Source organism: Schistocerca serialis, chromosome 4, assembly GCF_023864345.2.
Source record: "Schistocerca serialis cubense isolate TAMUIC-IGC-003099 chromosome 4, iqSchSeri2.2, whole genome shotgun sequence".
Classification (NCBI taxonomy): Eukaryota; Metazoa; Arthropoda; class Insecta; order Orthoptera; family Acrididae; genus Schistocerca; species Schistocerca serialis.
The window spans coordinates 748,422,461-748,566,639 of NC_064641.1; positions in this window are offsets into that span (position 1 = coordinate 748,422,461).

A 144,179-nucleotide genomic window follows, 5' to 3' on the forward strand; every position below is an offset into this window, starting at 1 on the left:
TGAGTCACGTTTCTCACTACACCAGTTTAGTGGTCGAGTACTGATAGGTCATTACTCAGGAGGACGGCTGCTCGAAATGTGCGATGCACCTTGGACGCAGACCTGTGTGACCAGTATAATGGACATTCATCTGGGATTCCATCGGACCTCTGGTAGTAATATAAAGAAGCATTACACCTGCGGACTACATGATGATGACTATGGACCTCCTGCATCGAGTCAAGCTAGATGTCTTGTCCGAGTCGTTGGCAACTTGCAGCAGGATAACTGTCTATGTCACACGGTTCAGATCGTGCTACAGCGATTTGGAGAGAATCGTAGTGAAAGCAGGTTGATGCATTGGATGCGAAGTTCACCTGATCTTAAGCCCACGGAATACACCTGGGACGCTATCGGGCGCCTATTCTAAACCCGCACACCACCGTCCCAACATTTATGGGAATTGCGTGACTTGCTTGTAGCCATAGGGTGCCACACACGTGGCAGCCGCAATGGTAGAATGTACATAACCAGAGCAGAGGCGAATGGGGAATCATTCTAGCTACGATATGGGCCGCATATGGGAAATCCACTGACATAAGCGATTTAGCAATGGGAAGATTGTCACGGCCTAGCACCTGTCATTTGGATGTTTCGTACTCCAACACGCACCTTATGACGACTCGCCTTTCCAAATGCATCACTGAAAAATCGTCTTTCTCCAGTAGCTGCGGCAAATCGTTACAAAAGTGAGAACGGAGGTCATTGTCCTTAGTAGTCGTCGCATGCAAACGTTAGCACAGAATACGCCTGACAGCTGCATGCAGAATCTACAGTTCTGCCTTCGCACGTGTCGTCTGTTTCGGGCGGTTTCTGACGAATTATTCCCATTCTCTGCTGACTGCCCCAGCCATCCTGTTTCTTTACAACGCATAAGCAACCAATCTCACGGAATGTGCTGTACTGCCCAAGGGTTGTTGTGTCTGTTGGAGCTTTTACCTTGTATTTCAGTCGAAACCGCCACTGAGTGTCAAAACTGACTCGCATTTAGTGAACTGAAGGGCATAAAATGCACGTAGCGCTCTAGTATACGTCATGTTCTCACACTCCCCTAGTGGCGTACTCTACAAATATGCCACTGCGTGTATTACGAATTGAAACTTTGGGAGATACTCTATCCATTGATACACTATCTGATCAAAAGCATCCAGTGAACTGTCAGTGGATATTAATATGGAGTGTGTCGAATTTATGATGCCTTGAATTCTGCGGGGAACACTTCGAATGGTGTGTCTGAATGTCAGTCTAGGAATGGTTGCCCACTGCTTCTGAGGAGCGGAAAATTGAGGAAATTGTGATATTGAACGCTGGAGTCTGTAGCGAAGTCAACGTTCCATTGGGTTGAGTCCGGGATGCTGGGCAGACCAAACCATTTCAGGAACGTCAGTATCCACAAAACGTTGCCTGACAGCTGCTGCTTTATGATAGGGTCCTGTGGGTATTGATGCAAACAGTCGTCGGCTATGAAGTGTTCCCCTATTGTACACAGTACACAATATCGTAAAATGTGTTCATATCCGCCTTGACTAAACATTTCCGTAAGTGTAAAAGGAGGGCCACACCTTCCTACAGAAAACATCCCCATACTTTGAAATTACATCCTCTATATTTCACACGCGACGACAAGTAAAGTTCTGCAACCATTCCCCAGACCAATAAACTTTTATTGGACCGATACAAAGAACAGCGTGTTTCATCACTACTGATCACTCGTTCACGGTTATCCAGTATCTAGTGGCGTCGCTCTTTAGACCACCTCTCTTGGCAGTCACTACATAAATATGTGGCTTATGAGACGCTGCTATACCACTGTAATCCATTCTTTTTAACTACGCACGCACAGCAGTTGAGCTAGATGGACTGCTGGCAGTGCTTTGGAACCCATGAGTGATTCTTTCCTCTGACTTCAAGCGATTTTTTATCACCACCGTCCACAATTCTCGGAGTCCCCATCTGACAGTACATGAGGTCTACTTCGACTTGGGTTAACTGTGGTTAATTCCTTCGTGTCTCCAGTTCAAAATGACATCACCAGCAGTCGACTGTGTTAACTCTAGAATGTTTCACATGAATCTCATGGATTCGTTACTCAGGTGACATCCAATGACTAGTCCACGTGAGATGTCACTGAGCTCTCCTGATTCGCCAGTTCTGCTATTACGGCTTCCCAGCTGACGCCACAGCTGCAGTCGCACTTACGGGCAAACAAATATAGCTTGACCTCTCGCAGGGTAAGCACCGGAATGCTGTTGTTGCATTTCCAGTGATGGTTTTATGCTGTAGTCTATAGTGTAGGATCAGGCTCTGGTATCATGAGAAGACTGGTCCTCATGCTGTTGCCGACAGAATCACCCCAGCAACAGGTTCGGCCAACATCTAGTGCGACAGTGGTGGTGATTGTGGCCCAAGCTAATGACCAGCCAGTTGCAGGAGTGGTCCAACTTCTCATCAAACTCACGGGCTGTCTGGCGGAACTTATCCCACAAAAGACGGAAGTCCGCAATCTTGTGCAGCTGACATGTGCGGTGGATCCTAGGAAAGTGCAGCGCTCGTTAGAGCGTCCGACTTTGTACCCTCTGTGGGGTAGGAATGTGGCTGTCCGCAGTGTACTCCCACACCATGGCCGTGTACTCCAACGCTGGATGAACCAGTGTCAGACAGAGCGTGGTGATGTGGCGAGGTTAGAGTGTGCATAAACGCTTCACAGCCCTATCTCTGATCTCTCTGACATCCAGTAGCCAGGTGTGGCGTTGATCGAGCTTGACACTGAGGTAGGTAGCTCTCGTGGTCCACAGGTTGGGAGCCCCCAGCAGTTGTGATTGGTGACAGTTCTGACGGCATCTTCTGTTTGGTAAAGACGATTGTATGGCTGTTCCCAGCATTCAACTTGAGTAGTCATTTGGTGACCCTGGCAACCAAGACAACACACCCAATTTGGAAGTGATATTCCACGGCGCTGATGTTCATACTGTGAGTGAACAATGCAGTGCCCGTGCCACACATGGTGCGTCAGCAGTGTAGAGTGAGTAGAGGAAGTGGCTTGTTAGTGTCCCCTGTGATACTCCCGCTTGTATCAGCCTCTGAGACGACATTCTTTGGCCCGCCCTCGCATAATGGTCCTGCAGGAGAGGTAGAACCGTGTGACGTCGGCACCCTTTGCACAAACACTCTGTACACGAGGCCGTCGTGCCTCGCGAAATAATAGGCCATGGACACGTCCTGGAGTATCGACCCTGAGGTACTCCCTTATCTCCAGTGCCCTCATGGCAGGCTTCACCAGACGAAACGGCTGAAGAGAGGCGGAATAGTCAGTTCTGAAGCAAAACTGTTTGTCCAACAGTAAGTATTGTTCGCTGACATGCCGCAACACGAACTTCGTGTGAAGCCTCTCGAAAGCCTTCAAGACGGACAAGAACAAGCTGATAGGTCTGTAGTTCGATACCAGACGAGGATCCTTCTCTGTCTTCGGGATGGTGACCATTTTCATATATTTTCATATGGAAGGGTGGGCCCACAGACATAGTGTTGTGTTGGCAGAAGAGCCAACACCGTGTTACGAGAGGAGGCCGAAATGCACGCGTTTAGCTCACGCAGGCTGGCGTGAGGAGGGAAGGACTATACTGACGTGAAGTCTGGAACATGACAAGGAATTAGAATTCAGAAAGCGGACGTAGCTAGTTTGATACTTAACTTTAATCCATTAATGATGAACGTCGCTCTCGACAGTACATGAGTCACAATTTATCTGTTCAGAAGACATATAGTAACTGAATATGGCGCCTTGCTAGGTCGTAGCAAATGACGTAGCTGAAGGCTATGCTAAACTGTCGTCTCGGCAAATGAGACCGTATGTAGACAGTGAACCGTCGCTAGAAAAAGTCGACTGTCCAACTGGGTCTGAGTGCTAGGGAGTCTCTCCAGACTGGACCTGCCGTGTGGCGGCGCTCGGTCTGCAATCACTGATAGTGGCGACACTCGGGTCCGACGAACACTAACGGACCGCGTCCGATTTAAGTGTGCAAGTGCGGTGTCTGGGAGTGACTCTTAAAGATGTCGGCCAAACGCCGATGGACCCCCAGATACAAATTCTTGTGGAGTATGTTGCTAATCCGATCGCTGTCTCCCGCCCTCTTGGCGTCGAAAGACTGAAGTTGTACTACAACTTCCTCTTCTGTGTTTGGCGTGATGTCGTTATCAGCACCCTGGCTGATGTGTTGACGAACCAGATATAGTCGTCAGCGACGATGTCAACCACGGGAGATCTGACAGCACAGTATTCTGTCGTGAATATGATCTGAGAAACATGTAACAAACTTAATGAAAGTGAGACTACCATCTTCTGTGGGCAACCGGGAGATGTGTTGTGGAGCGGTGTTTCTTGGTGCGTAAGTATCAGGTCCACGGGTTCACCGAATCGGCTGTCGGCTGCCCCGACTGCGCGGCGCGCCCTGCCGTCACGGGTGAGCGCACATCGGCTCGCCTCTCCAGAGACAGCTGTATTGAGCAGCTTCGGCTTCCTTCAGGAATCCGTGGGGCGACAGATCGCACGATCGACGTCGTGCGACTCGACGCGATACGACGCCGTCCGCGCAGACAGAGAGACACGCCGCGGGATGAGCAGGGGTGCCGGGGGTGGGCGAATCGGATGATGGAGTGGGGAGTGAAAGGGGGCAGGGGACGGGGGAGGAAAGGGAAGGGAAGGGAAGGGAAGGGCTGTATTGAGTGCGCGCGCTGCCGCATCCCCGCTGGCAGCCAATATCGGAGGCGGCCCGTCAGGAGATGGCCCGTTGACTGCCGAGTCGGCTGCCGACGGCTCCATCCGCACCGGATACGTCGCGGCGTGGCCGCCGAGCCAGTCCTCGGGCCCTGGGGAGGCGGATCTGTTGGCCGCGACTTCTCGATCAGTCGCCTTCGGACCCGATCGAGTCGCTGGTGGCGTTTCCGCTTATTCGTGTTCTCACTCACAGAAGAGTACCCCGTGGATACGGAATAAATATGAGATAATTGCAGTACAAGTAACTATAGCCATAGTACTGTCCCAAATTACATTGAAACCTCGCTAATCTGTACACTTACAATGCCCTCCTTCTTATGTGTGGCATTATAGCGAGATGGAAGCGACTCTGCCTTCCTTGTCTGCTTTCTTTATTACTAACCTGGTGTCTTGCTGTTTCGGCTGTCCCTCGTCGCAGTAGTAGCGCTTAGACGCGAGGTTCAATGTAGGTTTGTGCTCCTGCTGAAATAGGGTGTGTCGGGATGCCAGTTGTTAAAGCTTAACAACGACCGATCGAGGTGGCGCAGTGGTTAGCACACTGGACTCGCATTCGGGAGGACGACGGTTCAATCCCGCGTCCGGCCATCCTGATTTAGGTTTTCCGTGATTTCCCTAAATCGTTCCAGGCAAATGCCGGGATGGTACCTTTGGAAGGGCACGACCGACTTCCTTCCCAATCCGTCCCTAATCCGATGAGACCGAAGACCTCGCTGATTGGTCTCTTCCCCCAAACAACCAACCAACAACCAAAGCTTAACAACGTCTTGTAACATAATCGTTGAAATGAAGAAGACTTTAAAACACACATCAGAGACTTTGCAATATGGCAGCTCTTGGCTCCACCGTTACACTCAACACTTTACAATACCGTTATCACTTTCAGTCCTCGTTGTAGATACTGACCACGACACGTGCCGTTCACTGATAATTAATACCGTTCACTTTAACTTTAAATCTTGTTTATCACTTCTATACTTGTGGTCAGTGGTGCATTCTGCTACTGCCACTGCGTACTCGTGACCGTCCTTCTGGCTTTTGGAACCGTGTGGAACGTGTGGAAGCTGCTTGGGCTGCTGTACCCCAGGAACACATCCAACGTCTCTTTGACTCAACGCCGAGACGTGAGGCAGCGGTGATCTCCAACAATGGCGGCTACTCTGGCTACTGATTCTGGCAGGAACCACATGTCACAGACGTCTGTAAACGTAATCATTTGATACTTGGTCAACATGTTATCTACAAAATAAATTTTGTTGTGCTGCCTCATGTCTTTCTTGGTGTTGCATTTACGGTGGCCAGCAGTGTAGTTAAGGGAATTCAGTAGAGAATACCATATTTCAGGCATTACCTCTAACCACGGACAACGCAGTGTCCGACGGCCTTCACTTAACGACCGAGAGCAGCCGCTCGAAACAACCGCAGAAATCGGTGTGAAGCATATGACAAACGTATCCGTTAGGACAGTGCAGTCCAGGCGGCTCTTCCCGTCTTCGATACAACGCGTGACGTCAACACGCCGTCACGTGTGCCTAAGTCGTGAGAATTGTTACCTCTCTGAAGAGGCCACGCACATGTTAAGTCACACGGCGAGTGCTCGCCCGCGGAACATCCTGTGAGGCCGAACACCGTGGATAGCATCGAGTATAAGGGGAACGACTGCCGCTCTCTCGGCTTCGCCACGCATTTATTGTGCTCTAGATCGCACTGCTTGCCAACGGCTCCACTCCCCTCTCTGGTTCACTCTGTCGGCCACTAGTTCCACCTCCACACCTAACCCTTCATTTAAGATGAACACGCATGGACGCGGCTGCTCGGGTTATTGATCTCATGTCGTTTGCGTTGTCTATGTTAATATCGCAGTTAACGTAATAAGACAGAAAAGGGGATCGAAGAAAATGGTCAAAGAGGGAGTTAAGATCCTCCAAAAGAATATCTAATGATATTGACACTTCAGACCACAGCTGGAAGACAATTCCTTCTTTATTGAAACCCAAAGCGGCATCCAGTGGTTTTTTTTGTGATACAAATTTACCAGTGCCGAAGAAGCTTAGTGTGAGGCGGCATTCGCAAGAAATTAGTCGTCAGTTCAGTAACGAAAAAACGGAAGTGAAATTGCTGAAGCCTACAAAAGAGAGAAACCAGTAAATTTTCATATACGTAGATATATGACACTTTTTAAAAACTATTTCTGTAATGGATAACGCATTACGTGGTTTCGCACTCCATCTTATCTTCTCCTTGTGACGTATTTACGAGATGAAAACAATATCATGCTTAATGATAGTGCAGTGTGACTGAATTATTACATAGCTCTTAAGATAGCGAAAGCAGAGCTTCCTTTCAGTAATGGAGATTTTGCGAACGAGTGCTGTTGTGACTTGGCAAGACAGCCAAGCCACTAGGAGATAGCCGAAAGGCACGCGTTTAAGCTCACGCAGGCTGGCGTGAGGTCTGGAACAGTTAAAGGAATTGAGTCTATTAAAAAAAGTACGGAGCTTCTGGAATACTTAACTTTAATCCATAATTGGTGAACATCGGTCTGACGGTACATGCATCACAAGATAAATAGCAAATGATAATGGCGCCTTGCTAGGTCGTAGCAAATGACATAGCTGAAGGCTATGCTAACTATCGTCTCGGCAAATGAGAGCGTAATTTGTCAGTGAACCATCGCTAGCAAAGTCGGCTGTACAACTGGGGCGGGTCCTAGGAAGTCACTCTAGACCTGCCGTGTGGCGGCGCTCGGTCTGCAATCACTGATAGTGACGACACGCGGGTCCGACGTATACTAACGGACCGCGGCCGATTTAAAGGCTACCACCTAGCAAGTGTGGTGTCTGGCGGTGACACCACAAGTGCTTCGTCACTTACGCAACAATCTGACGTCTAACGAAAATCTCACTTCTCGAAACCTCTTTTAAGGAGACAAATTAACATATATACTGAAGAAACATGGAACGACTTGGAAGCATGGTTAAAAGACAGGAAAAAAATTTGAATTTATCTCTCTGTGTTTGGACCAAAGAACTGATACATCTGATGTTGCTCAACTTACCGTGTTTCTGAGGGATTTCGACGCTTAGTTCGGCTTGATGCAGGAGCTGGACTCAATGCATGGCCCAACTGCGACAAAAGACATGTTTTCCTGCTTGTAAAATACATAGAAGAGCCAAAGAAACTGGAGCACCTGCGTAATATCGTGTAGGGTCCCCGCGAGCAAGCAGAAGTGCCGCATCTCGACATGGCATGCACTCGACTATTGTCCGAAGTAGCGCTGGAGGGAACTGAGACCATGAATTCTGCAGGGCTGTCCATAAATCCGCGAGAGTACGAAGGGGTGGAGATCTCTTATGAACTGCACGCTGCAAGGCATCCCAGATATACTCAGTAACGTTCATGTGTGGCGAGTTTGGCGGCCAGCGCAAATGTTTAAACTCAGAAGAGTGTTCCTGGAGCCACTCTGTAGCAATTCAGGACGTGTGGAGTGTCGCATTGACCTGTTGAAATTGCCCAAGTCCGTCGAAATGCACAATGGACATAAATGGATGCAGGTGATAAGACAGGATGCTTACGTACGTGTCACCTGTTAGAGTCGTATCTAGAGGTATCAGGGGTCCGATATCACTCCAACTGCACACGCCCCACACCATTACAGAGCCTCCATCAGCTTGAATAATCCCCTGCTGATATGCAGTGTCCATGGATTCGTGAGACTGTCTCCATACTCATACACTTCTATCTGCTCGATACAATTTGAAACGAGACTCATCCAACCAGGCAACATGTTTCCAGTCATTAACAGTCCAATGTCGGTGTAGATTGGCCCTGGCGAGGCTTAAAGCTTTCTGTCGTGCAGTAATCCAGAGTACACGAGCTCCGAAAGCCCACATCGATGATGTTTCGTTTAATGGCTCGCACGCTGACATTTGTTGATGGTGCAGAATTGAAATCTGCAGCAATTTGCTGAAGGATTACACTTCTATCACGTTGAACGATTCTCTACAGTCGTCGTTGGTCTCGTTCATGCAGGATGTTTTCCCGGCCGCAGCGATGTCGGAGATTTAATGGTTAACCCGTTTCCTTATATTCACGACACACTCGTGAAATGTTCGTACGGGAAAATCTCCACTTGATCGGTACCTCGGAGATGCTGTGTGCCATCGCTCGTGTGCCAACTATAGCACCACGTTCAAACTGACTTAAATCTCGATAACATGCCATTGTAGCAGCAGTGACCGATTTAATAATTGCGCCAGACACTTGTTGTCTTATATTGGGGTTGCCGACCGCAGAGCCATATTCTGCCTGTTTACATATCTCTATATTTGAATTAACATGCCTATACCATTTTCTTCAGTGTATGTATTATATGAGAGACATGACTATTGTTGGGAAATTTTTCGTCGATTGCAGTGGATGAAGCTCTTGCAGTTATTGGTCACACATTTGCTGTTGCTTTGGCGAGAAAGAATTATGAAGAAGTTGACATCCATTAGGAAATAACAGGAATTCACTGTGTTCTCTATGACGTTAATTTTCAAGCAAAAGGAGCAAAACTGCTAGCATAATGGAGCTAATGCAACTCTGGCGCAAAGTCTTGGGATCATAAACTTTCCTTCCATTGCTGGCCAAATAACAGCGGTGAAAATTTCTTCCACCCTCCACATTTGTATCCGTCTACTTCCGTGTCGAATACCACCACAGTAGCGTGCTTTAGCGACCTCGGATATCGAGGCGGTTGCTCTATTAGACAAATCATATCCTGAATTTCTTTTACGTCTTATTAAATTCAGTATCTTTTCACTAGTTACCCGATATACCCATCTAATGTTGAACTTACTCATGTAGCCCTAGATTTCAAAAGCTTGTCTTCTCTTGTTGCATGTAATGTTCATAGTGCAGGCAGATCAAATTTTCACAAATAATAAAATAAAAGCTTCGTGCCCGTGGCTTTCCACGTACGTACATGTCACATGTCTTTAACACGCTATTGCACAGCCTGAGACCGTTGGTGTCGTTGATAATCTGTTACATTCCTTCACAAGCCTTTCGCTTTTTTTTCACCGACATGTTGAAAGTGACAGACAAATTTTCTGTCGTTTGAGGCATACTTACAACAGTACCTGAGTATTGTTTCGCTGGCAACTGTCTGATTCTCCGCTGTTTTACACCATGCAGCACCAGGCAGGACGTTACCTATATCTATGGAATTGCGCAGAAACACGGTGAAAAAAAATGTTGGCTTCTTGCAGCGTTTATTCTTGTGACCTAATTGACGCTCAGAACAAAATGAATAAATGACAGACTGCGCTTCATACTTTTAAAGTATTTCAATCCAGATAAATAAGTGACAGAAATTCCAACAGGTCGTTTCCGAGCTCTATTGCTTGTTACCCCTATTCATACTTAGCCCCTATCTTACGGATAGTAGAGGTATCTTACTGCCACAGTCGTATTACGCAAATAATACGTCACGTATATGCCCGATTTGGTAGAAATTACTATACACTTTCCTACGTTATGCTTTTATAACACTACTACCTTCAGTCATGCGAACGCTAGCCGTGTCTTACTATCACAGTAGTCTTACAACCCTCCCTCACTCCTCCTCTCTCCGTCCCGTTATGGACGAGACTACATTGAAACTGTCGCCAATGAGCCGTAGTGACCCCTAAAACTGTGGAATCGATACAAATATCGGCACTTACCGAATACAAATAATAAGCCACGCATATAAAAAATTACACTGAAATTGCTTGAGACGTTCTTGAACTACGTTTCTATTTCACGCCCTTTCACCCCTACCCCAGCTCGTAGGGGATGTTGATTTTTCTTCTATTCAGATAGTAAATGACGTGTGTACCAAGCTTGGCTGAAAACGATTCGATGGTTTAGGAGGAGATATGCGTAGTACATACATACAACGGGTGAATAAAAATGTTAATACACCAGAAACACAACTCATTACCATGCCCTATACGATGCATGAAACCCGTTGCCATTCAAAACAGCTTCTAGTCATGTCTGAACGAATCGATGCAGGTGCTATACGGTTTTCAAAGGAATCTTTTACCGTTATTCCTGCAAAACTGTGGCAAGTTCATGTAACGATGACGGAGGTAGATAGTGATACACATCCTTCACTCCAAAGCAGACCACAAAGGCTCAATAATAACACAATTCCTTGCTGATGCGAGCTGTGTGAAGATGCGCCCTGTCGTCTCGGAACAAAACATCACCATATGGACACAAACATTGTACGGTGGGGTAGATCTGATCAACTAATATGGTAACGTAATCCTCGGCTATAATGCGTACCCATCGGGCCAATGGAATACCACGACGAGGCTGCCCACGTTACCACCGAATTCCCGCCATGTTTATCTTCTATGACCTAAATTCGGCCACACGTTGGAAATACTCTGAAACAACATTCATCGGACCAAATAACATTTTATTGCTCCACAGTGCAGGTTTTATAGCTTCGGTTCCTCGTTTTCGAATTACGGCCAATTTCATCAGTGACAGTGGTTTTGGAATTTCTGCTCGCTATCCAATTCCATGCTTATGGAGCACCAATCGTGTTGTTTTGATGCTGACAGTGTTCAGTTCTCCAGCGACTTTTGCAGCTGTCATCCTTTTATTTTTCATCACAGACCGCTTCGATGACTTCTTGAAAGACTTCGGCTACTTTTGTTATGGAGGCACCCACATTACAAGAACTAACAATTCACTTAGCTCCGACAACTACACAGAAGACTGTTCTACCACTAGTCATAGTTGCACCGTGTTGAGGGCAAAAACTGTAGAGGAAGACAGAGATTGGAATACGTCAAGCAAATAATTGAGGACGTAGGTTGCAAGTGCTACTCTGAGATGAAAAGGTTAGCACAGGAAAGGAATTCGTGGCGGGCCGCATCAAACCAGTCAGTAGACTGATGACCAAAAAAAAAAAAAAAAAAAGAGGATATTGCAAAAACAGTGGAACCTGCAGCCATGGCTAGTATTTGCATTTACACTGAAGTGAAGTCATGGGAAAACGATACGCACATATGAAGTTGGCGATAGTATCACGTACATAAGATATGAGAGGGTAGCGCGTCGGTGGAGCTGTCATTTGCACTCAGGGGATTCAAGTGAATCATGTCCGACGTGATTATGACAGCACAACTGCAGTTAACAGACTTTGAATGAAAATTGATAGTTAGAGCTAGAAACATGGGACATTCCATTTCTGAAAACGTTAGGAAATTCAATATTCCGAGATACACAGTGACAAAAGTGCGCGAAGGATGCCAAATTTCGGCGCACTACCTCTCATAAAGGACGACGCAGGCTTTGACGGTCTTCATTTAATGATCGAGAGCAGCGGCGTTTGCGTAGTCATTGCTAACAGAGAAGCAACACTGCGGGAAATAACCGCAGAAATCAATGTGGGACGTACGACGAACGGATCCGTTAAGACAGTGTGGCGAAATGTGACATTAATTGGCTATGGCAGAAGACGATCGACGCGAGTGCATTTGCTAACAGCACGACATCGCCTGCAGTGCCTCTCCTGGGCTCGAGACCATATCCGTTAGATCCTAGATGACTGGAAAACCGTGGCCTGGTCAGATGAGTCCCGATTTCAGTTGGAAAAAGCTGATGGTAGGGTTGGAGTGTGGCGCAGACCCCACGAAGCCATGGAATCATTTGTCAACAAGGCGCTGTGCAAACATGTGGCGGCTCCATAGTGGTGTGGACTATGCTCACATGGAATGGACTAGATCCTTATGTCCTGCTGGCCGAACATTGACTGGAAATGGTTATGTTTGGCTACATGGAGACCATTTTCGGCCTTTCATAGACTTCATTTTCCCAAACAGGGATGACATTTTTATGGATGGCAAGGCGCCATGTAACTGGGCCGCAATTGTCCATCTCTTGTTTGAAGAACATTGTGGATATTTCGAGCGAATGATTTGGCGGCCAAAATCGCCCAGCGTGGGACATAATCCGGAGGTTTTTTCCTGCACCTTCAACACTTTCGCAATTATGGACGGCTAAAGCGTCAGCACAGCTCAATATTTCTGCATGGGACATCGAACGACTTGAGTCCACGCCACGTCGAGTTCCTGCAGTGAGCCGAGCAAAATAAGTTCCTGTCTGTGTAAGACAACTGTCTGTCGTAGTCGTTAGATCGGTTACAGCTCTGCAATGGCAGGTTATCAAAATTTAAGTGAATTTGAACGTGGAGCTATAGTCGGCAACGAGGGATGCGACACAGCATCTCCGAGGTAGCGATGAAGTGGGGATTTTCGTGTACGAGGATTTCACAAGTCTGCCGTGCATATAAGGAATCCGGTAAATCGTCAAATCTCCGACATCGCTGTGGTCGGAAAAAAATCCTGCAACAATGGGAGCAATGACGACTGATGAGAATTCTTCAACGTGACAGAAGTGCAACCCTTCCGCAAATTACTGCACATTTCAATGCCGGGCCATCAGAAAGTGTCAGCGTGCGAACCATTCAACGGAACGTAATCGATATGGGCTTTCGGAGCCGAAGGATCACTCGTGTGCCCTTAATAACTGCACGACACAAAGCTTTACACCTCGCCTACGCCCGTCAACACCGACATTGGACTGTTGCTGACTCGAAAAATGTTGCCTGGTCGGCCGAGTCTCGTTTAAAATTGTATTGAGCGTACGAACGTGTACGGGCATGGAGACAACCTCGTGAATCCATGGACCCTGGCCGCATGGGGTAGCCGCGCGGTCTGAGGCGCTTTTTCATGGTCCGTGCGGCTCCCCCCCCCCCCCTCCCATCCCCCCCGCCCACCCCTCCCCACCTACCCGCCGTCGGAGGTTCGTGACCTCCCACTGGCATGGGTGTTTGTGTTGTCCCCAGCGTAAGTTAGTTTAAGTTAGATTGTGCGTAGGCTTAGGGACCGACGACGTCAGCAGTTTGGTCCGATAAGACCTTACCACAAATTTCCAATTTTCCATGGGCCCTGCTTGTCAGCAGGGGACTGTTCAAGCTGGTGCAGGCTCTGTAATGGGACGTGTGCAGTTGGAGTGATATGGGACCCCCGATACGTCTAGATACGACTCTGGCAGGTGACGCGCAGGTAAGCTTCCTGTCTGATCACCTGCATCCATTCATGTCCACTGTGCATTCCGACGGTCTCGGGCAATTACAGCAGGATAATGCGACATCCCACACGTCCAGAATCACTACACCGTGGCTCCAGGACACTCTTCTGAGTTTAGTTACTTCCGCTAGCCACCGAAGTCCTCAGACACGAACATCATTGCGCATATCTGGGATGCCTTGTTGTTCAGAAGAAATCCGCACCCTCTCGCACTCTTACGCATTTATGGACAGACCTGCAGGGTTCATGGTGACAGTTCCGTTCAGCACTAAGTAGACATTAGTCGAGTCCATGCCAGGCCGTGTTGCCGCAGTTCTTCGTGCTCGCGGGGGTCCTACACGATGTTAGGCAGGCGTACTTTGGATCTTCAGTGTAGCTAGACGATATGGAAAATGAAATGAAATGATCGTAAGTCATTTATGATGGGGAGGCCCCAACTGGGGAAGTTCGGCCGCCAGGTTGTGGGTTTTATTTCAGGTGACTCCACATTGGGCGACTTGCGTATCGGCCATGATGAAATGATGATGGGGACAATACAACACACAATCTATGAAAGGAGAAAATCTCCAACCCGGCTGGGAATCGAATCTGGGCCTGCTGCATGGGAGGCAAACACGTTACCACTTTTTTTGTTGACCTCCTTTTGTTAGTTAAATGGCTCTGAGCACTATGGGTCTTAACATCTCAGGTCATCACTCCCCTAGAACTTAGAACAACTTAAACGTAACTAACCTAAGGACATCACACACATCCGTGCCCGAGGCAGGATTCGAACCTGCGACCGTAGCGGTCGCGCGGTTCCAGACTGAAGCGCCTAGAACAGCTCGGCCACTACGGCGGGCGTTGGATCTTTCCTGTCTCTTCTTATCAGATCTTCCTGTTAATGGACCCAGGCTGAGGAACAACACGCAAGAATCTGTAGAACTAGTACTTCGTAAGCCACTTCTTTAATGGATGAATTTCATTTCCCTAAGATTCTTTCTACAAATCCCAATCTCGCATTTGCTTTTCCTACTATTCATTTTACAAGGTCATTGCATTTAAGGCTGCTCCGGATAGATACTCCTAGATGTTCGTCGATAGATCCTGTTTTCAGCAAATTGTTCAAAAAATGGTTCAAGTGGCTCTGAGCACTATGGGACTTAACATCTCAGGTCATCAGTCCCCTAGAACTTAGAACTACTTAAACGTAACTAACCTAAGGACGTCACACACATCCATGCCCGAGGCGGGATTTGAACCTGCGACCGTAGCGGTCGCGCGGTTCCAGACTGAAGCGCCTAGAACCGCTCGGCCACACCGGCCGGCTTTTGTTAGTTATTGGTCGTTGTATTTGTTCCGGGTGGGCGTTCCATGACGCTTGTTCATGTTCATCGTTGATCCATTCACTCGGATTTTTTGTCACAGAGGGCCGCTAGCTCTCTGACCGAACACGCTGAGCTACCGTTCCGGCTGTTTCATCTAAGCAGGCGAACTAGAAAAAATGGGTAACGAGGTACATTCGTGTCACGAAATCGGATCAGATTTACTACACAGTACGCAGTTGTTATTTCCCCTTTGTAATACTCCCGAATGGATGTGAATTACGAACAGGAAATGACAGCTACTGAGGTACGGCAGAGGGCGTGGCACAGTGTCATTCGCTATTAACCTTGCGTAGAGCGTTGCGGTTATAGTTACTGACCTTTGACGTAGAAGAGTCGCCATGTAAACAAGAGTGACGGGCTCCATGAGGTTAACAGCGTCGCTTCAGCGGCGGCCCTGATGTAAGGACACAGCCGAGTGTAAATAACACCAGCTATACAGGTTGTCACTGTACTGCAAAACAAGTGTGTGTGTGTGTGTGTGTGTGTGTGTGTGTGTGTGTAGAGGGCGCGGTGTGCCCGTTGTAAGCAGAGTGTCGCAAAACACACAGCCGGCAGGCAGAACGTGCGGCCGGTGGCCGCTGGTAGCCAGTGGGGCCGATATGAGCCAATAGCGGCTGCCGGTGGCGCCTCTGACATGCAAATGCGGGGGCGGCGCCGCGGGCCGGCTTTGGACGCCACCCCCACGGCTGTGAGGCCGCGCCGGCCACCAGCGCGAGCGCTGCGCAGGGGCGCTATGGCTCAGCTGTTGTGACTGCCTCGTTAAACACCAGTACAATGCAAAACTTGTTTCCCTTACGGTGTTTTAACGCTGACCCGATTTTACGGCAATGAGTGGCGGCATTAGTGTTGCCGTCAACATCGCCGAAATTTGACTGCGACAGACGGCAGTAATATTACGGTACAGATCGGCAATATTGCTGATGGCGCTGGCTGTCGCAGATAGTCTTCGAGATACGGCTGATGTGTTACCGGTGCTGACCACCAGGGGCGAACCGTATTTCGGATGGCCAGGCCACCTGTCCTTGCGTCTAAATGCTTCCTTTCTCTCATGGCGAGAGCGCTGCAGTGTCAAATCAGACAGTTTGGGTGGTGCCACAGTATTATCTTGCTTCAGTTCGGAAGATGGCGTGTATGTAGAGGCACCCGATTATTTTGTTGACTTCAAGAAAGTAGAAGTGGGAAATTGAGAGAAGCATGTATTTCATAGATTTGATACACATAACTACAGCAAAAGCTGTGGGATATGCAAAGTAATCTACAGGTTGATTCAGGTATGGATTTTATGTAACTTCACATACCGTGTGCAAGAGCTTTATTTTCTCTCGCTTGCTTTGTGCCAACTATGACTCCCACAGAAATAATTAACAGAACTTTTTTGTAGCAAATTTAATGTAGCTAGATTTTGTGCTGCGATACGTTTTCGCTGTAGCCCGTAGTTTTCGAGTCATTCAAGAAAAATGTACGAAAGTGACCTTAAAAAGCGTCTTTTTTTCAATAGCTCGAAAACTGTGGCCTACAGCAAACATCTGTCGCAGTATAAAATTTAACTATATTAAATTCCTACACAAAGGTCCTATTCATTATTTCTGTAGAACAGATAGTTTGCATGTAACAAGCGAGAGAATATGAAAATCTCCAGGGTGGTTTTTGAAAGTGCTGTGGGTTCCATAAACTCCACAGGTAGGGGCAGCTGAATCATCCACTCTACAACGACGGCAACTTAAGGACATCCTCGCTGTTACCGTCGGAGTAGATCTGCAGCACTGAGCCATAATTATTTTCTACAGGGAGTTAGGAATGTTGACTGGCAGTTACAACATTATAAATGACGTTCACAGGCGGCTGTATAAGTCTGAACACGCTTAATATTACTGGAAATCACTGATTGGGATATGCTTCTCAAGTACTCAATTATTTCAATGGCTCAAATGGCTCTGAGCACTATGGGACTCAACTGCTGAGGTCATTAGTCACCTAGAACTTAGAACTAATTAAACCTAACTAACCTAAGGACATGACAAACATCCATGCCCGAGGCAGGATTCGAACCTGCGACCGTAGCGGTCTTGCGGTTCCAGGCTACAGCGCCTTTAACCGCACGGCCACTTCGGCCGGCTCAATTATTTTAGTTTTAAGTCACAAACCATGCGTGTATAATAGTGATATACTACAGATTTTGTTGCTTCCCAAAGAAAAAAGTCTTGTGGTGTAAGACCCGTAGCATGTGGGGATTATTGAACTATTGAAATGACACATTCCTCAAAAAATCCTTCCAGAAGACACTCAGTGCTACCAGCTGGGGCTCCCTCAAAAAATAATGATCCAATAATGCGGCGTCTGAATACTGTCATCTACACAACAATTTTCTGATCATGCAACAGCATTTCAAACACAGTCCAAGGATTTTCCCTTTTCTACCATTTGTTTGTAATAGTGTGTTTCCTGTGTTTACTTGACCAGAGAAGTGGAACCAAGTCTCGTCTGTACAGAATGTAATATCAAAACTATCAGTGGTATACCTCTCAACAAGAGATGTGGACCATTTGCTGTAACGGATTGGCTTGTCATGATCTATATTTTCGTTTCATGCATTGCTGTCACCTTATACGGAAAAATTTCATTCTTTGCCCAACCGTATAATGCGCGGTTTCAGGACCAATATCGATTTCTTGTGTCAGCTTCGGCAATTATTTTGATGGGCTCTCCTGCATACACTCAGAAATAGCCAACATCTTCTATTCGTTTACTTTAGGTGATTTTCCAGTTAGTTCGGAATCTAACACTCACGCGAGCCTGTTTCTCGATTTTTCTCAGTACGTCGACGAACCGCACTGCGTCGAGGTATACATGTTCCCGGGAATTTTTCGGGAAATTTATCCTACGCTAAATCTGTGTATTTATCGAAACAAATGATCAACAACAAAAAATACGTTACTCAATTGAAAGCATCATAATTTAAAAAGAAATTGAACATCTAAACACTACAAATGGAATCCAGTATCGTTCATCAACTGAACCAAACAGTTAAATGTTACGCCTACCCGTGAAAAGACAGTTCTGACAACTTGTATTCTGACAAGTTTGTTTCGAACTTGCACCATAATCTACATCCTTATTCAGTAATGCAGTGCACTTTACAAAGGCACTGTATCTGAATTAAGACCTCTAAACTCTTTTTCAACTTCATCAAACGTGTTCCAGCGTTCAAGGGGCAGAAACTTGTCCATTTCCTGATTACTGTCTTCTTATGCATTACATTTAATGTCCTACGACTCTGATCGTCGAAGTATCGCATTAATAAAAGTCTTTGTTCTCTCACTCTGCAGGTTAACCATGATAAAATATTAAAATAAACGTCTAGTTCTTATTTCACATTTAATGAGTTACTTAATTCTGTCCAGCAAAGTTTTGTAAACATTAGCCACCATGAGGTATATCGATGAGAAGTGGACTCTGGATAGGCACATCAAACATCTGTGTGAATCACTAGTACCCAAAAGCAAAGGAAGGGTGATAGCCAATTTGACAATTTGGTATAGATTGTGGTGTCACTTCCAGACACCACACTTGCTAGGTGGTAGCCTTTAAATCGGCCGCGGTCCATTAGTATGCGCCGGACCCGCGTGTCGCCACTGTCAGTGATTGCAGACCGAGCGCCGCCACACGGCAGGTCTAGAGAGACTGCCTAGCACTCGCCAGTTGTACAGCCGACTTTGCTAGCGATGCTACACTGACAAATACGCTCTCATTTGCCGAGACGATAGTTAGCATAGCCTTCAGCTACGTCATTTGCTACGACCTAACAAGGCGCCATTACCAGTTTGTATTGATATTATTATTAATGTACCGTCAATTGCGATGTACACCACTTATGGATTAAAGTTAAGTATTACATCAACTACGTACTTTATTTGCTACTAAAAATTCCCTTAACTGTTCCAGACCTCTGCGTGAGCTTAAGCGCGTACCTTTCGGCTTCCTCTCATAGTGACTTGGCTGTCTTGCCAAGTCACAACATAGATATTGGCATTTCCAATTACCTTTACGATATATTCAAAATCGTGTTTTAGCATTCTGGAAAACATAAGAATCCAGTATCAGTTCGCGAGTTAAAGTTTCGGAAACAATTCACCTACTTAGAAAACAACGGATCCACAAAAGCCTATGTCTCTCTTTCTTGTTGACATTTTTCCTTGTAGGATCCAAAAGCAGGAATGTCTGCTTTTCTTCATTTTATGTAAACACTGAGGACGGTAACACTGTCAAAAATACTGGTACTATTGGGGCTCTTGGCAATTTTTCCCCGCTGTGCAGTTGGTAATATGCTATTTCTGTCGTCCGTGCAAACGAATCGTTGGTTTTTCTACTCCGGTTGCATCCCATATTGATGTTTTTTTTTAATGGCTATACAGTCCAAACAGACTTTAAACAGTATTATGTAACGTAAAGTTATAGAAGACAAAGAGGAGATGGCCGACGTGATACTGCAGGAAGTGTGTGACAGTAGCGGAAGACGTACGTCGGAACAGGGCATCTGGAGCAGACCAAATTCCTTCAGAATTATTGAAATCCTTGGACGAATATATCATGAGGCAACTATTATAGCTTACGAGTGAGGCAGGCAAAATATCCTCAAACTTTCTGAAGAATGTTGTAGTTGCAATTCCAAAGAGGCAAGTGCTGAGAGGTCTGAATATAAGCTAAACATCACGTCATGATTGTAACATACTGACACGAATTATTTATTCATGAATAAGAGAACTGGTTGAAGTCGACCTGGGGGAAAAATAAGCTTGAGTTCCAGAAAAATGTGGGAACGTACGAGGCAATGCTGTTCGTAAGACCTATCTTAGCAGGCAGACTGAAGAAAGATAAGCCTACGTTAAGAGCGTTTGTAGACATGGTGAAAGTTTATCAGTGGCCACTGGATTACACTCTTTGAAATCAGAAGGTAGCAGGGATGAAATACAGGGTGCTAAAGATTACTTATTACGTGTACAGAAACCAGACTGGAAACAGAGCCGGACGACAAGCAAGGAAGGCAGTAGTTGAAAATGGAATAAGATATGGTTGTAATCTATCCTCATCCCATTTTATCTGTATATACTGCATGTAGTAAAAGAAACAAGGGGAAAATTTAAAGTTTGGAATGGAAATTGAAACTCAGGGCGAAGAATAAAAACTTGGAAGTTTGCCGATGACACAGTAACTCTGTGAGGGGTGGCAAAAGAGTTTGAAGATTAGTTGAACGGAATGGATAACATCATGAAAAAAGATTATTAGACCAGCATTAACAAACGTGTAACAAGGGTAATGGCACCTAGAAAATTAGATGGTACTAAGGGAGTTAGATAAGCAAATAATACATCAAAAATAAAAAACGAGGTTGCTATTTGTATTTGGGCAGCAAAAATCCACTGATGGCCGATATAGAGGGCTGGCAATGGCAAGAGAAGTATTTCTGAAAAAGAGGAAGTCGTTAACATAGAATATATGTTGAACTGTTAAGAAGTCTTTTCTTAAGGTATTTGTCTGGAGTGTGGCCTCGGACAGAAGTGAAATGCAGACGATAAACAGTTGAGGCAGGAAAAGAATATAAGTTATTGAAATATGGTGTTACAGAAGAATACTGAAGATTAGGACATATAATTAATGATGAATACTGAGTCGAATTGAGGGACAAAGAAATTTATAACACAACTTGAATAAACGAAGCGATCGGTTGATGGGACGCATTGTGAGACATTTAGGAATAGACGGTTTGGTAAGGGAGAGAAATGAGCGAGGTAACTTGTAGAGGAACATCGAGGGTTGAATGTAATAAGCAGATTACAATAGGCGTGGGTTGTAGCTTTTATACGTACATGAGGAGTCTTGCACAAGGTAGACTGGCGCTATGAAGCGCCTCAAACCTCTCTCTGCACTGAAGACCGCAACATCAGCATCTTAATATTCGGGATATCCCTTTTCTCTCGATGTCGAAGACGATTCCTATTGTTGATGAAACTCCTAGGCTGAGAAATGTCGTGACGAGCTGTGAAAAGTCAGTTATCAGACTGCGGACTGTCAGAAAACCTCTTTCACTGACTGGAAAAGGTGTCATGCAGGTACTAAATCTCGCTCTCTACTCCTCTTTCAGTTATGATTAGCACTGCTCATCTATGTTTAATCTCATATAGTCTCTCAATTGTAGCTAATTTAGAGCCACAGAATATCTGGTATCATTGCAGTTGTATTGATCATCAAGGCACAGGTTGGTTTGCTGCTTTGTCCGTTCTTACTGCATCAGCAGAACTGCTACATCCTTCATCATCGACAATCTGTCTAACATATATCTAGGTCTGCTCCCTTGTTTATTTCCTTCCAACATCCCATTAAGTGCAGATTTCAGCAACGACGAATGTCATAATACAGTGACAGAAGCGGAATGTCTTATAGCATGAAGTAACAATCAGATATTTGTCAAATTTTGTGCATATATTTATAAGATGTTTTAAATGTTTAAGCTCTCGTAACATTCGGGACGGATGTCTATCTTCAACATCGATTTGACTTGTGGCTCCCAAGATGACGGGTACTTCCTGCACTCGTTGTATCACGTAAAGAATGTCGTCATGAATAATTTCTTGACATACACTATGTGATCAAAAGTATCCGGACAAGTGGCTGTAAATGACTTACAAGCTCGTGGCGCCCTCCATCGGTAATGCTGGAATTCAATATGGTGTTGTTCCACCCTTAGCCTTGATGACAGTTTCCACTCCCTTAGGCATACGTTCAGTCATGTACTGGAAGGTTTCTTGGGGAATGGCAGCCCATTCTTCACAGAGTGCTGCACTGAGTGCACTGAGAAGAGGTATCGAAGTCGGCTGGTGAGGCCTGGCACGAAGTCGGCGTTCCAATCCATCCCAAAGGTGTTCTATAGCACTCAAGTCAGGACTGTGAGCAGGCCAGTTCATTACAGGGATGTTTTCGTCGTGTAGCTACTCCGCCACAGTCCGTGCATTATGAACAGGTGCTCGATCCTGTTAAAAGATGCAAACGCCATCCCCGCATTTCTCTTCTACAGTGGGAAGCAAGAAGTTGCTTAAAACGTCATTGTCGGCCTGTGATGTAATAGTGTCACGCAAAACAACAAGACTGCAAGCCCCCTCCAGGAAAAATACAACCACACCTAACACCACCGCCTCCGAATTTTACTGTTGGCACTACACAGGCTGGAAGATGACGTTCACCGGGCATTCGCCGTACTCACACCTTGCCATAGGATCGCCACGTGTACCGTGATTCGTCACTCCACGCAACGTTTTTCCACTGCTCAATCGTCCAATGTTTATTCTCCTTACACCAAGCGAGGCGTCGTTTGGCAACTAGATCTTTAACGCATCGGAAACATGTTCGGCAAAGGAAAATTACTAACGAGAAAACGGAAATTGTTACTCTTGCCACTGTGGTTCGAGATCCTTCTGCTAGTTTGCGTCAAATCGCAAGGGAATCTGACATGAGCCAGAGTAGTTTTGTTCGTGTTCTGCATCGCCATATCATTCTCTACCAAGATTAACTGGTACGGATTGCATGCGTCGCACTGAATTCTGTCGATGAGCTCAACTTCACATTCAGATTCAGAGGGATTACTCATTTATTAATTTGATTTTATTTACTAACAAGGATACATTCATGGACCATGGAAATGTTAATTTGCATAACATGCATTATTGGGCAACTGAAAATCCATGTTGGCTGCGGCAAGTTGTACACCAAAAACCGTGGTCGGTGAATTTATGGTTTAGCATTCTGGAGGACAGAATTATAGGACCCTATTTCATCGAAGGAAATCTTAATCGTAGGAATTACACTACATTCCTGCAAGAAACATTAGGTCTGTTATTGGAAGAAATATCTTTAGGAACAAGGAACAGAATGTGGTATCAACACGATGGATGTCCGGCACATTTTTCGCTGATGGCTAGAAATGAGCTGCAGAGACAGTTCCCGAATCGTTGGATTGGACGCGGAGGAGATGGGTCGTGTCCGGCTCGATCACCAGACTTGACGCCCCCGACTTTTTCTTGTGACAATTCGTAAAAGACATTGTTCATCAAGACGTTCCAACAACACGTGAAGATACGCGAGAGAGAGTTGTCAGAGCATGTGCTTCGATAAGTGCCTATGTGATAAAGAATATCACTCAATCCATGATCAGAAGATTGCAGCACTGCATTGATAACAATGGTCATCACTTCGAACACCTTCTGTAAATGGACGTTTATGCCACCTTTGTGACCTTCGTTGACCTTCAAAGACATTACTGCCACACATCATTGAATTCGACTCAACAGACACTATCAGAAAGTAAGTATCAAACTATAGCCTCCCATTTAAAAAAGAAAGTTGACCTTCATATCTTTAACGCGACCCCACCTAGCAACAAAAAACCACCGTCATATTATGGCCCCGTTGGGCCAAGCAGCATTTGCTTCACAAACTTTTCAGTTCCTGTCATACTTTCGGAGTTATTCTTGGTGGCAACAGTTAGTGACTCACCCTGTACAATATTTCTCTAATGCTCATTCGTCCACTTGTTACGAAAACGCCTCATATCGCCAGTACTACGACCGGAAAACTTCGAACAGAGTGATTCTGAAATAGCATGCGTTAGTGGTCTCTGATTATGAAGTTGTAGTATAAGAGGCCATCAAAATTTTCCGTTCGAAGGGAGTATAGTCCACAATCTGTATGCAAATCAGGCAAAATAGCCGTGAGTATTGAGGCAATCATTCCACCGGCGCACGAAGTTGAAGATACCCGTTTGCTAGAACACCGTGGCCAGATGTGTGAAGAAGTCCGTAACTACCTGCTGCACAGCGTCGTCCGACAGGAATCGTCGATCCTTCCAGGTCGTTTTTCTCAGGACCGAAGACGCGATTATCGCATGAGGAGAGAACAGGAGTATAAGGAAAGTGTTCGAGCGTCTCCCATCTGAGTTAGCATTACAGTATCTGCGATATGAGTACGTGTGTTGTTATGAATCAGCAGCTGTCCTTGTCACACGGAACTTGGTGCACCATTCCACAACAGTGATTTCGATGGACACGCTGCCCCAAACAAATTGCTCATTCTCCGATGGATGTCTACTGGTTTTTGTCCTTCGGCAGCCAAGAGAAGAGCAACAGCACGTTGGTCCTATCTGGACACATTGGTACTAATGTCGCTATAATTCATGTTTCTGGATTTACCGCTTGCACGTCGGAAAGACACAAATGGCTTGCCTATATATCGGTCTTTATCACTACGGAGTCGCGTTACGTTGCATATACACTGTAGCAAACGGAAGCTTTTAGACCCCCCCCCCCCCTCCAACCCCAAGCATCTAGATGATTCGGATAGTCAAAATCGTAGAAGAAGAAGAAGAAGAAGAAGAAGGAGAGGAAGAAGGAGAAGAGGAAGATGATGATGATGATGAAGGTGATAATAATGTGTGGGTTGGGTTACCCAACAACAGGTCCTCAGCGCCTGCGCTGAAACTTTTTGAGATTAATGTGGACAAAAGTAGTGGAGTAATAAAACCTCAACAATAATTAGAAAATTAACCTTAAGAATACCCCCCTCCCCTACACACACACACACACACACACACACACACACACACACACACACACACACACACATACATACTTTCACACGAGAAATGATCATTTATTCAGATCTAAGAATCACAATGAAAGAATTAAAATAGTCTTTGGAAAGAATTAAAATAGTCCAGCAAATAGCTGAATCATGCTGGTGTAAAAGAATGAAGTAGCCTTTCTGCATATCACTAAATTTTTCACTAGTTGGCTTAGGCTAGAATGCAAACATTACTCAAAATCTTAAATTTTCAGCACACCCATCTCGTCATCTGTGAAAATAGAGCGCAGTTCTCAAGCTAAATTTGCTGATGTCCTCTTGTCACAATGTAAAATGTATTCAGTTAAAATTGTAGAATGTAGTGATTTGCACCCAATAGCCATCTCATGCTAGGGATCCTATCGCAGAATTATGGGGTCATATGTTAGATGACAGAATATTCTAGATATACTCTAAAATAATTCTGCAGTTGCTACCATAACCATCATCATCATAATCATCATCATCATAAAACAATCCCTTCAAGGAGTAGGCTCTTGCCAGTTCCGAACCCACAAACAAATAATTCCCATGTTTCTCAAAGACTTCCAATATATGTTTTCCCATTCGACTTGTAGTTCAGGACCTTCATGGGAATTCTATGAACTGACATTTATACTAGGTGTAGGCTACAAACTTCACAATATTTTTGAATTTTTGCATTTAAGTTCAAAATATTTAATTTTGTTTCAATATCGCCATTTCTAATCAATTATCTTCTTCTGCAACCCTTCGTCTTCCTTAGAAACCTCATCTCTGCTGTTTGAATTTAATTTTATTGTTTTTTTTTGTTGTGGTAACCCATATTCACTTCCTCTTCTTTTTTTATGTACTCATTACGTTCGATTAATGGCAGAAGCTGATACAGTCCAGCCTCGGATACAGGACTGAATCAGTTGCTGCCATAAATCAAACTTAATGACTATATGAAAAAAGGAAGAGGAAAGATTGCTCCTAAAAGGGGCAAGTATTTATTTAATTTATCGTATCTTTTTTCTTTTCTAGTTTTGTTTATTTAAACGGTATCGTTGTGTTACAACAGACAAAGAGAGAAAACAATGATACAGCAGGAGTAAAGCATGTAAGTTATAGGGACGTTTATCTTAATAGTATGTAGTAAAATAACTGAAAGAAAATTGACCGTAACCATAATCGTAATGATGATAACTGGTCCTTGAACTCTTTCCGTGCCTGTTTAATAATTTATTCACTGCGCATCTTCCTATGCAAAACACAAGTATGTGCTAATGTTTTTATTTTCCATTTATGTGTCGCCGCATTACCGTCATTCTCAGTGGCCACTCTTTAAATATATTTAATCAGGAAATTACTTAAGTTTCATAAAACATACTATGCCTTACCGTTGACTAATCAGCATCCAAAGAGTACGGTGAAACTGAGTCAAAGTATGTCACTGCCAATGCAAAAATTCAAATTATTATGTTCTACAGTAAGAGATGCTCAGGAAATGTGTGTCTATATGTCGCAGGTGTTGTACAAGATTCTTTATTTTGTAGGTATACATGGTGAAGGCAAAAGCAAGGAGAACATGTATCGCATTTCAGCAAAAGCCGTATTACGAAGAAAGTTGGGCCGTCGTTACGGACATAATCGGTTCTTAAACAAGGCCCTACGTTGATTTTTTAATGCGGAGTTTACAAGGCGACGTGGCCCACCCCCCGGAACCTGCAGGCGAGCCCGTCTCTTCTCTCGCCGCCTCGTCACTACTATTTGAGAAATGAAAAAGTGAACGGAACGGAGCGGGAGCTTTAAAATATGCAAATACGGTTTTTAAAAGTCGCAGGTAAGCCTGGCAGCCATTTGTGTTGCATTAATATGCAAAGTAGCCGGCGGGCCCCACCCCGCCTGCTGCGAGTGACGTTACGTGCGAGACAGCGGGACCCGGCACGCCTTTCTTCCACGCCAGCCCGCAGTGCAGCCGCGCCTTCAAGGGGGACTCCACTGAAAAGCACAGGGAAGGCTGTCTTCGTAGAAGAAACCGCGAACACTGTGGTGGATGAACGTCGAGGCACAGACCGTTTACTGACGCGTTTGTTAGAGCCAAGGAATCGTTCAAATATACAAAGCTGTACAGTTAAGTGCGAAACAGTTTTAACTGCACCAGACAACAAGCTAGCCAGCAACTAGGAGACATGGCGCTAATACCTTGTAATACTGCCTCTAGACTTGATAATGGCTTCAGTTTGGCGAAGGAGAGAGCCCAGAAGTTTCAGGTATGCTATATCCCACTGGACACATTACTTCAGAGGTCGGGCACCATAGCCAAAGTTTGATGTAGTGAAAAAGTCTTCTGCGCTGGTTGCTAAAATACATGGACATAGCAAACGGGAAGGAGGAGATGGACAGAGAGAGGGGACAGGAGGATTTGGAGAGAGAGAGAGAGAGAGAGAGAGAGAGAGAGAGAGGGGAGGCATAAGAATGACAGGGAAAGAGGGCAGGAAGTGGTAGACTGAGAGGAGAGGTGAGAGAGGGGGTAGGAGTAGATGGAGGGAAAGGGAGGGAGGAGAAGGTCGACAAAGAGAGCAGGAGAAAATGATCAACAGAGAGGGGAAGGAGGATGAAATGGACAAAGAAAGAACGAGGGGGAGATCGACAGGGACATGGGCGAGAAGGAGATTACGACGTATATCCAATTTGCATGCGTATTAGGAACGTGTGCTTTCTCTTTTCCTTTTTTTCCATTTACGTAGGCAGGTAGTTAGTGACAAAATATTCAACATTGTACATGCTACATTCATCTTACATGAGTCAGCTGTTACCGTTCTTGCAGTCGATCTCAGCTCTTTTCACTGTTTCCAGCTTTGGATACATCACTTGCTATTCAAGACAAATGATTTGTCCTGAAAACTTATCATGTCATGTAGAGATAATACTACTTCTGTACGCGCAAATATTATTGTTTTCGAAGACAGAACTGATGTCTTCGCTCTTGGTTAAGATGACGAAGTAATGCAAAAACTCGCTGCCGCAGCGTCTTATTGTGGCAGTTCTGAATCAAGGCGCACGTCACGTCATGCAAAATTATACATTTCAGTCTGATGAAACGTTTGGCTTTGTAGGTCCTTAACGCACTCCTGTGAGGGGGCCCTCTCACCGGAAGTTGCCGGTTCGTATCTTGTTAGTGGAAGCAATTATCATCACCTCTATTTTGGCTAGTAAGCGTAGCAGAGGTGGTGAAATGTATTTCCCGATCAGTAGAACTTGCTTCAGCGACATGTGTTAAGTCCCGCCGGTCGGTGTGGCCGTGTGGTTCTAGGCGCTTCAGTCTGGAACCGCGTGACCGCTACGGTCGCAGGTTCAAATCCTGCCTCGGGCATGGATGTGTGTGATGTCCTTAGGTTAGTTAGATTTAAGTAGTTCTAACAAGGGGAGGCCGCCAATTGTGAAATTCAGATTCGATTCATACTGCGCATAATAAAAGCTCATGGCCAGAGGTGTAATGTGGCAAAGCACCAAGATGCACTTCTCAGCCGTTGTCGAGAAAATCGACAGTTACAAGAAACCGTTGCGGTGAAATACTCTCTACGATTAATAGTTTTCTACAGTGTCATGGCACAGCGGTAAGCGCTCGGGTTCGTAATCCGAAGGTCGCCGGATCGAATCCCGCGCCATTCAACTTTTTTTATTATTTGTTTTTTGTAATTAATATATATATATATATATATATATATATATATATATATATATATATATATATATTCCCGGCAATCAGTTGCAACAATTATGCATATAATAAGTTGTTGAAAGTCGTTTGTCTTGGAAAAATAAAACTTGAAATAAAACACAATATCACAAATAATATTCAAGTGGATACAATTTATTGATAAGTTCGGTATACACTCGCACATAATCAACAATTAGTGACCAGAAGTAGCAGGAGTATCGCACGAACCAGAGTGATAGTTATCATAGAAACATGGAAAGCAGAAAGCAGCACGACATCGAGCACATCTGATAAACGATGTCTTTTTACAAGAACAATTGTTTTTTATTCTGAAAAATTGTTCTATCGTTCGTCCGGTTTGATGCATACCACGTGTATCGTATCATATCGGCAAAAATCGGAGAAGACAATTGGTGGTGGACGATGGATTGGATTTATTTCAAGTATATATATATATATATATATATATATATATATATATATATATATATATAATGTGTGTGTGTGTATACATTTGAATTACAAAAAAAAACAAATAGTAAAAAAAAGTTGCATGGAGTGAGATTCGATCCGGCGACCTTCGGATTACGAACCCGAGCGCTTACCGCTGCGCCACGACGCTGTAGAAAGTTATTAAGCGTAGAGAGAGTCACCGCAACGGTTTCTTTTAACTGTCGATTTCCTCGACAACGGCTGAGAAGTGCATCTTGGTGCTTTGCCACATTACACCTCTGGCCATGAGCTTTTATTATGCACAGTATGAATCGAATCTGAATTTCACAATTGGCGGCCTCCCCTTGTAAGTTCTAGGGGACTGATGACCTGAGATGTTAAGTCCCATAGTGCTCAGAGCCATCTGAACCATTTTTGTGTTAAGTCCCAAAATTTCCGCAGTGTCTCTTGGAGCAAGGAAGACTGTTGATCATGACTCGTGTGTCGGATGAGAGTGTTAAGCTCAGTGGCATGCGTGGTGCTACGTGAGATAAACGGCTCTGTGCTGGCTACGGTTTTCACTCTTTGCAATGTGTATCATAGGCATCAATAGCAAAACATAGGTCATAATTTACACAAGAACTCACCACAATCACCTACACACAACAGATATACTGCAGATAAAACACACGTGACAAAAGAAAGGTGGCATGAACAAGGAAACACTTCCCAGTCAGGTTGCTGAGAAAATCTGCTTTTGAATTTAGGTGACAGACCATTTCATTTATTATTCCTCACGAAAGTGCATCTCTGATACGCTTAATTAGCATTATCAACCAAGAGAACAGTTTCTTCTTTATCATTTATACGTAGAAAGAACACGACCAAGTCCAATATGTGTCCACAGTCATAGGGTAATTCAACATAAAAGCTTCATACACTGTTTTAATTACACTACGCATCCTATCAGTTATTAAAAGTCAAGTAAACCAATCAATAATTGTACCTTGAAAGACACGAATTTTAAGTTTTTTCAAACCACTGTTGTGCGAATGGCCTATACAAAACGGTATAAATGAGGACTATGAAATGTTATCACCTAAATATTTTAATGCTTGATCGGTGAAAAGACTCTTCTGGAATACAAAGCTAAGCTGAACCATTACTTCTTTATTCTAAGATTAAGGAAGGACGTCTGTAGTGAACTGCATAGGTATTTACTAATATGTGTCTCTAACCACATTTCACTTGGTTCGAGATTAGTAATACAGTAATGCATTCACAGTGATCGAGATCGATATCCACATCCATTCCCTAAAAATTCATCCGCATCGCACTGGTAGATTATTATTCTGTATTTGTCGAGCACTTTTTTAAAAACGTAATGCACTAAGAGGGAATGACAGAGGTTGCTGCTGTGTGTCAGACGCACGATCTGCGCGTTGACGCATTAAATCCGGTTTTCAGATGGATGATTCTATGTACTATAACTAGCATAACGTCAGTCAACTAACTGGCTCAGTAACGACTTGTGCGAAAGTAACCGATTTCCTAGTTAGTTTATTCCTTTATGTGTGAGAAGGACTTCTGCTACAACGTGCAAGGATTCAGTTGACCGAATTTTCTGGGAAAGAGCGCGTAGCAAAGTTAAAACTTGGCGCTGCTGTGCCGCGTCAAAACAAACTTGCATAACAAGGACGGCTGTGCATTTAACATGAGGGGTTCACGACTTTAGGGCCGCCGTAGCCGGTAAAGTTTGAGCGAAAACTGAATAAGGAATTCACGCCCCGCCCCCACGTGCCAGCCGGGAAGCCTACGCTGGCGTAAAATCTCTCTCGAGATGCAGTTACGAACGCAGCTACAGCTCCGTTTAAGATTAATTCTACGGAAAATTAAAGCGTTGTACATTAATTTTGTAGACAGCACTGCCATTACCTTTTTGCAAATATGGGGGCTGCTAGACTGGTGTTTAGGTGAGTTCACAAAGAACATCGAAATGCTTTCTTCACTGACCAGTATGTGTACAGGAATCAGCATACACGCAGGAAAAACTAATCTGCAGCGGCTTGACAGTCTACGTAACACATTGCCTGTCTTCACTATTCAGAAACAAAGTTATTTATTACGAATGACGACACGTTGGTGGTCCACACTTGGTTTCGAGGGCACAGATTATAAAAGTAAGCAGTTGAAACATTTTTTTTAAAACTACAATTGGCTGTTTGCTTTTTTTTTTCAAGGACATAAACAGTAGAGATCAGTTAGTACATCGAGTAGTGTAATATGCAAACATCAATCAAAGTACCAGTTGAATAAGAGAAATCTGCTGCACTGGCTATCTATAGTTGGACTGAAATAGCTTTTATTTTTAAATTCGTCATCATTGTACAGTCCCGCCTGTGTAGGCATTTTCCACTGATTTATTAGGACATAGCTATTCAAGAAACACTTCGTGTCACGTTATTTATTTTAAAATCACGCATTTCAACAATGTATGAACAATGCAAGATAACCCAAACATGGTCATTTGATGTGATGTACTAAACAAGTGAAAATGGCGCTACGGATGAAACTGCTCAGCAGTGAAGAATACAAAAGGAAAAGATATTTCGAGCCAGGTAACGACAACCAGAGCGGTATTCTATTGTCATTCAGAAAACAATAAACAGTATGCAACCGTCCAAAGTAATGAAATTTACTGTGAAACTACAGAATGCTCGGGCATACTAGACACCACATAGGCTCTAATAAGGAGTAGTGAACTGTTTACCATTCAAGAAAAACCAACGGTTCTATTATTACGTCCACTTCCGCATTGTTTTATAAGTGGTATGCGCACAATGGACTGAATAAAAATGAGCATCATAAAAGCGGTCGCGAGGTGCTTACAAAATTCTGCTTGCTCTGAGCAACACTGCAAATTAACCAGGACATGTTTGTTAAAACAGCATCAGTCCTCGAGTGGAGATCTGGAGGTGAAGTTAACGTAATGAGGAGAGTTCGAAGGAACATACAAATCAAATACGATGGTGGTTTGATAAGTCTGGTTAAAAAAAAATACTAAGGTCACCAGTCCTGTAGCTTACACACTACTTAACCTAAATGATAAGTCTGGTAAGGAAAAAAAAACAAGAGGAAAGAAATGTTTTTTTCGCAAACAACTCAGCTTACTTCTCGACGTGGTCTCCTTGAACGAACGTTCACTAGATACAGCGATCTTCCAGCATTTTCATCCCAACGGAAGAAACAGGTTCTGTCAAACTCTGCAAAATACTCGTTGACGGCAACTATCACTTCCTCATATGGTGAAAATTTCTTCCCAGCGAGCCAAGATCGCAAGTTAGGGAACAGAAAAAAGTCACTTGGGGCTAAGTCTGGTGATTAAGGTGGATGAGGAACAAATTCAAAGCCAAATTCTTGTACTTCCGCCATTGTTACCAGTGATATCTGGGGTGATGCATTATTGTGGTGAAAGTGTGTTTGTGTGTGTGTGTGTGTCGTGTTTTGTTTTAGGAAGGGTATGATATAAATTCGTGCTATTCTTTCAGTAGCTAGCATTATCTATGAGTAGTTACTTATATCGAGTTGCTCATGTATTACCTTCTTGTCAATTGCAATAAAAAGAAGCGAAACGTATATGCACAATAAAAACAGCCTTTTATTTAGCTACATTTGACGAACACATCCCAAGAATTTCGGAGCAACTCTGGAACGAAGGAAAATAAAAAAATATCCCATTAGTGATACTCCCCTACATTAAGACACTATAGCCATGGATAATACTCAGAATAAGTTTGGCATTCTAAAGCGCAGTCTACCTCAGTAAAACATACCTAATTTTGTGCTGTTACTGCTGCCGTGTTGGACTTAGGCAGCGCTTAATTTCTGCACTTCTTGAATACTTTATCATTTAGAAATTGTAAACTCGAGTCTCCGTTATTGAAACTGGTCAATCCTGGCGATCTTTTTTACAATCGACGTGAGTTATTAGAACATGAATGTAGCGTAGACACGGCATACGTAGATGTATAGCAGAGGCGGAATGGACACCGTAATCCTAAGAAAATCCAAAGAAGAGCAGAGTGTTTTGTTACTGGTTCATATAGTAAGGTGAAAGTGTCACAGAACTGCTCGACCAACCTCCGATGGCAGACGCTGCAAGAGAATCGTTCTTTAAAAGTGAGTGGTTCATTGACAAAATTCCGAGAGCTTACGTTCCTGTCGTACGTTCCTAGAAGAATCAACCAATGTATGGCTTTCTACTACGCGTATCTTGCGAGAAGATCAAGAAGCTAAAATTAGAGAGATTAGAACCCACATGAAGGCTTACCAGCAATCGTTCCCACGAACTATTCGCGACTGGAACAGGGGAGGGTGGAAGTAATACTGGTACACAAAGTACCCTCCGCCACAAACCATAGTTGTTTGCGGAGCATAGACGTAAGTGTTTTGTATGTAAAGATCATTTCGAAATATGTTACAAAGGCATCCATTATTTCCTTATCTACACGTTGTAACTTTCGTACTGTAACTCTCCAATCTGTGTGACTATCCGCCTGGTGTAACTCTATGCTTGTTGATGGCTATGTTACATGTATATTAACCAAACCAACATTTCTATACTTAACTGTGTAAGATTCTTGCATCATGAGTGAACAGATCAGTGAATATAAACTGTGCCTATCTAGTGAGTATAAGGCAACACAATATTTCTTAACACATTACTCAGAGTACGACATTGCGTTTGGCTTAACAACCGTAATCAATCCACAATCAAAGTAAACATATAATTCGTATACATGAGCTGGAGGTAATCTGAATGTGTATAAAATGAATAAACACTCAACAACTGTGCAACAACGGAAACGTAGCCCTGCTATTCATTGCAATTACTGTCATCTGCAACAAGATGAGCTGGGAGAAGTAACGCTGCTTTTGATATTTCTTGAATAAATCTCACTATATGTAATGCGTGCGAGCCAAGCGCCAGCAAATCACACATTGGTAATCGGAGCAAGTGAGCTGCATTCTGTGTCTAGATAATATTTGAAACTCTTTCAACATGCAAGTGCGATGTGAAAGCTCAGTAACGAATAATTTGAAAACAACTGTGGTTTAGTTTTGTATTAATTACCAGAATTAAAGAATATGAACACGGATACAGAATAAAATGCTGATGAAATGAACTCTTTTGATAAAATTTCCTCTTACATTACAGAGTGTACTTCCTCTTACATTCCGTACATCTAAAAGAACGGTAATGTGACCCTTTCCTGAGTTCATACATATCATGAAAAACTTAAACCAACAACGTTCTAGTCCTCTAAACACAAGTTATAGCACTGAAAAAAGCTAGAACTGAAGATGCTTCTTACGCGCGAATGCATAGCCAGATATTACATTATTCAATATTTTCCAAGTAGCAGGAACTGCATTCCGATGTCAAACCTCCACACCATCACGTTCCAAGTCACCACATCCGATTCGAAAAAGGATTGCTCGCCAGTGCATACTGACAACTTGACAACAGTATAGTAAAATATATTCTTATATATATAATTACAAAAAACTACTCCAACGGCAACAGAGAGTTTTTTAAACTACGATAAGTAACAAGAATGGTAGGCTGTTCGTAGAGCTGATAACATAGATGACAAATATAGTGCTTTCGTTAATACATTTCTCATGTTCTTTGAAAGCTACTTTCCATTAGAACGTACATAAAAGGGTACTAGCAGTAAAAGGCATCCTGGGTGCCTGACTTGGGGGATAAGTATATCATGTAGATCAAAGGCGAAATTACATCAAAATGTTAAAAGTAGCGACAATCGAGGTACGGTGGCCCTTACAAAGAGTACTGTAAGGTGCTTAAAATTGTTATGAGGAAGGCAAACAGTATGTGTTTTGAAAACAGAATAGCTAATTCACAGGTTAAAATTAAACCCATATAGTCAGCCGTGAAGGAAGTGTCTGTTCAACAGCATAAGGTCGACGATATAAACCATTATATAGTAAAAATGTTTCTGATAAGTCAGATATATGTACAGTATTTAACAATCACTTCCTGAACATAGCTGGTGAATTAATAAAAAACTTTGTATCTCCAGGGAATCATAAACTCTCTTGAAAAAAGGCTTTATGAGACTGATACTTGAAATACTCCTTCGTGATACTGGCAAGAATGAGATTGAGGCAATAATTAAATCACTGAAGTGAAAGGACTTTCATTAATAAGATGGGATATTTAGCAGAATACTAAGGTACTGTGCTGCACATTTTAGCCCTGTATTTAGCCATATTTGTAATTTTTCCTTTAGAAATGGGCGGTTTCCTGAACGATTTAACTACTCAGTCGTAAAGCCGCTTTATAAAAAGGGAGAAATGGATAATGTAGACAATTTTACCTATTTCTATGCCATCATTGTTTGCCAAAGCTATTGAAAAGGCTGTGTATGTAAGGATATTGACCATTTCACTTCACATAGTTTGCTGTCAAATGTACAGTTTGCTTTTAGAAGTGGTTTAACAAATGAAATTGCTATATTCTCTTTTCTCTGTGACATGCTGGATGGATTAAAAAAAAGGTTTCGAAAGCTAGGTATCTTTTTTGATTTAACCAAGGCGTTGATTGTGTTTATCAGAAAAATGTTACTCCAGAAGTTGCATCTCTTATTTTAAGAGCAGACATCAAAAGGTCATTCTACACAATATTGAGAATGACTACGATGTGGGGCAGGATTTTAGTATCACCTGTAATACCAAAAGGAATCACATTTATATTAGCATGGAACAGATCTGGATGTAGATGTAGATGTAGGGTTAAAAACGGGGTGGGGGCGGGGTCACGGGTTCTCCAGGGAACAGTGCTGGATCACTTCTGTTCCTTGCTAATATAAATGAGATGCCCTTTGGTATTACAGGTAATTCTAAAATAGTTCTGATTGCTCATGACACTAGATTGGTAGTAAAAGATGTTGTGTGCAATAATGGCACCGTTTCAAATAGAGCAGTTCGTGATATAAGTTCATGGCTTGTAGGAAATAAACTAACGATAAATCACAGTGAGACCAAATTTTTCCTGTTTTTCACACACAAATCAACGAAAACTGACGTTCTACTTACACAGAATAGTCACATGGTAGGATAGAACAGTTCAAACTTCTAGGTGCTCGGATAGATACACTGTCGTGGAAAGCCCATGATTAGAATCTTGTTCACAGGTTTAATGCCGCCATTCTTACTATTAGAACAGTATCTGCAGTAAGAGATAGTTCGGCACGAAAAGTGGTCTACTTTGTTTATTTTCATTCGCTTATGATGTATGGTGTTACAAAAAGGTACGGCCAAGCTTTCAGGAAACATTCCTCACACACAAATAAAGAAAAGATGTTATGTGGGCATGTGTCCGGAAACGCTTAATTTCCATGTTAGATCTCATTTTAGTTTCGTCCACCTACGCTCAATGGACCACGTTATCAGGATTTCATACGGGATACTCTACCTGTGCTGCTAGAACATGTACCTTTACAAGTACGACACAACATGTGGTTCATGCGCGAAGGAGCTCCTGCACATTTCAGTCGAAGTGTTCGTACGCTTCTCAACAACAGATTCGGTGACCGATGGATTGGTAGAGACGGACCAATTCCATGACCTCCACGCTCTCCTGACCTCAACCCTCTTGACTTTCATTTATTGGGGCATTTGAAAGCTCTTGTCTACGCAACCCCGGTACCAAATGTAGAGACTCTTCGTGCTCGTATAGTGGACGGCTGTGATACAATACGCCATTCTCCAGGGCTGCATCAGCGCATCAGGGATTCCATGCCACGGAGGGTGGATGCACGTATCCTCGCTAACGGAGGACATTTTGAACATTTCCTGTAACAAAGTGTTTGAAGTCACGCTGGTACGTTTTGTTGCTGTGTGTTTCCATTCCATGGTTAGTGTGATTTGAAGAGAAGTAATAAAATGAGCTGTAACATGGAAAGTAAACGTTTCCGGACACATTCCTCACATACAAAGGAAGAAAATATGTTATGTGGACATGTATCCTGAAAGTTTGGCCGTACCTTTTTGTAACACCCTGTATTTTGAGCTAGCTCTTCCCATACTCAAAGAGTACTTTTGGTTCAGAAACGGGCAGTTCCGGCAATGAGTTGTGCGAGTTCGCGAACATCTTCTCGACCCCTGTTCATTGACCTGGGCATTCTGACACTGACCTCTCAAGATATATATTCTTTAATGCCGCCTCTTATTAACAATAGCAGCTTATTCCCAAGAATCAGCAGCTTTCATTCAATTAATGCTATACAGAAATCCGATCTGCATTTGGATCGCAACCTTGAGTCTCGTACAGAAAGGCGTGCAGCATTCTGCTGCATCCATTTTCACTAAACGACCACAGGAGTTAAAAAATCACTGCAGTAATCCACACACTTTCAAATCCAAACCGAAGAGTTTCCTCATGGGTCACTGCTTCTATTCTGTCCAGGAGTCCATTGTAAAATTAAGCTAATTCCTATGTTACAGTTGTTGATTTCGTTTATACAAACTCATGATTTGTCGTCCTTTTAGGATTGCTAAAGATGATATTTGATCTATTATTACTTTACTGTTGAACGTAATGTCACGTTCGATGACCATGTAGATTTGCTCCTCAATTTGGTCGTTTGGAACAAGACGTGTAAAGTAAGTAAAATAAAAAGACCATCGTCTATACACGTTCTGAGGAAATACGCTTTCTGTGGCAAATAGTACAAACAAAGCTGCCGCGTCTCATAATATAGAAACCTTACATGAACTGCCTCCTTTTGTCGAATCCATTCTTTCAGGAGAATTGTCCCCTCACGTTAACTACGTATAGCCGTTATTTCGTGGGAGGTATCCTTCCCTTAGATCGGCCTAGAAATTATCATATTATGACTTCACGTCACCACAAAATGCTACGCATTGCGCCTCGTGGTATGAAATGTTGCATCACCTCTTTCTTGTACTTAGAATGGTTAAACGCGTAAACCAGCTATAAAATCGAAGAGTAAGATGATTCTTGTTACTCTGACTTGATAATTTAATATCAGTTAAATTTATGAACGTGGAATGAACATCCTGGCTTATAATCTCGCTCGTCAGTTGGCATTCAGGGACAAACTGTAACATGTGCGGTTATCGGTTCCACAAATCATTATTTACAGAGGAGGAATTACTAACCTCTCAGATTGGATTCGCTCCGTGGACGCCTTCGTTACCGTGCTGACTGGAAAAATACGTTATTTACAGACGAATCTTGATTCAACCCGTCCCGTGGTGATTACCACGAAGACATTACTGCGGTAACGGCAGTGTGCCAGCCTGCATTGTTGAGCACCATAAAAAGCAAACGCCAAAGGTGATGATGGAGGGCGCCAGTGGAGTTCAACTTGTGTTTTACGTAGGTCACTACAATTACATCATAAGGAAGGACAGAAATAATAAAATTTGCTTATTGAGGGTAAAAAGAACAGTAGGAAGAATACACCAGTAAATTTGTAGGCAAAGGTCCCGAGTTCGAGTCTCGGTCGGGCACACAGTTTTAATCTGCCAGGAAGTTTCATATCAGCGCACACTCCGCTGCAGAGTGAAAATCTCATTCTGGAAATTTGTAGGTGATTTGAGTGCATAAAGGGTGAGAAGTTTGGCACACAGAACTGCCATATGTATGAGAAACAACTGCCCTAACCCATCTTGGCACTGAGTCCAAATGAACTTGCATGACAGGCTGGATGATCCGGTATAAGGAAAACAACTTTAAAAGTACCGGATTCTTTGGGCCTCGAAAGATGTTGAGATCCAGGTGACATTAGACAATCGAATACTAGTATTTGCACCCAACGTCCTCGATTATTTGTTGTCTGTTTTCTCTACAGTTTTTACCCTCTACAGCTCACTATAGTGACATGGAAGTTATTATCTGAGCTTTGTTCTATAGCATCACATCTACAATGCTTCAGTTCTCTTCTTTTCTGGTTTTCTCTTACTCGATGATTCACTGTCATACAATACTGTGCTCCAAACATACATTTATAGAAATTTCTTTTTCAAATTAATTCCGATGTTTGATATCAGTAGTCTTCCCTTGGTCAGGTTCAAATGGCTCTGAGTACTATGGGACTCAACATCTGAGGTCATCAGTCCCCTAGAACTTACAACTACTTAAAACTAACTAACCTAAGGACATCACACACATCCATGCCCGAGGAAGGATTCGAACCTGCGACCGTAGCGGTCGCGCGGCTCCAACCTGAAGCGCCTAGAACCGGTCGGCCACACCGGCCGGCCCTTGGTCAGGAATGCATTCTTTGCCTGTGCTAGTCTGCCTTTTATGTCCTCCTTGCTTCTTCCGTCAAGCGTTACTTTGCTTCCAAGCCAGCAAAATTCCTTTCCTTTGTCTACTTCGTGGTTCCCGGTTTTGATTTGAAGTTTACGGCAAATATCATTCTTGCTATTCCTCGTCATGTCTAACAATAATGTTGTCTTGGAATTCTTCCATTTGGTCCGTGTTTGCATAGAAAAACAGTAATATCAGAAACTGAGTCTGCCTTGATGCAAAACACCTTGTTGTTCGTTTATTTCTTTATTATCCCAAACTAGTTTGAGTTGCGGCGACAAATATCACCATCATCAGTGCAGTTTTTTAATCTAAAACATGCATAAAATGGCATGGTTGTACAAACGTGGTAAAACATTATTACATTTTTACAATTCGTCTTTTGAAATATAGTTTTCTATTGATACTTTCATACTAGCTTATTTATTGTATGTTACAGCATGTTTCAAGCAATTATTGGCACTGTTTGCGACATATTTTCTGTGCTCTTTTTTTTCTGTTGCCGTCTTTTTTACTTAGCGAACATCATGTCATCTGCAACCATGTGAGCGGCTGTGTTTGTGCAACCATGCCATTTTCAGCATGTTTTAGATTTTAAAAAACCACTGATGATGGTGACATTTGTCGCCGAAACTAGTTTGGGATAATAAAGAAATAAACGAACAACAAGGTGTTTTGCATCAAAGCGGACTCAATTTCTGATATTACTGTTCGTCATTTCTATCTTTCTTCGGCTTACTCTCAAGCCCTAGTGTGTGCTCATGAGTCTGTCCATTCTATTCAACAGTTCCTGTAACTTTTCTTCATCTTGACTGGGGAAAGCGTTGTCATCAGCGAATCTTATCATCTTCCACTGAAACCGCAACTGAGACAGTGAGACTCACTTCACCTTCCGGTAAACTTGTAGCGAGGCAAAAGAAAAATGTGAGGCGTCTATTAATCGTCGGCAGCTCAAACGTACGGCTTGTAATGGGTCTCCTTGCGGAAATGGCTGCAATCGTGGGGGAGGAACATCAATTGAGCTTTGTATGTTTGCCTGGGGGACTCATTCAACATCTTGAAGAAGCTATTCCGGCAGCCATTGGGGAGACAGGAGATTGTGGCACACGTTGGAATAAACGATGTAGTTTTCAGCATTGTCCCCATAAAGTACAGCGCCCAACTGGTTTTGAGTAGACGCGAAGGAAAAACCAGACACTTATATTCTGTGAAAAATTAGGCTGCAATGGCTCTGAGCACTATGGGACAACTTCTGAGGTCATCAGTCCCCTAGAACTTAGAACTACTTAAACCTAACTAACCTAAGGACAGCACACACATCCATGCCCGAGGCAGGATTCGAACCTGCGACCGTAGCGGCCACGCGTTTCCAGATTGTAGCGCCTAGAACCGCTCGGCCATTCCGACCGGCAATTAGGCTGCAAGTTCCTGCACTTGCGCCTAGGGTTGAGAACTGTAGCATCCTCCTAAATGGTCAGGTGTGTGCTATAGATCAACTGCTGCTGCTCAGGTAGCTGACTGTATGTGGGGTACACGCATCGTTTTTTTTTTAATTAGGCGACTCTCTATCCACTCCAGATAACAAAAGCTGCAAGGGACTTGGAAGTGTCAGTATAAGATCTAAAAAAGTGTCCTCTACAGGTAAGATTATTAAAATATTAGTTATTAACCGATTAACCGACGACGTACCAGAATCTGAAGCGCTCCTAAAAAAACTACGGTGTTCAAATTATGCTGGTACTAGATACAGAAAGCGTGTTAAAACCAGAAACTGACAGCAGTGATATGAAGGTGGTCAAAAATGACGAGTCTGGTAAAAAAGCAAGGAACAGTTTTTGTTTCGTGAACAACCCACCTTACTTCTCGACATAGTCTCCTCTGAGGCATATAACAATGGTCCAGCTGTGCTCCAGCTTTCTCATCCAATCCGAAAAATAGCTTCTGTCAAACTCTGCAAAATATTCGCTGTCTGCAATTGTCAGCCGGCCGGTGTGGCTGAGCGGTTCTAGGCACTTCAGTTCGGAGCCGCGCGACTGCTACGGTCGCAGGTTCGAATACTTCCTCGGGCATGGATGTGTGTGATGTCCTTAGGTTAGTTAGATTTAAGTAGTTATAAGTTCTAGGGCACTGAATACCTCCGGTGTTAAGTCCCATAGCGCTCAGAGCCATTTGAAGAATTTTTTGCAACTGTCACTTCCTCCTTTGATGAAAATTTCTTCCCAGCAAGCTAAAATTTCAAGTTAGGGAACAGGAAAAAGTCACTTGGGCTACTTTTGGTAAATAGGGTGGATGAGCAACCAATTCAAGGCCCTACTCATTTCACTTTCGGCCTTGTTATTGCTGATTTGTGCGATGATGCACAGTTCTGGTGAAACAGCATATTTTTGCGTGCCAACCATTATCTTTTTTCAGTCAACGCAAATTTCAAACGATCTAACAATGAAGCATAACAGGGTCCAGTTATGTTTCTGCCAGCTTCCAAGTAATCTAAGACAACTAATTCTAAGAAATATAAAAAAAAGAAAAAGAAAAGAAAAACAGTGGGCATCACCTTACCAGCTGACAAAATTGTCTTTGTCTTCTTCGGTGCACTTCCAGCAGTCTTTGTCTATTGTTTCGAGTGTCTTTTGACTCCGATGTGTAATGATGGATTCAGGTTTCGCCAACAGTCACAAATCGGCGTAAAAAGTCTTGAGGGTTGCGATTAAACATCGCCGGACATTCTGTTGAAATGTGCCGGATGCGCCTTTGTCAACTGTACCTAATTGTTCTTTGCAGCCAATTCTTCGTGTGGAATATTGTGAACTCGCTCATTTCAGATGCCTACATTTTCATCACTCCCACGAATTTTTATTCGGCGTTCTTCTATTAGTTTATCATGGTTTTTGTGAATCCTTTCCTGTCTGGTGACCTCAGCTGGACAGCCGGAGCTCGCTTAACCTTTGATGCTTGTCCGACCTCGTAAATTTCATTCATCCAAAACCGAATGGTCTTCAATAATGGTACAGACACCACGTGAACTTCATAAAATTCTGTTTTGATATATGCGGCAGCCTAACCCTTCAAATGAAAAGGTTTAGGAACAACACGTAGCTCTGTTTTCTCCATTTTCAGTCGCAGTCGACACACTGACTAATTCCGACGGTTGTCAGCAGTGAACTGTACGCTGTCCATTTTTGAAATTCTTTATACGACCGTTGGAATAATCAAGCCCATGAAGGCCCAACAAAACATTTTCGTTCTTTGATAGAAATTAGCCAGACTTATCAAACAACCCTTGTACAAAGTTTCGCGTTCTGGTTCTAGATGGACCAACAGGGCTTCATCAACGGCGGTGTCTTCTTATACTAATGGCTTCATTGGATGCTGTATGGAGGGACATGGAGTCAGCATACCGATATCCCTATTGTTGTCGGGTTTTTTGACTTTGCAGCCGCTACTGATAGGTCAAGTAACTCTTCAGTTGGCCTTACCAGATTGAGTGCACCCCGTACCAGACCTCCAATGATGAAAAATTCCTGGCAGAACTGGAAACCCAGCCCGGGTCCTCCTCATGACAATCAGAAGCAATGACCACTCAACTACCGAAGTTGGCAAGCAGTGGGATATTTGAGAACAATTTAAATATACATCGAATGAAAAGGGTAATTGCAGATGGATGTGGTGCATTTGTCGTAGTAGACAAGAAATTCAAATCAACGAATAGAAATTGAAGCTGCATGCCGTGTTGTCTGAGCAAGACTCAATAGCAAGGGCGGACATAAGATTATAATTGGATCCTTCTACCGACAATCCTCTTACTTAGCGAGGTGGAGCAGTTACTATCACACTGGACTCGCATTCCAGAGGACGACGGTTCAAACCAGCGTCCGACTATCCAGATTTAGGTTTTCCGTGATTTCCCTAAATCGCTCCAGCCAAATGCGGGATGGTTCCTGTGAAAGGGCACGGCCGAATTCCTTCCCGATCTTTGACACCATCCGAGCTTGTGCTCCTTCTCTAATGGCCTCGATGTCGACGGGACGTTAAAACCAGTCTTCCTTCTTTCCCGATCATCATACCCACCTTCAGATGTAACCGAAAATTTTAGAGAAAATCTAAGTTCACTAGTAGATACGTTTTCCAGTCATACATCTACATCTCCATGGCTACTCTGCAAATCGAACATAAGTGCCTGACGCAGGGTTCATTGAACCAGCCTCAGAATAATTCTCTGTTACTCTTCTCTCGGGCAGCTCGCAGAAAAAGAACGAACACCTATATCTTAGCGTGCGACACCTGACTTCCTGTATTTTATTACGGTGTTTGTTTCTCCCTACGTAGCTGGGCGTCGACAAAATATTTTACAATTCGGGGGAGAAAGATGGCAGCTGAAATTTCGTAAGAAGATTCCGGAACAACGAGAAACAGTAGTTTGTGGACCACTAAGACAGCGTCATTTCAGTATACATTGGAAAACAGTCGGTTAGTAATCTTACATGGAGATTGTTAGATAAATAAAAAGCTAAAATAAAAACAATAACCGAGTTTCGAACATGGGTCGCAAAAGCGAGAAGCTGCGACGCCAGGCACTTCAAATGGTTCAAATGGCTCTGAGCACTATGGGACTTAACTTCCGAGGTCATGAGTCCCCTAGAACTTAGAACTACTTAAACCCAACTAACCTAAGGACATCACACACATCCATGCCCGAGGCAGGATTCGAACCTGCGACCGTAGCGGTTGCTCGGTTCCAGACTGTAGCGCCTAGAACCGCTCGACCAACCCGGCCGGCCCGCTAGGCACTGTGCCAATGGTTCGGTTGAACTGTTTACTCGATGACAGGCACGTAACGTTCCTAGAAAACTTTGACCGTCGTTTTCTCACGAACGGTGAGATATCGACGGACGGCCTGAGACACGTTTCACCTATTTTGACCCCTTTCCCACTGAGCGAAGTTCCTGGTAGGTAGGATCATGGCACTTGGAGTGTTCTCCTCGTGAGTGCTGAGCATCAGCTGACGTGTAGTGGGTGGTAGATGTGCAGTTGGAAACTACAAGAGCCACCCAATTAAAAGGTGCGCCCCCGCCAGTGTACACTGGAGCGAGCCAGAGCAGACGGCAGGTGCGAGCCGCCCAGGTTCTCTCGTTATGGCTGGCTCTGGCTGCGCCGTGCCGTTCCGGGAGGTATAAATCAGCGGCACAGACGGCCGCCAGATGGGACCGCCCCCCCGGTAACGACCTGGCGCCGTGGCCGCTGCTTCTTCTCCTTCCTCTCGGCGTCGCGGCGTCGCTGGCGGCTTCCCTTCTTTAGTCCTCGTCCTTTGCGAAATAGCTACTTGCAATATGCGCTGCTCGTGTAGAGATTACTGTAACAAGATTTGTGATAGTCCACCTGCCCACATGGCCCCGTTGGTGCGTAATCCAGGAGTACTCGATTAGAATGCTAGTGGAGGTAAGAGTTTTTAATGCGACAAATTGACTGGCCGGGAAAGAGAGCAGGCGTGGTAATGTGCAGTTCCTGATCGCCACACGGAACGCCAATGTCGCCGTCATCATTTTTCTACTCTGTTCTTGCACCTGGATGTAAAATTTACCAGGAGATCTCGAGGACTGTCTGATTGCCCGCTTACGACCACTCAGGAAACACGTGCGAGCAATTAATACATTAAGCTTCCAGACGTGAGCAAAAAGATGATTTCACACCTGAAGTTAAACAATGAACTGCCACAAGGATCTGCACTGATCCTTCTGCTGTTCGGTTTGTAGGTATCAGATATGCCCGAAAGCGCAGCAAGAAAGTTTCGGTATGCTCTCGACTGGGCTCTCGCAGTGAGATATAGAAATCTTGAATTTTCCGAGCCCATATTGACCAGTGATCTACCAACTACTGGTGAATATTTCCGCAAATGGAGGTTGCAGCCAAGTATCACGAAGACAGAAGTCTCAACGTTTCATCTAAACAACAAGCTGGCCAACTAAGAGCTCACAATCTACTTCGAAAGAAGGCCACGCGTACTTAGTAGAAACCCATAGTATCTAGATAGAGCGCTCACTTACAAACAACATCTGCTACGAACAGGCAGGGAAATCTCGACTCGATATAACATTCTCCAAGGGTTCAGAGGCACATCATAGAGTTTCTCTACAACGATTCTCCGTACTTCAACTGTGGAAATGGATTACTGGGTTGCGTAATGTTGCTCCTCCACTTGGATGAAGAACACTCACACTTGTTGATAAAGAGCTCAACCAGATCATGCATCTTAAAACTGGCACAATGAGAACTACACCTACATTCTGGCTACTATCCATACTTAGCCACATACAAGCTTCATCTCTGCGGCGTGAAAGTGCATTTGTACAGGAGTACAAAAGAAAACTAAGGAAAAATCCTTACCTCTCTACGATAATGATCGAAGCAGATGAAAAGAATTAAAATATGTGCTGCGGCCGGGACTCGAATCCGGGTATTCTTGCTTGATAGGCAGAAATGATAACCATTAAACCACCGCAGTACGATGGTCAACATTGCTGTACGAACTTCCTAAGCTGAGTGCCCTCCCCAACACAAACTTCAATTAATTTTTCCCTTACATATTGTCACTGCTGCCTTGGATCTCCGATATTGGCAAGCACCCCAGCATTGGACGTAATGGGACGTCCTTGTATCATTGATCATCTTATAATCACCAATGGTACGAGGACGTCCCATTAGGTCCCATGCTGGAGTGCTTGTCAGTATCAGAGAGCCCTGGCAGTAATGACAACATGTAAGGGAAAAATTAATGTTTGTGTTGGGGAGGACACTGTGCTTAGGTAGTTCGTGCATCCCTGTTGACCATCGTACTGCGGTGGTGTAATGGTGTCTGTCCCGATAGCTGAGTGGTCAGCTGGTCAGCGTAACGGATTGCCGTCCTATATATATATATATATATATATATATATATATATATATATATATATATATATATATATATATATATATGTGTGTGTGTGTGTGTATACATACCGGGTGTTCAAAAAGTCAGTATAAATTTGAAAACTTAATAAGCCACGGAATAATGTAGATAGATAGGTAAAAATTTACACGCATGCTTGGAATGACATGGGGTTCTATTAGAATAATAAAAAAAAGTACTGCCAGACGCGTGAAAGATTTGCGCGCGTCGTTTGGTAATGATCGTGTACTCAGGCGCCACTTTCGTCATGCTTGGCCTCCCAGGTCCCCAGACCTTAGTCCGTGCGATTATTGGCTTTGGGGTTACCTGAAGTCGCAAGTGTATCGTGATCAACCGACATCTCTAGGGATGCTGAAAGACAACATCCGACGCCAATGCCTCACCATAACTCCGGACGTGCTTTACAGTGCTGTTCACAACATTATTCCTGTTGAGGAATGATGGTGGACATATTGAGCATTGGCTTTAAAGAACATCATCTTTGCTTTGTCTTACTTTGTTATGCTAATTATTGCTATTCTGATCAGATGAGGCGCCACCTGTCTGACATTTTTTGAACGTTTGTATTTTTTTGGTTCTAATAAAACCCCATGTCATTCCACGCATGTGTGTCAATTTGTACCTCTCTATCTACATTATTACGTGATTTATTCAGTTTTCAAATTTATATTGACTTCTTGATCACACAGTATATATAAACTGAGTCAAGGAATCAAAGACAAACTTGAACGAATGTCTTATGATGTCCGCCCAGACCAAACGCAACGAACTATATGGAACAAAATGGAAATAATGGTTAGCATTTCTGCCTAGTGAGCAAGAAGACCCGGGTTCGAGTCCCGGCCGCAGCACAAATTTTAATTCATTTCGTCTGCTTCGATCATTATGGTAGATAAAAAAAAGAGAACTAAATGTCTCAGGGAAATATTTAATTACAAGATCTATAGCCTCACCTCTCTGTTCACGCAGACATTATAACTATTAGCAAAAGAATGCGTCGCTCTCGCTAACCACCTTTGGAAACTGCAGTGATGTTATTTGCCACGGCTTTAATATTAATGACTGGTGAAGACACACATAGCTGACTAATGCTAATATAGAGCAACTCAAGAAGCCGTGCATATCGACCAAGCCAGCTGGCTCTGAATTGTCATTAAAGATCTGGTATAAGGACCAACACTGCAAGCAGTGCTAACTTTTCTTTACAAGTGGAAGAAAATAGCTTCTCCAAGTTGTGGCACTGAAAAGCAGGTTGTTCGCCGTCTAATTCAAGAATGTCCTCTGACTGCATTCTCAGCGATCCAGCAGAACTCTGGCTGGTGACGGAGGTATCAATAGATTACATTCGAGGTCTGGATATTAGTTTGTAATTTGAGACAATAGTAAATATTTTAAATGATGTAGCAGTATGCTAAATAAATAAATAAATGCTCTATTTTACTTCTATGGGTAACTTCATACTTGTATGGTCAGTCTGTGTCTCTTTCTCCCCAGGCCGATATGTTACATTAGCGGAAATGAACATCTCGACTGAACGATGCCAGACTGATAGCGCAGTATTTCCATGCTTGAGAGATTTCATCCTTATAAGAAGTTATATACAGTCTGACGTGGTTGCTAAGGACTTCAAACCTCTTGAAGAATGGAAAGGTAGGTGGGAAGCATGCAGATGTGCGCCTGCATAACCAATGACCTGTCTGCATTAGATAATTACTTCAAAATCTGGAGACTCCAGCCCAGTGTGAGTAAAACAGAAGTGTGTTGCTTCTATTTAAATAATCGATTGGCAAACGTAAGACTGGAAGTAAGTTTCAGAGGCATAATTCTTCGTCATAATTGGAACCCAAAATATCTTGGTGTCATCCTGCTTCAAACAACACCTTATCTTAGCTCAAAAGCTGGGGACTCGAAAGTACATCCTCCATAAGCTATGCGGAACTACCTAGGGATCTTTAGAAACCACTCTGCGATCTACAGCTCTGGGCTTGGTGTACTCAAGTGCTGAGTATTGTGCACCTGTTTGGATGAACAGTCATCATACAAGGCTTGTTGACACCCAGCTGAATACGACAATGCGCATAATAAATGGTGCAATCAGATCTACTCCACTTTATTGGCTTCCATTGTTAACTGGTATAATGCCTCCTGATCTACGCAGATGTACTGCCCTTATGAGAAAATTCCACAAGTTCTCCAGGAATTCTAACCTACCCCTGCATAGTGACCTGCCACTTTCAAATCGTAAGGGACTGAAATCGCGCCATCCAACTCTGCGATGCTTCTGACATGGTTGATAAGGATTTCAAACCTCTTGAAGAATGGAAAGGTCGGTGGCAATCACTGACAGACGTGCACCTGCATAACATCTCCTCCGGTGCTAAACTTACAAGTGGATTCGACCTACCACGCAAAACCTGGACTACTCTCAACAGAATCCGTACTGGCCATGGCCGATGCAGGGATGCTGTCTTTAAGTGGAAGAAGCTGCATAATCCAGTCTGTGACTGCGGGGCTCCATACCAGACTGTTCACCACATTATCAGTGAATGCAGGATTCAAGCCTATCACGGCGCCAAAGAGGACTTCCTGCTAGCAACTCCAGATGCAGTGGACTGGATTGAAGGACTGGATATTCAGTTGTAAAGACAAACTTAAGTTTCTCGTATGTGAATATATACATAGGTATATGTAATTTAGTTCTATAATATGCCTGTATTAGCCATACGCTAAATAAATAAAATAATGCAGTGTGAAAAAAGCATTCCTGCGAATGAAAAATGGTGTGAGTACGTGATGGATGTTGGATATGTCTAACGTTACTGGAAGGTTCCAGGTGAAGACCGCAAAAAAGCATGCGTGGAGGACGTGAACGACTAGCTAAGCCCCATCTTTCGCACTTTGAGAAAGATCGAGTCATTTGCGTCAAGTATATGTGAGCGTCATACTGACAGATCGCCCAGGCAGTTGACCGCTTAGCGAGTGCTGACGATACAGACTCGGGCCAGTGTGTGACAAGGAGAGTGGACGCAGGTACAGGGTCTGTACAACAATATGGAAACACTATGAGAAACGCACACTCTAACATAAAATGCAAAAATGCTAGCCAAGCCTGCAAGCTGCGCTGCTGTATTGTATCACGAACGGCGCCCCTGCAATGTCGCCAGGACGTTGCAAGAGTCAGTCGTGGTCAGAACAGTATTCTGTGCAGTCCTGAGGACATTATGTCCAAGCTAAGTGAATTCGAACGTGATCAAATGGCTGGTGCTCATATGGTGGTTCCTACTGGACCCAAAGTAGCCTAAGTGTTTGGTGTTTCAGTAGGAAACAGATCAAAGATTTATACTGCATGCAGGGAAAGCGGAAAAACATACTCGCTATGTCACAATGCCGACGAAAGTGCGAGTTGACTGATCGTCATAAACGATCGGTGAAGAGGCCTGTGACAAAAGATACGACGAAGACAGCCGATAAAGTCACTGGAGAATTGAGTGTCGCACACACGAATCGTGACAGCGCTACATAGGGGGGGAGCTCCATTAGTAGGGAATTGCAGGGCCGGCGGAAGTTCAGAAGCCACTCATCAGTGATTTAAATGTCCTAACAGGAAAACGTGATCCGAAACCATAAAGCCTGGGCTATAGAGCAGTGGAAGAAACTCATTTGATTGGATAAGTCTTGTTGCACACTGTTTCCAACTTCTGGCCGAGTGCACGCCCCAAGAGTGAAATATGGTGGAGATCTATTGATGATTTGGGCAGACATATCGTGGTATTCCGCAGGACCCGTTGTTGCTCTACAGGGTCGTATTACTGCCAAAATTATTTGACCATTCTGGCTGATAAGATCCATACCTTGGTAGTATGTTTGTTCCCCATTGGTGATGCTGTCTTCCGAGATGAGAGGGCCGTTGTTAACACAGCTCGTAACGTCCAGGATTGGTTTTATAAGCACGAGGATGAACTACAGGATCTCATTTGGACACAGCAGTCAGCAGATCTCGAAATCGGGAGCCTGTGTTGTCTCCTCTGGAGAGAAGGATGCGTGTTCTCTATCCATCTCTGTCATCATTAGTTCAACTTGCCACTACTTTGCAGGAAGAGTGGTATCAGAGTCCCTTGAAAACCAAGAAATATCTGTATTTATCTGTTCCACACTACTGGAACTGTTCTGAATGCCAACCGTTTCCGTACACCATATTAGGCAGGGTACCGTGTTCCGTTTTTGGTGTTTACATATTTTTGTCCTCCCCTGTACTTCTAGAAGGGTTACATCACGAGAAGGTCATATAACTGTCCCATTAGCTCTGATGAATAAACGGATAACAACAGCTGAAATCCGAGCAGATGGTGATGCCACGAACCGTCGGGAACGGGGGAAAATTACTAGAGGCCAGATGAGATCTCCAATTGCTAGGTGTCATATACTGTAGACAACAGATATGCGTGTGATGTAAAGCCAGTCAACTAGGCACTGAGTGGTAATCAGTGCTGCTCGGCGGTGATACCTTCTTCTGTTAGTCACGGACAGACGGATCAACGTTTCCGTAGACAGCCTGCTGAAAGGTCACAGGAAGCAGCCATTCTCGGGACCCATACCTTCCCAACTCTTGTAATTATTATGTGAGGAGGCATTTGAGATGACAACAGGGCTTATTTGGTAATTGTTGAGAGGAAGTTAAAAGCTCGTCAGTATGTGGCAAGAATGGTAAACACTATTGTCATTATCTTTCTGATCAAGGTACTGCTACACTCCACACAACAGTCTGCACTATATACGGCTTGAAGAATCTGTTATTCATTGACTGGTCTGCCTAGTCCCGAAATTTGTCACCCATAGAGCATGTCTGGGATGCGATGGAGATTGAGCAACTTTCTTAAGATTTTCCTTGCAATTCCAGTGAAGAATATGCTAATTTAGTAGATGGCTAAGAGACTATGGTTCTCCTCACCGGCCGGCCGGTGTGGCCGAGCGGTTCTAGGCGCTTCAGTCTCGAAACGCGCTACAGCTATGGTCGCAGTTTCGAATCCTGCCTCGGGCATGGATGTGTGTGATGTCCTTAGGTTAGTTAGGTTTAAGTAGCGCTAAGTTCTAGGGGACTGATGACCTCAGATGTTAAATCCCAACGTGCTCAAAGCCATTTCAACCATTTGTTCTCCTCACCTTACTTGTGGTCTCCACCCAGCAACATGTTTCTCAGGCAGGGCAAAAAATTCCTGAGGGTGACATTCGGAGATTGCTTACTTCAATGCCATGCCTGCAAGGGATGGGGAGTAGGGTCGCACTTCACACTGATGCTGGTGACTCACATCAGTTTTGAATGGAAGTTAGATTATTTACTACCCTTTATGTTATGACCATATCCACAAAATTTGATAAATTTCGAACTGGTGATTCATAGTTTAATACCCTCCATTTCTGCCAATGTATTTTAAAATCCTACGGCAGTGAAACCTATTGAGACGAGATGTCAGAGACTCTCCTACTCTGTGAGTCAAAGATCTTCAAAACCTGTCACTGTTTTAGATGATAACCTGCGAGTCCGTAAAATACTACGACCCCTAGTTTCATTGCCTTGAAACATTCCCATCGTACGAAATCTGACCCGTAATCTAAATGAAAGAAGTAACATTATAGCATTTTTTTGGAGTGACATAGACTTTTTCATACATCAGCGAAATAATGAAAGGTAGATTTAAAATAAGGTCAATCAATACAAAACTGAAACCATTATTGTTACACAGCAACTCATGTAGTTAATCACTATCTGTGTTTTGTAAATCCACCTCACATGTATAATTCGTCCTATGCGCATATACATGCTCTCTGTATCCTACAACACGTAATAAAATGAAAATACCTGAGATGAAGTGATGCTAAAATAACGATGTCTCCGTCGCTACAAACATACGCCTTGAGGGTCTACGGCAACGCGTACTTACCTGGATAACTGAAATTTAATTCAAAATTAAATAGAAAGTTTCGTGGCTGCTGAAGGCACCTTATTCTCCCCTCTCTCTGCTTTAAATATACTATGATTGAAACGAAAATTTATTATTCTTGTGTGAAAACATAAGAGGATTTCAATAAAGATAAGACGAGTGAGAAATAACATCGTAAGAAGTCCATTACAAATATGAAATATAGGAAATGAATTTAAAATTCCATGTGTTATATACAAGTTCCCTTCAATGAACCACATGACTTTACATGAACATTCATTTACAAAGACAAGGAAAATGACCTTTCATTTGTATTAACCCAGTAATGTTATTTAGTCAGTGGAAAAACAATGAAATAAGCAACTTGCAGGCCCATATGACTGAATAGAAATGAGTATGAAACATAACTGCAAACAGGCTAGCGTAAATGAATCTGCAACCATGTAACGTATGAGAGCTCTCGCGAAATGAGAACCACATTAAAATATATATATATATATATATATATATATATATATATATATATATATATATATATATATATATATAAAACAAATCGCAACAGTTAGCTGTAACTTCCAGCTACCTCTCTACACAGTCGCCGTTCCGCAGCCGCCTGTCCTTTCCGCCCATTCCTCACTTTGGTCTGCAGCTCGTTATCTGTGCCAAAACGTAGTCTTCATAGCCTGCGATTCATGTGAGCAGAGATGAAAGTCAGAGGGAGTCAAGTCCAGGTTGTATGGTGTTTGATCAAACGCTTCCCAGCGAAAAGGCTGCAGGTGTGTCTTCATTGTCCCTGCAGTGTGCGGCCGAGATCTATCACGAAGAAAGAAACTCATGACAGTTACGTTATGTGTTCTGCATGAAATCAGGCGATATCTCTCAGCAGGCACTTGTACTTGGTGGGACACATTGTTTTATAGGCATCATTCGGTGCTCAATGGGCACACAGCACTGAAAAGAGCGACGTGATGCTAAAGACATGCATACTACCAACATTGCTCAACACATTTGTGCAAAGCTTTATCGGATTGTCACTGTGGTTTCCATTTTGCGACATGGCGTGTCCCGAAGTACACCTCCTTGCGTCAGAATCTTGCAGCTACCACCCAAGAGTCTGCAAAGCCAACACTAATTTAAGAACTAAATGTAACTGAATTGATACAAAGTCGTGGAGCGATCTGCACCATTTGTATTACACTTTATAGGTGAAACGTGTTCTGAATAGAGATCCATCGTGGGAAAAAATCGTCTCGCTGAAGGTGAATAAGTAGAAATAGACTAATCTCATTCTGAATTTTCACGATCGCAGTTTCATTTTTTAAGGTGGTAACTAAAACTTCGTGACTACGCTACGTAAATTTATCAATTTTTCTCAAATTTAATGTGTTTCAAAGTATAAATGTCGTTACTGGTCGATCTAGCATACCTAAAACCCTCCTGATCATGCAAAAAGGATCACGTCGGAGATTATTTGCAGCCATTCTTTGTTGATTTTGCTGTACAGGGAAGGAATGAAATTTAATTATTTAAATACAATTGTTAAGTATTACAACACATTTACATAACTGTATTAAATGGCAAACAGTGTCTGCCTGATCAAATGAACTTGTGTCAACGTTTCTTCCACTTATTGGAAATTGCTTTCCTTTTTAAAGTGGTCTGTACCTACCCTGAGTGGCAGCCCCAAGGATTTTGTTTAGTTTTCCACGTTCTGAAAAGGCTTCTCTTTTAAGTTCCTTCTCATGTTACGGTGTCGGAATGGGGCGAACCCAGCGAATAGGGAGTTTTTGAAACCGCTTGTGACGGAACGTTGCGGATCCTCAGGAGCCAATCCTTTTATACTACAAAGCAGGACTTTTTTTCCAAAGAGACTCACGTAATCGTTTTAGCAACTGAAGTACTAATTCTGTCCATCTATGTTATTTTCCGGAATACATTCGTGATGAACTATCGTCACCACGTCGGGAAAAAAACCCTACAATATTTTCACAATGTTGTCATGTCTTTGTCTTTCCTCGGTTATGATGATGAATCTGAACGTTTACTTCAGCGAATAGTAAAAGCACGTAGATCTGTTATACACACAATTCTAAAAGCGCCGAGCGCGTGCATAATTTATGTGGCAACAAACACCCCAACTTAATTAGTATTTTACCATTGACAACGGTTGTTTAAATAATACAAAACAGTGTAAGTGGTAGCACCTACCTGGAGAACCCGACACTATCGCACATGAGCACATGAACTGCCGTTCAATCGATAAATAGTTTTCTGAAAACATGTTTCCCGGTACTTCTAAGACTTTTCTAAGTTCAAATTTCTTATCTTTTCGCAATCTCATATAGAATGGAGCTAAGAGATTTCTTTTGATTATAATCTTTCGCCACGTTCTCTGGCGTGCTGGTGACTGTTATGACAAAACTGGATGTGTCTCACTCGGTTTTTCGACTTCATTTCTATAGAGCCAAAATGAAATATACTTGTAATGCATTAGCACCGTCATATAACGTGAGCAGCTTCTTGCAGAGTATTACGTTCTCTCAGACAAGAGCAGACAGTGTTGTGATTAAAAAAAAAAAAAAAAAAAAAAAAAAAAAAAAAAAAAAAAAATCTTTGCTGTTCAGAGGAAAATCATCAGCAAAAAAGCCTCATCTAGCAACACCGTGGAACATTATTTTTAACTGTAGATTTTTTGCGAATGTATATACTACTTACGATTTTACTTTCTACTAATGTATAGTCACACTCAAAAGTATCTGGACGACCTCAATTCCGTTCCGTTTGACCTGCACACAGCCCACGTAACGTAACTTTCTTCCAGGTCCTTTAATATCTTTTCGGTGCAGACATTTGACTATATAAAATGGTTACCCCAGAAGACCACAAGAGAACAATGCTCTTTGCGAGAATCAGTTCAGATGAAAATAATACCGCGGTATTGCAAACATCAGGAATGACAGTATTATATGTAAGGCAATCCTTAACGCTTCTAGACTAGAATTTATTACAATGAGTGTTATTTCAAAACTTTTATCACTTTAAATAGTATGTGACACAACAAATACTCGTGAACATTACGTAAATCATTCAGTATCCCTTAACCAAATCTAATTTTTTTTTTTTTTTTTTTTTTTGTTTTTTTTTTGTGGATGAAAGATTTTACATTAACGTGTTGACTGTCAAAGTTCTATGACAGTTCGAAATATATTCCTCACTAAAAGGTTTTCGTGCTACCTATTAACTATAGTTCGCCAGTCATCTATCACCCTTATTATACAGGATAGTCATAAACAAGCCGAAAAGCTTGTAAGGGTATTGCAGGAAAGGCTGTTCTGAGAAATAATAGTTAAGAAAAAAACTCGATACATTTCGCCGTTTCCGCGTTAATTACCATTGAAGTTAGTCAATCGGGCCGCTACGAGGGCAAATTCAAGCCGCCCACCAGATACAATTAGTGTCAGTTGTTCTAACAGCGTAGTCATAGGTGATAGAGGAGGAGACAGCTCAATCTTCGTCTCGGTTTCGTCCCATGTCCGATTTTTGTAACACTGTCAGTTTAAAAGCAAATTAACTTTTCGCCGGTAGTTAGCTAGCAACCATTTTGTAAAGTAAAGCGACCGCACCGAAAAGAGATTAGAGGACGTGCAGAAAGTTTGCGTTATGTGGACTGCATGCAAGTCAGGCTGATCGCAATTCAAGTCGTTTGAGTTCTTTGGAGAATGATAGTACCTTAGTGGTTCATCTTGCCCTAAGTGTAATACATGAAATAGGAAACAGTGAATTATAGGTGGAACAGCGAATACAGCAGATAACCAAATAGGTAGAAAGACAACTTCCAGTACAAACCCTAAGACAATTTAATAGACAAAACGAGAAAATTTAAAAATATTGCAGATGAAGCAGACAAAATGGAATACGGACGTCTAAAAAATGAGATTCACAGAAAGCGCAAAATGGCAAAGCGACTGTTACTAAAGCAGTAACGGAAAGCTGTATAGCTTTGCGTGACGATGGAACAGTGTGTGATGCTTTTAGAAAAATTAAGGAAACCTTTAGAGAAAAGAGTTGTAGCTATGTGACTATCGCGAAGTCAGATGGCTAGCCAGCACTAAACAATGAAGGGCATACTTGAACATTTGAGGTATGTATGGAAGGGAAATACAAAGTAAACAAAATTGAAAACGATATTATTGAAAGGGAAGAGGAATTAGATGAAGATGAGATTGAAGCTATGACACTGCGAAGAGAATGTGACAGAGCAATGAAAAGCTTAAGTTGAAACAAGGCACACGGAAGATACGACAATCCGTCAGCCTTATTGAGTTGTCTGGTGGTACATACTATGCTAAAAGTATTCCTCCTGGTGTGCCTGCTGTAAGACAGACAAAGTACCCTCTGACTGCAAGGAGAATGTGATAATTCCAGGTGCAAAGAAGAAAGACACTGAATGACGTGAATATTACGGAACCATCGGTTTAAAAAGTCGTGGCTGCAAAATTCTGAGCGAAATATAGAAGTAATGAAAGGCTAGGGTAAGCTGAGTTTGCAGAAAATCGGTTTAGGTTTTGGAGAAATGCAGGCATACGCGAGGCAATACTTATACGACTTATCTTAGAAGACAGACTGAGGGCAAACAAAGCTGCGTTTATAGAATTTGGACATTGAAATAAGTTTTTGGCAATGTTGATCAGACAACACTTTTTGAAATGTTCGTGTTGTCAGGGATAAAACAGAGAGAACGGAGGCTAATACGTATACAAGATCAGAATGCAACTGTAAGATTCGAAGGACGTGAAAGGGAAGCAGTTGTTGAAAGGCTCTTAGACAGTTGTAATCTATCTTCGTTGTGATTCCATAAAATTAAAAAAGATAAAAAAGTGGAAATTTGCATAGAGAGCTAAGGTTTGGGAGACGAAGTGAAAAATTTGAGGTTTGTCGATGAAACTGCTATTCTCTCATAAATGGCAACGCATTTGAAGAATCAGTTAAAGAGAATGAATTTCCTGAAAAGAAACAATAAGATGAATATCAACTAAAGTATAACAGCAGTATGGAACGTAGTCGAAATAAATCAGGCGACGCTGAGGGAATTGGATTACGAAAGGAGACACTAAAAGCTGTAGATGAATTTTTTTATTCAGGCAGCCAGATAAATTACGATTATCTAAGCGGAGAGGATGTAAATGCAAAATGGCGATCAGAAGGACTTAATTTCAGAAAAAAAGAAATTTATTAATATCAAATATAAATTTAATGAAATCTTTTAATTTACTTCTTACCTAGCATATGCTTCGACCTCTCTGCTTCTTCAGGATCCTCTGGTGCCCCCATTTAGCTACACATCGTTCAGCAAATCGAATCAATCTTCAAATGTGTGTGAATTCATAAGGGACGAAACTGCTGAGGTCATCGGTCCCTAGACTTACACACTATTTAATCGAACTTAAACTAACTTACGCTAAGAACAATAGACACAACCATGCCCGAGGGGTGACATGTTCAAGAAGGTCCCAGCAGAGGAATCTAAACGATTGTGTAAGAAGAAATTTGAAGAGGAACACGATGTAGCCTAAAAGCCTGAAAGATGTTTCCTTCATTGACAAAGCCACGAGAACCTGCACGCCTACATAAATTTAAATGTTGATAATTCTTTTCTAAAATTATTTGTCTGGAGTGTAGTCTTGTACGGGAGTGAAACGTGGGGAGTCAGACAAGAAGACAATAGGCGATTTCAAAATGTGGTGCTGCAGAGGAGTGCTTAAGTAACTTATTATATGGACATATCTACAGAGACAGAGCTACAGAATCGAAGCGTGCCACAACGTGACTAAAACAAGGGCTCAGATGAGAGAACACATCTACACTTATGGGAACAAAATCACAACATCAAGAAGGAGTTGCGCGACGTAAACGGAAGTTCTTATGCGCGTTTCTACATCAGGAAGATGATCAAATTTCACACCAGTCACATTATAGCTTCGCTCGTAATGCTACTATTAGGATGCAAATCAGATTTGTTTTAAATACACGCTGTAACTGTCGTGAGCGTTAATTCTATTTGATATTGCGTGTGCTGAGTTTATGTTACTCAAGAATGTCTTTAAGACGACAAAGACGCCGTTATCAACACATCACTGAGTTGAACGAGGTCGGGTCGTGTAATACGGCTACGAGAAGCTAGATGTTCCTTCCGCGACACTGCAGAAAGGCTTGACAGGAATGCAACCACTGTACATAATTGCTGACGGCAGCGGTCACGAGAGTGTACAGCCACAAGAAGGCCGGACTTCGGAAGGTCACGTGGCACTACCGAGATGGAAGACCATAGGGTTCGGCGTATGGCTCTGGTGGATCGCACTGCACCTGCAGCAGCAATTTTAGCAACAGTTGGCACCACAGTGACACAGCGAACTGTCACAAATCGGTTACTTCGAGGACAACTCCGAGTCGGACGCCCTGTAGTGTGCGTTCAATTGATGCCAAACCGCCGACATTTGCAAGACATTGGTGCCAAGCGAGAGCTCATTGGAGGCAGGGTGGATGTCTGTTTTTTTGGTGAAAGTTGGTTCCGCCTCGATGCCCAGTGATGGCTGTGTGTTGGTTAGAAGGGGGCCAGCAGAGATCCTGTAATCCACCTGTCTACACTTGTAGTTGTGTCCTGCACTGCGATTTAATGTGAGAGCAAGAGCACTCTCGTGCTCATCCCACGCACACTGACAACAAGACTGTTCGTCACTCTGGTTATTCGACCTGTCATGCTGCCATTCATCAACAGCATTCCAGTATGTGTTTTTCAAGAGAACAACGCCCGCCCACATACCGCTGTTGTAACTCAACATGCTCTACAGAGTGTTGACATGTTGTCTTGATGTGCATGAACATTAGATCTGTCTCCAATCAAGCTCATTTGGGACATCATCGGATGTCAACTCCAGCGTCACCCACAAATAGCGGTAACCGTCCCTGTACTGACCGACCAAATCCAATAGGCATTGAACTCCATCCTACTTCCGTCACCTGTACACAACGCATGCACGTTTACAGACATGCAGTCAACAGCCTGATGGTTACACTGGTTATTAATATGGTAGCTTTCCACACGTCCAGTGGATTATATCGCCTTTCCGTTAATCTGTGATCATCCTATGTTAATCACACACCTAGACAAATGTAATCCCGATATTTCATTATTCCACGTTAATTATTTTTTGGTATTGTGATCTTTTTTAATGGTACTGGAGGGCGGTCAAGGTTTTCCTACAGTAAGTAGATTCAGATATATGAACGTTAGAAGAGTTACCAAAATGTGAAGAGCTTTGCACGGAGCAGAATAGCTCTACAGATTTATCGAAACAATGAATTCTTTTCTGTAAATGATGTCACACATTTGATTTAAAACCCATCAGATGAATCTAAGGCCGGACTACGGTCGAATGTAAAATTTACTTCTCGACAACGCCTTAAACTTGCCATGATAGGTACGAATAAGAGAGATCCGCATGTCGGTAAGGTAGAAACAGTTTCGCTAGTGGCACGCCATGAAAAGCTTAACGGCTGAAATTCCGAGAGCGTGTTTTGGAAGAAGTGTTAAGTAACATATTAGATCCTCCAATATAGATCTCACGAAATGACTACGACGGGAAAATCAGACATTTGAGGTCGCACGGAGGTGTACCTACAGTCGTTCTTCTGCGTCATCTACACCATATTTCTGATCTACTTAATTATGTGTTCCAAAAAGAAACGAACGTACCACTAGAGACATGTAATTCATCTTGCCTATGATGCTGGCGTACATTTCACTATTTTGAACTTGTCAACAGTTCCATTCAGTACCTCCCAATTTGTCATTTAATCAAACCATTTGATCTTGCAGTACTTTTCTGTAGCACCAAATTACAAAAGCTTCTGTTATTATCTTGTCTGCACTCTACAAACGAGTTCCTAACTTTTAAATTCTTATCCGATGTTAATGAAGTTTAATTTTTATGAAATGCATTCCTTTCTGTAACTAGACTGCATTTAATATTCCCTCTATATCAGGGATCGCCAGTTATTGTGCCGGGAAAATAATAAAACTCCTCAGCCAGAGATAGAGTTTCTTTTTATATTCTAATTCTCTTGGCATCGCCTGATTTAATTTCACTACATTACATTATCCTTGTTTAACTTTTCTTGGTGCTCATATAACAACCCATTTTCGACTTACTATCCTGCTTCCTTCTTCATCATTTCTTCTTTTTCATGCCTAACGATTCTTTTAACTGTAGCACAGTCTCTGCACAAGTTGTAGACAACAACAATTCTCTCCTTGTATATTATTCCTACTATCTTCATAATTTCCAAGGGTGTGCCCCAGTAAACATTGTCAAAAGCTTTCTCGAAGTCTGTAAATGCTATAAACGTAAGTTTCCCTTTCCTGAACATATCTCCGAATATACTATATTTTACCTACCAGTTTCTTTAAACTTGTAAGATAGGAGCCATTAGGCCGTCTCTCAGGTCGTAGGGCGAATACTGCGCCTCGTGTTTCTTTATATCTCTGGGACCAGTTTTAGGTCATGTATATACGTCTCTGTAAATGGGCCATACCAGTAAAGCATTACAAAAGCCTATTTAAGGTAAGTTGCTTGATTTGATATTTGCACTAAAAAAAACAGAGCAGGGCATGTTTGGTTTCACATGATTGATGTTTCTGAAATCCTTGCTGGTGTCTCTTCGAGATAGCTCACTACGTTTGAGTTCAGAATATGTTTCAAGTTTCCACAACAAATCGATGTCAAGGAGACTGGACAGTAGTTCTGTGGATCACGTGGATCACTTCTACTACCTTTCTTATGCACAGGGATTATCAGATTATCATCCTACGTTCAAGTTCGATTAGCTCGTGATTTTCTGCCATGTTCATATCACACCTGTCTGTAATGGATTGCCGGCCGCGGTGGTCTAGCGGTTCTAGGCGCTCAGTCCGGAACCGCGCGTCTGCTACGATCGCAGGTTCGAATCCTGCCTCGGGCATGGATGTGTGTGATGTCCTTAGGTTAGTTAGGTTTAAGTAGTTCTAAGTTCTAGGGGACTGATGACCACAGATGTTAAGTCCCATAGTGCTCAGAGCCATTTGAACCATTTTTTTTTTTTGGTAATGGATTGCTTAGATAGTGTGTCTGAAGTCGCTCGCGCCATGTGCCTTAAGGGCGTATAGCACACCATGGGTTCAAATGGGACAGCGCCTCTCGTGTATATTTCGGTCACTCGGTTTAAGACACAACGAAATATTTAAAACTAGTTCTCGTAAGCCACAATCTACATCCTAGCCTATATGATATGACGTATAAAGGATACAGCCAACTTTCGACGCATTATGGCCTGCGGCCGGTGAAGTACTGATTGTTTTATGTTGGTCTCAGTACGTCCCAAATTTCTTCGTCGTACTACATTTTCTGTGGCGTCACTTCTGTCTTCAAAATGTTTCAGGTTTTTCGTGTTAGTCCTCGTGATCATGTACAGTGTTTTCTGAACATTGTCTTTTGTGCTTCCTTTAGAAATTTCATTCTACGGTCTGTCCCGCTAGTCTGACCGCCAGAAGTCAGAGTTTCATTCCGTGAAACATACCGGTCCTTAGAGTCGTATTTATAAGAGTCGTAGTCGCAGCATAAAGACAGATAGAGCACTCCTTAGAGCACCATCTCAAGATTCCTGCAGTGGGCTTTGGTAAGTGAAATTCATGAGGTGCTGTTTATTTTTTTCTCGTCAGTGTTTTCCCTGTTTTCAGGCTCGCTCAGACTGGAGCACCTGTGAGTGGTTGCAGCGAGTTGGTGAGGCAGGAATTTTAGAGAAGACGTGACTGCTGTTAAATGTGAACACTCAACGAGGACTTATGTGAAACCACTGGCTGAAGTGTTGTGTTAGTAAACAAAATCTAACTTTTTTTCATTCTAATTTCTTTCAGAAACTGCTATACGCATGATCGCAGGGAAACTACTGCAAAAATATAACATTGTTTAAAGCCGTTAGAGCTTCCAGTATCTACTAAAGTCACTGTTATGTTTTACACACATTCACGTAAATCATTATAACTTTGACGTTTTTAATCAATTCTGTTCTCACTCCATCATCACCTACAATCTCGTAAGAGATTCTCATCAAATGTTCGCATGATGTGCTTATAAAAAGAAAGTACAACTGCCGCGAAATTGCAGACTAATGATTGGTGAATTATTTACGTTGAGAGCTGACTAATATTGAGAAAAATTCGTGTAAGTCTTCTGCAGAGGCTTAAAAAAACATCACAAGAAAGTAGTTTGTAGCATAGTGCTTCAGGGTTCAAATAGCCGCTTATAACAGTTAGGGCGGCACGATTTTCGTGTTGCGCATGTTTTGCTCCGCTTTATTGCTGTATGCATGACTAAGTTCATGTGGTGGATTTCGCTTGAATATCCTGAATTCAGAGCCACGCTTGTTCATTATTTGGCGTAGTTGTGTAGCCAGTTAATGTCAAGGACCTCTTTTTACTTTCGATAACCGCTGCAGGCTATTTCTTCACAGTTCCTCCTTAATATCTGTTTTCTTAAGAAATTGTTGCAGTCCTGTTTTTCTACTCTTTCTTTAAGTTTTTTCGCTCTAAATCTGTGCTGTCTTCTATAACAGTTAAATAGGTTCGAAAAGCTAAAAAAAAATAAAAAAAAATTGAAATGGCTCTGAGCTCTATGGGACTTAACTTCTGAGGTCATCAGTCCCCTAGAACTTAGAACTACTTAAACCTAACTAACTTAAGGACATCACACACATCCATGCCCAAGGCAGGATTGGAACCTGCGACAGTAGCGGTCGTGCGGTTCCAGACTGAGGCGCCTAGAACCGCTCGAAAAGCTAAATAATCTATATTAAAGCTATTCCTTTTCTGGGAAAACTGAAATTCATTTTTGATATTAAATTCTGTCAATTTCTCCCACCTTTTTGAAAAAAAAGGTCTTCAAATAGTCAGTTAAACGATACTGGGTCTTCTTTCTTAGCTGCTGTATAATGTGGCTATCTTTGCGAAGCAAGTATCAATTGTCGCTCACTTTTTTTTTTTAACTGTGTGACTATAGCGCTTGTAATTTTTCTCACCTCTTGAAAGCGCAGTTGCCTCCATTCATCGTCGTTCAAACAACGTAAAGAGAAAATAAGATGTAGATGCAGCACACATATAGACGTAATGATTAATTACATTTGCATACGATAAAGACAGAATAATTATTAACAACGGTAAAACAAGAGTAGAAGTCATTAACGACCACTGAAGTGGCAACAAATGCTTTTTCAGTCACGTTCTTTGGTTAGCTGTAAATCTACAGATATCAAAGTGTAGCACTGATCGTTCCCCGATGACGCAGATACCTTCGTCACGCCTTTGTCTGAATGTAAAGTGTTTCTTTTCGCTGGGGAGATAGAGCAAACATCGCTGGCGTCTGCTGACGTCAGAACCTCTCGAAATTGCTTCAAAGACAGATACCCTCTAGGTAGATCTGTTCTTTCCATCGATCTCGTTCATTTAGCTTGATGAATGACACAAAGATGTGTTCGAGATTCTGATCATACAAGAACTTACTATGAATACTCTAACCTGTAAGCGAAGGTATTAATGGGTTTTATTTTTAATTCTTTTAATGGTTGTTATAAAAGAAAAGCTATTGTTGCTCGTTGTTCATAAAGCAGATTAGACAGAACGCATTACATTTCGTCATCTATCTCCACGTGCCGCAAAATATGTTTACCCAAAGTGAGTATTACTGCTTAAGATCCCACTGAAAACACACTCCTTAGCACATGTCGAATCTGTAGTCGAACTGGCTTTATAAAATTTTTAACTTGAATATTCATTTAGTGTTAAGGGCTATCAGTTAAGTGGCTCATATGTAGCGTTCTGTTCTAATTATTGACGTGTAATTATTCGTAAAATGAGCATTGGTTGTCACTTGCTTGGTGGAAGCCATTATCTGAAGACATATATTTTAATGAATTCAAGCTGACTGTTCATCTTTCTATTCTTCATGTCTTCTGAATCATGGCGCACGCTAGATACAGGAGATGTGCTTCTCAAAACGTGACATTACACAATCTCAAAGCTGTTAAAAGGGGTCCTGTGAGTAAAAGTAAACTTAACGTTCAGTAAAACTTGTACAGAACTGGTACTATTGGGAGACGAGATTCTCAGAACGTGGTTAAAATTATTTGAGACGAATCATATAGTTTCAGTATGAAGCGCGTTGGGGCTGTAGCACGTCATTTATTTATATGCAAGTACATAACGATGAGACTTGTGTTCCAACGGAGTTCAGTTTCTGACCGTTGTAGAATCTGACACCAAATAACCCATTTTTAAACAGCAAATGTTGTTCATTTAAAAGAAGACATAAAACACATATGGCTGCTACGGTAACCTTCACCACAAGTATGACAGTTGTTAGAAAGGGTAAGGCTGTTTATTGAAGTCTTTCCAAGACTAAGGAATGAGATAGATGCAAAGTGTAACAAAATGAAGCGAGATACTTCGATTGGTTGTAGAAGTTGTGTTTAGGAACTTAAGTTCGAACACCTCGTCCAAGGACGCCACATAGCGACGAAGTTACACGGGAAAACGCCTTCGTTAGACCACCTACAAGCCACTTAACATGGATTTGCTGCTAATTTCACGCAGTAAATCCTGGTTTTGCTAGGACAACAAATTCTGCGCCGCGTCCGAGATAGTGCGTCAACCATCAGCAGTGACAAAAATAGTGAATGTGTTTTCCGACAGCACACAATGTGTTGTGCGCATGCGCTTTACGTCAGGCCTGACGGGTCAGCTGGTTCTGGATGAGTCTAATGCGTGGGCGCTGCGTTCTAGTGAAGCAGTTGCAACAAGTCAGGTAAACTTCACGCGCAAAATGGCTACAAAGTGCCTTAAAAAGTTGAAAGTGCGTTTCAGTGCCGATTATGATAAACTGTTGATTGACACAGTGTCATATACATTTTGCTGATAGTTTTTCTGCGCTTCGCATAAGTTTAAGCTATCAGCAAACCCAGAAGTTTCCTTTTCTTTTCGCCCACTCGCTACATCATTACTATGCACTATATTAGCACATTGCTTAAAGTAACGATAGTTTCAACACTTTTCACAGACAGCGCGTGTGGACTGAATAGGTAATACGCTATTTTTTTTTTTTTTTTTTTTTTTTTTTGGGAAAGTGCAAATCCTCAACATACTTCAGTTTAACTTCCCTGTCCCAGTAGCGACGCCCGAATTTCCTGTTCCTAGAAAAGCCAAGTCTATGCGGGCTCTACTGTGTCGTTGTGACAGGGGTGGATCTACATCTACATCTACATCTACACTGATACTCCGCAAGCCACCCAACGGTGTGTGGCGGAGGGCACTTTACGTGCCACTGTCATTACCTCCCTTTCCTGTTCCAGTCGCGTATGGTTCGCGGGAAGAACGACTGTCTGAAAGCCTCCGTGCGCGCTCTAATCTCTCTAATTTTACATTCGTGATCTCCTCGGGAGGTATAAGTAGGGGGAAGCAATATATTCGATACCTCATCCAGAAACGCACCCTCTCGAAACCTGGCGAGCAAGCTACACCGCGATGCAGAGCGCCTCTCTTGCAGAGTCTGCCACTTGAGTTTATTAAACATCTCCGTAACGCTATCACGGTTACCAAATAACCCTGTGACAAAACGCGCCGCTCTTCTTTGGATCTTCTCTATCTCCTCCGTCAGACCGATCTGGCACGGATCCCACACCGATGAGCAATACTCAAGTATAGGTCGAACGAGTGCTTTGTAAGCCACCTCCTTTGTTGATGGACTACATTTTCTAAGCACTCTCCCAATGAATCTCAACCTGGTACCCGCCTTACCAACAATTAATTTTATATGATCATTCCACTTCAAATCGTTCCGCACGCATACTCCCAGATATTTTACAGAAGTAACTGCTACCAGTGTTTGTTCCGCTATCATATAATCATACAATAAAGGATCCTTCTTTCTATGTATTCGCAATACATTACATTTGTCTATGTTAAGGGTCAGTTGCCACTCCCTGCACCAAGTGCCTATCCGCTGCAGATCTTCCTGCATTTCGCTACAATTTTCTAATGCTGCAACTTCTCTGTATACTACAGCATCATCCGCGAAAAGCCGCATGGAACTTCCGACACTATCTACTAAGTCATTTATATATATTGTGAAAAGCAATGGTCCCATAACACTCCCCTGTGGCACGCCAGAGGTTACTTTAACGTCTGTAGACGTCTCTCCATTGATAACAACATGCTGTGTTCTGTTTGCTAAAAACTCTTCAATCCATCCACACAGCTGGTCTGATATTCCGTAGGCTCTTACTTTGTTTATCAGGCGACAGTGCGGAACTGTATCGAACGCCTTCCGGAAGTCAAGAAAAATAGCATCTACCTGGGAGCCTGTATCTAATATTTTCTGGGTCTCATGAACAAATAAGGCGAGTTGGGTCTCACACGATCGCTGTTTCCGGAATCCATGTTGATTCCTACATAGTAGATTCTGGGTTTCCAGAAATGACATGATACGCGAGCAAAAAACATGTTCTAAAATTCTACAAGAGATCGACGTAAGAGATATAGGTCTATAGTTTTGCGCATCTGCTCGACGACCCTTCTTGAAGACTGGGACTATCTGTGCTCTTTTCCAATCATTTGGAACCCTCCGTTCCTCTAGAGACTTGCGGTACACGGCTGTTAGAAGGGGGGCAAGTTCTTTCGCGTACTCTGTGTAGAATCGAATTGGTATCCCGTCAGGTCCAGTGGACTTTCCTCTATTGAGTGATTCCAGTTGCTTTTCTATTCCTTGGACACTTATTTCGATGTCAGCCATTTTTTCGTTTGTGCGAGGATTTAGAGAAGGAACTGCAGTGCGGTCTTCCTCTGTGAAACAGCTTTGGAAAAAGGTGTTTAGTATTTCAGCTTTACGCGTGTCATCCTCTGTTTCAATGCCATCATCATCCCGTAGTGTCTGGATATGCTGTTTCAAGCCACTTACTGATTTAACGTAAGACCAGAACTTCCTAGGATTTTCTGTCAAGTCGGTACATAGAATTTCACTTTCGAATTCAATGAACGCTTCACGCATAGCCCTCCTTACGCTAACTCTGACATCGTTTAGCTTCTGTTTGTCTGAGAGGTTTTGGCTGCGTTTAAACTTGGAGTGGAGCTCTCTTTGCTTTCGCAGTAGTTTCCTAACTTTGTTGTTGTACCACGGTGGGTTTTTCCCGTCCCTCACAGTTTTACTCGGCACGTACCTGTCTAAAACGCATTTTACGATTGCCTTGAACTTTTTCGATAAACACTCAACATTGTCAGTGTCGGAACAGAAATTTTCGTTTTGATCTGTTAGGTAGTCTGAAATCTGCCTTCTATTACTCTTGCTAAACAGATAAACCTTCCTCCCTTTTTTTTTATATTCCTATTAACTTCCATATTCAGGGATGCTGCAACGGCCTTATGATCACTGATTCCCTGTTCTGTACATACAGAGTCGAAATGTTCGGGTCTGTTTGTTATCAGTAGGTCCAAGATGTTATCTCCACGAGTCGGTTCTCTGTTTAATTGCTCGAGGTAATTTTCGGATAGTGCACTCAGTATAATGTCACTCGATGCTCCGTCCCTACCACCCGTCCTAAACATCTGAGTGTCCCAGTCTATATCTGGTAAATTGAAATCTCCACCTAAGACCATAACATGCTGAGAAAATTTATGTGAAATGTATTCCAAATTTTCTCTCAGTTGTTCTGCCACTAATGCTGCTGAGTCGGGAGGTCGGTAAAAGGAGCCAATTATTAACCTAGTTCGGTTGTTTAGTGTAACCTCCACCCATAATAATTCACAGGAACTATCCACTTCTACTTCACTACAGGATAAACTACTACTAACAGCGACGAACACTCCACCACCGGTTGCATGCAATCTATCCTTTCTAAACACCGTCTGTACCTTTGTAAAAATTTCGGCTGAATTTATCTCTGGCTTCAGCCAGCTTTCTGTACCTATAACGATTTCAGCTTCGGTGCTTTCTATCAGCGCTTGAAGTTCCGGTACTTTACCAACGCAGCTTCGACAGTTGACAATTACAATACCGATTGCTGCTTGGTCCCCGCATGTCCTGACTTTGCCCCGCACCCGTTGATTCCACGCGACAATGTACAAAAACACATTTATCGCCCATTACGTGACCTAGGGGAAAGAATTTGAAGAATTTCATACGTACTACATTTCTCTTGTATAGTCACGTGAACAAATTACGTAAATGTTCAAACAAATTTAACAGGTATGGGTACCACAATGTTCGCCACGCGAAATGCTGAAGGAAAGTTTTGATCGACACTGGTTTCTCGGTACACCGTGAAAGGGTTCTACATCTTCCAAAAATTAAACAACAAATGGTGAAAGTATCCATTCAGCTACGAGTACCGACAATAAGTAACGCCTCACATTTTTTTTAAAAGCCATTAGTATACATAGACAAGTATTCTTGTTGGTGCTTCACATTTGACACTTGTTATGGGCGCCAGTGAAGTTTCGAACCGTTCTGGCAGATGACAGAGCCGTAGTACAGCGTCAAAATGGCGTCTGCATACGACTCACGTTACAAGCAGCGTACTGTTATTGAATTCGTGTGTGAAGAAAAATAAACCGTGGTGATCAACCAAAAAACGGCTATGTGCAGTGTATGGCGATGCTGCAATTGATAGGAGTAGAGTTGGGCGATGGGTAAAGAAAGTTGCAGCCTCAGGAAATGCAGAAACACAGCTCCATGATCAGCCAGGCTCTGGACGTCCTGTCACAGCTACTGCTCCAGTCATGCTGAATCGTAAGGATGCCATTATTCGTGCCGACCATCGCATCACAACTCGACAGTTGGCTATACAGTTGTCGGGCAGCATCGGAAGTGCGTCCGCAATGATCGAGACTCGCAGATATTCAGAGAGGTGCTCACGATGTGTTCCACGAATGGTCACAGTGGACAGCAGGATTCAAAGAAAGGCCATTTTATCTGAATTGTTGGAGCATTTTGAGACCGACGGAGAGGCCTTTCTGTCAAGGATCGTTATGGAGGATAAAAGCTGGGTGCACCACTTTGCGGCGGAAACAAAAAGGCAGTCTATGGAGTGGCATCATCCTCATTCACCACAAAAGAAGAAATTCAAGACAGCCCCATCTGCCAGGAAAGTCATGGTGACAGTCTTCTGTGACTTAGGTGGCGTCATTCTCGTGCAAGTGATGCCAAGAGGATCAATCATCAATTCAGAGGCACACGTGAAGACTCTGAATAAACGCATGAACCGTTTCAGATGTGTTCGATCCGACGAGAATCCAGCAGAAATCTCGCTCCAACACCATAATGCACGCCCACACAGAAGTCTGAGAACCCGGGAAAACATCGCCAAATTGGGTTGAACATCATTACCTCGTCCAGCCTATAGTCCAGACCTGGCACCATCGGAATTCCATCTCTTCGGGCCACTTCTCTACAGGGAACACACTTTGAAGATGACGAGAGAGTCAGTCATGCTGTGAAAACATGGCTACGCCTACAGAATAATAGCTTTTACCAGCAGGTAGTACCTACTCTTCCACAAAGTTGTCGTACGGCCATACAACGCGATGGAGACTACGTAGAAAAATAGGAGACGGGCAAGACATGTTGATGTATACTGTCACCTAATTCTGACTCTTAACAATAAATATGTTCTGAGGAAAAAATGTGAGGAATTACTTATTGAATGACCATCGTATAACTGGATATTAATGTGTGTCCACTCTTCGCCTTTATGACGGCTTGAACTCTATTGCAGACGCTTCCAAGGAAGAGAGGAATGGCAGCCCATTCTTCCTCACGAGCCGAAACCAGAGAAGATATTGTCGTTGGACGCCAAAGTCTGAAGTGAAATCGACGTTCTAACTCATCCGAAAAGTGTTCCATTAGATTCAGGTCGGGATTCTGGACAGGCCAGTACATTTCAGGAACGTTATTGTCCACAAACCATTGCCTTACAGATGCTGATTTACGACAGCATGCGTTGTCATGCTAATACATTAATCATCTATGAAATGCTCTTCTACCATACGCAATACATAATGCTGTAGAATGTGTTCATATCTTTCTGCTTTTAGAGCTTTCTTAAACGCAATAAGGAGACCACAGGCAAACTACGAATATCACCCCCATATCTAAACATCACCTCCTCCGTACTTTACCGATGGCACTAAACGTGATGGCAGGAAATTTCCACAGGCATTCACCAAACTCAAACTCATCCCCCTCCATTGTGCTGACACAAGGAATTGCGTGATTCATCACTCTACATCATTCGATTCCAGTCATCCACTGTCCAGTGCGTCGCTCTTCACACCACCTCAAGCATCGTTTAACAATGGTTACAGAAATGTCTGGCATATGAGGAGCTGCTCGATAGTTGTACTCCAGTATTTCTATTTCTTTGCGCACAGTCATTGTGCTAGCTGCAGTCCTGGTCGCACTTCAGAGCTCACGAGTGATTCCTTTTGCTGATTTTGTGCGAATTTTTACAACCGCCCATCACAGTGCTCTACAGCCCCCGGTCTGTCTGTATATGAGCCCAGCCTCTTTTCGATTTTAGCTGTCGGTGTTAGCATTTCCAATTCACAGTCGCAAGCCCAGCAGTCAACTAGGGAAGCTACAGAAGTTTTCAAGGCTGCTCTTTGATTTGTAACTGAGGACGCATTCAATCATTAATCCACGTTCGGAGTAACTGCGCTCTCCTTACACATCCATTCTGCTATTAGCCGCCGGCAGGTGTGGCAGAGCGGTTGTAGGCGCTTCAATCCGGAACCGCGCTTCTGCTACGGTCGCAGGTTCGAATCCTGCCTCGGACATGGATGCGTCTGATGTCCTTAGGTTAGTTAGGTTTAAGTAGTTCTCAGTTGTAGGGGACGATGACTGCAGATGCTAAGCGCCATAGTGTTTAGAGACAATTTTTGCTATTAGCGCTTCTCTACTGATAACATGAAACGTTCCTCCGTCGTTACATCCAGTGATCAATTCCGCATTACATAGGGATATACAGGTAATACAGATCAGATAGTGTGCTTCATTCTTACAGAAGCATACAGTCGGTTCTCCTCAATTACAGTGCAGAACCGAAAAAGCAGCATGTACGTTGTGCAGTAGCTTGTGGAATATATATTTAGTTGTTAAAATTTTTCAGGTAGGCAGCTATGATCACCGAATGAGGCAATGTAAGAAGTTTGCTCTGAATCCACAGAATATCATTTCACTTTCAGTTTTCTCCAGAGTAGTCGCTGATAACATTTTTAGACCAGCTTCATATGTCTTCCATTGGTGATCCAAGGCTCACATCCATAAGTGAGAGTTTGGAAAATGATAGTGATACAGACAGAGCGCATTGTCTGAGTGCTGAGCTATGGTTGCCTAAGATCTGTGCTACAAACGGCCAAAAGTTGCACTAGCACGTCTTATCCGATACGAGATTTGGTTGAGAGATGACTGCCAAGGTAAGGACCGACGTGTTCCTAGAAAACTGCAATGCAGAAAGATATCAAAACACCCCGTTGAATCTTTCTGGCAGTTTAAAACTGTGTGCCGTACCGAGACTCGAACTCGGGACCTTTGCCTTTCGCTGGCAAGTCGTCTACCACATGAGCTACCCAAGCACGATTGAAGCTGTGAGGACGGGTCGTGAGTCGTGTTTGGGTAGCTTGTACTGGTACGGTAGCTCAGCGTGTTGGTCTCTGCAAAAAAAAAAAAAAAAAAAAAAAAAAAAAAAAAAAAAAAAAAAAAAACCACAAGCTGAGCGGAAGGATCAACAAACGAACTTGAACGGATGTCATGTGTCATGTACGTCCGCAAAGACAAAACACAACGATCAAAAAAACAAAAAAAGATTGCTAGAACACACAGTTTTAACCTGCCAGGAAGTTTCATAACAGCGCACACTCCGCTGCAGAGTGAAAATCTTATTCTGATAACACACGATTGCGCTCATGTCCGCAACCAAACGTCTTTACATTCTACGGACATGTGTTCATATTACGAGGATTTAATTTCTCTTAGAAAACCTTCCACCAGGAATGTTAGGACTGGCTCAGTGGAGTTCACGTCACTTGTACTGAGACTGCAATCCATGAGTGGAACTCAGTAGGATATTTGCTCATCGGAAAAGACCGCACAATTGTGGAACTTATACTAACCTTAAGTCTTCACTCCGAGTAGTATGTTCCAAGACAGAGGTATGCGAAACACCGGTTCTCGATCAGGTATGGTGTCTGAAATGGATAGCTATAAATGGTAAGGATGTTAAGGCTTAGGCAGAATATTAATTGACGTAGTCTAATGAATCTCAGTTATTTTATACACGGCGTAGGTGTTGGTCAAAATAAAATATCATAATCACAAAGTGGTGTGGTCACAGCGATCAGTGATCAATAATCCACACGTAAGATAACCACCACAGGTTACACGAGTATTTTTCGTGTACAATGGGCAATAAATAAGCCTCCCAGTAACTGGTCTCCAGTGCTTGCAGACTAGTATCAACACGCCACACCGCTGCTGCCTGTAGGGCGTGCATCCCACGACTAACATCCACCGTGGATCACATCCCGGAGCACCGTTCGTGACCACCCGGCAAAGCGCAAACTGGTTCGGGCTGTTTGTATCTATTCTTATTTTACAAATGTTGTAGTCAGATTATTTTAATAAGTACGTCCTGATGAGTACATTGAAGATATACTTCTTGAGCTTTTACAAATTCTTATTTGGCGCCTTCTTTAGTTAATGCATAGTACTGAAGTTATAGGTTTTGGTGCCCAAGCCGCACCCGAGCAGCCAGTCAGGGCGTGGCATGCTCTGCTGGTTCCCGTCAGATAAAAGCACGAGGTCAGTGAATGTCAGTGCCGGCTGCAATCTGACACGTGGTAGCTTTCCTTGGCCGCAAATATAAATCAGTACTTTTGCGTGACGCCATCTGTTTTCTATAACATGTAAGATGATTTGGATGGTGAGAAAGCAATCGTGGGTGCAAAAGTTAGAAATGTTTCAGTATGTGAGAAAGTATACGTTGCCGTATCTATATTTACTAGACATGACGATGAGAACAAGCACCTATCAAAATTCTCGACGCTTCCTTTTTAATATCCTACAGTAGGCCTCCGCTATCATTCTTGAAAGTTCGTCATCACGAAAACATGCTGCAGACACAAAGTCGACACTAAATGAGGCGACTTCAAAAACTGAGTTAGACATTGTTGTAGCAGACCATGCAAGATTTATTCAACGGTGCAGTACACATAAAAAGTGACACTAATGAGGGCACTATTTTTCAACGTAGTCCTCAGGTTGGTTGGTTGGTTGAGGGATGAAAGGGACCAAACTGCAGAGGTCATCGGTCCCAAGTCCTCAGGTGTCTGAACAACAGTCGGAACGTTCGACAAGTCGTTCACCTCCTTGGCGACAGAAATATGCTACTTGGTCACTGAGCTAATCGAAGTCAGTTATGTGAACGTCCTCGTCGCTGGAAAATCTATTTCGTTCCAGTTGTTGTCCCATCTTGTCCATAAAAATGGAAATTGCATGCTGCAAGGTCTGGAATTCCCGATGACGCACACCAGCGATCTGTGCGGCCTTGAACAAATTATTGTCACCATTTCACTACAGCTCCAAGCGACTTTGGTCAATATACCACCAGAATTTCACGCACACCAGCGATCTGTGCGGCCTTGAACAAATTATTGTCACCATTTCACCACAGCTCCAAGCGACTTTGGTCAATATACCACCAGAATTTCACGGCTAATCTGTATGCAGTTTAGATGTTTCGCCCACAAGAATGATACGTGAACACTGGCGTATGTATCCAGTCGCCGCTCCATTTAAATTCCGCACTGCGATGCACCTATTATCCGTACCGCAGTAGGAGCGGAACTGTGTTTACAGAAAAGCAGGAACTCTCTTCTTGCAGCACAGTGGTTTTAGCTTGGGACACGTGTGACTTACCTTCTGAAGTCCCTACGTATAACGTAGCAGTGGAAGTAAACCACGTTTATTTGGAAGTCGCCCAGGACACCCAAGTTCGGATAAGAATTCCTCCCGAGTCTCAGTCCGAAAATCGGGCAGACTTCAACCTTAATTTCGATTCTATCGTCCACGTTCTTGCAGCTGTGCGGGCAATCTTTTCACGCTCATTTACTGAAAGTGGAGCTCACAACTCGAAGCGGAAAAATTACCCAATTTTTATTCCGAATAAAGGAATTATCATTGGAAATCTCTGTGAAGTGAAGAAGAATTGAGTATAATTGAGAGAGATATCTGAAAGAAAATTAAAGAAAAATATTTCGTCGGGCCGACGGAGGGGCACGTCTGAATTAATTTAGGGATGTCGTCGTCGTCGGCGGCGGCGGCTGCGGCAGCGAAGACGCTCGTAATGCGAAACCGGCCGCGCAGATTGCACCCCTCCCCTCCCCCCCTCCTCCCCCTCCACTGCCACTCATCCTCGGTCCCTGGCCCCCTCCACCCACCTCACAGGCCCGCTTCCACGGCGGAATTAATTAGGCGGGCGTTTTTCGGCAGCTCAGCCCATCTCGCCCAGATGCAGCGGGGCTTAACTGCTGGGAGCGCTGTTTCCTCAGCACCTACCCGCCCTGCTGTCTTCTCGTCGTAACGCAACTCTTCTCCCATCCTGTGCTCTCAGGTCCTCTTGGATGGTTTACGGTAAAACGGAACTGACACTGTGCTACAGTTCAGAATTTCTTATCGACGCACCCTGAGCAAGCTCGGATCCAGATTTTTCTGACAAGAAGGTGTGATCACGTGGGTCTAGTATTTTCTGTCAAAAAACTGATCTCCTTTGCAGAAGATCTTATATCCGACCTACTTAAATCAGTCAACAAACTTGTTAGGGAATTTTAGGAATTAAGTGCTAGGGATTGGAAATCGTGTCTAGATGACTCCGTGAGTAGAGATCTAATTACCATGTAAGTTTGAGCTGTTTGTATGGGTTTTTAAGCCTAGACCTCTGCTTAGATATGATGTTGCTGTGAAATATTTTCCTTATTGCGTTTGAATATTGCAAACGTCTTAGCCAAATACTCATTAAACAACGCACAGCAGACTTATAATCCTAGGATAAAGCGAAACAGCTCACCCTAGTCGATAAACAGATTGATCATGAAACAAGACAAACGAGAGCAGTACCCTTTACCAGAACTGAATAATAAGGGTGTGTTCGTTGAGTCTGGCTGCTGTGCACAGTGATAACACAATCACAGTGAGACAAACAAGCTCAGGTGTGCAACTGGTTATTTTTGTTCGTCGTTGGTCGCCTAACCACAGAAAATCTGTATTACAATTTTAAAGATCTTGTAAGGTGAATGAAGTGCAACATATTTATATTTTCTTTTATTATTGGGAACAAAACATGTGCAGTTATAAGAGAGAATAGTTTTCTAAAAATCTGGATTGAATTCACACAAAATGACGCTAACACTATGGGCAAGGCATCACATTGCATGGAAGATGTCATGGAGAAAATGCAACAAAGCATTCATATTTTGTCAGCTTACTAGTACGACGTCGTAGACACCTTTGAGCCAAATTTCGAATTCTCACATCGGAATGGAGGGCAATTACGGCGTTGAATAGCATACATCGAGCGGCGATTTTAAACTTTCGGTGCAGGTAAACCTTAGGTCTAGATGCGTGTGTTAAAATTCTCCCCAAGTTCCTTTCGTGTAATAGATATACCGGGTGATCAAAAAGTCAGTATAAATTTCAAAACTGAATAAATCACGGAATAATGTAGATAGAGAGGTACAAATTGACACACATGCTTGGAATGACATGGGGTTTTATTAGAACCAAAAAAGAAAATACAATAGTATAAAAAATGTCCGACAGATGGCACTTCATCTGATCGGAATAGCAATAATTATCATAACAAAGTAAGACAAAGCAAAGATGATGTTCTTTACAGGAAATGCTCAATATGTCCATCATCCTTCCTCAACAATAGCTGTAGTCGAGGAATAATGTTGTGATCAGCACTGTAAAGCATGTCCGGAGTTATGGTGAGGCATTGGTGTCAGAGGTTCTCTTTCAGCATTCCTAGAGGTGTCGGTCGATCACGATACACTTGCGACTTCAGGTAACCCCAAAGCCAATAATCGCACGGACTGAGGTCTGGGGACCTGGGAGGCCAAGCATGACGAAAGTGGCGGCAGAGTACACGATCATCACCAAACGACTCGCGCAAGAGATCTTTCACGCGTCTAGCAATACTTTGTTTTATTTTTGGTTCTAATAAAACCTCATGTCATTCCAAGCATGTGTGTCAATTTTTATCTCTCTATCTACATTATTCTGTGGTTTATTAAGTTTTCAAATTTATACTGACTTTTTGATCACCCGGTAGTGTTGGGATTCAGAAGAATCGATTTTAAATAACCTGTACTCATGAGCGGTTATTTGAACAGCTCTATGGTTTCGCTGTAGCTAAAACATGATTCACGGAAGCTGGGAACGAAATGAAATTTTTGCCACTGACTCTTTACGAACTGTAGTGACCGGTTCTAGTGGAGTTTCGTAGCACTCAGCACTCGTTGTTGTTAAGCCTTGCTCAACAAACACTTTGCTGTGTGTGTGTGTAAAGGAAAACAGTTTTATACTTCTACTTTTCAGGTGTTTTACTATGGCACTTTGACCGACATACAGCGAGCGGTGCAACATATCTCAAAAATCCGTTGCCAGCTGCAAAGAGCTCTGTGTACAGTTTTCCTGGAACTGTTGGGCGCACAAAATACTGCGGTGAGCTGTGCATCGTAGTCCATTGTGGGCGGAATGTCGATTTCTGCCTCAATACAAGAGCCTGCGGCGATTGGCGAGTGCACAAAAGAGGTGCTCGATTGCTTCGTTGTCCGGCAGCCTCGGAAAACAATCGAGTCCCTATCGGTTTACGACGAACATCAAGCGAGCTCAGCATACTCGACAACAGATTAACTTTTTATCGTTCTCGCATCTTCTTTTCCTCTACCCCCTCCCCACCCACCACTACCACTACTCTCTCTCTCTCTCTCTCTCTCTCTCTCTCTCTTCTACGTGTTTCAGTCCAGCTCTTTCTTTATGCATTTCTCTCGTACTCAGGCAGTTGCTTATTTTGCCTGTAGAACCTATTTCAGGGTAGCAGTTTGTGAACGACTTGGAGAGCGAGGCACCGGCGGTGTGATCAGAAAATCAGGATGAGCGGAAGGAGGGGCATTACAATGTATTGACTTTAGGAAGTCGATTACGTAGTCATCTCTTCGTAGCCGACGGCGGAGCCACCCCGCCACCCCGTACGCTGGGGAGCACTACGGAAACGAAGCACCCCACTCAGTACCTTTCTTTGTCCTTCTCTTCCTCCACCCTCGCCTTCCTAAGTTTATCCTTCGTAAATGGGGATAATAGCGATGAATGTATCACGGAATTTGTGCGTAACAAACCTACTTATGAATTCTAATTGACGATAGTTTCAGTTCCTGTAGAATGGTAAAAAAAAAGACGTCAGTTCATTCCAGAAAAAAAAACTGATTGTCTATGATACCACACCACATACTTACACAGAAGCATTCTTAAAACCAGGTCTCCGCAAAGGCATGTGGGTTTTCGTCGGATCATCTATGTGAATTACGAGTGTTGCTGATAATGTGTATATTCGGCGAACTGCAATTAGCAAACGACAAAATTGAATAATTTGTAAATGTTACGGATAGAGGCCGTGCATACGTACAATGGTTCAAATGGCTCTAAGCACTATGGGACTTAACATCTGATGTCATCAGTCCCCTGGATTTAGAACTATTTAAACCTAACCGAGGGACATCACACACATCCATGTCAGAGGCAGGATTCGTACCTGCGACCGTGGCAGCAGCGCGGTTCCAGACTGAAGCGCCTAGAAAAAAATGGCTCTGAGCACTATGGGACTCAACTGCTGAGGTCATTAGTCCCCTAGAACTTAGAACTAGTTAAACCTAACTAACCTAAGGACATCACAAACAACCATGCCCGAGGCAGGATTCGAACCTGCGACCGTAGCGGTCTTGCGGTTCCAGACTGCAGCGCCTTTAACCGCACGGCCACTTCGGCCGGCGAAGCGCCTAGAACTGCTCGGTCACAGCGGGCGGCTGCATACGTAATGCCGACCGTATTCTTACATGTGGAACGCTGATGTGAGTAGAAATTCCCCGTGCGCTTGCTGAACGGTTACATTGTACCGGCAGGACCGTCTTCTACTTCATCCACCCACTGATCATTTTTGGGCTCAGATTGTACAAGACTGCTGGGCATTACACCAGTCACATGCAGATTAGTAAAGACACGAGCAAACACTTTTGAATCTGGCAATCAATGGTTAGGAAATCGTTTATTATCTGCAACTAGTAGTAGCGGTGTTTCCATTACAAAACCTGTACACATGTGACATATAGTCGTATGCAGCATATGTAACCACGTGCAACATGCTTAAAAGGTATAGCAGAACTGGGCAACAAATCAATATCTCACTTGAAGAATCAGCTGCGTAACCTCGAGCACAGCTTCATAGCTTGTTCTTGAAATAAATTTGACAGTCGATAAATAAACACATCGCTTCTGAAGTACCGTCCATCTGTACCACAAGAACCTATGAAGTTGGACACATGCTGCATGGAATGTTTTATTGCAATTAATCTATAGATGACCTTCAGGTCTTACGGAATAATCGGACAATGAGAAACACCGTGATTCGTCATCCGTCGAGTGGTACTCATAGACAGGAGACGAATGACCTACTGCAAAATGTTCCCGTGATGCTATGTACCGAGTCAAGTTCCTCTGCGTCATCACCCGAGCTACGGCGCAGAGGAATTATTTTCGCAGTTTGAGAGATTTTTTGGAGACAAGTTTTCAGAAATGTGCAGTAAGCATTGAAAATGTTCATTAACAATTAAAATTATGTGCTGGTCAATTTTTGGTAATAGCTATAGTTGGTTCTGTTACAACATGAAGTCCAAGATGGAATATTGCGCGATTCGGAACACTTGGTATCCCATTAAGTCGATCTTGATTGTGCAGATGCTGAGGATGAAGGTTAGATTTGTGACATACGCAAATAGATTAATCTAATATGAATGACCTCTACAACATAAAAAAATTTCAGGAGTTTGTTTTGAAGTTACCAAATGTAAGAGATTCGGTATTGAATCAATTATTTTTGTTGCTGACAAGTGATTTTTAAGAGTTTAAATTAAAAACAATCCAACATGTTTCTGATTATCTGAGTTTTTATAACGCTATTTCATGTATACCATATTACCCTCCAAGTGCAACTCACTTTAAAACTTTTTTACGTGGTAAGTTTTTTGAATCTGATTAAAATACACACAAATACGCATTGCCAAATAATTGAAGTTTGTGCTAAAATGTATTTTATTTCTAAGATGAGTTGAATTTGTAGGTAGGACTACAAAAGTAGATGGTATTCCATAACACCAAAAATTCATCTCGTGCTGCTTTCTAAAATATTTAACGTTGCCAATAAAACAACTTATACAGGCTCAGTCAACTGCCCCTACCGATGGAGTTTTACGCAACCTGTAGTATTGTATCGACCCTTCAGAAACCACGCACGAGGTTTTTCATATTGTCTCTTTTGCCATTACTGTTAGTGCTACAGGAAGAAAGACAAGATCTTTTTGTAGAAAACTCAGTGTAGTTAAATTTTGTACTGGGTTACATTTTCGTTAGAGGCCGTAGTTTGCGAGTTATTCAAAGTGAACGTACAAAAGTGACATTGAAATTACCACACTCAGGCACTCACTGGTCAGGATTTCTAGTACGTTGCTCATGGCACTCCCTCCAACCACTGTTCAAAAATTACTGACTATATGGGTTATTTCCCACATTCAACTTTTTTGCTCTTCATAGACTGACCTTATTATGCCATCTCTTTTTAATCTAGCACTTACAAATTGTAAAATTGGTGTTTGTGTAAATTTTACCGAACAATTTTGTGAATTTTAACGGCATAAAATAAACTATTAAGTTGTTGTATTTGTCAGGACTTCTGACTGCGAAACTAGTGTGGTTGTAAACGTAAGTTTGATCGAATGTCAACGTGATTAGTTTTAGCGAAACGTTTACAATAGTCGTTTTTCTTTCATCGCCCTCATGGGCACATTTAAATTAATAATGTTAACGAAATAGCCTATTATACTGGTGGCGTAGTAGCCCAGTCAAGAGGGACGGAAAAAGATCGAATGCCACCAATAGTTCGTCTAGTTGGAAATTTTGGTACAGTCGTAGGTTAAAGTACGACGAACAACATACTAGAAATCCTTACTGGTGACGGATGTGTGTGGGGTGGAGGTACGTTTGAAGGCCATTTTTGTATATTTTCCTTCAATAGCACGAAAACCGTAGCCTACAACTAAAAAGTATCCCGATACAAAATTTATTTCCATTACAGTCCTACAAAAAGTCTTAATTTTATCTATAGGGCTACTAATTTTCGCGTAGCGAGCGAGAGAAACGTAAATCTCACGTGTGGTTTTTGAAGGCCAAATATAAGATTGCGGGTTCCATCAACAGACATCGGTAGCGGCAACTGAATCACCACTTATGTGTATATAAAAGAAAGTATATAAAAGCAGGACTAATTTATGTTTTTTCACTTTTCAGTAAGGAACTGCAGTGAATTCGGAAGCTAGCTCACTGGAAACAAAATTAGTCACCCACTCCAGTCCCCTTCCCTCCCCTTCCCTCTGAAACAGCATACTAGCTGATTTGGATCACTGTATATAGTGTACAACTGATACCAGACGGTTATGTCACCATCCAAAGCTGGCGTAAGTTACCTCCCCCGTCACTTTCTTTCGTAACAAATTTACGAAATCTTGATGCCTGGGGATGTGCCCTATCAACTGTTTCCTTCTTTTTTTCAAGTTGTGTTACACATTTCTTTTCTCCACTTGTCGAGTCAGTAACTCATCATTGGCTATGCGTTCTACTCCTCTAATCTTTAGCGTAATTCTGCAGCATCATATTCAAAAGTCTATTCTCTACTTTTATTTGAACTACTAATATTTATCGTCCATGTTTTTTACTTCCGTACAAGCCTACTTTGCAGACAAATACCATAAGAAAGACGTCAAGCCACTTAAATTTGTATTCTTCTTATTCTTCTCTCTTTCTTCAGCCTACCTTGACGTTGCCATTTTTTCATTCGTCGACCTGTATTTCTTTTACTAGCTGGTGATTTATTTCACATAATGTTCACAACCTTCGTTTATCCACCTCGTGGATGTGTTCGTTCCATTCGTGTTTTCTGTCATTTATTCGCTTATTAATAGAGTTCAGTTGACATTCTTTTCTAATGCTTTCCCCACTTCTCTATCTCTCAGTATCTTCCCTTTAATCGTCTGAAGAATTTTCATGGTTTCCTTGGTTTTCAAATGTCTACTAGATTTTGATATTATAGTTCTTGTCTTAGCTGGGTGTGTCATAACTGGTCACACCATTGTTTTGTTCAGCATATTCTTTACTTTGCCAACTTTCCCAGATGTTTCTTTTTCCGAATTGTAATATTTAAATACCCCATTATTTTGCTTTCTTTTGCTTCTTGTTCTGTAACGTCATGTTCGACATTTTCAAGGATGGAGGTTCTACAGGTATCGTCATACTTCTTTTTATTTTTATGGATATGATCGTATTTAGGTTTCTTCTGTTACGTTAAATACATGTAAAAGTCTCTGCACGTTATACACACCATTTTCTATCACAACTGCATCGTCAGTGTTGTGGGTTGGCAGGAGAGCCAACACCGTGTTACTAGAGGAAGCCGAAAGGCACGCGTTTTAGCTCACGCAGGCTGGCGTGAGGTCTGGAACAGGACAAGGAAATTAGAATTTAGAAAAACGGACGTAGCTGGTGGAATACTTAACTTTAATCCATTAATGATGAGCGTCGCTCTTGACTGTACATTATTCACAATATCAATAGTAACTGAACATGGCGCCTTGCTAGGTCGTACCAAATGACGTAGCTGAAGGCTATGCTAACTATCGTCTCGGCAAATGAGAGCGTATTTTGTCAGTGAACCATCGCTAGCAAAGTCGGTTGTACAACTGGGGCGAGTGCTAGGAAGTCTCTCTAGACCAGCCGTGTGGCGGCGCTCGGTCTGCAATCACTGATAATGGCGACTCGCGGGTCCGACGTATACTAACGGACTGCGGCCGATTTAAAGGCTACCACCTAGCAAGTGTGGTGTCTGGCGGTGACACCACAGTCAGCATAAGAAATGGTTTTACGTTTTTTATTTCTTCGCCCCCGATTGTATAACCACTACCACTACCTTTTTTTATTACCTCCCCCATGACTATATTACAAAGTAACGGGCTCGAAGTGTCACCTTGTCTAATAATACTGTTGATAGGTAAATGGTTAATTAACCTGGGACCAATTTTTTTCTGTTTGTAGTTGTTGGAATAAATGTCTTCAATCATTTTTATAGATTGGAAAGAATTCCTCAGTTGTAGAGCAGATTCACCACGTCTGTTAACTAAACCCTGGACAGTCGAAGATATCCTGGTATTTGTATTTACGACACTACTCGCATGGAGGACGTTTCATGCGAGTAGTGTGGTGTGGTGTGGTGTGTTTTATATTATTTGTGCACACATGCCACTGCGGCTGTAGTTACTTTTAAGTGTTAACTAGCATAGAACGTTGTTTTCACCCATGTCTATAAGAACATAAGAATATTCACTTGAAAATGGCTAACGGCCGAAGTCAGATGACAGTAGTGGAAATAACAGTGATTACATAGCAGCCAAGACGGAAAAGGGAATTGTATATAATTTCTACGTCGGCTATCGTCGGTTATTTTGATGTTCAAGTAGCAGAACCCAAATATTTAAATATCATTTCTTTACCTGATTGCCCGCATCTCGTGATCGTGCGGTAGCGTTCTCGCTTCCCACGCCCGGGTCCCCGGGTTCGATTCCCGGCGGGGTCAGGGATTTTCTCTGCCTCGTGATGGCTGGGTGTTGTGTGATGTCCTTAGGTTAGTTAGGTTTAAGTAGTTTTAAGTTCTAGGGGACTGATGACCATAGATGTTAAGTCCCATAGTGCTCAGAGCCATTTGAACCATTTTTTTACCTGATTCCGTGTTTATCACCTAATTTAATTCGACTACAATACATTAATTTTGTTTTTCATTCGTTGACAATAAGCTTACAATCTGTAAAAAAGACACTTTCCATTCCGTCCAATTAATCTTCCAAAGTCTTTGCAACCTCTGACAGAATTATAATGACATCGGCGGACTTCAAAGGTTTAATACCATTTCTAAATCTCTCAAATCTCTCCTTGGTTTCTTCTAGCACAGACAGAGTAGGCTACTGCCCTCTGACAACAATTTGTTATTTCACAACTGTCATCATAACGCTTTAAAACGTTGCCTTAACACCAGTGTTAGCTGGTGTAAGACGCCCCGAAGTAGCGCAGAGCCGGGCAATGTCACGTGCGCTCGTCACCTCGGCACGTGCAGGGCGCGGGCCGGCCGGGGCAGGTGTTTCCGGCCCATCTAATGGCCCCTAATGGCCGTGAGAGGCGCCGCCGTAACGACGCGGCGGGCTGGTGCGGGGCAGCGCCTGGCGGGCGGCAGCCACAGCGGCGGCGACGCTGTGCGGGTTGCGGACGTGGGCACGGCAGGCGCTAATGATGATTGTCGCTCTGCGCCGCGCTGGGCCGCCCACAGCGAGGCGGATGGGGCGGCCAGCCGTCTCAGGGAGAATGAGGCGCCGCAGAGGCGCCAGAGGCAGTTAACAAATTGCGGGGACACTCTTATTTGGACATGACTTACTGCGCGCTCTCCCACAGTGCTCGATGCTGAGAAAGAGACCTCCACGTTTGTGGTGTCGAGAAACAGTGGAAGATAATCACTTATTGTGCTCCCAAGTGCCTTATAAGTCTCACTGTCATTGTCATTGCCTCTATCGTCAGCAAGCATATTCATTTCTGTTAATGTACTAATTTAATGTCCTACGCCTCTAGTTATTAAGTTTGCAGGAAGGACAGAAAATTGCAAAATCTTATTTATCGTGCATGTACAGTATTGTAGGAAGGAGACATGATAACATATGTAGGTAATTTGGAGGTATGCAGGGTTCAAAACTGATTACACGCATCTCTAACCTCTGGCAGCAATAACAGCTCTAACGTGGCTGTGCACTGAGTGGAGCTCACAAGAGTGCCACACCTAAAATACCTCATCACTGGTGTCGTCGAAAATTATGGTATATGTAGGGTTTTGCTGGATATGTCAGCGACAGAACTGAGAGCCCCACATGGCTGAGGGTATAGAAAAAATAGCATTTTTAGCGGGTGCTGGGCGAGTTCTGAGCCATTTATGTTAGAGTGCTTCCCTGGCAGTGGTTGCCGCAAGGTAAAAGTAAGAAAGAGTAATCCGAGGGTTGTGGGGGCGAGTCTTTTCATTTTCAATTTGTATGTCAATCTTTTCGCAAAAGGCATCACAAGGGAAGGCACAGGAAAATTTGGGATTGGAAATAAACTTCCAGGAAAGGCTCGTAAGACGTACACGTCAACTTCGTACATCAAATTAGATTCTTTTTTATTTTACAGTTGATAATTTAAGAATGTTGGATTGATATTCGACGTAAAAACAGGGGAAGAACTAATTTTCCCGCAATTTAGCAGAGGCTATAAACTCCGAATTTTTACAATTACATTGTTGTTTTAAACGTTCTACAGAAAAAGAAAGGTAGTTTACATTCATAAAAGCTTCTTTCTGATCGGAAAGCTTGGCAGCAAAACATTCCTAACGAAATCCAGTACGCTTGAATTACAATCCCTTCTTGGAAAGTTATTTGCACAGTCTGAACGCTGATTTCTTTCTTTTTTTTTTTTTTTTTGTAGTCCAAAGTTTCCGTTACCTTCCATGACTTTTGTGAAAATATAAAAAACACAATGCACTTAGCATTATTTTTGTTTAGACGCAATGTAAGCAACGTGGAAACAGAAAAAAAAATATTTCTCGTAGGGACTTGACCCTATGACCCTCGTAATACCTGTCTGTACGTTTTCCGACGCGCCAACTGCTACCTGGAGACTATGTTAACAAACATGGTCATGTTTCACCGGATTTGCGCCAAAGATGCTATTTTTTCTAAACGCTTGGCCATCTGGCGTTCCCACTTCTATCACTCTCATTTGTGACCAAGCCCGGCATATACCTTAAATTTATATGAATTGGGTTATGACGACTTGGTGCAAGATAGTAAGCAGTTGATATCGTGCGTGACAGGTATGGTTGCGTCATTTCATACTGCTTCAGTTGCAGTGGCTTCGAGTGTCGTGGAGTGCCAGTCTCTCTGTAAGAAATGACTAAATGTTTTCAGTGGATTAGAGATCTTGATGACGTACTAGCCGGAATAACACATATCCCTTGTCCGAGGCCGCTCAGGATAGCTCTGGCACAACCATCGGCCTTAACACGTCTGAAATGTGGCACTTGCTATCCAAATTTCCTGCTATGAGAACCAAATGTTACAGTCTTGCGTGATCAGTGGCTTTCCATATCATTATCCCAGGTGCTGGGGCTTTGACCATTCGTGCTGCGCCTCCCTGCAGACGTTCCATTTCGTACAGGCCTCCACACATGACAACACACTTCAACAATATTGCAGGTAGGGTTGCACGAGTGATTTCTAAGCAATCTCCTTTGTAGACCGGTGGCGCCTCCCTGCTATTCTACCACTAAAGCGGTGTCTGCTTTACCTACGACTGAGCTATGTTATCTTTCCACTTCATATCACTGCAAAGTGTTACATTCAGGCCTTTGTATGAGTCGCCACATTGACACTAATCAAGGGATACTTTTTTTTCCTTTTTGTGAATTCTACAATTTTCTATTTCTGAACTTTTAAATCAAGTTCCAATGTTGGCTATATTTTGAAATTTTACCCAAGAGTATTTATGCACATTTGTTAACTATCGATAAATGCATCATTTGTGCACAAAATATTCATATTTTCTGCAAGGTAAGTAATATGCAACATGAACACCAAAGGTCCAACACATTTCCCTGGGGCATACCTGAAGTTACTTCTATATCCGTCGGTCACTTTCCATCTGACGTAACACGCTGTACCGTCCCTAATAGGTACAAGGATTTGTAGCCCTGAATTTAAACTCATGTCCTAATCGAATAACAACCTCGTGATGTGCGATATGTCCGAGAAAACGGTGATCAGCAGTCTGTGGCAGAACTAAAATCACGATCGCATATGTTCACGGCGTTGAAGACTAGCCTGTACGAGCAAACTCAAAATGTAGCCATCTTCCGCAACAAGATTTCAGTCTTAGCAGAAAAAGTTTCTCGCTGTGACCGGTTACGTGTAAGTATACTCACACTGAGTACAGGGAATGCCGCGTTACAAGCACATTTGCAGTTGTGACTGGCACTTGGTTGCAGGTTATAGGTGCCACAACCCGTTTACAAACGAAAAAGGAATGACACAAAAATAAGAGCAAATAAAAACAAGTATACGATGGTGGAAATGACGCGGGAAATTATTGTAAATAATAATAAAAAAATACTTTTAAACCAAACTGAATGAAAATGATAAAGTCTTTTGATTAGATCTAGAAAAATAGGAATTTCGTTTCATTTGAAGAGATTCGAACCTTCGGCCTTCTGTACGCCAGATTTACACACTAACCATTACGCTGGAGAATGGGCTATTTATGACTCTAACGCCGGCCGCGGTGGTCTCGCGGTTCTAGGCGCGCAGTCCGGAACCGCGCGACTGCTACGGTCGCAGGTTCGAATCCTGCCTCGGGAATGGATGTCCTTAGGTTAGTTAGGTTTAAGTAGTTCTAAGTTCTAGGGGACTGATGACCACAGCTGTTAAGTCTCATAGTGCTCAGAGCCATTTTTTTTTATGACTCTAACGTTCCACAAATTAGAAGTGAACTAAATGCTCTGGCAGCCTTCAAAAATTCGGCTTGACGAAATGCTGTGCAAAGCTTATCCAATATATGTGATTATAACATCTGTATAAATGATGCTCAATTGTGTCTAGTGCGGAAGGATCTAGCAGTACTTCGTTAGCCCCGTGTATGAAACGTGCGTATTTCGTTAGCATCGTGAGTATTGTTTTTCGTGTCATGATCAATCATGTCTCATGAAATACGAAATAAAAGAGCCAGACCCAGGATTCGGGATCCAAACACATCAAGAAAGAAAGCCGACCGAGATTTGGAAGTGAACTAATTGTTGTGACGGACTGGCAACGGCGAATGGTTCGGGTGTGACGTTGACCGATCTGTTTGGAAGAACCCAGCTACTATACGTGAAACGTGGACTGTCAACTTATTTTAAACGGATTAATAGTATCCGAGTTTTAATTTTGCTCATGTGGATATTATATCTGTCAGCTAGAGTACGATCCTTTGAATTAAATACTCGACTTAGCAAGGCGCTGCTCGAACGTTGTGCCCGTTATTTTTAACACCTTATGCAAGGTCGTTGTACTGGCTGGACTGCTGATAACATTTTCAAATTCACGAGCGATTTCTTCTGCTGACTTAATGTTATTTTTTACAACCACCCTACGCAATGTTCGATGTCCCCCGTCCGTCAGTACATGAGTTCTGACTGGTCTTTGTTTAGATGTGGTTGTTCCTTCGTGTTTTCACTTCACCGTCACAACAGCAACATTCGCCTTGGGCAGCTTTGAGAGGGTCGAAATATCCGTAATAGCTTTGTTGCTGAGCTGACATCCAATGACTAACCCACGTTAAAAGTCGTTGAACTCTTCTAACAGACCTATTCCTGTTACAGCTTCTTTACTTCTAACATAACATTCCATGCCTCCTTTTATACTGGTGTCTGCGCCCCCTCGTGATATACACTCATGCTCATAAATTAAGAATCATTGTAGAATGTGGTGCCACACAACGGGGCACTACAAAAAACTGGCAGCAATAGCATAGGCACATAGGGAACACACACGACACAGATCTGTAAGTCCACGGTATTGGTGATAAGTTGAGAAAACCGTCCCGAAACATGTGCTACAAAACGCCACTGTTTCCTGCGGGTGTACCCCGACATCAATATGGGATATGATCACCATGCACACGTACACAGGCCGCACGACGGGTTGGCGTAATCTGGATGAGGTGGTCGAGCAGCTGCTGGGGTACAGCCTCCCATTCCTGCACCAGAGCCTGTCGGAGCTCCCGAAGTGTGTAGGGGATTGAAGACGTGCAGCGATACGTCGACCGAGAACATCCCAGACGTGCTCGATGGGGTTTAGGTCTGGAGAACAGGCTGGCCACTCCATTCGCCTGATATCTTTAGTTTCATGGTACTCCTCCACGATGGCAGCTCGGTGGGGCCGTGCGTTATCATCTACTCAAGACGTTTCAAGACGTTGGTATCTGGTTCCAGGTTTACGCCAGATTAAAACCCCGCGAGAATCACTGTTCAGACTATACTTGGACTCGTCCGTGAACATAACCTGGGACCACTGTTCCAATGACCATGTACTGTGTTCTAGGGGTCAGTGAAATGCACCTTGCAAGTCTCCGGGCGAATAAACCATGTCTGTTCAATCGTCTGTAGACTGTGTGTCTGGAGGCAACTGTTCCAGTGGCTGCGGTAAGGTTCCGAGCAAGGCCACCTGCAGTACTCCGTGGCCGCCTGCGGACACTGATGGTGAGATATCGGTCTTCTTGTGCTGTTTTACACTGTGGATGTCCTGTACTGTAGCGCCTGGACACGTTTCCTGTCTGCTGGAATCGTTGCCATAATCTTGAGATCACACTCTGTGGCACACGTAGGGCCCGTGCTACGACCTGGTGTGTTTGATCAGCCTACTGTCGCCCTAGTATTCTCCTCCTCATAACGTCATCAATATGTGTTCTTTGAGCCAATTTCAACACACAGTCACCATTAGTACGTCTGAAAACGTCTGCGCACTTACTCGCTGCACCGTTCTCTGACATGCACCAACACACCTCTGGATATGTGGCATGCTGCCAGCGCCACCGTGCGACGACCGCAGGTCCAAGGCACCACATGGTCATACCCCGAGGTGATTTAAACACACAAACCGCCCATGAGAGCGTTGTTTCAGCATTATCCTTAATTTATGATCATGAGTGTATATTGATCAATTCCGCATTTTGTAGGCGTATCCTGCTACTTTTCGTCATGTACGAAGTCTGTTCGGAAAGCTGTGTCCGATCGGTCGCAAAATGAAAACTTCAGTGAAAATCACAAATTTTTTATTCGCAACAGTTAGCCACACATTCCGGCTACCTCTCTAAATAGTCGCCGCTCCGACTTATGACGTTGTCCAAGCATTCCAGTACCCTTGTCACAGAAAGCAACCGCCTGTGTTTTCTCTACGCTGGTCTGTCTTTCGTTGTTTGTGCCAAAATGTTATCGTAGCCAGCGGTTAATGTGAGCAGAGATGAACAACGGAAGGAACCAGTTAAGAACTGTATCGCGGGTGATGAAACACTTGACGCTGCAGGAGCGTCTTCATTGCCCCTGCAGAATCCAGCTGAAAATTGTCTTGAAGATGGAAACACATGACATGTATGTTGTGCTGGCTGTATAGCTTCAGGTGAAATCTCTCACCAGATCCACTTTCTCGGCGCGAGACACTGTCTTTGAACTGGAATGAGCGATTTGAAGCGATCGACATGTCTGTGCAAAGTTCTATCGGATTGTCAGAGTGGTTTCATTTCGCACCCCGTCTTTACTTTCCGAATATGACTCGTTGTTTACCGTCTGTGAGTTTGGTTTCTTCTATCAGTCCACCAGTACTCTATGTTCCACACTAGCTCGCACAAAATGACTGAGAAATTGTCTTCTACATCCTTCAGTAACCGCAGATTGCTTAAGAATGACAATGTGTATTCTAGTGCCATGCAGAAGATCAGTTTGCTTTAGGCGTGTACAGAAAAAAGAAAAATATATACTTGAACATTTCATCCGTACTGGATGTATGAAACGGTATAAACGCAATGCACGTAGAAAATGATAACCACTAACTACATTTCTGCTTATTTTGGTTCGAATCCTGCCTCGGGCATGGTTGTGTATGATGTCCTTAGGTTAGTTAAGTTTAAGTAGTTCTAAGTTCTAGGGGACAGATGAAGTCAGAAGTTGAGTCCCATAGTGCTCAGAGCCATTTTTTGCTTATTTAGGTGTCCACTAACACTACACTAATTTGCAGCTCCCTAAATTGATCCCCAGTAGTTATACACTTAAGGCCCAAAGAAACTGGTTCATCTGCCTAATATCGTGTAGGACCCCCACCAGCGCGCAGAAATGCGACAACACGAGTGGCACGGACTCGACTAGTGTCTGAAGTAGTGCTGGAGGGAACTAACGTCATGAATCCTGCAAGCCGTCCATAAATCAGTAAGAGTACGAGGGGGTGGAGATCTCTTCTGAACAGCACGTTGCAAGGTATCTCAGGTATGCTCAATAATGTGCATGTCTGGGGAGTATCGTGGCCAGTCGAAGTATTTAAACTCAGAAGAGTGTTTCTGGAGCCACTCTCTAGCACTTCTTGACATGTGGAGTGTCACGTTGTGCTGCTGGAATTGCCCAAGTCTTTCGGAATGTACAGTGGACCAGTGGACATGAATGGATGCAGGTGATCAGACAGGATGCTTACGTACGTGTTACCTATCAGAGTAGTATCTATCCGCGTCAGGGGTCCCATATCACTCCAACTGGACATGACCCACACCATTGCAGATCTTCCACCAGTTTGAACAGTCCCCTGCCGACATGCAGGGTCCATAAATCCATGAGGTTGTCTCATTACCCGTACATGTCCATCCTTTCTATAAAATTTGAAACGAGACTCGTCCGACCAGGCAACATGTTTCCAGTCAACAGTCCAAAGTCGGTGTTGACGGGCCAGGAGAGGAGTAAAGCTTTGTGTCATGCAGTCATCAAGGGTACACAAGTGGTCCTTCGGCTCCGAAAGCCAATATCGATGATGTTTCGTTGAATGGTTCGCTCATTGACACTTTTTGATGGCCCTGCATTGAAAACTGCAACAATTTGCGGAAAGTTTGTGCATCTGTCACGTTGAACGATTCTCTTCAGTCTTCGTTTGTCCCGTTTTTGGAGGATTTTTTTTCGGCCGCAGCAGTGCCGGAGATTTGATGTTTTACGGTATTCCTGATATTCACGGTACACTCAGTTAAGTCTTCGTAACCTGGCACTGTAGCAGCAGTAACCGATGTAACAACTGCACCAGATACTTTTCTTATCTAGGCGCCATACTCTGCCTGTTTACATATCTCTGTATCTCAATACACATATGTATACCAGCTTCTTTGGCGCTTGAGTGTATGTGCATTTATTGCGGACACAGTCCGATACTTATATTGTTGTTACACATTTAATTAGTTTGCTCCCAGCATTTATCTTCAACTTTGCTAAGTTACTGGAATTGCAACCGTTATTTAGCACAGTAAAGCACGGAAAATATAGAGGTGTGATCTTGCTGCCAGAGCTTACTTCCAGTGTGCAGCACAGTAAAGCAAGTTGTAGAAATATAACGAAATATAGTTTTCCCACTATCCTTTTAAGTATCTGAATGTATTTACTGGCCTCTTACTTATTCGAAACTATATCTGATGTTTTAAGGTGGAGATTTATTGCGGGATATTCATTGTACTGTTTATACCTAGTACTGCAAACTGCATGTGGCTCGACGGCCGGGTGTAAGCCTTTTTATTGGACGCCACTTCTACACATTTTCAAACCGCTGTACACCGCTATCCACTCTATTGCAAGCTTAGTTGCTTAAACCTCTCTCTCTGTGGTTCTAGTGTATCGAATGTCAAAGATCGGGAGGAAAATAAGTGCTCACTCACGATGCCCGCAGAATCTGTTTAAATGCGTAAGAAAACAGATTCCAGCTCATCTTGAAATTTTTTTCAAATCAACAATGCGGAAATAACGCGAATTCTCGGAGTAAAGTGCCGTAAATAGTATTCTGTATATTAGAGAATGAGAGGCAGCCTGTTTGTACAATGCGCTGCAGAATGAGAAACTATGATAAGTGTGTTGTTTAATTGAATATTCTAGCGCATATCTGTTCGAGTACGAAGCAAATGCGAGTTCTGCAGGGATGTGTTTGTGTGCTGATACGTCCAACCAGCAATGCGCTTGTAATAAGGAGCCGTGGTAGAAAAACATCCAAAGCGCGTACGGGGAACGAAGAAACCTAAGCATTCAATTTTCCGAGAAGAGAGACTGATTATGCAAAACACATCTTTAAATATTTACTCTAGATTCTGCTGATGAAGATATAATATTAAATATTGCCTAGAGATGCGACAGATTCTGAAGGGCGATGTTCAAATCCTTGTCTGGACCTGTATATTTACGGTTTCCTTTAGATTTCATAATTTATTACAGTCGAATGCCAGGATAATTCCTTTGAAGTGCCGTAGGCAATTTTCTTCCCCTTCTATGGACAAGCTATTGTTAGAAATATTTATTTCAAATTTTTTAAAAATAAATTCAAATACTTCTAATACAGTGCATATTTCCTTATATAATTTTTCTGATTAATACGTACCTCTAAAAACTGTGTTACGGGAGATGTCCGTTCCAGCTGCTCGTAGACACATCCGTGCTTCTTTCTGGGTGTCCTCCAATGTCCTCGCAGCTGATCTTTCAAAGAACCAAAAAGATAGTAGTCGCAGAGCGGTTAGTAGGGACTGCAGGGATGATATACAAATCTTCTCCCCAACAACTTTCCCCACAATGTCAAGAGTAGTGTGGAATCGTACTGTAGATGTTCGTCTTGTCAAGCACGAAGAAGCTCCAATAGTTTGGATGTAGCGGAAAGAACTGACAGTCCCCAGTGTCAAGAAAGTCCATTACAACGCTATGCTTTACGTCCCAGAAGATGCTACTCGAAACTTTCCTATCAGAATAGCCTTTGCCTTCGTTTCTTGAGGGTAAATCTAAATCGTCCCATTCCAGTTCTTTTCTTTTAAGACCGCAATTCTGGGCTAGGATATACTGTGTTTTACAACACTCGTAATAAACCTCCTTCTTCGTAAGAAAATCTCTGAAGAAGGTTTTGGGATGAGGTTCCTGTCTCTTTATGCCCGTTGGGTCCTATGTTTATTGACTGAAGACCTCAAACATTTTGGTAACCTAAGCTTTGATCCATTTTCCACTCTCTGCTACGTCGTGTTGTACGTTGTGAGTGATTTTATTCGCAGTGACACATCTCTCTTCTTTTATGGACTGAAGTCTTCCCTATTGGAGCAACGAGGATGAAGTTTGAGGGCGACCGCAGCGGGCCCAATCTCCTCTCATTACTGGCGGCTATGCACACATTTACCGTAGACACGCTGAAGTCAGAGAGGAAATTTAGCAGCAGGTTTCTCGTCTTTCGGAAGGAATCCAATGAAGTTGAAACAAAGCAACGATGTTGGACATTGTGTAAATATAATCTTTGCTCACGTGGTTGAAACCATGGCGTCAGCAATGCGTCAACACACAATATAAAGTCTGTAATTACTATAATACAGCAATTTTTATTACGTTATTTTGATGTTGGAATTGAAGTTCTAATCAAAGATTGGTACAGAATTTTGGTATCATTCTCACGAATAAATCGGTTGAGTGCTGAGAAAAAAATTTGCGTGCACTAAAGAATATAAGTAGCGTGCCTATTTGTACCAATATTGACAGAAGTGGCGCTTTCATTCTCACAGTGGAGGATCATCATGATCAATGTTTACCGGAGTTTTCTTCAATAGGTTCAACCAGATGAGATATGGTGTCACAAAACTCTAGCGGCGATCTTGGACAGGTAGACTTCCAAAACTCTTAACTGTCCACTGCGGCCTAGGCCGTATTCATCCAGGTTTCGAACCACATCGTATCCTTTGCCCATTTTAATCCCGATCACTGGTGACTGGCAAAAGTAGACGTTTAGTGTGCTTGTGTATTCGACATCCACGTCTTGGTGTGGCTACCGACACGTATTTGGCCTCATGTGTAGAACTGAAGCCCGCCTATTCTTGTTACGATGACAGATAGCCAGCTATAATCACTTTCATCCATAGATTATTGAACCGTTACTTTCACGCTGAAACGGATAGTTTATATCATTCGAGGGCTCATTAGCAGTGGCCCATCCCACAGCATGCCAAAAATTTGGCCACAATTAAGAACACTCAGCACTCATGTCTTACCCATCATGTGACCGATTGACATACTTGGTGTATGCAACAGACACCTGGATGCAGAAACTCTTCATGGAAGCCTGTGAAGCTAGCCAATACACGCTTTGACTGTACGAGTTCCTAGAACAAAGGTGTTTCAGTCGAGAAGGCAACATGAGCATACTGCTTTGAAGATGGTTCAAAAATGGTTGAAATGGCTCTGAGTACTATGGGACTTAACATCTGAGGTCATCAGTCCCCTAGAACTTAGAACTACTTAAGCCTAACTAACCTAAGGACATCACACACATCCATGTCCGAGGCAGGATTCGGACCTACGACCGTAGCTGTCGCGCGGTTACAGACTGAAGCACCTAGAACCGCTTGGCCACACCGGCCGGCTTTTGAAGGTGGCAGGTAAAACTATGGTCAGTAATGCAGAATGGTGATGAAGCGTTTTACACGGATAGCTGGTCCGGGTCGTTTGGATCATTTTTATGCGACTACACCTGATGGTTGCCTTGGCTGAGTCCGCAGAAATGTCATTCTTTTGTAGATGAAATGAAACCACCAAACAGCAGCAAATTTTTGTCCCGAGCTTTACTTGAAGACCAGTTGCACAAGCTTTGTTTTCACCATACGGCATTGAGAACAAATTAACGTTCAGATACCAACGTGTAAGAAATGTTCGCGGACAAATTGTAACTGTTTGGAAGATTCTTTTCATCTGCAAAAGAAAATTTGAACACTCGTATCTGATTTAGAAGGATAGGAGAAGGAGTATCACACAGTTACCGACCTACAGACTACGCCCTGGCTTAAATTCCAAGTCTCTGCAGTGCATGAGAAAGAAGAAAGAAAGAAAGAAAGAGAAATGTAAGGAAACACAGACCACACTCTTCTACAAGAAGGGTAGTACAAGTGATCCAAACAACTACCGTCCAATTACGTTGATGCCCAGATGTAGAATCTTGAAACGTCTTCTTGTCTCCCGTGCAATGACATTTCTCGAACGTAATGATCTCTTCAATTCCAGAAAACTGGATTGCGAAAATTAGTAGCAGAAAAAGAGATATCGAGAGTATAAAGTGCTGCAAGGTACTCGAAATTATAAAAAAGAAGATAAAAGCCACAGGTAAAAACAGAGAAAACTATCAAACCTCACTTTCTCAGTTCCATTGGCGAACGACGAACAGGAAAACAACTGTAGGTCAGCTTCTTTATAAGCTGTAATTTCTCTCATTTTACTGTAGTAGTCATTTGAGAGACAAATGTTGGAGTAAATAATATTTTTCCCCACTTTCAGCGATAAAACTCATTATGAAGCAGGATGTCTTTCTTGCGGCGGTCGGCCACTACAGCTGGTTGAGAATCTCCCTAACGCTCTCACGCTTACTGAGTATGAGCGCCATCTACATCTACGTCTACATGACTACTATGCAGCTCAAACATAAGAGCCTAGCAAAGTATTCATCGAACCACTTTCACACTATTTCTCTACCGTTCCGCTGTAGAGCACAGCTTCGAAAAATCTTTTCGTGCGAGCTCTGGTGTCTCTTATTTTATTGTAATTATCTTTTCTCAATATGTAGGTCGGCGTCAACACAATATTTTCGCATTTGGAAGAGAAAGTTGCAGATTTAAATTTCGTAAAATGGTCTCGCCGCAACGAAAAACGCCTTTGTTTCAATGACTGAAAACCCATCACGTGTACCATATCCGAGACACTCTTTCTCCTGTTTCGCGATAATACAAAACGAACTGCCCTTCTTTGAACTATTTCGATGTCCTTCATCAATCGTATCTGTTGAGGATCACATACCGCTCATCAGTATTCCAGAAGAGTGATGTGGTTGGGAGCAGAATACGGGGCTGCTGGAGTGGAAGGCTGAGTAACAAATCGAGGATAGAATATAAAATTTAATTTATCACACAAGAAAATTCATGCAAGGTACTGATAACAACATATTGACATATAACTTGTTCAATTTAAATGTACACCAGCTCATTTAACATGAATCAACAAGTTATCTAACATCAAACAATCTGCAAATATAAGATTTAAACCTTTCCCAAAATGTTAATGCTTGTAAAATGTTATTACGAAACACAGAATATTACCAAACTGGTCACTGTATTTAAGCCTTACATAACCTAACTGGCACAATGGCTTACAGGAAATAATATCACAGACGTGTAGCAATATCTTCCCACTACAGCTCTGTCTTAGGTGACCTTATGTGCCACAATGATTCACAGAACCAACTCATATAGTTAAATGGTAAATATTATCCACAATGGCGCTTGCGTTATAATCTTACGTACCACGCCGATTTACCAAGGCAAAGCAATTAATGCCAAGTACAGTCTGGACCAGAATAACGGGTGCCCTACCACTGCTTAAACTACCCAGAATCAGTAATGAACTGTATTATAAGACAAACACATTCAGTTCAGACAAGTTAACAAGACAGTGCCTCCATTTGAATTTTATCACAGAAATCCATCAATAGTAGCAGGCCAGACGGTGATTCGAAAAGGATTGATAACGAGTTACCGAACTGTAGGCGGTAGACACTATACCCCCGGCGTGCGATAGATGTGTGGGCCAGAAACCCCGTTGCAACGGGAGCCGTTAACAGCAGTACCCACAGAACTCTTTCTAAAACCACACCGTGAAATGACGTAAAAGTGGTTTCCAAAACAGTTTAATACTCAACAATAGTAATAGAAAAAAGGACAAAAAACAAATACACACGGCGCTTACAATTAACCTTGAATTATTCCTAGCCGTGGTTAAAATTGAATTAATTTTAATCCAACAGGTAAACAGTGGTGTCACAATAGACAAACTTTACTTGACTAGCGTGACAATTTGGGCGTCCCTTAACTGACATAAGTTCAGTAACAAACTGAAATGCAATTTAAAGACACTCAAGTAAGGGTACTGTGAAACACTTCATCAACAATTTAAGCAAACACGTTCACATAGGCACTCCAGTTCATACGTAAATCAACCAGGGCACAAGTCAGTATTTCGACACGCGACGTGGGTACACTCACTGGTCAGCAACGCAGGCCAGAATACGACAGAAAGAAGTCTCGCTGTAACTCCACCATATGTAGATGCACCAAACTAACAGCTCACCTTTAACAATATTAACCAAATGCCGCTAATAAGGTAATGGCCAGAATAACACGAGCCCGTAGCCACAGCGTGAGGAAGGTTGAACTCGTAAACAGAACAAACGACAGTGAGTCACTGCAGCACCTCCAGTTCCGCTGCTGGGCCGGCCCCAACGCAGCTGCCACACTCACACCACTTACCGACGCCACTTCCGCGATCTTTCGGCGTCGCTCCGCCCACGCCCGCTCGTCTCTCTCTCTGCCCGAGACTCCCTTTCGGCTTCCAGCACGGAATCCCAGAGGGCGCACCAACCCGCGCACCGCAAGGCGAATCGAAAGAGATCGACCACACTAAACCGGAACAATCAAATCGCAGGAGCACATGGCACAAAGAGGACGGCAGTTTATTTGTAGACCTCAAGCATCTCCTAAGTGTTGTGCCAACAAATCGCAGCCTTTGGTTCCATTTCCCCATAACATTTTCTACCTGATCGTTCCCGGTTTATTTGTTCGTAATCCTAATGCCTAGGTATTTAGTTTAATTGACAGCCCTTAGATTTAAGTGATTTATAATGTAACTGGAAGTTAGCGGATTCTAGTACTCATGCGAATCATCTAACACTTTTCGATATTGAGAGTCACTGTCATTTTTCGTTCTATACGGATATCTTGTCTTAATCATTTTGTAATTGCTTTTGATCCTCTGACGACTTTACTAGACGATAGATGACAGCGTCATCTACAAACAATCTAAGATGGCTGCTCAGATAGCCTCCTAAATCATTTATATAGATCAGGACCAGAAGAGGATCTGTAACACTTCCTTGGAAACTCCAGATAACACTTTTGTTTTGCTCGATGAATTTCCGCCCGTTTCTACGAACTGCGACCATTCTGACAGGAAATCACCAGAGTAGCTGAACAACTGAGACGATACTCCATACGCACACAATCTGCTTAGAAGTCTCCTGTGAGGATCTTCTCTTCTATTAACCCATCCTGCACACTAGAATCGGGCGAAAGAGCGATTTGTAAGTCACTTCTTTCGTAGACGAATTATGTTTTCATTAGATCCTTTCTATGAGTCTCAACGTGGCACCTACTGTTCCTACAATTTGTATTATGTTGTCATTCAGATTTAAGGCACTCCGGGTAGTTACTCATAGGTATTTGTTGATAGCGCTGTTTCCAGTGATTTTTTGTCAGTAGCTTAAGTGAACACTAGAGGATTTTGTCACCTACAAATGCAATTGCATTGTATTTATTTGCGTCCAGAGTCAACATCCAGTATTTGCACCATTCATCAATCTTCCAGATGCTTTGCTGTATGCCGCGTGACCGCTACGGTCGCAGGTTCGAATCCTGCCTCGGTCATGGATGTGTGTGATGTCCTTAGGCTAGTTAGGTTTAAGTAGTTCTAAGTTCTAGGGGACTGATGACCTCAGATGTTAAGTCCCATAGTGCTCAGAGCCATTTGAACCATTTTTTTTTACTGTATGAGAAGATTCTACTAATATCCGGGCGTTTCGTAATGTTTTTGGAGATTCTGGGCAAACTCCAATTGCAGACGCTACAAAAGAGGTGTTGTGCATCACGGGAGAGGTTCACTACTGAAATTCCGAGAGTGTGCGTTCTGGGAAGAGTCGAACAACACATTGCCGCCTCCCACATTCGTCAACAACGATAACGTGAAAATTCGAAAAATTCAGGCTAATACAGAAGTTTATCGACAGTCATTCTTCCCCTGCGTTATTTGTGAATGTAACAGGGAAGGGGAGAATCAGATAGTGGCGGCAGAAGTACCCTCCGACAGACTGTAATTACAAGCAGAATTAGATGCAATAGTCCTCTTGCACTGCAATCTTTCTATGGGCATCAGCATCGTCCGCCAATAGCCTCATGAAGGCTCCAGCGTTATTCAGTAGTTGTAAACAGCAGCGGCCTTAAATCACTTCCTTGTGGCACTACCAAAGTTATTTTTATATATGTTTATAGCGATCCGTTATGAACGACGTGTTGAATTCCTTCTGCTACGAAGTCATGGAACCAGTCAAAAATATTTTCCGATGCAAGGTAAGCTCGTATTCTGTGCACTGAACGACAATGCGACACTATATCGCATAAAGATACGGCAAAAGGCCTTAGACAGGGCAATCGGGTCCGATCAACCACCATACCATCCTCTGCCAATGGTATCATCGCATGCGGTACGGAGGGGCATGTTGTCAGTATGCTATATTGCTGGTCGTCGTCAGCTTTCTTGATCATGGAACGCTACGGTCGCAGGTTCGAATCCTGCCTCGGGCATGGACGTGTGTGATGTCCTTAGGATAGTTAGGTTTAAGTAGTTCTAAGTTCTAGGGGACTGGTGACCACAGCAGTTAAGTCCCATAGTGCTCAGAGCCATTTGAACCATTGTTTTTGACCATGGAAACGCCACTAGTCGGTTAGTTGGCCTCACGAGGGTGAGTACAGTCCATTTTAGCACTTCTACAACGGAAAACCCCTGTCAGTTCCGGAAATCAAACTCGGGTTCTCCACAAGACAGTTAGCAGCGCTGACAATTCAGCTACGCAGCTACTGATGGGGTAAAAGGGCCTCTTCAGAAGTTTATACAATATTTATCACACACCATATAGATAGTCGCCTTAATGGCACGTAATGCGGAATGAAGCTTGCTCAGAAGTACAGCCGTCTGAACAGTTCTCGCAGCATTCTGCGGCAGCTGTCTTCCGCTGCTCGCCCCTCCGCTTCGTCCCCTCACGTAACACCCGAGAAAGGAGCAGTAGTCGCCCCTGCCGAAAGCTCGCTGATAATTAGGCCACCGTAACGCACAGTGCTCCAATCTCTCGATCCCGCCGACTGCACTTCTCGAACAAGAGGAACAAATTGCACCGCGGGACTCATTAGGCGCTAGAGAGTAAGAAAAATAGTTCCGATCGCCTCTAAAAGCTACTCGCGTGAACAATGCAGCTGCTAGCAGCGGTTGGCTCTCCAACAACAACAACTCCCCGTCTGGCGTCATCTCCAGTACACCTCCCCCACTCCTACGCTTCATTCTTTCTGTCAACCGAATCCGGCGGTCGGTTTAGAAATGACTGCGAGGCTACTTAACGGCAGCAGGCGCGGCCCGCGTACGGGGCGAGTGTATCCGTCGCAGCGCGGGCCGGGGAGCTCGGGCTTTTATCGTCTCCAGCGACGTCACGGGAGGAGAGGCGGTGAGCCGCGACAATGCTGTCAAGGCGCTCCGGAGGCGGCCAGGCGTGGCGGAGGCAGTCCGGGGGAGGAGCGGCGCACAGTAGCAGTGGCAGCGCGGGGGCGAGGCGCGCAACTTGCGATTGTCTCACCTCGCCAGGCGCCGGCAGATAAAACAGTCGAGCGGCAATGGACGGACGAGGCGGGGCGGCGAAGGAGGAGCGAGCTGCGCCGAGTTGGGCGAGACGCGCGCAGGGGAGTTGGGGAGGCCGTGCCGTGTCGCGCCGGGCCTGCTTTTGTTTCCCCGTGTCTCACTGGCGTCGTCGTTGTTTCGGTACGTAATCGGAGCACAGCCGGTTCGGGCGTGGAGCTCTGACACAATGCGCACAATGTCTCTTATCCTGAGCATGTGTACGACTGGACCATTTACTTCGCTGTGCTGTTACCACTACCTTTAAAAATTAAATATTTAGATTCCTTTATAATATGGGTTAAAAATTACAAATTACGCATTTTTACAATATGAGTGCCCCCTTTTCAATGATGTTGCGTCCACATTACGTGACCAATTACCTGACCGCGACACATACCAGTTAGTAAGACAAGGAGACACTTTTCAAACTCTCAATAAACTATAAACGAGGTATCACGAAAAGTGTTAAAGGAATAGAACCTAAGATAGAAAGTGCCCTGAACAAACTGCAACTATCGTGCCAAAACACTAAAATCAAAGTATCACCAAGTAAGTCTACTGTGGTGTGCGTACTGTAAGACCTTCAGTACACAAACCATCAGATTATTTGACTTGTCGCTCTAACGAAGTAGGCGAGTGTCAGCAATACGTCTCGTGGTCTTATCGTGGCGTGTTTATCTTCTGCCGTTAGGTTAGACGATAGAAATGCCAATTGCACGCTTAGAGTAGCAGATTGACAGTGACCAACTTTAAACAGAATTTGATTAATTTTCACACGCATTTATTAAAATAATAACAAGCTTAAAAATAACGTAACTTGGTTCTGGATGCTATTTACAATTGACAATCTGAAGTTCCTTTGGTCTTGTTACGTTAATCTTATTCTCACATATCTCTGATACTTGACAAAGTGTCTATACATTTCTCTTCATGGCTATGTACAGGAATATGACAATCTTATTAGGCGCAGACTGAAACTTGAGTATAGACTGGAACAGACTAATGCAGACTGACTAATCGGAGTTTTTTTTTTTTTTCTTTATTGTGATTTCATTCCCCTGCCCCATATGGGCAGGGGAGGGCTGTCAGCAGCACAATCCGCCGCTCTTCAGCCGAGTGACATGACAACTAAAAGAAGAATAAAATAATACATACATAAGGAGGTAAAAAAGGGGAACATAAAACAGAGTACGGGGAGAAAATGGAGGTAAAAATACACTGACATGTAGACGTTCATAGGGGACAGTTAAAAAAGTCACCAGAAAGTTAAAAAACACAGTTGGCGATGCTTAAAACACAGAGAAGACACTGGATGCGCATGCACAGGTTAAAAGTTGGCCACAGTATTAAAAACACTCCGAAACAACACACGTAAAACCCACTTGGAGCACGCACGACGAAGAATAAAACTACCAGGTGGGACCTGCCGAGGGTCTAATCCGAGGTCTGTACACTCGTTATAATACCTCGCGCGTTCAGGTATCACTGCGCGAGTGTGATCCGCGAGGAGAAAAGGTTCTACGTTAGCAGCAATCTCATTGGCTGCGTTACATATTAATACGCGGATCGGCGGAAGCAGAATTTGGTACGTCTCTATGACAGCGCCATCTCGTAGTGCGGAGATGGACGAGCGCTGCGCCTGCGCTGTTGTGCTTAGCGGGGCGCGCTCTAGTGGGAAAATTGTGTACGCGCTGACTACGCGGAACTATGTACACAACATCTACTTACCTATTATTAAAAGGAAAATTAATCAGAAACCCGACTGTACGAATCGAGCGCTCGCCGGTTCTTCGGCAACGTGACACACGGTACCTGGCAATCATCATTGATGAAAAGTGGAACTTCGGGAAACACATTGACACCGTAACCCAGAAAGCCCTTAAAACACTAAACAATCTCATTTCCATCGGACACAAAAGATTTTATCTCCCCCCTCATCTCATAAAACTATACCATAACAGTATCTTAACATCAATAGTGGGTTACGGCTCGAGAGTCTTGGCACACAGGCTCAAGAGTGATGTGCCCGCCATGACAGTGAGAAGGGTTCAGAGAAACATGATACTCAGATCTGTGGGGGCATATAAGACATCACCAGGGGGAGGCCTATTAGTCATAATGGGGCTCTACCCCTTGGACATCAAAATTAGAGAGCAGGCTGCGTGGTTCTGGGTTAAGAAAGGGAACGTTACGTAGAAGAGATTTTAGGCACTGGGGCTAGGGATAATGGTGAGATTCGGCAAAGGGGCGAATAACTATGGCAAGAACTATGGGAGGCGGATGAAACAGGGCGTAGGACATTTGAACTTCTTCCAAACAATAGGGAACGATTGAAAATGATATACTTTGAACCCACTAGAGGACTAATCCATTTTGTCACTGGACATGGGCCATATCCGACATACTTACGTCGGCTCGGGAAAAGGGCCACAGCCGCGTGTAAATGTCGTGAACCGTATGGTACCCCCGATCATGTGATCTACGAGTGCCCCCTTTTCAATGATGTTGCTTCCACATTACGTGACCAATTACCTGACTGTGACACATACCAACTAATAAGACAACAAGACACTTTTCAAACTCTCAATAAACTAGAAGATGAGGTATCACGAAAAGAGCTAAAGGAATACCTGAGGGACATAAATTAATGTAAAAAATTGAGACATACCAAATACTGAATGCACGCCCTACTCCTATACCGCCTGCGCGTGGATAGGCCGACCTTCCTCGTAGTATGGAATCCGCCACGTACAGGACTAGGGGGACTGGGGAACTACATCACCAATACTAGACAAAGCACCGGATTCGACTTAGGTTAGAACTAGTTATTAGGACTTAGAGTAGGAAATTTGCTGTTAGGAACCTGCAACGAATAACATCTTTGGCCTGCCCAGTGCCAGGGGCACGCCCATCGGGATTAGCTCGAGGGGAAAGGCACTAAACTAGGTTTATATATACCTGACACAACTGTGTCGCTGCAGGGAGTAGAGTCTTAGTTAAGGCGGGTAGGACGTCAAACGGGCCGACTTGGAGCAGGAGAGGCACCGCAGGACATTTTAATTTCCACTGCCTATAATTTTACAAATAAACTCATAAAACTTTGTCAGCATGACCAAGAAGGATTCGGGATTAACACTCGTAGATGCCGGAAGTTCAAAAACATAACATTTCATTTACTGTTGGCTGCATTTGTTGCTATAGGTACACTTTTCTTCATAAGTAAGAGAGACTGTTCGATGAATTTTGCACTACATACAAACCATACTTAGAGGTGTCTGAAACTCTAGACTCAATTTAATTTATGAAAAAATGAATGACCTGTTGCGTTTTAAATTTTATGTTTAGAAAAGAATCAATTCTTGTAGTTAATTATCTCAAGTTTCACCACAGTTTTTAATATATTTGGAAAATTCTGGAGTTTCATACAGCTGTAAGTATGGTTTGTATGCTGTGCAAAATTCATCAAAGAAGCTCTCTTACTTGTGAAGAAAAGTGTACCTATAGCAACAAATGCAGCCAACAGTAAGTGAAAAAATGATGAAATTTCATATCTAAAAAAATTATTTTGTTATGTTTTTGCACTTCCACTGCTATGAGTATGAATCCTGAATCCTTCCTGGTCATGCTGACTAAGTTTTATAAATTTATTTGTAAAAGTATAGACAGTAGAAAATAAAATGTCCTATGGTGCCTCTCCTGCCCCAAGTCGGCCCGTTTGACGTCCTACCCCCTTAAGATAATATACATTAAATATTAATAATAATAATAGTAGAAATTTAGCTGCCAATTGTCATTAGTTATATCTGTAGCTCACAAATTAATTAAACCTATAATTAGCTGTAATTGATGTTGGAACAAATTAGAACCCACTAATCATATAAGGAAGTGGGTTATGTTTGTATGATTATTAATATTAATATCGAAATAAAGAGTATGAGAGACAACGTAACCATTTCAACAAAAGCATCCGGGTGTCCCTGTACCGAGTGAGGTGGCGCAGTGGGTAGCACACTGGACTCGCATTCGGGAGGACGACAGTTCAATCCTACGTCCCGCCATCCTGTTTTAGGTTTTCCGTGACTTCCCTAAATCGTTTCAGCCAATGACGGGATGGTTCCTTTCAAAGGGCACGGACGACTTCCTTCCCTAATCCGATAAGACGGATGACCTCACTGTTCGGTCTCTTCCACCAAATTAACCCAATCCAACACCCATATAAAATGAGGAATTGAGCACTAGATGTCACGACAGGCAGACCCGACAGTAGAGAAAGAGACGGGAAGTACTATACTGTCCGTAGAGAAACAGTAACACCAGAATGGGTTGGTCGGGAAACTTCAGTGACTTTGGCACTGTATCACACAAGCCGCTCGTAGTGAAATTGCGTGCTTATGTTATGTGATTGGATTTGTGATTTCTTGTCAGAGAGGTCACAGTTCGTAGTAATTGACGGAAAGTTATCGAGTAAAACAGAAGTGATTTCTGGCGATCCCCAAGGTGGTGTTATAGGCCCTTTGCTGTTCTTCATCTATATAAAAGATTTGGGAGACAATCTGAGCAGCCGTCTTCGGTTGTTTGCAGATGACGCTGTCGTTTTTCGACTAATAACGTCATCAGAAGATCAAAACAAACTGATAAACGATTTGGAAAAGATATCTGAATGGTGCGAAAAGTGGCAGTTGACCCTAAATAACGAACAGTGTGAGGTCATCCACATGAGTGCTAAAAGGAACTCAAACTTCGGTTACATGATAAATCGGCCTGATCTAAAAGCCGTAAATTCAACTAAATACCTAGGTATTACAACCAAGAACAACTTAAACTGGATAGAACATATAGAAAATATTGTGGGGAAGGCTAACCAAAGACTGCGTTTTATTGATAGGACACTTAGAAAATGTAACAGTCCTACTGAGGAGACTGCCTACAGTTCGCTTGTCGGACCTCTTTTAGAATACTGCTGCGCGGTGTGGGATCCCTACCAGATAGGACTGACTGAGTACATCGAAAAAGTTCGAAGAAAGGCAGCACGTTTTGTATTATCGCGAAATATGTCACAGAAATAACACAGGATTTGGGCTGGAAATCATTAAAAGAAAGGCGTTTTTCGTTGCGACGGAAATTCCAATCACCAACTTTCTCCTCCTAATGAGAAAATATTTTGTTGACACTGACCTACATAGAGAGGAATGATCACCACGATAAAATAAGGGAAATCAGAGCTAGTACGGAAAGATATAGGTGTTCATTCTTTCCGCGCGCTGTACGAGATTGGAATAATAGAGAATTATGAAGGAGGTCCGATGAACCCTCTGCCAGGCACTTAAATGTAATTTGAAGATTGTCCATGTAGATGTAGACTAGTCACTAGATGTCACCTGAGTAACAAATCCACCAGCGACATTTCAATCATTCTATAGCTTCACATCTCGAACGTTGGCGGTATGATTGTGATGTGCCGACGTGAGTTCCACCACAGCTATATCAAGAGCAGGGACATCTCATGTACTAATAGGCAGGGACCACCGAACAGCGCAGAGTGTGGTTTTCAAAAATCCCGTGAAAGCAGGGGAAATAAACCTTTGTGAGTACCAAAGTGCTCCCAGTAGTCCAGGTAGCTCAGTGACAGTGCCTCTGGAGTTAAAAACGATGGGGTACAATTGTCGAGCAGCTCCTCATAAACCACTTTCTTCTGGAGTCAATGCCAAGTGAGAGTTATGATGCTGTAAAAAGCGATGTCACTGGACATTGGATGAAACCACATTCTTCTGGAGTCAGTGCCGACTTATGATGCTGTAAAAAGCGATGTCGCTGGACATTGGATGATTTGAAACGAGGCATTTGGAATGATCGCTCTTGTTATGCCTGTGGCAATTCCTTGGAAAAGTTTGGGGTTGGGGAATGCCTGGAGAACGTTACATGCCATCATGATGTGTGGTGTCAACAGTGAAGTAAGGGTGAGGTCGGGTTTCGGTATGGGGGTGTTTCTCATGGTTAGTTTGTGGTCCTCTTTTTGATCTTAAGAAGTGCTGGTTCCGAAAGGATAAGAAGACGATGATTGATTGTATCAGCGTGACCATGCACTCTGTCATAAAGCAACATGTGTAAGACAGTGGTTTGTGGACTAGCCTGCCCGGAGTCCCGGGTTGAACATCTTTGGGATCCTTCTTGGGTGTCTACTCCCTCAAAACCCTAGCGTCCAACATCACTACTTTGTTTAATTTCAGTTCTTGAAGATGAGTGGGCTGCCGTTGCTCCACAGACAGACACCTCAATGAAAGAGTTCGCAGCAGAGTTCAAGCTGCCATAAAGGCGAAGGGTGGACACACTCCATATTACCGACCACTAATGGGTTTTTGGAGACTTTTGGTCAGATAGCCTATGCTACACAAGTACAGGACGATTGAAAGGATAGATCTGATGCAACACTGTCTGGGACAACGCGACCGCTGCGTTCGCAGATTCGAATCCTGCCTCGGGCATGGATGTGTGTGATTTCCTTAGGTTAGTTAGGTTTAAGTAGTTCTAGGTTCTAGGGGACTGATGACCTCAGATGTTAAGTCCCATAGTGCTCAGAGCCATTTGAACCATCTGATGCAACAACACTATATTCTCTACATAAAAGAAGACAGAACCTAGGGCGAGTTTTCCGTAGACTAGCCACAGCCTCAGTGTAGCCTTCATTCTGCCTGTCCTTGAAACGTCCTTGCAGAAGATAGCGCCTCGCCGGCCGTGTGGCCGTACGGTTCTAGGCGCTTCAGTCTGGAACCGCGTGACCGCTACGGTCGCAGGTTCGAATCCTGCCTCGGGCACGGGTGTGTGTGATGTCCTTAGGTTAGTTAGGTTTAAGTAGGGGACTGATGACCACAGATGTTAAGTCCCATAGTGCTCAGAGCCATTTGAACCATTTAATAGTGTCTGTGTGAAATATTCTTAGTCGTTTGGGACTATATGACCTGAATCGCGGCAGGGTTCACTCTTCATTTAAATCGTGGACGACATTAAATATATTGGCGTCGAAAAAATTTTTGGTGTGAGATTCATTCGATTTCATAGGTATTTACGTGTATGAACGACCAGCTTACGGCGAATTTCAGTCCACGCTTCAAACTAAAATGTTGCCTTGGCCGCAGTTGTGCCGATTCATATGGATGCCGGTGATGCGTTCCCTGTCGTTGGTGTGCGTTAAGTCGAGATTCGAGATGGCGATAACACAACAACAGGTGCAATTCATTTGTAACCATGGGGCGTGATTTTCATCGGGAGCGTGACAGTGCATCTCCTGAAGCTCAGAGCCTTCGGCAGTCACACCAGCTGTCTCAATACACGGGTGTGTAAGTGACGGGAAATCCATTTACACAGCACTCGATAACGTTTTGCACGTAGGCCATAGAATGTTTGTCGCGCCAGGCGTAGGTTACAAGTTCCTCATGTGCCTGTTTGTCGTGTTTTACGACGTTTGTTTCCCAAATCGCGTAGAGTTCAATTGCTACAAGCCCTGTTTGATGACAGTAACAAGGTGTAGAGTTTTGTGAATGTATGAGAGTGAAGCTGAAAGAAAACAATTTCATTTATAAATGATGAAACAATTTTAAAACTACCGTAGTCTGAGAGCCTGCGGCGGTTTTAAAACCATTTAGAAGTTATACTGTGACTGTTGACACCTACATGAAGGAATTAATTTCCTTTTTCGTCTTACGTTCAATAATGGAACTACGTTTCGTTTAAGTGGAAAGTGAATCACTACAACGTAAGCATATGTGTAACATAGCAACTACATAGCACAGACCAGTATCAGAGAAACTCCCAAAAGCGTACGTTTAGCTTAGTTCCCCTACAAAATATTTACATCCCGTTCTTTTTTGCGTAAAGACGGTTACAAGAATCACGTACTTGAGTGTGCTGGGGATCTGACTTTAACCACAACTGCGAGAACATACCGAAAATTAATTTTTAGCAGCCCAAAGCACCACCCAGCTGTCACCTGCATGTATCAGCATTTCTTACTCGTGATGTGCCTCCACGATGGATCGGTTGTATAGATTGTAAGGATCTTGCACTGTGCCGTTAGCCGCCAAGGTTGCCTGATCTCACTCTCTGGAAAACTACTAGTATTTGGTCAGAAATGGGCAAGAGGCGATGGGGAAGCCCCTAATTAACAGGCCCTGCATCTAGAGCTAAATTGCAACTTTACAAATCTCTCATGTGTGAGGGAGGGTGACCGTGATCGTTGTGTTTAATGTGGTCATTGATGTCGACGCTCTCGTTGGCGATGTGCGGAGGGGGTTAGTCCTCTCTTATCCTTCTGTCATTCCGTAGTCATATTTAACAACATAATTATAATATCTGATCAAAAGTATCCGGAGACGTTATAGTGGACATTAATATGGGCTGTCTCCAGCCTTCGCCATATGTCTGCTTCATCGCTGCTGTCAATACTTCCAGTAAGGTATCTCAATGTCTGCGGAGCAATGGCAGGCCATTCTTCCTCAACAGCCGAAATAAGAGAAGGTAGTGCTGTTGGGCGCTGCAGTATGGAACCAACTTGACTTTCTGACTCATCTCAACGATATGCCAATCGGGTTCAGATCTGGCTTGAAAACCATTGGCAGACACATGACAAAGTGTGTGGTCACGAGGGTAAGTCTATTTGCACCAAACAAGAGCAACGTTCAGTGATCCGGTTTTTGCGGTTGGAAGGCGTATCAGGGGCCGAAATTCATGAAGACTTTCGGTACAGTACGGAAACAGTGTTTTGTCACAATGGAGTGTTTACGAATGTATTGAAAAATTCCCTAATGGTCGCACAAGTGTTACGCATGACGAAGAAGCCACACGAGCGTTTACCGCCACAAATGAAGAAACCATTGAGCGTTCACGTGAAATGATTCTCTCATACAGACGATTAACTACTGACGAAGTGGCACATCGTCTGCAAATTAGTCACGGTTCTGCCTACGAAATCATCCACAACAGACTTGGGTTTCATAAAGTTTGTGCAAAAGAACTCACACAGCTGCATAAACAAACGCGCTTGGACATCTGCAAACAACATTTGGATTGCTATGGTAACGAAGGGGACAACTTCTTAGAGGGATCATTACTGGTGGCGAAACATGGTTCCATCATTACGAGCCAGAGAGTAAACGGCAGAGTATGGAATGGAAGCATCCAAATTCGCCGTGCAAGAAAATGTTCAAGACCCAACCGTCCGTAGGAAAACTGATGCTTACGGTTTTTTGGGATTCACAAGGTCCAGTACTGGAACATTACGGGGAAGGGGGCAGAACAATAAACAGTGTACATTACAGTAAGATGCTTACTGCCAGGCTAAAGCCTGCAATTCGAAGCAATCGCCGAGGATTGCTGTCAAAAGGTGTTGTGTTGTTGCACGAGAATGCCCGTCCACATACTGCTGCACACACTGCTGAAACGCTCCAGAAACTCAAATTTGAAGTGCTGGATCATCCTACATATAATCCCAATCTTGCCCCTTCTGACTATCACTTGTTTGGTCCACTCAAACAGGCATTAAGGCGCCGTCGATTTGCCTCGGATGAAGCAGTCAAAGAAGTGGTGCATTCCTGGCTCGCAGCTCAACCGAGAACGTTGTTTTATGAGGGCATCAGGAAGTTTGTATAACTATGGACCAAGAGCTTTGAAATGCATGGAGACTATGTCGAGAAATTATGTTCTTGTAAGTTCTCTATTTGATTATAATAAAATTTTATTACTACTTTGCGGATAATATTTGACTTACCCACGTAAATAATCATCCTCTAGGAACTGCTCCTCTACTGTACGCAACACACAGTGTAGCAAAACGAGTTTATATCCTTTCGCAGTTATCTTTCTAAGCAAAATAAGGAAAAGCACCTCCGTGACGCAACAGCGTCTTCTCTGTACCACTGTTGGCACTGCACATGACGGCAGGTAAATTTCACCTGGCATTCGCCAAACACAGAACTTTCGATCGGATTACCGCAAGGTTCAGCGTGACTCATCACTCCATATCATTCTTTTCCAGTCACCCACTACCGAGCGAGGTGGCGCAGTGGTTAGCACACTGGACTCGCATTCGGGAGGACGACGGTTCAATCCCGTCTCCGGCCATCCCGATTTAGGTTTTCCGTGATATCCCTACATCGTTTCAGGCGAATGCCGAGATGGTTCCTTTGAAAGGGCACGGCCGATTTCCTTCCCAATCCTTCCCTAATCCGAGCTTGCGCTCCGTCTCTAATGACCTCGTTGTCGACGGGACGTTAAACACTAACCACCACCACCACCACCACCACCACCACCACCAGTCACCCACTGTCCAGTGTCGTCGCTCCTTACACCCCATCTAGGGTCGGTTAGCATTAACTGTAGAATGGTGTGACTTACGAGGAGCCGCTCGACTATTGTACCCTATTATTTGTAATTCCCTACCCGCAGTCGCTGTGCTAGACGGATAGCTGTCAGCAGTCTGGAACCAACAAGCCTCTTCTTCGGGTAATTCGATTTTTTACAGTCACATTCTGCGACGTTCGATTGTCCTTGCCCGTCAGCATATGAGGTACGCTTGGTCTTAGATTAGCCGTGGTTGTTCCTTCTGATTTGCAATTCACAGTCCGCCTCCGTAGCATAGCGGTAGCGTTACCGCTACCACGCAGGGGACCTGGGTTCGATTCCCGACAGGGAACTCGGTATTGTGTCCTTCATAATCATTTTCATCATCATTGACACCCAAGTCGGCGATGTGGCGTCAATTAAAAAGGGCTTGCAATACGGCGGCCGAACTCCCCCGAATGAATGGAGGTTCCCAGCCAACAATGCATTTCACAATCACATCACCAAGAGTCGACTTGTATAGCTTTAGAAAGGCTGAAATGTCTCTGCCGAATTTGCCAGTCAGGCAATATCCAATGACTAGATAAAGTTGAAATTCACTGAGCTTATCTTACAGACCCATCCTGCTATTTTTTCGTGGCCACTGACAGCACAGTCCTTCTCTCCTCGTCTTACACTGCCGGGTCCACTTCTCGTCATATCTATTACTTACGGGAGTTCGAATACTTCTGATGATGTTGTGTATAACAATTACAAAAGCATTCGCCCTTCCTCGTCCATACTCATAAAATACACACGAGAGACTTCATACCAAGTCAGAGGAAGACAATGAAAAATTTATATCTGGTGAGACGTTTTATGTGTGATGTTATCTCTGTTTTCTTGTCCATAGTCATTTCTTTCCTCTGTTTTTGTCCTTTCACTCTCCTTTTTTCATATCGAACACCTGATGTCGTAGGCAATGATACTGAACACATGTGATAGAAAAATGCCTGTAAGAAGACCTGAAATTTAGTTTTAATCGTTTACGTTTGTGAAATTCGTACTCTGCTTTAACCAGCGGGATTACGAATCTTAGTTGCCAGTTCTGTCTCGTGTATTTGAACTGGCAAAGAGATATTTGTAATCTAAGAGTATGTAGGTAAATCTGAATTTGATCAAGCCCCCGCATCTTCTCCGCACTTTTTACTTTAGGTTTACTGGTGTTCTTCTACACCTTTCTTGGAATGATCACGATTGTTCCTTCAAAAGACGGTTAACGCTTCGTAAAGGCAGGAGTTGTCCTTCTGTACCTTTCTTCATGGGTATTTCAGCACTGTAATAAATCCCTAGCTCTGTAGTCATCGGAAACGACTATCAATATATTATGATAAGAGTGTCTAAAACAGCGAGTAGGTATTTTAGGGTATAAAAATAATGGATAAAAGAGGAACGTGCGCTTCAAAAATAATTATGTTTTAATTACTGAAGGGAAAGATAAGTGTACTGTGGAACGTGAGTCAGTCACTACTTTAAATATCTGGACCTTTCTGGGGAGAGTTGTTCAAGATGAAACGACCATATGAATACAGCCCGGACTGAGAGTTGTTGGAACAATTCGGTTCACACAAGAAATATTATTTTCCGGTCTGTTATTGAGTGTTATTTGTCAACCTGAGTTCCGTACTGAGTGGAATCAACGCAAAAGATAGAAAATGTTCAAATAATGGTTGCACGATTCGTCAACGGATTGTGTAGTCATCGTATATGTGTCAGAGGAATACTCAATTGACTGCTGCGGATGAAGTTAAAAAAAAGACGTTGAGGATAATGAACAGGTATACAGAATTACATAGGCCTATGTTCCAGAGCGAGTTCAAAAAGATATTGCTTGCTCCAACATACATGTCGCGCAAGAAAACCTGTGGTAAAATTAGAGAAATCCGGGATTATACCTTCCGCGAATTAATTCTGAAGGTGGGAAAATGGTAGCTTCACTATGGACCTGTCGTCACAAACTTAGAGAGTGGTTTGAGAGGTGTACAAGTAGATGGAATTCTAAAACTGCCAGTAAAAATCATTTTAATTGAAATATACACTAGAGCGTCAAAGAAATTTGTAAGGGAATGCGTATTTAAATACAGAGTTATGTAAAACGGACAGAATACGAAGCTGCGGTCGGCAACGCCTGAGTAAGACAACAGTTGTTAGATTGGTTTCTGCTGCTTCAATGGCAGGTTACCAAGATTTAAGTGAGTTCTAACATAGTGTTATAGTCGGCGCACGAGAGATGGGAGACAGCATCTCCGAGGTAGCGATGAAGTTGGAGTTTTCCCATAACACCATTTTATGAGTGTACCATGAATATCAATAATCAGATAAAACATCAGGTCGCCGACATCAATGCGGCCGGAGAAAGATCCTCAAGAACGGGACCAACGACGACTGAAGTGAATCGTTCAACATGACAGATTTGCAGCCCATCCGCAAATTACTGCAGATTTCAATGCTGGGCCATCAAAAAATGTCAACGTGCGAACCATGCGACCAAACGACATCGATATGGGTTTTCGGAGCAAAAGGCTCACTCGTGTACCCTTGATGACTGCACGACACAAAGTTTTATGCTTCGCCTGGGCCATTCAACACCGACATTGACCTTTGATGACTGGAAACATGTTGCCTGCTCGTGCAAGTCTCGTTTCAAATTGTATCGAGAGGATGGACGTGTACGGGTATGGAGACAACCTCATGAATCCATGGTACCTGCATGTCAGCAGAGGACTGTTCAAAGTGGTGGAGGCTCTGTAATGGTGTGGGGCGTGTGCAGTTGGAGTGATATGGGGACCCTGATACGTCTAGATAAGATTCAGACAGGTGGCACGTACGTAAGCATCCTGTCCGATCACCTGCATCCATTCATGTCCATTATACATTACGACGGACTTGGGCATTTCCAGCAGGACAATGCGACACACCACACGTCCAGAGTTGCGACAGTGTGGCTCCAGGAACACTCTTCTGATTTTGACACTTCCGCTGGTCACCAAATTCCCCAGACATAAACATTAATGAGCATACCTTGGATGCCTTGCAATATACTGTTCAGTAGAGATCTCCTCGTACTCGTACGGATATATAGACAATCCTGCAGGATTCATGGTATCAATTCCCTCCAGAACTACTTCAGACATTAGTCGAGTCCATACCGTGTTGTGTTGCGGCACTTGTGCATGCTCACGGGGGCCCTACACGATATTAGACAGGTGTACAAGTTTCTTTGACTCTTCAGTGTATAATATAATTGCAAATATTTGAAACGCGAATATTTGTACCTAGAACTACATTAAGATGGTCTGCCTTGCCTTGATAGGCCGCGTTTGTCTCGGTAAAAACTCTCAACGTTGTCCAGTATATATTTCAGCTTCAGAAGCTCGTCGGCCGTTTATCACGGGAAGCAATTTGACGGTGGCGCCTTGAGCTCTCCCGGAGTGGCCGCTCCGGCGACGCACTCCGCTCGATGGCCGTTTTACTGCTGACGGGCGCTTCCCTTGTTTCCTCTACGCCTTTTTTTTGCCCCTTACGTGCCCCCTTCCCCTTTCTGCTCGCCGCCATTAAATCAGTTTGCTGGCAGGCGGAGAGGCGCAAAATTCCACTCAAGAGCCCATGAGGGAGGGCGTCCGGCGTCCACTCGCCGAGATTTCCGGCCTGCACTCACTCGGCCCCTGGCCTGCCCTGCCGAATCTGTCTGCCCGCAATATCGGCCGAGGCGCGCCCCACCTGCTCTGCTGACAGACGCGATTGCGCCTCGCAGCTCTCAGCGTTCGGCAGCCTCCTGTCGAGGCGACTCTCCATCACGGCGCCTCTCGATACAACACCTAGTACAAGATTCGTTTCTAGTTCCAAAGTTTCTCATTCACGGAAAGAAAATCAGTAAACTCCCATCCTCCAGATCCTAAATCATATCGATCAATATGTTTCATAAACCAGGAGAGACTAGTGTAGAAGGTCTACAGGCTCATAGAGAGCTCTGAGGCTGGAGCTCGTAACAATTCGTATTCAGACCCAGAAAATCTATGGATCACGCCATCAACTAAGTACTCAGCATTGTTAGGAACACAGTAAACAAATACACCAGAGCCATAATGGTAGACACTGCAGAGGCGTTTGACGATTTCTGATGTCCTCCAATGTTTGTCACCGTTAAGACAATTGACGGTGCCACAACCTGTGTACGATAATGTACTAGGGTAGTGCAGAAAGAGTGGTACACTACAGGCCATTAAAATTGCTACACCAAGAAGAAATGCAGATGACAAACGGGTATTCATTAGACAAATATATTATAATAGAACTGACACAATTTGGGTGCATAGATCCTGAGAAATCAGTACCCAAAACAACCACCTCTGGGCGTAATAACGGCCTTGATACGCCTGGGCATTGAGTCAAACAGAGCTTGGATGGTGTGTACAGGTACAGCTGCCAATGCAGATTCAACACGATACCACAGCTCATCAAGAGTAGTGTGACTGGCGTATTGTGGCGAGCCAGTTGCTCGGCCAGGGCAGCAGTCTAACGTTTTCTGTATCCAGAAAGGCCCGTACAGGACTTGCAACATGCGGTCGTTCATTATCCTGCTGAAATGTAGGGTTTCGCAGGGATCGAATGAAGGGTAGAGCCACGGTTCGTAACACATCTGAAATGTAACATCCACTGTTCAAAGTGCCGTCAATGCGAACAAGAGGTGACCGAGACGAGTAACCAATGGCACCCCATACCATCACGCCGCGTCATACGCCAGTATGTCGATGACGAATACTCGCTTCCAATGTGCGTTCACCGCGATGTCGCCAAACACGTATGAGACCATCATGGTGCCGTAAACAGAAGCTGGATTCATCCGAAAAATGACGTTTTGCCATTCGTGCACCCACGTTCGTCGTTGTGTACACCATCGCAGACCCTCCTGACTGTGATGCAGCGTCAAGTGTAACCGCAGCCATGGTCTCCGAGCTGATAGTCCATGCTGCTGCAAACTTCGCCGAACTTTTCGTACAGATGGTTGTTGTCTTGCAAACGTCCCCATCTGTTGAGTCAGGGATCGAGACGTGGCTCAACAATCCGTTACAGCCATGCGGATAAGATGCTTGTCATCTCGACTGCTAGTGGTACGAGGCCGCTGGGATCCAGCACGGCGTTCCGTATTACCCTCCTGAACCCACCGATTCCATATTCTGCTAACAGTCATTGGATCTCGACCAATGCGAGCAGCAACGTCGCGATACAATAAACTGCAATCGCGATAGGCTACAATCCGACCTTAATCAAAGTCCTTACACGAGGCAACGTTTCACCAGGCAACGCCGGTCAACTACTGTTTGTGTATGAGAAATAGGTTGGAAACTTCCCTCATGTAAGCACGTTGTAGGTGTCGCCACTGGCGCCAACTTTGTGTGAATGCTTTGAAAAGCTAATTATTTGCATATCACAGCATCTTCTTCCTGTCGGTTAAATTTCGCGTCTGTAGCACGTCATGTTCGTGGTGTAGGAATTTTAATGGCCAGTTGTGTAGAATAGCAGTTGGATAATCGCCAAATAATCACACAAATTAGCAAGGGTTGTCCACAAGGCTTGATCTGTGGCGCCATCTTTTGGGACGTAACTACTGAACCCCCCCCTGCGCTTGCCGATGCGGAGAACAGGTCGCATTGAGCTGTCGTCTATGCAGACGCAAAAAGTCGTGATCTTTGTAAACAACACATACCAGCTATACGAGAAACTCTCTGGAACACTACAATCTCTCACATAGTGGTGTAGAAGTACACGGTCGAGTGACATTAATGTGGAAAAGCAGTGCAATCGTTGTCGTAATATGGAAAGGAAGCGATTTATCTGAGATTTGAAAAGGGCATCAACATGGGCTTTCGGCTCAAGGGTAGAAGCATTTCCGGAACGGTTAAGTCTCTAAACTGCTCTCGAGCCGCGTGGTGAAACCATACTACGAGGAGCGTTTGAAAATTCCGTGCATAGTCCGAGAGCTGGCATCACCGGCGCGTATCGAGGTCATGTTTAGTTAGTAGCATCTTTGGAAAGAACGTACAACACGTTTCAGCCATATTGGTCTATTTCTTTGTGTTTGGCATTCGTGCGAATCAAGGAAGTCGAGTGATCGTCAAAAAATGGACGAAAAAGAATTTCGTGTCGTGATTAAACATTACTTTACGAAAGGCAAAACGCCTCAGGAGAAGCTTGATAAACATTAGAGTGACTCTGCACCTACGATTAGAGCAATTTATAAGTGGTTTGAAAATTTTCGGAGTGGCCATACGGGCACAATTGATGCTGAACGTTCTGCACCCCCTGTGGAGGTTACGACTCCCGAAATCGTTGATAAAATCCGTGATATGGTCATGGATGACAGAACAGTTGACGTGCGTGGGATTGCTAGTGCTGTGGGCATCTCGAATGAACGGATATATAATATTTTGCATAAACATTTGGACATGAGAAAACTATTCGCAAGATGTGTTCCGCGATTGCTCAAGCTTGAACAAAAACGGAATCGTGTGAAGTGTTGCATGGATGGTTTGCAGCTGTTCAGGAAGAATCCGCAGAACTTCAAGTGTCGTTTCGTCACTGCGGATGAAACATGGATACATTACTATACTCCTGAGACGAAACGACAATCTAAACAATGGGTTACCAAGGGAGTATCTGCACCAAAATAGGCTAAAACCAGTCCTTCGGCCGGGAAGGTTATTGCGACTGTCTTTTGGGATTCGTAAGAGACAATCGTCTTCGACTATCTGGAAAGGGGTAAAACTACTACAGGTGAATATTATTCATCATTATGGACCGTTTGAAAACCAAGCTGCAAGAAAAATGCCGGAGATTGGACCGCAAAAAGTCCTTTTCCATCACGACAATGCACCAGCACACACCTCAGCAGTTGTGGTCGCAAAATTAATGGAAATAGGATTCCAACTCGTTTCACATCCCCCCCCCCCCTTTCTCCAGAATCGGCTCCCTCGGGCTGCTATTTGTTCCCCAATTTGAAGAAATGGTTGGCAGGACAAAGATTTTATTCAAGAAAGGAGGTGATTGCAGCAACCAATAGCTATTTTGCAGACTTGGACAATTCCTATTATTCGGAAGGGATCGGCAAATTAGAACAGCGTTGGATGAAGTGTATAAGTCTAAAAGAAGACTGTGTCGCAAAATAAAAAAGATTTGCCCTAAACACGTAAGTAGTTTTCATTTTTGCGCAGACTTTTCAAACGCCCCTCGTATGCATGTTAAACTAGCGCTATCCGAAACCCTTGCAGAGGCAACAGTGGTGCACCACTGGCCATAGATGACAGGTGCGAGAGCGAGCGCGCATGCGCTGTGTGTGTGTGTGCGTGTGTGTGTGTGTGTGTGTGTGTGTGTGTACGACCGAACAGATGTGAAACTTTCGGGCAACTGGCACCTAGATGAACCAAGTGGCTGCCAACACTGTCTCCTCAACGACCATTCGGCGAACATTGCTTTATATAGACCTCCGCATCAGGTGGCTGTTCATGCGTCGACGCTGACAATGTTCATCGGCGACGATGGCTGGAATCTGCAGGCCAATTACGCAGCTGAACGTCTAGACGTCCACTGAGTGGCGAAATGTTGTCTTTTCAGATGATCGAAGTTTTAAGCTCCATCGGACAGATGGCGGTTGGCGTGTACGGCGGGAAACATCTGAAAGCTAAGGGTCCCGGCCGCAGGATTGAGCATTGCGGTCTGGGGAATGTTTTCATGGTATCCTCTGTGTGATCTCACCATTCTGAAAGGCACTGTGGGTCAACCAAAGTATGCAACTATCCTTAGAGACCATTTCCACCCTTAAAGCCATTTTTTTTCGGCACGATGGCATCTACCGGTAGCACAAAGCAACGTGTCACACAGCTAGCTATGTCTGTGCGTGGTTCGAAGAGCACTATGATTACTGTACTCCCCTGGCCACAAAGCTACCAAGATTTAAATGCAGTGGAGAATCTGTGGGACCACCTCGATCGGACTGTTCGCGTCATGGATCCTGAATCAAGAAATCTGACCGCGGCGCTGGAGTTGTCATGGCTCCACATCCCCGTCTTCCAGAACCTTTCTGACTTTTTTCCAGCACATCTCGCAACGGTCCACGCTGCAGAAGATGGTTAATCAGGCTTTTGACAGGAGTCGCACTAATGTGTCTGCACACAGTATTAATTCTCGAGGGAGCGAGCCTATATATAAAGTGCGTCATCCACAAATAACGTTGTCTTGTAGCGTTCCATTGTTGTCTTACAATTGCGAACCCGTACTTATTCCTTCATTACTGCTTCAGCTAACACAGTGTTAAGTTGTGGTGTCATGCGTCCAAGTGAGCAGCAGTACAACATATTAACAACGAGCTTGGTGAGAATAAATTTACGATCCGTGCAAGAAAGTGATCCAGATTTCGACTGAGCAGCACTGTCCCACAATGGGGATGTTTTCTACGAGATAATTAGCAATTATATAAGCGGTTGGCTAGGATCTGATGCAGCTGCACTGTTTAATGCTTCGTGTGCGTTATTACTGTGGAGTCAACTTGTATGCGGCACCAAAGTGATATAGTGAAAGTTTATTTTATTGCTGTTTAATTAAAACAGTTATTAATCTCTTATATTGTAAGTTTACTTTATCGTTATTTAACTAAATAATGATTAAACTGTGATTTTGCTCATACCTAAAGACAGCTATTTATACGTGTACAAAGTACACATTCAAACAGTGTAAAAGAGCCATCTCTACTATGAAACAAAAGAAAAGTAATTAATAATAAGTAAGAATTAAAACTCGTATTCATTTCCTCTTGTGTGACGCGTCATAAATGAACATGTCTCTGAATTATTATTTAGTTTTATTTTATTTTATGATGAGTGATTTCTTTAGCGATGTTTTAATGTACTTCTTTATGTCTTACACACACGTCACGTGACTTTACGAAATTGCATTACCACCACATACTTGTGTTTTACGTTAGGTTTACGGTTATGTTGAAAAACTGCTCTTTTGAGACGCCACATACATGTGGGCTCATAATATTTTGTTATTTGTACAACCTTTTACCGCAGTGTTCGCAATATAACATTTGTTAAATTTTTATTCTGATTGCCTTTCTTCGTTGTGCAGCTTAAACCTGAAGCTCATCTATAGCTCAGATTGAAATCGGTAGTCGGTGACAAATAGTTCTGATCCGAACCCGGATTCCCGGGTTCGATTCCCGGCGGGGTCAGGGATTTTCTCTGCCTCGTGATGACTGGGTGTTGTGTGATGTCCTTAGGTTAGTTAAGTTTAAGTAGTTCTAAGTTCTAGGGGACTGATGACCATAGATGTTAAGTCCCATAGTGCTCAGAGCCATTTGAATCATTTGATCCGAACCGTGTTTGCTTATTTGTTAAAAGTAATGGAGTTTAGCTGAATCAGATCAGGCGATACTAAGGAGATGGAGTAGAAAATGAGTTACAAAAAGCTGTCTAAGTGTTTCCCCATTTGGGCAGCAAAGTAACTGACCACGTCCAAATAGAGAGGAAATGTAAAATACAGACTTACAACACAAAAAGAAGTATCTAATACGAAATATTTTAACATTTAATACAAACGTCAGTGTAAGAAAGTATTTTCTGGTCGTACATGACTGGCTATTAAAGACGGTATCCAATAAACGCAAACTGGCATGAAGTGTTCTACACCGAAGCGCCAAATAAACTGGTATAGGCATACGTATTCAAATACGAAGACATGTAAACAGGCAGAATACGGCGCTGCGGTCGGCAACGCCTATATTAAGTAAGTGTCTGGCGCAGTTAGATCGGTTACTGCTGCTACAATGGCAGGTTATCAAGATTTAAGTGAGTTTGAACGTCGTGTTATAGTCGGCGCACGAGCGATGGAACACAGCATCTGCAAGGTAGCGACGAAGTGGGGATTTTCCAGTACGACTAATTCACGAGTGTACCACGAATATCAGAAATCAGGTAAAACATCAAATCCTTGACATCGCTGCAGCCGGAAAAAGATCCTGCAAGAAGGGGACCAACGACGACTGAAGAGAATCGGTCAACGCGACAAAAGCGCAATCCTTCCGCAAATTACTGCAGATTTCAGTGCTGGGTCATCAACAAGCGTCGGAGTGCAAACCATTCAATGATACATAATCGATATGGGCTTTTGGAGCCAAAGGCCGACTCGTGGACCCTTGATGACTGCACGACACAAAGCTTTACGCCTGGGATCGTCGACACCGACATTGGATTTTTGATCACTGGAAACATATTGTTTGGTCGGACGAGTATCGTTTCAAATTGTATCGAGCGGATGGACGTGTACGGGTAAGGAGACAACCTCAAGAATCCATAGACCCTACATGTCAGCAGGGGACTGCAAGCTGATGGAGGCTATGTAATGTGTGTTTGAGTGATATGGGACCCCTGATACGTCTAGGTACGAGGCTGACAGCTGACATGTACGTAAGTATTCTATCTGATCACCGTGGTCAATTCTAGCAGGACAATGTGACATGCCACATGTCCAAAATTTCTACAGAGTGTCTCCAGGAACACTCTTCTGAGTTTAAAGACTTCCGCTGACCACCAAACGCCCCAGACATGAACATTATTGAGCATATCTGGAATTACTTGCAATGTTCTGTTCAGAACAGTTCTCCACCCCCTCGTACTCTCACGGATTTATGGACAGCACTGCAGGATTCATGGCATCAGTTGCCTCCAGCACTACTTCAGACATTGGTCAAGTCCATGTCAGATCGTGTTGCGGCACTTCTGCGTGCTTGCGGTGGCCCTACGCGATATTAGGCAACCGTACTAGTTTCTTTGGTTCTTCAGTGTATGTGCTCGGATGTGCGTATGATTAGCACGAAATTACGCACACAATAGGTAATACTAATACCATTTACATTCTGTATACAAGGAAAGAGCACGCAGCGGATTTTTCATTTAAAATCAGATCTCAATACTGTTTGTGAGAAGTTCGTTTTTTACCACGTGTAAGATGGAAGAACGTCTATCAGAACGTCTCGCATTTCGACAGTGGCAGGATCGTTGCGTATACAGACTGCAGTTCATCGTCGTTAAATTTTGCGTCTTTACTTTGTTGGAATCACAAGACTGTCAGACGATCGTGTAATCGATGGTTTCAGAAGGGCTATACTCAACGCCATGTAGGATCTCAGCTGCTACATGTAACTAGCGCCCGAGAGGATAGACATACTTTTCTTTCGGTTGTGCATGATGATACAGACACTTCACGAACGTTGAGGGGACACCACGACGACACGTGGAGTACACGGCGAACTTCGTTGTGGCTTCCCTTGAGGCGACAGCAGAGTGACGCGATCTGTCAGTGGTGCTCCTAGCGAAAACACTCAACACAGTGCTGGGAAATAATGTATTCTTCTGTAAAACTGTGTACTCTACTGTGTTATTCCTATCCTTCCGGGTGTAGAATTTTTAAAGGTCAGATCTGTATTTATATCTAAAAAGAGAAATTTTTACCTGAAAAGGGGAACGAATGTAGCTTTACTTCACTCACATAAAACTACTTTCGTTAAAGACGCTGTAGAAGAAATCCTACAATATGGATGCATGCACACAAAATACAGTAGCTGCTAAAATGTATCGGGGAACATGTCAGTGTCCTGCATTAACCTTTATAACGGCTTGAACTCTGCTACGGAGCCGAGACTTCTTATGAGGTGTGTGTGGAGGAATGGCAGCCCATTCTTCCTCACCAGCCGAAACCAAAGAAGATATGATGTTTTACGCTGGGCTGTAGAGCGAAGTCGACGTTCTGAGTCATCCGAAACGTGTTAGTTTGGGTCAAGTCGGGAAAGTGGGCAGGCCAATCCACTTCACGAATGTCGTTGTCCACAAACAATTACCTCGCAGATGTTGCTTTATGACTGGATGCACTATTAAGCTGATACAATCACCTTTCACCAAGTTTACCTCCACTGTACCCAGTACAGCAGTACACAGTGCTGTAAAATGCATTGCGTTTTATTAAGGCCAATAAGGGGACCACACCTTAGCGACGAAAACAAATCATCGTACCCTAACACCACTTGCTGTATAATCCAGTGTTGGACTAAATATGATGGCATGTCACGTTCTCCAATCATTCGCGAAACTCAGTCACTACCATCGGATTGCCACAACATATATAAATCTAAATTACTCATTTCCAGCCATTCATAGTCCAATGGCGTCGCTTTTTACAGCGCTTCAAGCGGGACGTACTCCACCACTGTACCCTATTCCTTTAACTCCTTAAGGACATCCATTGTTCCAGCTAGACTGCCGTTAGAATTTTGGAACTGATGAATAGCTCCTTTCGCCGATTTCATTTTTTTTCCCCACAGCCACCCTCGGCAATGCTTAACCGTTCCTGTCGTTCAGTGTACGAGTTCTGGCTGGTCTTGGTTTCGTTGTGGTTCTCTTCTCTTCACAATCACCGACTCTCGATGTGATCAGGTTTAGAAGGCCTTAAATGTCCCTGATGGATTTGCAGCTCATGTAACATCCAATGTCCGGCCCGCATTCGAAGTCACTTACCTCTCCTGACTGAACCATTCCGCTGCTACCGCTCCTCTGCTCACAACACAATGCTCCCCGCCCCCTTTTATGCTGACATGTTCCCGTCTCGTGGCAGCTAGTAATTAACTCCACATACGAAGGGTATAAGGATACTTTTGCTCAGATCGTCTACGTCCGGAAACCATGAATCTTTGAAATCTCACACTTTAACTAGGCGTCCTCTGATGGCGAAAGTCGGCTGACTTCGTGCCGCTCCGGAATGTTTCCGCTTGTTGCCAGCCTTATCTACGTTACAGTACTGTGCACCGTAGCAGTAGCAATTGTGAATTAGTGTGGATTCGTGAACTATGTTGTGCGTAGTCATTGTCAATACTACTTATAAAAATAAGCAAAGGAGCTGTGCATGGTCCTTCTAGCAACTCACCATCGACTATCGTGTCATTTCTGAGACGCTTAATCCACTACACGTTTGTTTCTTTTATGAGCTATAAACTGGCTACTCTGGGAGAAGGAGGCGGAGCATGTCTCACTCCCAAACCTCCACATATCAGAGACTGAGATCGGTACCAAACGTTGTATGCCGGTAGCGTATCAACCGAAACGCCAATTTAGTTCGTCCTATGTGCTATCGTCCAGCAGAACTTGCGTAAACGGTAATTGAAAATAACATTAGACTACAGAGCGCCGCGCGGTTTGAGGCGCCTTAACACGGATTGCGCGGCCCCTCCCGCCGGAGGTTCGAGTCGTCCCTCGGGCATGGGTGCGTGAGTGTTGTTCTTAGCATAGATTAGCTTAAGTTAGTTTAAGTAGTGTTCACGTCTAGGGACCGATGTCCTCAGCAGTTTGGTCCCTCAGGAATTCACACACATTTGAACATTTTTGAACCTACGGAACACAGGAAAAGAGTACCTGTTAAAATGGTTAAAATGGCTGTAAGCACTATGGGACTTAACATCTGAGGTCATCAGAACTACTTAAACCTAATTAACCTAAAGACATCACACACATCCATGCCCGAGGCAGGATTCGAACCTGCGACCGTAGCAGCAGCGCGGTTCCGGAGTGAAGCGTCTAGAACCGCTCGGTCACAGAAGCCGTGCAATTCTTTTGCAGAGCTCGCGTGGGTGGGTTGGCAGAGCGAGAGGTCGTAGTGCCAAAACTCTCGCGTTCAAACCTCACTGATGACTGTTCGTTTTAACTGTTTACGCGTGAAACTGTTATGTGGGAGAACATATTCCTGACACGTAAAAGGGTTTTTCGGAGTTTGATTCAATTTTCTTTTGGCAGTCAGCTTTCACTTCGTTAGTTAAAAGTAATAAACCTATAGAGTAAGTTTGTATGGATAGGTATGGTTGAAACCTCTCATTAGAAAAATTAATGAATGACAGTGCTGGTAAACCCCTTACATTATTTGATTTTCAAACAGCTGAGCAAACCTGAACGTACTCAGACATTTCTCTCTTGACTCTTTACAATCTTCCAATAATCCCTACAAAAGAATGTCCCTGACTAACAATAACCTATACCTTTCATGAATCACTTACCTCACAAAAATCTTTGTTACTCGAACTACTGCAATAGAGCGAGCGCCAATACTGCCAGCTAAATAAAGGATTCTAACTACTGAAGGCACTAACTATTGATGGGCGTAGTTAGCAAATGAAAGATTTTGATGCAGAACAAACAATGTATTTACCTTAATAAAGTTCAAAAGTCATCATATATATCAGTTCATGAGATCCAATAGAAAGAATTTACTCTTTCTGATGGACATGCGTTCAGAATTTCCGCGCTCAGAATTCTGCCCTCCCCCACATCCCCACGTCCACCACTGGTGGCGGCTCACCTCCAACTGCACAACGCTACGCGCTGTTCACTGCCCAATGCCCAACACTACAATAGCAAATAATCCAACAATGCAAACCAGCCACAGACTGCACACGGCACACTCAGTGATTTTCATACAGAACGCTACGTGGCGTTACCAACATAAAAACCTAAACAGCCTACTTACATGGTGTTGTGGCGGACATGTGCGACAGAACAGACACCACTAGTGATGAAGCAGCTAGTGCATTTGTAGTTTCACAGACAAAATAATACAGACAATAGGAACAATAGAATAAAGAAACAACTGCATCACACGTGCGGAAGTATTGATAGTCCCATATAACACTTTCGCACATAAGACAGTAAAAAAAATTGGCGCTTTTGTGGTATGAACCCAGGACCCTGGGTACGACGCTCTACCAACTTCCCCACGGAAGCTATACGAATTAGTTAACCCACAGTCATGGTTTTCCTTTACTCCTTATTTCTGGTACTGCTTGTAATCAATGCTTATGCCCGTTCTGCTGGACGACAGTACATGTTGTTGTTGTTGTTGTGGTCTTCAGTCCTGAGATTGATTTGATGCAGCTCTCCATGCTACCCTATCCTGTGCAAGCTTCTTCATCTCCCAGTACTTAATGCAACCTACATTCTTCTGAATCTGCTTAGTGTATTCATCTCTTGGTCTCCCTCTACGATTTTTACCCTCCACGCTGCCCTCCAATGCTAAATTTGTGATCCCTTTATGCCTCAGAACATGTCGTACTATCCGGTCCCTTCTTTTTGTGAAGTTGTCCCACAAACTCCTTTTCTCCCCAATTCTATCCAATACTTCTTCATTAGTTATGGGATCTACCCATCTAATCTTCACCATTCTTCTGTAGCACCACATTTCGAAAGATTCTATTCCCTTCTTGTCCAAACTACGAGTATTTATCGTCCATGTTTCACTTCCATACATGGCTACACTCCATACAAATACTTTCAGAAACGACTTCCTGACACTTAAATCTATACTCGATGTTAACAAATTTCTCTTCTTCAGAAACGCTTTCCTTGCCATTGCCAGTCTACATTTTATATCTTCTCTACTTCGACCATCATTATTTATTTTGCTCCCCAAATAGCAAAACTCCACTTTAAGTGTCTCATTTCCTAATCTAATTCCCTCAGCATCATCCGACTTAATTCGACTACATTCCATTATCCTCGTTTTGCTTTTGTTGATGTTCATCTTATATCGTCCTTTCAAGACACTGTCCACTCCGTTCAACTGCTCTTCCAAGTCCTTTGCTGCCTCTGATAGAATTACAATGTCATCGGCGAACCTCAAAGTTTTTATTTCTCCTCCATGGATTTTAATACCTACTCCGAATTTTTCTTTTGATTCCTTTTCTGCTTGCTCAATATACAGATTGAATAACATCGGGGAGAGGCTACAACCCTGCCTCACTCCCTTCCCAACCACTGCTTCCACAGTACATAGGACGAACTGAATCGGAGTTTTGGTTGCTACTCTGTCGACATACAACGTTCGGTACCGATCCGAGTGTCTGACATCTGGAGGTTTGGGTGTCAGCAGCGAATGCCCTTCGAGCCGATCACTAGTTTCTTCTGCCAGCATCCTCCACTCAGGGGCCAAGTTATAGAGTGCGATCTGCACGAGAAGTACAGTAGTTTACAAGGCTGTAGGGTAAGGTATATCTCGTGGCCGCGCTATACTGGTGGAAGTTGTCATTCCTCGGATGAGTTTTCAGTTCCTTTGGTTACCGAGGACAGGGTTCTCGGTTCGTCGGATTTCTCGACCCCGCTCGCCGCCACCGCAGCTGTTAATCGCACAAGCTGCGCGGGTGGCGAGAGGCGCAGCCGCGGATTGCAGCGCCCCAAACGGAGCGCGGAGCGCGCGGTAAGTCGTTAATTGGAGCGCTCCTGGGCTAACTCGATTCGAAGGCTTTGGCGGGTGAGAGGGCGGCGGCGAGGGCGGTGGCGGGGTGCGGGGGTGGGGCCCGGCTAGGACGGGGGCGTCGCGTCGGCGGGTTATTACGCGCGGCGCGCAATCAGATTAGCGGCCAAGTTGCGACATTAAGCGCCGGCCGCGTTATGAGGCGGCGACGCCGCCAGCGCGCGGTTTTTCGGGACTCACCTGCCGCGGATTACTCAGTGTGCTGCTTAATTACTTTTAATCTCTAATCTGGCCCGCCCTGAGCTGCGCTGCGTTGACGGCGTTCGTCGTCGAGCGGCGCTCCGCAGGAATGGCGTAGGCCGGGCGTTTTCGCCTCAACCCCGGTATCGGCATCAGTATCTGCATAATATTACTGCCTGTATTACACCTAAGGCGATCCGGACCTTTAGGGCTAAAATTGTAAGCCTGTTACTGCGTTCTACACTGGGTACATTGAGCTAAGAATCGAAAAGATAAACGTTTCTCGGACCTCTTATCGAGTCAAATTTGTCTGTAAATTCAAGAATTCACCGACTTCGTATATCGTTTGTTGTACAGGGGAAAAATGGCGTAGAAAATACTTAGCGATCCTTACGGTATGGCGCACCTCCGTAGCTGGGCGGTCAACGCGGTTGACTGCAATGTGAAGGACCCGAGGTCTATTCCCGATACTACCAATGATTTTTCCTTAGAGGAAGAACTGGACCTCCGGCCGGTGTGGCCGAGCGGTTCTGGGCGCTTCAGTCTGTAAACGCGCGACCGCTACGGTCGCAGGTTCGAATCCTGCCTCGGGCATGGATGTGTGTGATGTCCTTAGGTTAGTTAGGTTTAAGTAGCTCTAAGTTCTAGGGGACTGATGACCTAAGATGTTAAGTCCCATAGTGCTCAGAGCCATTTGAACCCATTTATTTGAGGACAGGACCAGGGTGCACTCAGCCCCGTCAGGCCAGACAGTAGCGGCTCCAGATCACGAAAACTGACAACGGCGGCAGAACTGTGTGCTGCCCCCACTCCCATCGATACCACATCCAATGACGCCACAGGATGGTACAGCACTCGATTGCTACCAATGGACACCCCCTCCTGCCTCCATCACCCGGCCTGTGGATGTAGTTCAAATTACGTTTTTACGTTTAGTTTATGACAGGCAACCCAATCTATATCATCCTCCCCACGTTTGCACGATGTAAGTTGTATTGCCTATCTTAAGGTACAAGAAAAATTTTTCCGTTACACTTTTACACGATCAAGCCACATTAATGTGACCAGCACCTACGCTCAACTTCCCCGTGCAATAACCACTGACAGTACACAGGTAGCAGCACTAGTTGTGGAGGGTATATAAAGCGTGTCAAGGGAACCCGGAACACAGTGCAGTCATTGCTGTAATGCGGAAACGCAGCGATTTATCTGACATCCAAAAGGGCATGATAGCTGGATTTCGGACCAAGGGTAGAAGAATCTCCGCAACTGCTAAGTTTGTAAACTGTTCGCGTGGCATCATGATGAAAGCATACCGTGCATGGGAAAACGGCGCTTTCCAAAAGTGGGGCCAAGACAACTGTGGTACACCACAGGTCATACATGACAGAGGTGAACGTCGGCTGCGGACATGTGTACGAGCGAATAGAGGTGCCACTGTTGACCGCCTAAACGAACCAAGAGCCTACCAGCAGTGTCTTCTCAACAACCGTTCAGCGAATACTGCTGCGTATGGGCCTCCGCAGCAGGCACCTATTCACACTCCCATGCTGACTGCTGTTCATAGGAGACGAAAGCTCTATTTTGTACGCCAGTACCAAATAAGGTCGTTCACTGAGTAACTACAATTTGCCTCTTCCGATGTATCGCTTTTATGTTCCACCGTACAGATTGCCGTTAGCGTGTACATCGTGAAATGTCTGAAAGCAAACACCCTACAACAGTGGTCGGAAGGGTCGCCACCGGAGGAGGGAGCGTTATGATATGGGGAATGTTTTCGTGGCATACACTGGGTGATCTCATCGTTCTTGAAGGAAAAATAGATCAACACAAGCATTCTTCTATCCTTGGGACAACGTCCATACCTGCGAGCAGTTTGTTTCTCCTCGGCACGGCGGTACCTAGCGGCAGGACAATACAGCGTGCTACACAGCTTGCAGTGTACGTGCGTTCTTCGAAGAGGAGCAGAATGAGTTTGCCGCACTCCTCTGGTCACTAAATGCCGCTGATGTAAACCCCATTGACAACCTGTGAGACCATCTCGGTCGGGCTGTTCGTGCCATGGACCCTCCATCGAGAAACCTAGCCCAAATGGCGACGGCGCTCGAGTCAGCACGGATCCACATCCCTGTCGATACATTCAAGTTCCTCGCTGACTCTCTTCCTGTACGTCTCATGTTGTAAAATACTGCCGGCCGCGGTGGTCTCGCGGTTCTAGGCACTTCAGTCCGGAACCGCGCGACTGCTACGGCCGCAGGTTCGAATCCTGCCTCGGGCATGGATGTGTGTGATGTCCTTAGGTTAGTTAGGTTTAAGTAGTTCTAAGTTCTAGGGAACTGATGACCACAGCTGTTAAGTCCCATAGTGCTCAGAGCCATTTGAACCATTTTTTGTAAAATACTACTTACTCTCATCTACGTAATAAAATTAACTGAAGAACCAACTGAAGAAGAAACCCAGCAAACATTAACAATATGACTTTTTTTTATTACTTTCCTTCCACTATCGGTTTTTAGGCTCTAAGGTGTCATCTTCATGCAATAGTGGACAGGACTCGTGGTCTAGTAAGGGACTCATAATCTAGTAGCTTCCATATTACTGGAAACAGCGATCGTGTTTGCTTACAATCGGTGCAGTAAGGCAGACGTTTGTAGAACCTTTGTCATGACAGCAGGAGAAAGGAACTTTTGTAACGCTACCACTTCATCATGTTCCAGAAATGTCATCAAATCAGGGAAGTTCACGAAAGTGCTGTACGAACAATTTTTAAAATGTGCCATTCGTCCGTAGGCTGGATAAGTATCATTTCTATACTTTATTGTTTCGTGGGAAGCTCAGACTATGAAATATTTGTAGATGAAATAAAAGCATGTAGCTGCGTCGTAATAATTATTCCATTTACTTCAGTTTACCATCGCTGTGATGTTTGTTTTTAGTAGCAGATTAAAATTTGCACGAAAAATATTCAGAATGCCTTTGAGTTGCTGAAGACTAACAAAGAAATCGCTTCCAAGGAAGATTCTATAAAAATATGTTTTTTAATTCCACATCAAATTAGTTCTTTCACAGCCGGCCACTGTGGCCGAGCGGTTCTAGGCGCTTCAGTCTGTAACTGAGCTGATGCCTCGGTCGCAGATTCGAATCCTGCCTGGGGCATTGTGTGATGTCCTTAGGTTAGTTAGGGTTAAGTAGTTCTAAGTCTAGGAGACTGATGACCTCAGATGTTAGTTCCATAGTGCTCAGAGCCATTTTGAAGTGCTTTCACAGGACTGATCAAATGCTCGTTGTTCTCATCAAAGTTTATCTAAGAGAGAACAATCTTTCTGAGTCCAAACGAACAGTGTTTCTGAAAAACCCGTGTGTCTGCAAAGCAAGAGCTTTCATTATTCAGAGTGCGCAGTGTTCTACGAATTTTCGTTTCGGCTGCTTCTACGACGAATACTAACCTGAAATGTTTCTAGCTGATCAGGCGATCAAGCAGTAACGAATAAGACCATTGTGAAATGTATTCTGTAACAAAGGGAAGACACCTATGAAGAAGGTTTGCTGTAATGACCGACTGATTTATTAATGAAACTATTATGGTGGAAATGAATACTTCTGAATAATTTTGCTTCACATATACTACGTAATGATATTCTGTAGAGTGAAAATGAAAAAAAAGGAAATGCCCAGGTTTGAACCTGTACCGCCAGAGTGGCAGACGTGAACCTCAGCCGCTGCTCTACTCTCGCTTGATTGAAACGTTACTAATGTTCCAGGTATAGGAGGTACGCTTAAAACCTTAACATCGATTTTCTCTGAAACTGGTGACCGTTGCGCGAAAAGCCACTAGCCAGGATTTCATCACCGGTCCCTCTACGACATACCTAAGATTCTTCAAAGTCTGTGAGTAGCAGGTCTGACGGTCCTCTCGTTAGTAAATTATGTCAAATATCTGATAAAAAGTTGTAAATATAATGAGTTAACAGACGCGAATAACGTTCATAAGGGCTCTGTGTACCTGCTAGATACGAGACTGCAAATGAAATGGGGCGTTCAAGTTATGATGAAGAATACAAATATTCAAGTCCAAGCTAGCTGAAGGGCCAACGGCCTTTACGCAATGGTAACATCGGTTCCCGTCAGGTCACCGAAGTTAAGCGCTGTCAGGCTCAGCTAGCACTTGGATGGGTCACCGTCCGGGTCTGTGGAGTGCTGCTGGTAAGTAGGGAGCACTCAGCCCTTGTGAGGCCAGTTGAGGAGCTACTTGATTCAGAAACTGACAACGGCCGAAAGAGTGGTGTGCTGGTCACATGCCCTTCGATAGCCGCCTCCGGTGACGCCTAAGGGCTGAGGATGACACGGCGGCCGGTCGGTGCTGTTGAGCCTTCAAGGCCTGTTGGGACGATGTTTGTTTGTTTTTTAAGCTAGATGAAGAAAAATACGACAAAATTGTGAAAAGGAAGGTGGAGAAGATAGTGCCATACAAAAATAAAGACTGAAAAATCAGAGCAAAAGACAGGCACAGAGGACGAGTCACAAAACATTAAAGAAGAACCGCAAGTTAAAAAAAAAAAAAAAAAGAAAGAATTCTTATTGAATGATAAAATAATCTCACTATCAGCTACGTCATAAGTTTCAAGCAACTATGTTCAGTCGATAACATTTTCGCTCCTACTTATAAGAAACGAACCTACGTTCTCGAATAGGTATCTGTAAATTCCCGATTTTTGACGTAGATCTAATTCAGGAAACTAGGATACTGCGAGGGTCATCCAATAAGTAAGTCTACCTATTTTATTTTTACGCAAAATATTCTTTGCCTGTGACACGTGAGGGCTGGCGAGTTCGACTGGCATCTGTTGACATGGCCCCAACTGCCTTACGATGCATGCCGCAATATCTTGCCAGTACGCTGACAGTTAGCATGAAGTACCACTATAAAGTGTGCCCTCTCGTGAGCTGCAATTTGTCATATGCTTTTTTCTCAGCAAAACGACTATTCACGCGGCCGGTGTGGCAGAGCGGTTCTAAGCGCTTCAGTCTGGAAACGCGGGACCGATACGGTCGCAGGTTCGAATCCTACCTCGGGCATGGATGTGTGTGATATTCTTAGGTTAGTTAGGTTTAAGTAGTTCTGAGTTCTAGGGGACTGAAGACCTCAGGTGTTAAGTCCCATAGTGCTCAGAGCCATTTGAACCATTCGATTATTCACTACCGATATCCATCTGGAATTAACATCTGCCTATGGGAAAGATTGCACGAACATGAAAGTGGGATAAGACATGAGTCTGTCATTCGACCCATGAGACGTAACGTCAGAGCATGGTGCAGAAGATACCTGGCGGAAGTGCCAAAAAAAGAGCAAAGGTCACATATTCGGCAGGGAAGTTATGACAAGCATCTTTTGGGACTGTCAGGAGACGTTACTCGTTCACTACTTCCCTCACAACACCACAAAGAGCGCAGGAAGATACTGTAATATCTTGAAGAATCTTCGAGATGCCGTCGATAGAAAACATTCCGAACTTTTGTCTCCCAAAGTTCTCTTCCTTCATGACAATGGTCAGCCTCATGCAACTCGAATGACACAGGCGGAGCTAGGAAAATTCGTCTGGGAATTGTTCCTGCACTCCTCATATTCACCCGATCTTGCCCCAAATGATCTTAATATGTTCCCCCAACTGGAAGGTAATCTCGTAAGTAAACGTTTCAGTAACGATGATGAAGTCACATCAACTGTGCATTGCTGGTCACTAGCACAGAACCCGACCTAGTACAACACTGGTTTGGAAAACTTCTGTCCGGTTACCAAAAATGCTGGCAAAAGCATTCCGACTATAAAGAAAAGCAACAGAATCATTTTAAAATGCCTATAAAATTATTTCAGCATGATAAATTGTGTGAAATGGTCTTTATAAAATAGGGAAACTTAATTATTGCATGCCGCTTGTACATTCGTTTAAGCCATACTCGATTACTCAGTAGGAGTTATGAAATAAATATTTTGTTTTGTTCTTGGGTTATTTCTCATATTGTTCAAATCACTGTGCCGTTATCCATAATCTCCCCTGCAAATGGTGGCTTCAGTTTAGGAATAGTTGCCTCACTTCCCAGCTATGGCGTGATGAGGACTTTCGGTTTGCCCAAAGCAGGCGGCGGCTACAGCGAATTCTAGCGTTGCGTGCAGCCTCAGTTGGGCTCTGTCTCCCAGTGATATTCTCTATGCTTGTCATAGCTATTTCTGCACTCTGCGGTAGATGAAACAGCCCTAGCCAGCCGGAGTGGCCGAGCGGTTCTAGGCGCTAAAGTCTGGAATCGCGCGACCGCTACGTTCGCAGGTTCGAATCCAGCCTCGGACATGGATGTGTGCGATGTCCTTAGGTTAGTTAGGTTTAAGTAGTTCTAAGTTCTAGGGGACTGATGACCTCAGAAGTTAAGTCCCATAGTGGTCAGAGCCATTTGAACCCAAACAGCCCTGCGTGTTGGTCTATGCCGGATGATGGTACAATAGGTGGCCGACTGCTGAGAAACAACACTCGTTCCAGGACGACATCCATTCAGACTCCCGTCTCACCTTTCATTCTTTAGATTTTCGTGCTTTTCCTAGATCACTAGTGGGAGAATGGAATCGAGGGATGGTTCCCTCTACATGTTGCAGCCAGTTTCTCTCCTTACACTTTCCCAATCTAAGACAGTGTCTTTCTCTACTGACTTCGTCGTCGACGAGAACTTAAATGCAAACATTACGTCCTACATTCTTTATCTTTGCGTCGCTTGAAACTGGGACGCCTGCTACGCAAAGCAAGCTGAGCTACCTACTGCTCAGCGGCTGTGTATCATAAACCTGATTAATTAACTTTCTCTGAGTATTCAGTCAGCTAGATAACGCCGTAATTTCACCAAGTTTGGCGAGGCGTACTGCGAAATAATTCGCATTCGCAGGGTGTAACAGCCTCAGTTGCACCTTTAACGGCGTTTAACGCTGCGGACGTAAAACACTGTGTGCAGCTTCCTTTATATGCGGCTTTTAATGCCGTGAGGTAGCGGCTGGGCCGGGGCTGCTAGGTTTTATTACGGCGCGCGTATCTGGTGTGGGAGAGGGGTGGCGATGGAGAGGGGGAGGAGGGGGGGAAATCTGCAGCGACTGTGCGCTTGATTAAACCCGCCCACTCAGCAGGTCTGGCCGCAACTTCCGGGTAATTCTTATCGGCCCGCCACCGACCACGGGCAGTTAACAGAGTTTCTCCAACATAAATAGCTTCTCGCGAATATCTCCACAGATTAGCAGTAATGCCAAATTACCCGGAGAAGAAAGGAAGGAACATGGCTTCTCCTTAAGCGGGCCCAACACTTTTTTGTATAGCCCGTATAGCAAGAGGAAAAGTAATTAATTCTACGAGCTCCGACTAAAAAGTTCGGTAAATGGTGTCGTAAAGCAATGTGGAATAAAAATTCGAAATAGACACTAGGTACCAGATATTTCTTTTTTAATTTAGGTCGTAACATAGTATAAGATTAATGAACGAACGTGCGCTATTCGGAAAATGGAACCATAGTTAAAATAAAAAAATGTTTCATTTGCAAAAGTTAGTTACAGCTTCCAATTACTTCTCTACATAGTCACCGTTCCGATTGAGAGATTTGTCTTAGCATTGTGTCAGTACTCCAATACGTATCTGCCTGTACTTTCTGCCAATTCTCTGATCTGCAGCTTGTTGTGTGTGCCAAAATTTTGCCTTCATAACCAGCGGTTCACGTGAGCAGAGCTGATAACATGAGGGAGCCAAGTCAGGGCTGTATGGTGGGTGACCACCCACTTCCCACCGAATACTCTGCAGAACCATCATTGCCCATGCAGAGTGCAGCCGACAATTGTCATGAAGAAGGAAAGGCATGGCTGTTATGTTATGCGAGCTGCATGAAATAAGGCAAAATCTCTCATTAGGCCCTCATACTTGGCGAAGACGCTGTGTTTTTAGTCATCTTTACGTGCTTACTGTCCGCTCAGAAGTGACAAGAGCGACGCGACGCGATCGACGGGCATACTAGAGACACTGCCCAACGCAGCTACGCAAAGCTTCGCTGAATTTTCAATATCGTTTTCAGTTCCTGATCAATCGGACTTGTCTCATACATCTTGCTCACCAGATGGTAGAATTTTGTCAGGACTGGCTCTCCCAAGGTTGTCAGTAGTTCTAATGGAATGTTGTCTACTCCTGGGGCCTTGTTTCGACTCAGGTCTTTCAGTGCTCTGTCAAACTCTTCACGCAGTATCATATCTGCCATTTCATCTTCATCTACCTCCTCTTCCATTTCCATAATATTGTCCTCAAGTACATCGTCCGTGTGTAGACCCTCTATATACTCCTTCCACCTTTCTGCTTTCCCTTCTTTGCTTAGAACTGGGTTTCCATCCGAGATCTTGATATTCATGCAAGAGGTTCTCTATTCTCCAAAGGCCCCTTAATTTTCCTGTAGGCAGTATCTATCTTACCCCTCATGAGATAAGCCTCTACGTTCTTACATTTGTCCTCTAGCCATCCCTGCTTAGCCATTTTGCACTTCCTGTCGATCTCATATTTGAGACGTTTTTATTCCTTTATGCCTGCTTCCCTTGCTGAATTTTTGTAACTTCACCTTTCGTCAATTAAATTCAGTATCTCTTCTGTTACCCAAGGATATCTACAAGCCCTCGTCTTTTTACCTACTTGATGCTCTGCTGCCTTCACTATTTCATTCCTCAAAGCTACCCATTCTTCTTCTACTGTATTTCTTTCCCCCGTTCCTGTCAATTGTTCCTTCATGCTTTCCCTGAAACTCTGTACAACCTCTGGTTTAGTCAGTTTATCCAGGTCCCATCTCCTTAAATTACCGCACTTTTGCAGTTTCTTCAGTTTTAATCTACAGTTCATAACCAATAGATTGCGATCAGAGTCCACATCTGCCCCTGGAAATGTCTTACAATTTAAAATCTGGTTCCTAAATCTCATTATATAATCTATCTGAAACCTTTTAGTATCTCCAGGGTTCTTCCATGTATACAACCTTCTTTCATGATTCTTGAACCAAGTGTTAGCTATGATTAAGTTATGCTCTGTGCAAAATTCTACCAGGCGGCTTCCTCTTTCATTTCTTAGCCGCAATCCATATTCACCTACTACGTTTCCTTCTCTTCCTTTTCCTACTGTCGAATTCCAGTCACCCATGACTATTAAATTTTCATCTCTCTTCACTGGTTGCAATTTTTTTCAGCAATATACCAGGGACGTCTCTTGATGCCAATAACCCTAAATCACACGTACGCCTTCATGCTAATTTGCCTTTTAATAGTCATCCAACGAGCAGATTTTAAAGCAAATAGTAACTGCTGGTGTGCATAGTCACAGAGACTCTGCCGGCTGCTCTTACTTCGACAGCACGTACATTAGAACCAACCGACCCACAAATACACTCGCTGCAACGCAAATCGTTTGGCGAAACGAAGACACCAAAACCACTTACACGTACGAAGGAGAGCGTTGTCTGAGATGGTCTCGAGAGATGGGTCTCTCCGAGAAACAGGCCCCAAAGCAACGCGACGAGCAGCGCCCGAAGTTGACATCAGACAGGTCCACCACAAACTCGCGACCGTCTTGCAAGGTAGACCGGCCGCGCCACCGCTGCCCGAGCCCGCGTGTTTGCTCCGTCGTCCCGTGAAGCACGTCCTATCGCCTCGTAGCGTGTCAGACGACCAACTCGCCTACCGCAAATGCCCGCCTGCAGATAGCAACAGGGGGTAATCGACAGTCGTGCCAATGAGCTGGTGTGCCAGAAAAGGCGCACCACGGCTCAGCAGTAAAATTTTTAGATCATTTGCCCTATAAAGTAAAGTGCCTGACAGGTAGCAAAGCAAGTTTTAAATCTAATTTAAAACATCATCACTTGGACAACTCCTTCTATTTCAATGACGACTTCCTACTTTAAAACTGGTAGCCAGTTAAGAAAATGGTTGCTTGAGAAGGAATAAAATCATAACGAGTTCATTAATGTTGATATTAATCGTGTATACACAGTCTGTAAACTAACACGATCCACATCAGTTCGGTAAAAAAATCTATGGAACATGTAACTAACTGACTAATTAAAGTCATTTTAAGCGATTGCAGTTCCCAATCAAGGATACATTGGCTCGAGATCAGAGAAAAGGTGGTGAAGATAGATGGGGGGGAGAAGGAAATAGGCAGTGAGAGAGGCCGTAGCTGATGGACGAGAGAGGGGGAGGATTAGGACAAAGAGAGAGGGGAAGAGGAGGTAGGCAGAGGGATATGGGAGAAGGGGATTAAAACGTACATCCAATTCCAATATACCGGGTGATCAAAAAGTCAGTATAAATTTGAAAACAGAATAAATCACGGAATAATGTAGATAGAGAGGTACAAATTGACACACATGCTTGGAATGACATGGTGTTTTATTAGAACCAAAAAAATAAAAAAGTTCAAAAAATGTCCGACAGATGGAACTTCATCTAATCAGAATAGCAATAATTAGCATAACAAAGTAAGACAAAGCAAAGATGATGTTCTTTACAGGAAATGCTCAATATGTCCACCATCATTCCTCAGCAATAGCTGTAGTCGAGGAATAATGTTGTGAACAGCACTGTAAAGCATGTCCGGAACTATAGTGAGGCATTGGCGTCGGATGTCGTCTTTCAGCATCCCTAGAGATGTCAGTCGATCACGATACGCTTGCGACTTCATGTAACCCCAAAGCCAATAAATAATCACACGGACTGAGGTCTGGGGACCTGGGAGCCCTAGCATGACGAAAGTGGCGGCTGAGCACACGATCATCACCAAACGACGCGCGCAAGAGATCTTTCACGCGTCTAGCAATACTTTGTTTTTTTAGTTCTAATAAAACCCCATGTCATTTCAAGCATGTGTGTCAATTTTTACCTCTCTATCTACATTATTCCGTGGTTTATTAAGTTTTCAAATTTATACTGACTTTCTGATCACCCGATATACTCAGCAATTGCGAAACATTGCTGGGTTTGCTGGTCGAAAATAATTGCAATGGTCTTTTGCTGGTGGGGAGAGGGGGCAGGGGGCGTTATTCAACTGAAATTTAAGAGGTGCAGTGGACGACATTGGAGTGGCTGCTATTCTTGGGACCGCGAGCCGGACCTGAAGAGCAATCCCCCCCACCTGCACCCGGCGCACAGTAGCAGGGGGTTCATCGCGTCTGGGGCTGCCCCGCGGCTGGGCGCACATTATCAAAGGAGGCTGATACAGGCGGCCCGGCCCGTATTGATTTGAGATTAGGATAGGCGCCGGGTGGCGCAGGGGGGCGGCGGGCTGTTCCAGTCGGCGGGCCGTTTGATCACTGAGCCGCGGGAGCCGAACGGAAGGCGAGGTTCTGAGCCTGCCGGCCGGCCTACGCGTCTGCACCCACAGGAGCCACCTCCTGTTGCGGCGGGGGCGTAGAGGGGGCGTACGTCACACTTACCTTGAATGTGGGGCGGAACTGACACGGTAGAATCTGAATATATCTTATATTATCAGGAAGAAGCGATCGTAGGCAAATCATTAGTTGCAAAACTATAAAAAATTTAAAAACTTTCTATTAAACTTTTTAGAACTTTCATAATTTTTCTGTATGGTGTCTCAGTCGCATTTAACATTAAAAAAAATTTACGAATTGATGATCAGTTTCGTAAGCTTAACGTCCATCTTCAGGTAACGTTATCTATGACAGCAATTGAAGCAAACGACCTATACAGTGCTGTAAAAAAATTTTTTATACATTGAGAGTCCATGTTAACTACTTCATTACAGTGACCTGAAGATGGTAGTTAAACTACCGAGACTAGTCATCAGTTCGTAAATTTTTATTTAATGCTAAATGCCACTGAGACACCATACAGAAAAATTTTGAAAGTTTTAAAAAGTTTTGTAGAAACTTCTTAAGATTTTTATAATTTTACAATTGACAGTAGTTGTAAGGCTGTGTTTGTTTCGTTACGTTCCTCCCTGACTTGAATTTTTAGTAATTGACGCAATCGAAAGACAGACCTAGCAAGACACCTGTGGTGTTATGGGAATACATGTACTTATTAAACCAGCGATCAGTATCGATAAGCAAATCGTCCCCTTACAGTTCAGATGTAAGGTAATGACGTATGAGCATGGAAATGGAACAGGTGCATAGCGGTGACAAATGAATTTTAGGTGTGGGTCTTGTATTTATTAACTGTGAGTGAAGGGGAGTGGACATTCATCTACTGTGATTAAAGTGGAATAAATTAAAATCATGATTTATTGTTGAAGTTTGACTGCATATAAAACGACACAAGACATAAAAATACAGATATTACTATCTCGAACACTGAAAATGAATGGAGGACGAAATCGGAATCTGTGCAACTTAGTTAACTTTGTGGTATAGGATCGGAAAGGATACCCCACGGAAGAATGGAAGAACTCTGAATAAACTGGCGATGTGCCTAATTGAACAGAAAATGCGGGGCCGGGTTGGTCATGATGAATGCGTAGATTACGAAAAGTAAAGGGTGCATGAAAAGTGTCCCTAACCAACATGCTCATTACTGGTGGAAGACATTCTTACCAAGTCCCATAAGAGTTCGCGTAATATGCGTGCATCTGCACAGAAGAAGGAGGTCATGGCCGGTATTGCCAGAACTATGTACTTATATAGGTGTGGTGTCTGATCTTTCGGACATGAGTGTGTTTGGTAGAGACACTACGAATGCAGTGTGTGGACGTATAAGGTGAGAATGTGGGTCCCGCGGGAGGCGTGCGCGAGATAGTCCCTGCAGTGATCAACAAGATTCACGGTCGTCATCGTAAAAAAACACAAAATGATCAGCCAGTCTTAGGACTAATAGGGCCAAAGAAAGTTTATCAAATTTTTATTCTTCTTATCCTTTCCAGAGCAATCTGAATGGGTGCTAGCTCAGTACTGCTCCAAGAAAACAGTGAAGCACTATGAGGCGAAAGTTCTTACGAAATACCAAGGGCAGCTAGGTGCTACAATCGCTTGCAGAAATGAGTCCCTTTTTGTGCGGCCTTTAGTGATGATATAGATACAACCGAGGTTCCAGATGTCGAAAAAATTTTGTCAAACCAAATAGTTGGAAGAAGGGGAAATATTTCTTTCGAAGTCGATATGTTGGGATTCAGTGCTCAGTGAACACGATTTTGTGTGTTTCTCCGGAATTTCATAAAGCAAATATATGATCAAATTTTTTTGTCCTTAACATTCTTTGTATGTTACTCTGAAATTACTATTAAAATGCAATTAGTGTGCTAGGCTTACTGTTTAACTACTGATAATGTTGCAGAATAATGAAAGTTACCCTAGAGTCATAAACAATCATATATACCATTTCTCAGACCAAGATCCATTTTTCTCAACACGTACTAATCGTACAGGGATGAATGAAGTATCGCTGGAAAGTTTTTTTAACCGGCTTCTGACATTGCATTCTACCAATTTTGCGCTAAAACTTACTATTTGTGGAAAATTTTAACGTAAAGGAGACTTTTATTTGTCATAGGTGAAAGGGCGCTATGGATGCCATGCTTCATACCTATATTTTACGAAGCTAGCTTACTAACCAGGTATAAGAGACTCCGTTTTTATACTCTGTTATTACAAATACTATTTAATTTGTTTTAAAGTACTTATTAACTGGATAATTTGTTTACAGCATAGATAATAATCGCCACCACTGTGGTAGTCCATTATCTCTGCCCGTCACTACGACTTCTCTAAACGAATACGAATTTGTTATTGTCGGCTTGAATTGGGTTTACCTATTGCTACTATGGCCTACTGTGCCTACTATAACTGAACTTTGTTTAAAATTGTGTGCGTGGAAATGTATATACGAGGACCTATCATAAATTCATGACTATTATTTCACGTCACTATAAAACTCCGAAAGTTTTTCGCCGGTCCCTAGTCCACGATTATTATGTAAGAGACGACCGGTCAAATTCACCCACATGTGGGGTGAAGTTGACAGACACAGCTTTCTTTAAATAATCCGGTTGTTGGAACAAAAGGTAATAAAAACCAAAAATTTTATTACTACTGCTCAATACCTATGCTCTGAAAGAAAAACTAATACGTTAATTTTATTAGTTAAATAAATATTTAAGTTTAAAGTCCAGTCAGCTTCACCTTCACTCTGTTCGACAGTTCCATCGACCTACAAACAAGCACCTCTTTGACAAATATCTACGACAACAATTCCTAACGTGAAATACGTGAAGCGTCTTTCCATTCAGCTGAGTAATAAACATAAGTAAAAGGTATGAGAAAATTCGCTAGTAGCTATAGAGAAGAACAGGTCGGTTGTTATAAAAGTGTGTGTGTTTACAATACAGTAAAGTCATCAGAATAATGCAGTAGCTTACATAACATAAAAATAACACTTGAGACGCCACAGCACACGAAAAACGAATGTCAGTATGGGAATTATTTCCCGAAACGCTTCATACGGGAAATAGATACAGAAGAGTCGTCATTGGCAGCAGCAGATGTTAGTGTGCACTGAGGTGACAAAAGTCATGGTATACCTCCTAATATCGTGCCGGTCCCCCTCCTTCCCGCCGTAGTGCAGCATGCGGACGCGGCATTTACTCAAAAAGTCGTTGGAAGTCCCGCACAGAAATATTGAGCCATGATGCCTCTATAGTTCTCCATAATTGCGGAAGTGTTGCCAGTGCAGGATTTTGTGCACGAACTGACCTCTCGATTATGACCCATAAGTGTTAGATGGGATTCACGTCGGGCACTCTCGATGGCCAAATCATTCGCGCGAACTGTCAAGAGTGTTCTTCAAATCAGTTGCGACCAATTGTGGCCGTGTGACATTGCGGAGTGCCATCCATAAAAATGTCATCGTGAATGGCTGCAAATGGTCTCCAAGTGCCGAACATAACCATTGCCAGTCAATGATCGATTCAGTTGGACCAGTGGACCCAAACCATTCCAAGCAAACAGAGGCCATAACATTTTGGAGCCACCACCAGCTTACGCAGTTGACAAGTTGGGTCCATGGCTTCGGGGGGCCTGCTCCACACTCAGTCCCTACCACAAGCTCTTACCAACTGAAATCCGGAGTCATCTGACTAGACCACGGTTTTCAGTCGTCTAGTGTCCAACGAGTGCAGGAGAGGCGCTGCAGGCGACGTCGTGCAGCTAGCAAATGCAGTCGCGTCGCTCGTATGCTGCCATAGCTCATTAACGCCAAATTTTGCCATACTCTCCTTATGGATACGTTCGTCGACATCCTACATTGATTTTTGCGGTTATTTCACCCATTCAAAAATGGTTTAAATGGCTATGAGCACTATGGGACTTAACTTCTAAGGTCATCAGTCCCCTAGAACTTAGAACTAGTTAAACCAAAGGACATCACACACAGGCTTCGAACCTGCGACCGTAGCGGTAGCGCGGTTCCAGACTGAAGCGCCTAGAACCACTCGGCCACCCCAGCCGGCTATTTCACACATTGCTGAGTGTCTGTTAGCACTGACTACTCTACGTAAGCCCCGCTGCGCTGTCAGCAACTGCGTTGTCCTTGGAGAGAAGTAATACCTGAAGTATTGTTGACACACCCATAACACTGTGGATCTCAGAATTCTTTCGAAATGGAATGTCCCATGCGTCTAACCCCAACTACCATTTCGCGTTTAAAGTCTCTTAATTCCCGTCGCGCGGCCATAATAACGTCGGAAACAAAATGGCTCAAATGGCTCTATGGGACTTAACTTCTGAGGTCATCAGTCGCCTAGAACTAATTAAACCTAACTAACCTAAGGACATCACACACATCCATACCCGAGGCAGGATTCGAACCTGCGACCGTAGCGGTCGCTCGGCTCCAGACAGTGGCGCCTAGAACCGCACGGCCTCTCCGGCCGGCTGACGTCGGAAACCTTTTCACGTATATGACCTGAGTACAAATGACAGTTCCACCAATGCACTGCTCTTTTATACTTTGTGTACGCGATACTACGGCGATCTGCACATGTACATATGGCTATCCCATGACATTTTTTCACCTCAGTGTATAACAAAAAGGTATTAGACGATTTTTATC